Consider the following 144179-nt stretch of genomic DNA (forward strand, 5'->3'; position numbering starts at 1 on the left):
TGGGTTTATTTCATGGTTAAACGATTCCCTTTTCTCTGTAATAATAAAACAGTACCTGTACTTGATTCCAACTAAGATATAATTACCCCTTATTGGGGGCAGAACAGCCCTATTGGGTTTATTTCATGGTTAAACGATTCCCTTTTCTCTGTAATAATAAAACAGTACCTGTACTTGATCCCAACTAAGATATAATTACCCCTTATTGGGGGCAGAACAGCCCTATTGGGTTTATTTAATGGTTAAATGATTCCCTTTTCTCTGTAATAATAAAACAGTACCTGTACTTGATCCCAACTAAGATATAATTACCCCTTATTGGGGCAGAACAGCCCTATTGGGTTTATTTAATGGTTAAATGATTCCCTTTTCTCTGTAATAATAAAACAGTACCTGTACTTGATCCCAACTAAGATATAATTAATCCTTACTGGATGCTGCAAAATAATCCTATTGGGTTTAATTAATGTTTTATTCATTTATTAGTAGACTAGGGGGCTGATTTACTAACCCACGAATCCGACCCGAATTGGAAAAGTTCCGACTTGAAAACGAACATTTTGCGACTTTTTCGTATGTTTTGCGATTTTTTCGGATTCTTTACGAATTTTTCGTTACCAATACGATTTTTGCGTAAAAACGCGAGTTTTTCGTATCCATTACGAAAGTTGCATAAAAAGTTGCGCATTTTTCGTAGCATTAAAACTTACGCGAAAAGTTGCGCATTTTTCGTAGCGTTAAAACTTAAAAGGTGGAAAGTTTCGCGTAAGTTTTAACGCTACGAAAAATGCGCAACTTTTTACGCAACTTTCGTAATGGATACGAAAAACTCGCGTTTTTACGCAAAAATCGTATTGGTAACGAAAAATTCGTAAAGAATCCGAAAAAATCGCAAAATACCGATCATTACGAAAAAAACGCAATCGGACTCATTTCGACCCGTTCGTGGGTAAGTAAATCAGCCCCTTAAGGTATGAAGATCCAAATTACGGAAAGACCCCTTATCCAGAATACCCTTGGTCCCAAGCATTCTGGATAATGGGTCCTATACCTGTATTATTATTATTGTATTGTTGTCTTTTTTGTTTTTTATGCGCTTCCATCGTGTCTTTTGTCTATGCAATAAAAGGCACTAAGTTTACTGGGTTATTACCAATAGCAGCTTTCATTTTATGTTGTTTTTTTATGAATCAGTTTATAGCATATACACAGTGACTTCCTATATTCTCACACCCGTGCATCTCCGGCCGTGACCACAAACACTGTGAATCATTACAAAACGACAAGTGCAATACTCCCTTCCTTTTCTTTGACAAAAAAATACAAATTAATCATGGATATAAATGACTAAAGTAATGCTAATAATGCCCCCCCCCCCCCCGTGCAATGGTGTATATACATACGGACTGGCACTTTCTTCATTGAAAACTGCAACTGAACCATTTAAAATCCTGAATTCACAGTCTTTATAAAGTTAATTGGACTCTGTCATCAGACTAGAAAGTGTTTACTTTTGCCAGGATAAAAGTTTGAAATTTTGTGGAAAGAATTGAGAACAAAATGTCTGACAGGAAAAGGTACTGCCACTGTTGGTTCTTTCATAGAGGGAATCCATTTCCTGCTAGTCATGTGACCCTTTCTCTTTCAGGCAGGCAATAGAAAACCCTGTCAGAGTTAGTTTCTAACAAGGCAAAGTAGAACATTAATTACCTTTTTATCTGAACCCCTTAACAAAAGCTGATGCCACCTGATGCCCCCCCCACCCCCTTAGTTAGTTAGTCATATTACATATAATACAGGGGGAAACTGGGGTTGAAATGTTTATTAAATGTTATTTGTAGGTGCTGGTTGGACAGATATATATATTTCAATTGCAAATATATTTATATATAAGTGGGTGGCTGTTCTCCTGACCATTGCACTGCCCATGATCCTTTACTTCCTGCCAGCACTAAGGTTCCTCCCCTTTACCCCCAGAGGTTAACCCTAACTACTCCTACCTCCTACACCTGTCTTCAACCTTCCACCTATACACCCGGCTACCTATCTGGAACCCCTGTTCTCCTACATTGTGTCCAGTGCTTATTGAATCTGCTTCTTAAATATATTTTCTTTTTCTTTTATCTGTAGACATATTAAATAGTATGTTACTATGTATATTAGTTTTGCTTTCTTGCTGCTTGCTCCTCCCAATTGCAAAATCATTCTGAAATTAGTGCTCCCTAATTTTACAGTAATAGTATTTATCCAGCACAACCAATTGGTCCTATGACAATAATGGTGGGTTGATATATCCAAGACAAAAGCAAGCACCCAGCCCCAAACATCCCAGCCTCCCCACACCCACAAAGGCACCACATAAGGTCTAAATAAAGAATAACATACAAATGTAGCCAGAATCAATCACTACATTAGCACATTATCAAAAAACAGTAAAGCGAAGCTATATTTTAAAAGCTGGACTATCTAACTCCCTATTTGTTATTCCTTCTTAATAAAAAAATCTCGGGCTGGGTTGTTTTGTTAAAGTAGAGGCCCACTGGCCCAGGGCATATTAGAAGCCTATAAATCCTTATATCCCCTATATCCTTATAATATAATATCCCTATATGTTACAATAGGGGGCACTTTATTCACTATATATTATAAGGAACTCCTCTGGGACTTATAATATCCCTATATGTTACAATGGGGGTACTTTATTCACTATATATTATAAGGAACTCCTCTGGGACTTATAATATCCCTATATGTTACAATAGGGGGCACTTTATTTACTATATATTATAAGGAACTCCTCGGGGGCTTATACCCCTATATGTTACAATAGGGGGTACTTTATTCACTATATATTATAAGGAACCCCTCGGGGGCTTATAATATCCCTATATGTTACAATAGGGGGTACTTTATTCACTATATATTATAAGGAACTCCTCGGGGGCTTATAATATCCCTATATGTTACAATAGGGGGTACTTTATTCACTATATATTATAAGGAACTCCACGGGGGCTTATAATATCCCTATATGTTACAATAGGGGGTATTTTTTTCACTATATATTATAAGGAACTCCTCGGGGGCTTATAATATCCCTATATGTTACAATAGGGGGTACTTTATTCACTATATATTATAAGGAACCCCTCGGGGGCTTATAATATCCCTATATGTTACAATAGGGGGTACTTTATTCACTATATATTATAAGGAACCCCTCGGGGGCTTATAATATCCCTATATGTTACAATAGGGGGTACTTTATTCACTATATATTATAAGGAACTCCACGGGGGCTTATAATATCCCTATATGTTACAATAGGGGGTACTTTATTCACTATATATTATAAGGAACTCCTCTGTGACTTATAATATCCCTATATGTTACAATAGGGGGCACTTTATTCACTATATATTATAAGGAACTCCTCGGGGGCTTATAATATCCCTATATGTTACAATAGGGGGTACTTTATTCACTATATATTATAAGGAACTCCTCGGGGGCTTATAATATCCCTATATGTTACAATAGGCGGTACTTTATTCACTATATAATTATATTTTTCAATTAATGGAGAAAGACACAGCACAAAGGCACACCACACCAACTTGCCATGGAACCACTGAATACCAGACAATTCCACTAATTAAATTCCACTAAATGATTCGAAAGCTATAAAAGATAAAAAAAAATGAAGACCAATAAAAGAGTTGTTAAGAAGCAACCATTCTATAACATAATAAAAGTTAAAACGTGAACCTCCTCTTTAACTTGCTCCCATAACAATGACAGACAGTGTAAAGGCTTTTTTACAATGAATTTTATGGTAGTATTTAATGGGAACCGTAAAGATACCCTGTGTGTAATATAAAATATACATGTTATACTGTATATAGTTTTATGGTCCGTTTATTATCCTGTTATGTGAAATGTTATCAGTGTTGTAATACACACAGAACCCCAGCGACATTGTAATTGGATTGTGACATCATTAACTAGGGAAAAATGAGGCCAAAGTTAAAGCCCTAAAGTACCATGTGAAGCCAGGTGTAAGGGACCAGAGTTGGACTGGCCTACCGGGACACAGGAAAAATCACAGTGGGCCTAGATTCTGTTGGGCTGCCTGCCTGCCTGCCCTCAGGCTAGCACCCCACCACCACCACACACAAAAAGATGGCTGTGCCTTGTGCCACTGTGGAACCTGATTGATGTTGGGCAGTAAGAAGTGGGGAGGGAAAGTGTGGGGTGGCAGAAAGGCAGCAGGCAGAAGTTGGGTTTTTCAATGTAGTAGAGCCCGATTGCTGGGCCCTTGACTTGGGTACCTGGTGGGTAAAGTTAGTGTCAGGTCTCTCCTGTTATAGAATGATCTATAAGTTAGACAGATAACGCCAACTAGTAGAGCAGTTTGTGCTCCACCAAGGGTATTAAAGTGTGGGGTATCTCCCCAGGGACTTCCGTTGGTAGGGCTCAGCGAGTGAAATCCCTTGGAACACATTATGCCAGAACCATTTGCACCTTACAATGTTCTATACACTCCCATCCCACGGGAGGAAGGGACCCAGGTAACATTGGAAGCATTATTAGATATTCACTTCCACATTAGTTCATATTAGAATCTTGCTAGTGCTGTGTAAAAACAATTTCTGCTGAGTAAGAGAGTATTTTTGGCAGATACAGGGTACATTAATAAAAATTGCAAGTTACAAAAAAAGATATATGGAAACATTAATTAAGGGCTTCATTCTGGGGGTATAGTTTTCCTTTAAGTGTTTCCCCCTTGTTGGTGCAGTTGGGCTTAGTGAGGTTGTGACACCTGGTAAAACTACCCCAGGTTACAGGTATATTGTACCCAAATTAAGTGTCAGCAAATGCATGCCCATATGGATAGGCCTATTTTATTATTTGGGTTTACGCCCAGTGAATATGTAGCAGTAATAAGGCCCCTGTTGATACTTGAAATCCTTTCCTACAATGATAAGTTGGCAGGTTAGAACCAGGATCTCACCTGATTACTAACTACATACATTCCTCTTCCACTGTCAATATAAGTTTATTCAGCGTGAAAAGTCCCTAATTACATTTACAGCATCTGCATTGCACGGATATTTGCTATTCTAACAAAGGCACAAATGTGCATTCCATCCCCTGGCTAATTTGGCCTCCAAGCTATAAACTGTAAGCTCAGTGTCATTCAACACCTAGACCTTCCTGGTAGAGATGTAGCGAACTGTTTGCCGGCTAACTAATTCGCGCGAACATCGGGTGTTCGCAAGTCCGCAAGTTTGCGAACTTTTCGCGTATGTTCGCAATTTGGGTTCGCGTGGCGTTTTCCGCTGCGTTTTTTCTCGGCCTAGAAACGCCGCACAAGCCACACATGGCGTTTTTCAGCAAATCCCGTTTCCATGGTGCTTAGTGCGAAATAGCAAAAAACGTTGCTGTGCCAACAAAGTATTTTTCAGAGACATTTTTGCCCTTGATCCCCCTCCTGCATGTCACTGTCCAGGTCGTGGCACCCTTTAAACAACTTTAAAATCAGTTTTCTGGCCAGAAATGGCTTTTCTAGGTTTTAAAGTTCACCTTCCCATTGAAGTCTATGGGGTTCGCAAATTTTTGCACTTTTTGGTGTAAGTTCGCGAACACGTTCGCGAACTTTTTTTTTGAGGTTCGCTACATCCCTACTTCCTGGCTGATATGCTGAACTGCTTGATATTTCCCATATTGAAATCACGCTATTGTTTATGCTAAAGTCTTGCCATGCTGAGCAATCCCTGGTACTGGTTAAAGGCTGACAGCCATTTTTTCCTTAGATTCACTGATAGTAAGGAGATAACATAAGAAGAAGGTCTTGGACAGGTAATCAAAGAAATAGCCAATCAGAGGAGGTCAGAAGACCAATCACTGAAGCTTTGTTCAACAAACTCATTGACCCTGTAGAGCAGTGGTTTTAGTTTAAGCCCCCCTTGAAGGTCTAACCATTGGTCAGGGTCTCACAGCTTATAAGACAAGTTAGAGATATAGGGCAGCTCAATTTCAAGATGCGCTTCCAGGTGTATCTAGGAGAACATATAGGCATTCTCCCAAAATCTCACCAAAATTAGCCTTGTATAGTGACTGTTATAGTGTATATATACACTGTATATTGTGCCCGTTATAGTGTATATATACTGTATAGTGACTGTTATAGTGTATATATACTGTATAGTGTGCCCGTTATAGTGTATATATACTGTATAGTGGGCCCGTTATAGTGTATATATACTGTATAGTGACTGTTATAGTGTGTATATACTGTATAGTGTGCCTGTTATAGTGTATATATACTGTATAGTGGGCCCGTTATAGTGTATATATACTGTATAGTGTGCCCGTTATAGTGTGTATATACTGTATAGTGTGCCCGTTATAGTGTATATATACTGTATAGTGTGCCCGTTATAGTGTATATATACTGTATAGTGGGCCCGTTATAGTGTATATATACTGTATAGTGTGCCTGTTATAGTGTATATATACTGTATAGTGGGCCCGTTATAGTGTATATATACTGTATAGTGTGCCCGTTATAGTGTATATATACTGTATAGTGGGCCTGTTATAGTGTATATATACTGTATAGTGGGCCCGTTATAGTGTGTATATACTGTATAGTGGGCCTGTTATAGTGTATATATACTGTATAGTGTGCCCGTTATAGTGTATATATACTGTATAGTGTGCCCGTTATAGTGTATATATACTGTATAGTGTGCCCGTTATAGTGTATATACTGTATAGTGGGCCCGTTATAGTGTATATATACTGTATAGTGGGCCCGTTATAGTGTATATATACTGTATAGTGTGCCCGTTATAGTGTATATATACTGTATAGTGGGCCCGTTATAGTGTATATATACTGTATAGTGGGCCCGTTATAGTGTGTATATACTGTATAGTGGGCCCGTTATAGTGTATATACTGTATAGTGGGCCCGTTATAGTGTGTATATACTGTATAGTGGGCCCGTTATAGTGTGTATATACTGTATATTGGGCCCGTTATAGTGTATATATACTGTATAGTGTGCCCGTTATAGTGTATATATACTGTATAGTGGGCCCGTTATATTGTATATATACTGTATAGTGTGCCCGTTATAGTGTATATATACTGTATAGTGGGCCCATTATAGTGTATATATACTGTATAGTGGGCCCGTTATATTGTATATATACTGTATAGTGGGCCCGTTATAGTGTGTATATACTGTATAGTGTGCCCGTTATAGTGTGTATATACTGTATAGTGGGCCCGTTATAGTGTGTATATACTGTATAGTGTGCCCGTTATAGTGTGTATATACTGTATAGTGGGCCCGTTATAGTGTGTATATACTGTATAGTGGGCCCGTTATAGTGTGTATATACTGTATAGTGGGCCCGTTATAGTGTGTATATACTGTATAGTGGGCCCGTTATAGTGTATATATACTGTATAGTGGGCCCGTTATAGTGTGTATATACTGTATAGTGTGCCTGTTATAGTGTGTATATACTGTATAGTGGGCCCGTTATAGTGTGTATATACTGTATAGTGTGCCTGTTATAGTGTATATATACTGTATAGTGGGCCCGTTATAGTGTATATACTGTATAGTGGGCCCGTTATAGTGTGTATATACTGTATAGTGTGCCCGTTATAGTGTATATATACTGTATAGTGTGCCCGTTATAGTGTATATATACTGTATAGTGGGCCCGTTATAGTGTATATACTGTATAGTGGGCCCGTTATAGTGTATATATACTGTATAGTGGGCCTGTTATAGTGTGTATATACTGTATAGTGTGCCTGTTATAGTGTGTATATACTGTATAGTGGGCCCGTTATAGTGTATATATACTGTATAGTGGGCCCGTTATAGTGTGTATATACTGTATAGTGGGCCCGTTATAGTGTGTATATACTGTATAGTGTGCCCGTTATAGTGTGTATATACTGTATAGTGGGCCCGTTATAGTGTGTATATACTGTATAGTGGGCCCGTTATAGTGTGTATATACTGTATAGTGGGCCCGTTATAGTGTATATATACTGTATAGTGGGCCCGTTATAGTGTGTATATACTGTATAGTGGGCCCGTTATAGTGTGTATATACTGTATAGTGGGCCCGTTATAGTGTGTATATACTGTATAGTGGGCCCGTTATAGTGTGTATATACTGTATAGTGGGCCCGTTATAGTGTATATATACTGTATAGTGGGCCCGTTATAGTGTGTATATACTGTATAGTGGGCCCGTTATAGTGTGTATATACTGTATAGTGGGCCCGTTATAGTGTGTATATACTGTATAGTGTGCCTGTTATAGTGTGTATATACTGTATAGTGTGCCCGTTATAGTGTATATATACTGTATAGTGGGCCCATTATAGTGTGTATATACTGTATAGTGGGCCCGTTATAGTGTATATATACTGTATAGTGGGCCCATTATAGTGTGTATATACTGTATAGTGTGCCCGTTATAGTGTATATATACTGTGCCTGTTATATTGTATATATACTGTATATTGTGTTATATTGTATATATTGTTATATTGTATGTAGGGTTCCCCAAAATTTGGGCCCCTAGGATGGTTGCCCCAGGATAGACCCCAAGGGAGGGTAGTACTTTAGTAGTGGGACACCTTGGGTGGTTGGCACTATAAGGGTTAACAGGGAGTTAGCTTCCCTGCAGTTCAATAGTTAGGCCACAGGGTGCACACAGTATATAAGGCTGTGCAGCCATGTGCCTGCAGGTCTTTCAGCCTGGGACCCCTCTTGGAGAAGAGGTTAACAACAGGTCAGAGTTAGACAGTGAGTAATTGTGTTAGACCGCTCTAGGAGTGGTAGGTAGGTTATCTAGCTGGGCAGCGTGGCCCCGACAGGAGAATTACTGGATTAAGATCCACCAGCACTCATAGCTCAGTCAGGGAGCAAAGTGCTAAGGGTAGGAGATTTGCCTAATCCAGGGGTATCTAAGTGGAAGTACCGGGGTGAGGTCTCGTAGGGGGTGTCCGCTTGGCGTGTAGTACCGGGAAGTGCCCTAGAGAGGGGCTTCTGGCGAGAAGTACCGGAGGGAACCCCTAAAGGGAATCATCTGGCGTGTAGTACTGCTAATATCTCGTGGAGAGAGGGTCTCTTAAGGAAGAGGGAGTATACCCTGACTGCCACTTTGCTCCTGTGTGTAACCTGCCTGTCTGATACATCTGTGACAATAAATAAGTTCCACTGGTTAAACATCCATCCAGTGTTCTGTCTCTGCATACACGGAGGATCCACTCTGCCGGGTAAGCAACTACCCCAGGGAGGGGGCAAGGTACCAGGAGTGCTGGGAGTCCCCACATCGCAGTACAGCATTAAGTTCTCAGGAGGGGAGTTATAGTTCATTCTATCCCTATCCTGGGTGGAGGCACGCCAAAGTATAAAGAAATAGCTGTTCCCCAAAGTAAGCGGGGCTCAGGACTCCTGAAAGCGCCAAGTATAGTGACATATCAGCAGGTAGTGCCACAACTATTTATAAAGTGGGCTACATGTATATATACTGTTATTGTGACAGTTAAATATACAGTATATAGTGAGTGGGTCCCTAAGCTCAGGTTATACTGGGACATTTATAGTGTATATATACAGTATATAGTGAGTGGGTCCCTAAGCTCAGGTTATACTGTGACATTTATAGTGTATATATACAGTATATAGTGAGTGGGTCCCTAAGCTCAGGTTATACTGTGACATTTATAGTGTATATATACAGTATATAGTGAGTGGGACCCTAAGCTCAGGTTATACTGTGACATTTATAGTGTATATATACAGTATATAGTGAGTGGGCCCCTAAGCTCAGGTTATACTGTGACAGTTATATTGTATATATACAGTATATAGTGAGTGGGCCCCTAAGCTCAGGTTATACTGTGACAGTTATAGTGTATATATACAGTATATAGTGAGTGGGTCCCTAAGCTCAGGTTATACTGTGACAGTTATAGTGTATATATACAGTATATAGTGAGTGGGTCCCTAAGCTCAGGTTATACTGTGACAGTTATAGTGTATATATACAGTATATAGTGAGTGGGTCCCTAAGCTCAGGTTATACTGTGACAGTTATAGTGTATATATACAGTATATAGTGAGTGGGTCCCTAAGCTCAGGTTATACTGTGACAGTTATAGTGTATATATACAGTATATAGTGAGTGGGACCCTAAGCTCAGGTTATACTGTGACAGTTATAGTGTATATATACAGTATATAGTGAGTGGGTCCCTAAGCTCAGGTTATACTGTGACATTTATAGTGTATATATACAGTATATAGTGAGTGGGCCCCTAAGCTCAGGTTATACTGTGACAGTTATAGTGTATATATACAGTATATAGTGAGTGGGCCCCTAAGCTCAGGTTATACTGTGACAGTTATAGTGTATATATACAGTATATAGTGAGTGGGCCCCTAAGCTCAGGTTATACTGGGACAGTTATAGTGTATATATACAGTATATAGTGAGTGGGCCCCTAAGCTCAGGTTATACTGGGACAGTTATAGTGTGTATATACAGTATATAGTGAGTGGGCCCCTAAGCTCAGGTTATACTGTGACATTTATATTGTATATATACAGTATATAGTGAGTGGGTCCCTAAGCTCAGGTTATACTGTGACAGTTATAGTGTATATATACAGTATATAGTGAGTGGGCCCCTAAGCTCAGGTTATACTGTGACATTTATAGTGTATATATACAGTATATAGTGAGTGGGTCCCTAAGCTCAGGTAAGTGACAGCAGAAAAGAAGATGAGGGGCTACTGGGGGCACAGATTTTCCCTGCTTAAGGCCTCTGGTTGGCTTGGGCTGGTACAGCAGCCCAAAACATAAGTTCTAGCCTAGAGCTTTAATTCTCCTTGAATTATATTGGCTTACATATGTAGGGCATGTAAAGAGTTAATGTGCTTAGGTGGAAAGAAATTGGTTTGAACTATTGGTTGTTTATAGGGCAGTTGCAGAGCCATATATTTCCTTACAGTATTGTTTCTGCTGATGCAAGTGCAGCTTTTCCCCCTCACTGGGTGACTCACTGGGTGCCTTGTGTCACTCACTGGGTGCCTTGTGTCACTCACTGGGTGCCTTGTGCTGTAAGAGCCACCATGGGATCCCGGTGCCATCAGTCACTTCCACATCTGCTTTTCCAACATAGTTTCAGGATAATTCACCATATTTTTGGCAAGTCCAGAGCTAACAATAGGTTAGCTGAAAGCAGTTCTAATGTGTAGCGCTGGCTGAAAGCTCAGACTCAGGCACACTTTACTGCTGCGCTGCAAGTTGGAGTGATATCCCCCCCCCTCACCCCCAGCAGCCGATCAGCAAAACAATGGGAAGGGAGCAAGATAGCAGCTCCCAGTAGGTATCAGAATAGCACTCAATAGTAAGAAATCCAAGTCCGGCTTGGGACTCCTCCAGTTACATGGGAGTAGGAGAAACAATAGGTTAGCTGAAAGCAGTTCTAATGTGTAGCGCTGGCTGAAAGCTCAGACTCAGGCACAAGGCACTGAGATGGCGCCTACACACCAATATTACAGCTACAAATACATTTGTTGGTACAAGAATAAAAGGTTAAATGGCAGAGGGAATTATTTGCTGTGTAACAGTGTCATTTAGAAATAAAAAGTGCCCCATAAAGATCATGGCAGTGTCCCTTTAATGCATGTATGACAAGTTAAGGGTAAATTACTATTACCAAGTGCAAGAGCACAAAGTGGCACAAAATTGCACACCATAAGCCCCGTGCCAACCTGACTGTCCCTTCTCAGCCTGTCAGTTACAGCTGTTAATGCTAATGGCCTCCTGCTGCACCAATATGGCCGCCTCCTCATAGAGGAACATGGGGGATCAGATAGGGAATGTAAAAGCATCAGGCAAATACTTATAAAGCAAAATTATGAAGCTCATGCAAAGACAATGTAGGGACCCATAGGTTTTAGCTTCCCTATGGCTTAATCCTACCTCTTCACAATTTAAGTGTTACTGGGCAGAGTCCCATGTATCTAGTGGCACTATCCTTATTGATTTAGTTTGGTTGACCACTCCCCTTTGCAGACTGATATAATGTCTTTCAAGGAGGAGTGGCTTCCTCTTTGGCTGCCTTCTGACTCTCAGGACACATCTCCATTGAGCCTGGGATCAGAATAGGCCCCAGTAAAGCCATCTGCCCTAGAGTATCCATCTTATACTCTAGTCAAGTCGGGGACAGGGCCTTGTGAATGAGGAGAAGGTAGTGGTAGAGTAAATCTCTGTCATAGCAGCTTAAGAAGTGTGACTCAGTCAGGGCTATCTAGAAAGAGCAGCTGTCGCTCCAACATAGTAGACTTTGGTGGTTGTAGCAAACCTTAGGCTTTGTTTGCCTTGCTGTAGGGACCGCAGTTCAGACACAGGTATCAGGCTAGTATCTACCCCTGTAGGGATCCGTTCCAGTAAAAGGTACTCATCCTTCTGACTTCTGGCTATCAGCCCTAACTACCTCCGCTGTGGTGCTGCACTATCTTTATATTGCACAACTGCCTTGTATAACCCTGCCTTGTCTATGACAATAAATTGTTCTATAGTTAACCAGCAAAGAATCTTCTGGCGTCCTATTTAATGCACCTACATCATCTTATCTCAGTGAGTGGTAGTTCAACTACACCCCTTAGCTCCAATTAAGGTATTTTCCATCCATCTAAGGAGCTCCTGTTGTATGAGAGTCCTAATGTGCCCAATGCTCTAGCCTTAGCCTGGCATATAAAGTGTTTTCCAGCCAAAATTGTTACATAGTAACATAGTAAGTTGGGTTGAAAAAAGACATATGTCCATCAAGTTCAACCATAATGCCTATATATAACCTGCCTAACTACTAGTTGATCCAGAGGAAGGCAAAAAAACCCCATCTGAAGCCTCTCTAATTTGCCGCAGAGGGGAAAAAATTCCTTCCTGACTCCAAGATGGCAATCGGACCAGTCCCTGGATCAACTAGTACTAAGAGCTATCTCCCATAACCCTGTATTCCCTCACTTGTACTGAGAGCTATCCCCCCTACCCCTGTATTCCCTCACTTGTACTGAGAGCTATCCCCCCTACCCCTGTATTCCCCACTTGTACTGAGAGCTATCCCCCCTACCCCTGTATTCCCTCACTTGTACTGAGAGCTATCCCCCCTACCCCTGTATTCCCTCACTTGTACTGAGAGCTATCCCCCCTACCCCTGTATTCCCTCACTTGTACTGAGAGCTATCCCCCCTACCCCTGTATTCCCTCACTTGTACTGAGAGCTATCTCCCCTACCCCTGTATTCCCTCACTTGTACTGAGAGCTATCCCCCCTCCCCCTGTATTCCCTCACTTGTACTGAGAGCTATCTCCCCTACCCCTGTATTCCCTCACTTGTACTGAGAGCTATCCCCCTCCCCTGTATTCCCTCACTTGTACTGAGAGCTATCCCCCTACCCCTGTATTCCCTCACTTGTACTGAGAGCTATCTCCCCTACCCCTGTATTCCCTCACTTGTACTGAGAGCTATCTCCCCTACCCCTGTATTCCCTCACTTGTACTGAGAGCTATCTCCCATAACCCTGTATTCCCTCACTTGTACTGAGAGCTATACCCCTACCCCTGTATTCCCTCACTTGTACTGAGAGCTATCTCCCCTACCCCTGTATTCCCTCACTTGTACTGAGAGCTATCCCCCCTACCCCTGTATTCCCTCACTTGTACTGAGAGCTATCTCCCCTACCCCTGTATTCCCTCACTTGTACTGAGAGCTATCTCCCCCTACCCCTGTATTCCCTCACTTGTACTGAGAGCTATCTCCCCTACCCCTGTATTCCCTCACTTGTACTGAGAGCTATCTCCCCTACCCCTGTATTCCTCACTTGTACTGAGAGCTATCTCCCCTACCCCTGTATTCCCTCACTTGTACTGAGAGCTATCCCCCTACCCCTGTATTCCCTCACTTGTACTGAGAGCTATCCCCCTACCCCTGTATTCCCTCACTTGTACTGAGAGCTATCCCCTACCCCTGTATTCCCTCACTTGTACTGAGAGCTATCCCCCCTACCCCTGTATTCCCTCACTTGTACTGAGAGCTATCTCCCCTACCCCTGTATTCCCTCACTTGTACTGAGACTATCTCCCCTACCCCTGTATTCCCTCACTTGTAACTGAGAGCTATCTCCCCTACCCCTGTATTTCCCCCTTCACTTGTACTGAGAGCTATCTCCCCTACCCCTGTATTCCCTCACTTGTACTGAGAGCTATCTTCCCCTACCCCTGTATTCCCTCACTTGTACTGAGAGCTATCTCCCCTACCCCTGTAACCCTCCACTCTCTGAGAGCTATCCCTACTGTGACTACTGAGAGCTATCTCCCTATCCCTCGCTCCTTGTACTGTCTATCCTACACCCTGTATTCCCTCACTTGTACTGAGAGCTATCTCCCTACCCCTGAGCTATTCTCTCTACTTACTGACCTTGTATTCTTGTACTGAGGCAGTGTATTCCCTCACTGTGTACTGAGCTGACCCCTAACTTGTACTTCTATCCCCTACCCCTGTATTCCCTCACTTGAGAGCTATCTCCTACCCGTAGAGCTATCTCCCCAACCTCGTATTCCCTCACTTGTACTGAGAGAGCTATCTCCCATAGTACTGAGAGCTATCTCCCCTGTACCTCACTGTACTTGAGAGTACTGAGCTATCCTCCGTATTTCCCTCACTTGTACTGAGAGCTATCCCCCTATCCCGCCTTGACTGATCCTATACCCTACCATTCCCTCACTTGTACTGAGAGCTAATCTCCCCTACCCTGTATTCCCTCACTTACTGTAGAGCTGCCCTCTATATCTCCCTGTGTACTTCTAGTACTGAGGATCTCCCCTATCCTCCCCCGTCCTACACTACTGAGAGCCATATTACCTGTAGTACCCCTCACTTGTACCTGAGAGCTATTCTCCCATACCGTACCTGATACAACTTGTACTGAGAGCTATCCCCCTACCCCTGTATTCCCTCACTTGTACTGAGAGCTATCTCCCCTACCCCTGTATTCCCTCACTTGTACTGAGAGCTATCTCCCCTACCCCTGTATTCCCTCACTTGTACTGAGAGCTATCTCCCCTACCCCTGTATTCCCTCACTTGTACTGAGAGCTATCTCCCCTACCCCTGTATTCCCTCACTTGTACTGAGAGCTATCTCCCCTACCCCTGTATTCCCTCACTTGTACTGAGAGCTATCTCCCCTACCCCTGTATTCCCTCACTTGTACTGAGAGCTATCTCCCCTACCCCTGTATTCCCTCACTTGTACTGAGAGCTATCTCCCCTACCCCTGTATTCCCTCACTTGTACTGAGAGCTATCTCCCCTACCCCTGTATTCCCTCACTTGTACTGAGAGCTATCTCCCCTACCCCTGTATTCCCTCACTTGTACTGAGAGCTATCTCCCCTACCCCTGTATTCCCTCACTTGTACTGAGAGCTATCTCCCCTACCCCTGTATTCCCTCACTTGTACTGAGAGCTATCTCCCATACCCCTGTATTCCCTCACTTGTACTGAGAGCTATCTCCCATACCCCTGTATTCCCTCACTTGTACTGAGAGCTATCTCCCCTACCCTGTATTCCCTCACTTGTACTGAGAGCTATCTCCCCTACCCCTGTATTCCCTCACTTGTACTGAGAGCTATCTCCCATACCCCTGTATTCCCTCACTTGTACTGAGAGCTATCTCCCCTACCCCTGTATTCCCTCACTTGTACTGAGAGCTATCTCCCCTACCCCTGTATTCCCTCACTTGTACTGAGAGCTATCTCCCATACCCCTGTATTCCCTCACTTGTACTGAGAGCTATCTCCCCATACCCCTGTATTCCCTCACTTGTACTGAGAGCTATCCCCCCTACCCCTGTATTCCCTCACTTGTACTGAGAGCTATCTCCCATACCCCTTCCCCTTACTGAAGCTACCCCAACCTGTATTCCCTCACTTGTACTGAGAGCTTATCTCCCATACCCCTGTATTCCCTCACTTGTACTGAGAGCTATCTCCCATACCCCTGTATTCCCTCACTTGCTAAGAATCCATCCAGCCCCTTCTTAAAGCTATATAATGTATCAGCCAGCACGACTGATTCGGGGAGGGAATCCCACAACCTCACAGCTCTCACAGTAAAAAATCCTTTCCGAATATTTAAATGGAACCTCCCTTCTTCTAAACGGAGTGGGTGCCCTCGTGCCCGTTGGAAGGACCTACTGGTAAATAAAACATTAGAGAGGTTATTATATGATCCCTTTATATATTTATACATAGTTATCATGTCACCTCTTAAGCGCCTCTTCCCCAGTGTAAACAGACCCAACTGGGCCAGCCTTTCCCCATAACTGAGACTTCCCATACCCTTTACCAGCTTAGTTGCCCTTCTCTGGACCCTCTCTAACTCAATAATGTCCCGTTTGAGCACTGGAGACCAAAACTGAACAGCATATTCTAGATGGGGCCTTACCAGCGCTCTGTAAAGGGGAAGAATAACCCCCTCCTCCCGTGAATCTATACCCCTTTTAATACAGCTCAATACCCTGTTTGCCCTTGCAGCTGCTGCCTGGCATTGCTTGCTACAGCCAAGTTTATTATCTACAGGGACTCCAAGGTCCTTCTCCATTATGGATTTGCCTAGTGCAGTCCCATTAAGGGTATACGGGGCTTGCATATTTTTACATCCCAGGTGCATGACCTTACATTTATCCACATTAAATCTCATCTGCCACTTAGCTGCCCAGATTGCCAGTTGGTCAAGATCCTGCTGCAGGGATGTCACATCCTGGATAGAATTGACTGGTCTGCAGAGTTTTGTGTCATCTGCAAACACTGATACATTACTCATAATACCCTCCCCTAAGTCATTTATGAACAAATTAAACAAAAGTGGACCCAGTACAGAACCCTGAGGGACCCCACTGAGGACCTTATTCCAAGTAGAGAATGTGCCATTAACAACCACCCTCTGTACCCGATCCTGTAGCCAGTTTTCTATCCATGTGCAAACGGCTTCACTAAGACCAATAGACCTTAGCTTAGAAAGCAGTCGTTTGTGGGGAACGGTATCAAATGCTTTGGCAAAATCCAAATAGATGATATCTACTGCCCCCCACTGTCCAGCTTCTTACTTACCTCATCATAAAAAGCAATTAAATTGGTCTGACATGACCTGTCCTTCATAAAGCCATGCTGATTACTGCTCATAAGGCATTCTCCACTACATAATTTTGAATGTGATCCCTTAACAAGCCTTCAAATAACTTGCCCACCATGGATGTCAAACTTACAGGCCTATAATTGCCAGGCTGAGATCTTACTCCCTTTTTAAATATAGGAATGACATTGGCCTTCTTCCAATCCCTAGGTACCATACCTGATGAGAGCGAGTCTGAGAATATCAGAAACAAGGGCCACTGCAATTCTGCCCCTAGCTCTCTCAGTACCCGAGGGTGTATTCCATCTGGCCCAGGTGCCTTGTTTACATTTATCGTGTGTAACCCTTTAAGCACCATATCCTGTGCCAACCACTGTGTAGTTGGAGCTGAGGCAACAGTGCAGCTATTGGGTGGGACTTGTCCCACTGGCTCCCCCTACTGTATACACAGAAGAAAAGAACTGGTTAAGCACATCTGCCTTTTCTGTACCCGCTGTAACCATATTGTTATTATAACTCAATGGGGCCACACCCTCAACCTGCATCTTTTTACTATTAATATACTTAAAAAACTTTTTGGGGTTAGTCTTGGCCTCGGCCGCGATGCGCTCCTCATTTTCTATCTTTGCCTTCCGGATTGATGTTTATATTCATTAAACGCAGCTACTGTCCCCTCTGACTTATATTTCTTAAAAGCTTTCCTTTTTTTCCCTATTAACTTCTTTACCTCAGAGTTAAGCTACATAGGGTGATTATGTTATGATACATGTAAAAAAGTTTTCATTTCAGGTGTCAATATCTCTTTAACAAGCACACAGGGTTGGCCAATAAGTGGCACCACTTACTGTCCCCGCCCTGCTCTGTGGGGTTTATATACAGTCACAGCTCATTCATTGCTCCAGACACAAGGAAACAGAACAGCAGCCGGTGCCAAAACAGCAGCCAGACACAATTCTGTTCCCGGCAGCTCATTCACCCCCAGCAGCAGCAGTGCAGGATTATTCTACAGACATTCAGAAAGTTGACAGTAATGGAGACAGTGGAATAAGGCTAGAGAGGAGCCTGGTTGGCACTTAGGTGCTGGGCACAGCCTGGGGCACCCACAGCCAGAGCAGAGCCGCCACTAACATTGGCACAGACATTTCCTTACTCCTTATTTATGGTACAAGGAAAGAACATGAGCCTGAGGAAGAAAAGAACACCACCATTGGTTTATATCTATTGCCCTTCTTTGGGCATCACCCCCCGACCGCTCAGGTAAGTCTGGGGTTCTCATCTCTTTTAAAGGGAAACTGGCACCAAAAATAAGCTTTGCTATATTCTGGGGGAATGCAGAGAAATGTGAAGTGTAATTTAATAGAAAAAACCCTAATGTGTGACTTGGGTACAAGGAGACGGAGGGACTATTCCTCCCCCATCACATGATTCGGAGAGGCTGCAGATAGGCATTTTTGCCTTGGATTAGCTCATTAGCTGGCAGTTAGGCAGGTCCCACAGAGAGGCTGTAGGCCTTTCCCTCCGCTCTCTCCTGTTGCAACTCAAAAGAATTAAGAATTCTGCTGAACAAACATGCAGAGCAACAGGGAAATTAAAGATCCTCTATGTTTGGTCCTTGCAAGGCAGATAATTAGATTCCTAGATAATCCCCCCTGCATAACGGTCTCCTGCTAACGAAACAGTCACAACAAAGGGGGAGGTGGGTTTTATACTGGGAATCTAATTCTCTATGATTTTTTATGATTAAAACAATAGGAACAAAGTTTGTTCAGCACAAGTCCTATTCATTGCACTCATGTTGAACAATGGGGGGGGGGTACTGCCCCTTTAATGCATGTTGGCCTGTTTAATATGTCCCCTTAATGTGCCATCCATGTACCCAATGGAGAAGCTTAATATTATATTTCATATAGCACCATGCTAATTCCTGTAGTGCCAGATTGGGGGGGGGGGGGGCACAAACACGCGGCATAACAATTTAATCCTGTACAGACAATGCCACCTCTGCAGCACACACACCCGCAGTAGAGATTGCATAGTGACCGGAGGGCTCTGCTCATAGGAGCTTACAATCTAAAGGGACTTCTGGGTCCTGCTGCAAATGATGTGCAGTTGTCTCCCCTCATATTAGTGCAATACTGACCCCCACCCTCACCAATACCCTTGTGTAAATCAGTATTACAATATAATATCTTTGACTCTTAACTTATTGCAAGTGTATCTTGAATTTATTTGTCTTTATTGTAATACTTTGTATTATTATCTTAATAACCCCCTGTTTGTATTAATGTATTCTACTGTACAGCATAAGTAGCACTTTATAAATAAAGATATACATACATACATATATAATAATAATGTCATTATCAGTTGTGTGCATACAGAGTATGGCATTTCTGTGAGGCGCAGCTATCACAGGGCTGAACAGACTATTTGCCACAATAAGCCGGTAGAGAACTCTCAAAGCACTGGCACCCAACACTAGAGCTAATTCCAATAACAGTCCGTCCATTTAATATATATATATATTTTTTTTTTTATATAGAACGACACAAGCTGAAAAGGAATCAGGGATGTAAATAAGTTCCCTATAGGGCCGTAGGGCTCGGGTTTACACAGCAAATAACAGATAAACTGGTTGGGTTACAGTGGTTTGGTGTTTATATAGAGCAGTGTTCCCCAACCAGTAGCTCGCGAGCAACATGTTGCTCCCCAACCCCTTAGATGTTGCTCCCAGTGGCCTCAAACCAGGTGCTCATTTTTGAATTTCTGGTAAAGGAGGCAAGTTTTGGAGCCAATAAAAACAAGTATAATGCCAAACAGAGCCTTCTATAGCCTGCCAGTCTACATATGGGCTATCAAATAGCCAATGATAGCTCTCATTGGCACCTCCAGGAACCTTTTTCATGCTTGTGTTGCTCCCCAACACTTTTTTCCACTTGAATGTGGCTCACGGGTATAAAAGGTTGGGGATCCCTGATATAGAGATAACAGGGGGTCAATTATACATATATAGGATATGATCTTTTCTCTGTTCGCTGCTGATGAATATCTAGGCAATAGACTTAATCTTTATAGTATAGAATATTAACAATATCGTCTTAGTACTTGGAGGAGGCAGTGGCTCTTAAAAACAAACCATATCTGGCCAGTGAGTCATAGTAACCTTGCATCACTATCGCTGGGGGTGAAGATTGGTGGGGGGGGGGAAGGAGAAAGGGTGTGTGGGAGGCTGAAGCACGGGCAGAGCGGGGGGGGGGGGGAGTAAATATCCAGCTGATTTCCAGTAATGTGCTGCTTAAAAAAATGTAAAGTTCTCTTCTAAGCACTTTTTCAATTATTTTTTTCTTATTTGTTCTTAACATTCAGTATGTTACAGAATGGCCAATGCTAAAAAAACTTATATATACTTATATATATAAACTTATATAGAAAAACAATGCTAAAAACCCTCTATAAAGATAAACACAAATGTATTTTATTGTTGTGCGAAACTAATTTTATAGGTCTTCTCAACATCTTGTAACATTTTACTTAGCAACAGTTCAGCACTTTTCCTAAATATATTACTTATATAGTAATAGTGATTATATTACTATATTATTATATAGTGATTATAATCACCTCAATCAGTGTTATTAGGATTATTACTTTGTGGGTGTCCTGAAGAAGATCATGGTCATGTTAAAAGGGTTAGGGTAGACTTTTCCTTTAGCTTCTTGTTTAACATGTAACTTGTTTACATCATCTGGTAAGTCTGATCTATGCAACATTTCAGCAATCTCGGCTCTGTGTTTGCCTGGTGTATGTCGGGTGCTGTAACTTGTCTAAAGGTGGCCATACACGGGCCAATTCTAGCTGAAGATATGGGTCTCTTGGACCGATTTGGCAGCTTATCGGCCCGTGTAGGGGCAGCAATGACGGGCCTGTCCGATCGGTCAGGTTAAAAAATTCAATCGGATCGTGGACCGCATTGGCTCTTTGATACGGTCCCCGAACCGGCTGCGCCCTTAACAGTCGCTATAATTCGATCGTTTGGCCCCAGACAGAACGACAGAATTAGCCTAAATTCCCCCGATATCACCCACCCCTAGGTGGGGATATCTGGAGAATATCCGCTTGCTTCCCAACCTCGCCAGGCAAGCAGATCTTTACGTGTATGGCCACATTAAGTCCCGCCAGAGGTTCCAAAAAGAAATTTGAAAGAATGTGGAGGCCATGGTGGGAGGCAGGCCTAGGGGACAAGGCTCCTTGACATAAAATGTGACACCCCAATTGCACGTACTGATGACCTCAACCTTCCAATTAGACCCCAGAGGTAACTGACACTTATTCCTAATACACTTATACTACGTATAAGACTATAACTGAACAAACACAAGCTGAACAATTGTGATCACTGTTATACCAACCAAGTTTATTTTATCATTTTATTTTGCCATAACCAAACTGCAATATGTAATTTACTTTACCGCAGGCCTGTACTTTTTACGTTACTTTCTTCTTTTCCTTTGTTTTTCCTTTTTTACCTTTCCCTTATGTACATTGTTCAAAAACAATAAAACATCACCTGTCAAAAGGTGTTTTACCAGGGTACATCCGTCTCGCTGGTGTGGTTATCTGTCATTGGTCACGTGGATTTTTAAACGAAACCATGTATTTAGTGTTTAAATTAATCGTTCTACTTTTTTTACCTTGGCAAAAAAAACATTCTGTACTAGGTACATAATACTGAGATTTCTGTGGTGTGGATACTTGCTGAATGTCTTTTCAACCTCCATATTTTCACTAGCACTCTCCATCAAATCATCAACAACTGCAGTTGGCAACTCACTAGTTAATTCACCCAAGTAATCACCCAATGGCGGATTCCACTCACCGTCTCTCTTACAAAGATTGGAATGTAACACAAATGATAACACTGATAATTTGAGACCTTTGCATTTGTGCCGATTGTTTTTTTTCTACATACCGATGACACAAGTGACAAAATAGCTTACACACCCCTTTGTCAATGTGGGCCTGCTGTCTGCGCACCTCTAAACATCGCCTAGAGCATCGAAACACACGACAAGTAGGACATCTAGGTGCATAATTGGTGTCTGCACGGTCTTTACAAATATATTGGCATGAATGTTTATTCTTGTGATGAAAGACAGAGCTACAGTAATCAATCAAGTCGGACTCACCAATAAAACCACATTCATTCACATTCTTGATCCCATAATAATCTCATGTTCTCATGATGTAACCCTTTCTTGGCACACTCACCTCTTTGGGCTGTATACTTGCTTAGGCAATGTAAAAGAAACTGGGAACTTAGCGCAGTGCCTCCCCCTAGTGGACACTGAGGAGCACACCTCAAGGGGATTTCCACAAGGAAAAATAATTAGCACACACTTTGCAGCAAGGATAACTTTATATAACCGTTTAAGTAGAATAAAAACAACTTTATGGATAACTGATTATCCGGCCCTGAGGAACCCGTGCAGTCTATCCACTCCTGGCACAGTCCCTTTAGGTGCCCAGTCCCAACTTGGATCCGGATAGACCCCAACCCTCTAATTTAGTTCAGTCCCTTTCCCAAGAGCTGTTAATTCCCCCCAGGTAGCGTTACCTGCCCCAGAGTCCCTTCCCCTTTGGAAAGGTGGCTGCTCCCACGTAGAAGGCAAGCAAGCAGTACCTGCTCTCACCACCAGGGGATACACACAGAGATTCCACAGAGGACTTTGTAATCACTGGCAGTCCAGCAGGCTTTTCTCTTTGCAGTCTGAAGACAATAGTAAGTGGTACTGGCTACTCACTCTGGATCTCTCTTCCAAAAGCTGGCAAACCAACAGGGGCTCCCTTTATCATCTGCTGGGCCCGCCCCTGATTTTTGGCTCCAAACCTAGACATGCCTCCTCTCTCCCAACAGTGCACTGGGGCATCCAACCAATCGGGTTCCTCCCCAATCTGTGGCCGGGCAGAATGATGTCACAGACAGAGAAACAGGGGAAAGAGTTCTCTGATCCCCTATACATGTCTTTTGTTCATCAATGTATTCATGTATGCCATCATTCTTAATCAATGCCATCTAGAAAAGAAAAAATTAAAAAAAATTACTTTTATACATTTTACAGTATATAACATTAAAATATATAACAACTTATTTAAAAATGCTACACAATTGATTTAAGTAACATTATTAAACTAGCAGACGAAAATATATTCAGTAAACTGCCCTCTAGAGGTTAAAGAGTAAAAACACAAATGAATAATAGAGGTAGATATACTATATTAGTACAGCAGAGCTTGTTGGGTAATGTAGTTTAGCGAAAGTAACATTATTAAACTAGCAGACAAAACATGTATTCAGAAAAATGCCCTCTAGAGGTTAAAGGAGAAGATCTATGTAACTACAGCCATAAGCACTCACAGAAACGCTGCACTGAGTCCTCTATCAAAAGATTTCTTGTGTCTGTTTTCCTGTGCCACAGACACGCAGCTTTCAGCTTCCTGCTCTCTCCTGCTCCCCCCTCCCTCAAGAATGCTAAGAACTCCCTCCCCCCCCCTTAGGAATGTGGATCTGAGCCAATCAGCAGAAAGCTGACTCATAGCCTTACTAACTGAGCATGTTCACTTGGTCTGGGTGTCTGTGCAGGAGTGAGGCATTATGGGAACTTTCTTTACACAGCTCAGCGTTTTTTCATCCTGTTTGGCTTCTGATCTTCTGAACAGGAGAAATATGGGGAGACTTAAGGGCACTATTGAGACAACTGAAGGTATTGAGATTAACTCCTTATTAGCCTTTCCTATAGAACGACAGCCTATAACTGATGACATCACTTAGCACCGTTTATAAGGATATAATTTACTATTTGATTCCATAGAATGACCAAACTGTAAACTATTCTATATATATATATATATATTAGGTCAATACACTGTATGCCACACGTGTTGCTCTTTTATTGTTAGAGAAACAGGAGAGCTATTAAAGCACAATCAGGCTGCGCACACAAAGCTCATTGTGTAACCAGCAAACAGAGGAATCCGTGCGTATAAAATATGGAAACATCATGTTGCCTTTAGAGATCTGGCTTTAGAGAGTTTGTATCACTAAATTCTTTAATATTGCCTGAATTTTTTCAGACTTGGCAAAAGGACAAAGATTCTGAAGGCACCGGTGCAGGAAACCAGGTAAATGATCTTTTTGGATTCAGGGGTTGGGGGGGTAAGATAAATTAAGACACAAATAGGAAAAAAGAACAATAATACGATATTGCTGCTGGCTGCAACACAATAGTTGTATTTATATTTAACCCAGTATGAATATTATTGGCCATCACAGCTGTGGGATTAAGATACAGTATATATTGTTTTATAAGTCACTTTACTATAATTTTACAGCATACCCAGCATAGGCAATAAAGCCGACTGTGATTGGCTGACTGTATGGCCATGGGTCAGAGGTCGGTTGTGCCAATATACCGTATCATTAGGTGCCCGTCCCTCATTTATTTGTGTGACTTTACATGAGTTATTGAGGGGTTTGATGCCAATACAGGGGTCACAGTGCGGAAACTATTGGTCCTACTGAGCTACTCCTACACAATTGTAAACTGGAACATTTCCGGGGTTCACTTTCCTCCAGTTTGTGGCTCTAAAAAAGAGGTGCCAATCAATACAGTAATGGCACATAGCGAGGCTTATAGATTGGGTCTACCAGGTAATAGTCATTTCCACTATTTACTCGTAAACCAACAATAAAGGTATTTTGAGTGGTTTGTTTGCCTAATACATTCTGCACAAAGCAGTGCAACAAAAGAAAATTCCCCATTGCGTCATGAATGTTCCTTGAAAAGAATTCTCTCTCCTGAAGGTGCCGCCTGTGTATATCAGAGATATCAGGGTGTCATTCCTACCCATAATGCATCAGGCATTAACTCTTACCCATAGTGCATCAGGCATTAACTCTTACCCATAGTGCATCAGGCATTTACTGCATTGTATTTATATTGTGTGACCCATCATGTTGCTCATAATTCGTCTTATTTTGTTTTTACAGCCCAGACGTCCCTCTCAGTATCCCAGAGAGCAGGTACAGTAGGGATGGATACAGATTCTGGTTCCAATGAAAAGGTACAGATACAATAGGTATAAAAGGCAGGGAGCATTTAGTTTTGCAATTATGCAGAAATTCTGGGGAGAAAACGGCATTGTGGGTAAAAAAAAAAAACCGTGGCAGTTGACATACACATATTGCACATAGTCCATTTATTATGTACAGTAATAGACTGTGGTCTATTATAAACAAAACAAAACCATTGCCACACTTGGGCTCTAACTAACACATAAGGTGCTTTCCCTCCCTGTTACCGATCCCCTACTGGGATTTCTGGCTAAACCCAAGAACACAAGTCCCACGCCGGCACAGACCCTCCCACACAGGTACAGACCCTCCCACACTGGCACAGGCCCTCCCACACCGGCACAGACCCTCCCATGCAGCCACAGACCCTCCCACACAGGCACAGACCCTCCCACACAGGCACAGACCCTCCCACACAGGCACAGACCCTCCCACACAGGCACAGACCCTCCCACACAGGCACAGACCCTCCCACACAGGTACAGACCCTCCCACACAGGCACAGACCCTCCCACACAGGTACAGACCCTCCCACACCGGCACAGGCCCTCCCACACCGGCACAGACCCTCCCATGCAGCCACAGACCCTCCCACACAGGCACAGACCCTCCCACACAGGCACAGACCCTCCCACACAGGCACAGACCCTCCCACACAGGCACAGACCCTCCCACACAGGCACAGACCCTCCCACACAGGCACAGACCCTCCCACACAGGCACAGACCCTCCCACACAGGCACAGACCCTCCCACGCAGGTACAGACCCTGTCACACCGGTTTCAGTTCTCAGTCTGAGCCCCTCACTCCCTTGGGGAATTAACCAGTTCACAATGTATATACATGAGCCTTTATAATGGTTAAGCATACCATTAATGCTATAACCCATTCAACATTCACAGCAGCTCCAGACTGCTCACTTATTTAACCCCACTCCATCATATTCATTGAGTGACTTCTCTTAGCACCTAGATCCCCTCTAGCTATTCCTTATACTTGGAGTCTAGTCTTCCTTATTCTACTGAGCTCTTCTCTTGCCCCAGGGATCAGTTATTATTAAGGCAATTTCTCCACCGAGGCCTCTGGAGTTATAGCTACCCTCTTCCATAAGCGAAATCCAAGAGAAACAATATGCTCCTCTTCCTTTTATAGAAAACTAGGGTAAACCCCATGCCCCCCCCCCAAATGGCATTGTACCCACCTACAAGTCATGATATTGCCTATACATTGATAAAGCTTTCCAAAATTCTTTGTATAACGAAGTATAAAGCAAGACTGGCCTGGCCATTATGTACTTATCTTATCTTATCCTACTTATGCATGTTCTATGTACTCATGTATGTCTGGTCATGTATGTCTGGCCTGTGTGACAAGACTCAATCAAGACTACACAAAAATGCTTATTAGTTTATGATTTTGCAGCTCTGTACCTAGGAAATGTGATAATGACAAGACCTGGGTGGATCCATCGGACAAAGAAGTCCCAGAAGCCACTCAGGAGGAGCCTACGGAGGAGGAGAATATTCAGAAAGAGCCAGTGCCCCAGCCAATAGAAATGCAGCCTGAGGCCCAGGAGGAAGAGTATGGCCTGGAGGATGAGGTCTCAGCATCATCTTCACCAGAAACAACCACAAACCATGAGCCTTTAATACTGGAGGAAGAAATAAAGAAGCCAAAGCAAAAAAAGAGGAGGAAGAAGAAGCAGCAGAGCTCAGTGAAGGAGCTGAGGGAGACCAAGGTTCCTCCATCACATTCTGTATACGAGATCCTGGGCCCGGTGCTTATGGGGATGGCACAGCTGCTAATGGGGATGGTACAACTGCCGAAACCAGGTAACAGTTATGTTTTTTCCTCCGCAGAATAGTAAGAATATGGCTTTTACCCAAGGGTTGTGGGTTCGCCAAGTCATCATCGCTGCTCTTAGAAAGGGAGAGTCCAAGGCAAAGCCAACGTTTAGTGCTTTGTGCAAAAGGGATTTTCCATTTAATAACCTCAAAACTTCTTTTAGCAACCCATGTGATTTGGTTTATGCTGAAATGTTTTATGATGTTAAGACATAAGTATCCAGTAGCTGTGTATCTACGAACCCACTAATACAGACATCAACACGCTCCGACTGCATTTACACCTAGAGATCACTTGGTCTGATCGTTCTCTATAAGACATTATTGATTAAAGATAATTGCAGTTTTATTATAAAGGGTTATTTGGGGCAGGCCATGACTATGTACTGGTCGTCTCCATTAAACACAATCGATTCTTCTGCTTCAAAGAAAACACTTTACACATACAGGGAAGAAATAGCGGTTTGTCAAGTGAAGCAAACGTGTTATTGTTGGGTTACTGGTCCTTTAATGTCTTTCCTTCTTCAGCAGTGGCTGGGGGAGCATGGATTGCAACTGCAGTGATTGGCTTTCTACTCATCAGCGGCGCCCTCTGTAAGTAACAAATCCCGGGAACAATACAGGGCACAAATATTATTATTATAAACGCAAGGCTAGTGCACCCCTACCAACACGAACAGATACTGAAATAAAAGGGAGTGTGAGACTCAGTAATAAAAACATATCCGGTAGTGGGTACTGGGGGTTGCAACATAGCAAAGACCAACCAGGGTCGGAGCGCAGGTAAGGGATTATTCCCGGTGTCCCGGCGGCCCAGTCCGACCCTGAGACCAACTATCAGGATATCTAGCAATCAGGCTGGTCAGGCCCAATCCAGTGTATCTCAGTGTGTATGTGGCCAGCAGTGTTGGGCTGGGATGCCAGGGCCCCTCCAGAAAACCTCAGACCAGTGATCCCCAAGCAGTGTCTCGGGGGCAACATGTTGCTCACCAACCCCTTGGGTGTTGCTCTTTGTTCTTAAAGAAGATGCTACTTTTGAGTTCCTGGCTTGGAGACAAGTTTTGGTTGCATAAGAACCAGATGTACTGCCAAACAGAGCCTTCTGTAGGCTGCCAGTCCACATAGGGCAGGGATCCCCAACCTTTTATACCTGTGAGCCACAGGTATGAAAAAGGTTCCTGGGGTGCCAATAAGAGCTATAATTGGCTACTTTATAGCCCCTATTTGGACTGGCAAACTACTGGCATTATACTTGGTTTTTATGCAACCAAAACTTGCCTCCAAACCAGGTATTCAAAAATAAGCCCCTGCTTTGAGGCCACTGAGAGCAACATCTAAGGGGTTGGGGAGCAACAAGTTGCTCACAAGCCACAGGTTGGGGATCACTGACATAGGAGCTACCAAATGGCCAATCACAGCCCTTATTGTTCCATAGGAACATTTTTTTATGCTTGTGTTGCTCCCCAACCCTTTTTTACATTTGAATGTGACTCACTGGTAACCAAAAGCTTGGGGATCCCTGCCTTAGACCATGGGCCCACACTTCAAACTATTATTTCTCCTTTTCTCACCCAACCTCTTTCCTTTCCTAGTCTCTAAGCCGAATGGTTAGAAGCAAGAGGGCCCACTGACACCTGGGCCTACCGGGAGTTTTCCTGGTATGCCAGTGGGCCAGTCTGACACTGGTGACCAAGCTAGCACTAATCTGTAATACAATTACAATCGTTTATCTTCTTATTCATTTGCCTTTTGTTTCAGCAAGTGAATTGCCAGAGAATGTGCTGCCGGGGACACAAATAACTACCATGAACCCACAGGTGACCCAATGTAAGTTCCATGTACCGTAAAGCACAGAGTGAGCCAATAATGAAGTAATTGGTTCAGTATTTGGTTATTTATTTATTTTTGGTCCTGCAGCTCTCAGGCTTAGAATTTAAACTGCTTTCCAGTTGCTAGGGCGTGATACAGATGATGCAGGTTCTAACGTAGAGAATTGCGTCGGGCACTGCAAAACTTCCCACTACTGGGAAAGAGATTACTGTTGCTGGATTCTGGATCTAATAAGCACATATTTTTAAAAATCTACTGGTCCCCAGCTCAGAATCTTCTGGTGGTGTATAATCTCATTTTTAGGCCTGCAGATTAGGTTAGGTCAGATCAGTGGCTTAAACACGTTACTAGCCTCATAGCTAAGTATCTGTACCCTACAGGCACTGGTTCCTTAGGGCGTTAAGACGCAGGTATCAGTTCCTATCCCTGATCCATAGTCGGCAGTGAGGGATCCTTGGCTGCTAAGGGGCACCCTGAGGATACAGATACTGGGCCAGGCTACTCCCCACAGGGAGGCCGTGCTGGTTGGTGGTCCTTAATTTCCCCACCCTCGGCTGAGGTGGGCTATACGGGTGGACACCATATTTTTCTACCTTGTGCGCAATTGCCTGATATCTCCTCTGTGTGAGTATATTGCAATAACCCTGCATATCGATTGTCTCTGACAATAAACCAATCCTATGGTTCAACTGCAAGAACCTTCTGGCGCCCATTTGTTACTCTGCGCCGCACACAGCTACAGAGGGTTGTAGTTTACACAGAAAAAATATAGCGGAGCACCACGAGAGTAAAGAATAAAATTGAGCAATAAAAAGCACGTGTATATCCCATGGGACCTAACGCTTAACGCGTTTCGCGGCCTCCCGCCACTTCCTCAGAAGCATCATAAGTCCCTGACAGGGAGGGGTTTTTAAACCCCCATACTGATTAACCGCAATTACATAAGAGCATATTAACCCTTTCTTTAATAACAAGAAATACAGTACAAAAATATATAAAACCAAAACAAAACCATAATGAAGGATAACAAATAATTATTGTATTAATAGTCACAAGGAGACCGAAAAATAGCGAGAAGGATAATGAGACTTAAGGAGGAAAAAATTGTTTTCAATAGAAACAGGACAATTCCCATTCCCTATTCATGCCCCTTTAGTATCAAGGGAGTTTAAACTTGAAGATCCAAAAAACCTCTCTTTTTGAGAGTCTCCTATCCATATCTCCCTTCCTAACTTGGAAATTTGGCTTATCAGTTATTTGAAAGGTAAAATGTGCTCTCCCATCATGCTTTTCTATAATATGTTTGGCTACTGCAGATCTAGTATCTCCTCTTTCTAGAGCTGAAGCATGTTCCAAAATTTGTATGGTTTTCCCTACATGTTGGGAGCCACAAAGACATGTTATCAAATAAATGACCTGTTTTGATAAACAATGAAAACAGTGGGTGGTAGTTGCACTACACCAGTGGTCCCCAACCAGTGGCTCATGAGCAACATGTTGCTCTCCAACCCTTTGGATGTTGCTCCCAGGGGCCTCAAAGTAGAAGCTTATTCTTGGCTTGGGGGCAAGTTTTGGAGGCATAAAACCAGGTGTACTGCCAAACAGAGTCTCCTATAGGCTGCCAGTCCACATAGGGGCTACCAAATAGCCAATAACAGTCCTTATTTGGCACCCCCAGGTACATGTTTCATGCTCGTGTTGCTCCCCAAGTGTTTTTACACCTAAATGTGGTTCACGGGTAAAAAAGGTTGGGGATCCCTGCACTACACTATAGCTCCGTTTGGCCACTTTCACTTAGCGAAGGCCCATGCTGAAGGATTGAGTTACATGTACCCCATGCTCTAACACCTACACTAGCCGTGCTGTTGGCTTGGTTACAGCCAAGAAGGGGTTACATGCTATATATATATATATATATTTACACATTGGTGTCTTCTATGAATCCCTACCACATCCTGGATTTAACAATGTTTTTCTGGAATATAATAACATTTTTCCATGGGAATTCACGCCAACAGTACTGATAAATAAACTAAAAGTCTCTATTCTTCTGCCCAATGCAGCCTCTGTTGGCAAATGCCACCAGTACTTGTTCTGTACCAATGGGGAACAGCTGTGGGACGGCTATCTCTCCATCACAACAGGACCGGAGAGAAAATACTGCCATTTTACACTGATAAAGTCCAAGAACACTACAAACTGTACCCGGAACTCCATTGTGACTCTCACTAACGACACTTGTTTGCTGTTGAAAACAACTGATATAGAGGATGGAACTTTGATTTTGGAATATGGCAAAGGGCGCTTTGGGCGGTTTGCACACTCCTTATTTATAGGTAATAAGATGTTTACTAAAGGAAAAGTATCGCCACTTGATAGAAGCAAGGAAATTCCCCAATGGGAATTCTACTGAGCAACAATGTGAGTGTAAGTGCAAGAGAAGTGACCAATGAGAATGCTGATTCCCAGCACTGTGTCAGGCCCCTTGCTGGTACCTTACATATAGAGATAATGATGGCATTTTTCCCGTCATTATATGGCACAGGAATCAGACATGGGGATAAAGGGACAGACTTGTTCAGTGCTGGGAAACTGTGCTTATTGCTCCCAACTCCAATTGCAGGAACAGAGAACAGGGAGCCGGATTTACTCACATCAGCTGGGATTCTCATTGGGGGATTTCTTGCATTTTAATGGGGATTTGGGGGAAAGTTTTATGACTTTATGATTAAACTATCGCCAAATTCTTCTTTATTTCAGGGCTTTGCAACATTGAGAACTCTAACATTGCTACTAGTGGGTTGATTCAACCTTTAAATATGACGACTGAAACAAGCGCTACCAACTGGGCTGCAATATTTACACCAATAGGAGTCTTTGGAGCCATCGGGATGGCGCTGCTAGTATACTTTGCATATAAGAAACTCAGTAAAGGGTAAGTAAAGCACTTTCCTATGAGCTGATTTGTACTGACCCAGGATTCATTTGTACTTTCTCTTTCCGGCAGGAACACATCACAAGGAACACATACTGGGCGGTGAGTATGGGGGTTCCGATAAACGGTTCCGTACACATTCCCATGAACTAGACTATCTGTACTCACCTTATGGAATATCACTTGTAGCCTATCACAGACTCTGTAGTATAAAGAGTATATAGTAAAAAAAGAGAATTTGAGCCCAATATTTGGCTAAAGGAAACCTACACAAACCTTATTCACTTGTATCAGATTTTGGGGTTCCCAGGGCCAGAACTAGGACTGGGCCGCCAGGGTACCGGGAAAAAACCTGGTAGGCCCCGGCGGCCCAGATCCGATCCTCCCCCAGGGTGCTCCCGTTATCTGCTGTCTCCCTCCCCTGATTCACTGCAGGTAAGTTTCTTTTAGGAGTGCTCAGGGGAGGGGATCGGAGGGTGTTGGGGGCCTCTGCAGGGGGTGGGTGAAGGCGACGGGGCCATTGGGGGCAGAAGCCCTGGTGGGACTTGCACCCCCCAGTCCGTTCCTGGGCAACAATTGGGGGGGCGCTGCTTTCATTACGCGGTAATTGAAGACGATTATTAATAATTCTCTTTACTCCCTTTGGTGAAAACTAGTGATGAGCGAATCTGTCCCATTTTGCCTCGCCAAAAATCCTTGAAACTGCGAAAAAGTTCACAAAATTGGTGAAAAATTTGTGAAATGTGGGTCACGTGCGACACACGACTTTTTTTTCACACAACTACACCTTTTACAGAAGTTCTGCAAAACAATTTGACAGTGGCCATTTGCGGCAAATTTCTGTGTTTAGCCATCGGCAGATTTTTTCGCGAAAGGGGTACAAAAATTCGCCCCAGAAAAAATTCACCAAGCGACAAAAAAAAAAACTGACGTGTACGTAAAATGTGAGGGGGACAAGTGTATGGACTAGGGGTAGAAGAAATACTTGCCCAGCATCCCCCCCCCACACTGTTGCGCTCTAGATACGTGCCTCTTATAACTGATGACATCACTAAGCACCAATAATAACCGATGACATCACTACTCACAGTTTATAAGGATATAATTTACAGTTTGGTCCCATAGGGAAATGACCAAACTGTATATTATATATATATATATGTACAGTATATAGCAAGTTGTCTCTATTATGTTTTCAGTGTGGAACGCTCCGAGTATGAGATTAATGGACGCGTACCAACCAAGGACATTGAAATGGGAGACCTAGAAGCAAAAAAAGAAGATGGAGGAGTCTCGGCCTGGAGTTATCTCATAAGAAAGTGCAGTGGAACCAGGGCGGATCTATAGCAGGGCCATGCACGGGTGCTGCCTGGTTCCGTTACTCAAAACCCAGTGTTTCTCAGCACCCAACATATGAATTTCATATCACCTCTATATCCTAACAGGAAAGAAAGTCTTCCTATGCAGATTATGAAATCTCCTTTCCTCTATGTTTTTTAATAGCATATTTTCCATCTCAGCAAGTCCAGCTGTTCTAGATTTACTTCTACTAGATATGTTCCATCTCAGCAAGTCCAGCTGTTCTAGATTTACTTCTACTAGATATGTTCCATCTCAGCAAGTCCAGCTGTTCTAGATTTACTTCTACTAGATACGTTCCGTCTCAGCAAGTCCAGCTGTTCTAGATTTACTTCTACTAGATATGTTCCGTCTCAGTTCGGCCTGGCAATGGAAAACCTACATGTTGACTTGGGCAATTCGTGGAGCATTACCTAGTCCTGAATATGCACCGCTTACTACAAGGGGTATTATGTTAGATGCTTGTGGGGTGGCAATTCCTAAGCAATGGGGTAAATACTTTGCACACCCTACTGGGTTCTTTGTATTTTGCCCTGTGCCTCATTTATAAATGCGCCACCTTCTCTCTGGGGTGGAAGTACCTAGATCTTCATGCAGTACCTATTATTATGCTTTATATATTTGATAAGATTAGTATTTTACTCACTATGTTTTATATTAATACAGAGCGATATCATGTGAAACTTATTAACCAATCATAGATATAGACTATAGTTATTAGCCAGCAGTGTTACTATAGGATAAGATGCTGTGTTAGATTCCTATTGGTTCTTTCTTTGGAACATCTCAAACTCGGGGGGGGGAAGAATTCTGCTTTTACCTGAAAGTAAAATCTTTTGCATTAAAGTTTCTTTGGGTCACTTTTTTTCTTACTGGACGACTTATCTGCTCATCATCCTTTATGTAAGTTATAATACTGTAATGATATTTATGGGACACTTTTTATTTCTAAATGACACTGTTACACAGCAAATAATTCCGTCTGCCATTTAACCTTTTATTCTTGTACCAACAAATGTATTTGTAGCTGTAATATTGGCGTGTAGGCGCCATCTCAGTGCCTTGTGCCTGAGTCTGAGCTTTCAGCCAGCGCTACTCATTAGAACTGCTTTCAGCTAACCTATTGTTTCTCCTACTCCCATGTAACTGGAGGAGTCCCAAGCCGGACTTGGATTTCTTACTATTGAGTGCTATTCTGATACCTACTGGGAGCTGCTATCTTGCCCCCTTCCCACTGTTCTGCTGATCGGCTGCTGGGGGGGAGGGGGGGGATATCACTCCAACTTGCAGCGCAGCAGTAAAGTGTGTCTGAGTCTGAGCTTTCAGAAGGAGCCAGCGCTAAACATTAGAACTGCTTTCAGCTAACCTATTGTTTCTCCTACTCCCATGTAACTGGAGGAGTCCCAAGCCGGACTTGGATTTCTTACTATTGAGTGCTATTCTGATACCTACTGGGAGATGTGAAGAGTCACTGTGAGTACTACTAATACACTTTTGTATGGCAAGTTACTAGCGCTTCATTATGGGTATCAGAGTGGCACAGACTGGGCATTCTCTTACATGCCTTCCACTTGGCTGGGGTAAGTAACAGTTGGTTAATGGCTAGCAATGCAGCCCTATCTCCACCACCCATCATGGTACATAGGACAGGGCACAAAATAATTGATAAGCAACAGTAAAATAATATTTTAACATCAATATTATTATTATTATTAACATGTATTTATAAAGCGCCAAAATATCCCGCAGCGCTGTACAATCAATGGGTTTATACATAGAACATACAGAATTACATACAAACCAATAACTGACACAAAAATTTAAGAGGGCCCTGCCCAACAGAGCTTACAATCTATCAAATATTAATTCAATGCAATTCTGACCCAAAGATGCCGCTTTGGTTTAGCCTAGCTTGGCCCAGTGACTCCGCAGAATCCTTACAATAAGCCCTTTGTAATATCGGAGGCAGTGTGTGTATATTATACCCCCGGGGGTTAAACAAACAGCAAGTTGCAAAGTTAGGAAATGTGATGCTGCTGGGGATTTTAGCACAGACAGTTCAGTTTCAGGGCACAAACGTACATGGCACTCTGCTGCCCCCTTCTGTATCTGCCAGCTGCCTTCAGTAGACTAGACTCCATTTTAATCAAATAATTCACATTTTTAAAAATGGTTTCCTTTTTCTCTTTAATAATAAAACAGTACCTGTACTTGATCCCAACTAAGATATAATTACCCCTTATTGGGGCAGAACAGCCCTATTGGGTTTATTTAATGGTTAAATGATTCCCTTTTCTCTGTAATAATAAAACAGTACCTGTACTTCATCCCAACTAAGATATAATTACCCCTTATTGGGGCAGAACAGCCCTATTGGGTTTATTAAATGGTTAAATGATTCCCTTTTCTCTGTAATAATAAAACAGTACCTGTACTTGATCCCAACTAAGATATAATTACCCCTTATTGGGGCAGAACAGCCCTATTGGGTTTATTTAATGGTTAAATGATTCCCTTTTCTCTGTAATAATAAAACAGTACCTGTACTTGATCCCAACTAAGATATAATTACCCCTTATTGGGGGCAGAACAGCCCTATTGGGTTTATTTAATGGTTAAATGATTCCCTTTTCTCTGTAATAATAAAACAGTACCTGTACTTGATCCCAACTAAGATATAATTACCCCTTATTGGGGGCAGAACAGCCCTATTGGGTTTATTTAATGGTTAAATGATTCCCTTTTCTCTGTAATAATAAAACAGTACCTGTACTTGATCCCAACTAAGATATAATTACCCCTTATTGGGGCAGAACAGCCCTATTGGGTTTATTTCATGGTTAAATGATTCCCTTTTCTCTGTAATAATAAAACAGTACCTGTACTTGATCCCAACTAAGATATAATTACCCCTTATTGGGGCAGAACAGCCCTATTGGGTTTATTTAATGGTTAAATGATTCCCTTTTCTCTGTAATAATAAAACAGTACCTGTACTTGATCCCAACTAAGATATAATTACCCCTTATTGGGGGCAGAACAGCCCTATTGGGTTTATTTCATGGTTAAATGATTCCCTTTTCTCTGTAATAATAAAACAGTACCTGTACTTGATCCCAACTAAGATATAATTACCCCTTATTGGAGCAAAACAATCCTACTGGGTTAATTACTATTTAAATAATTTTTTTAGCAGACTTAATGTAGGAGATTTAAATTATGGAAAGACCCCTTATCCAGAAAACCCCAGGTCCCGAGCATTCTGGATAAGGGGTCCCATACCTGTACATTTATTTAATGCGCAAATAAATCATCAGGTGCTGTTCCCCGACAGGCAATAATCCTGCTTCAGAGACAATATCTCTTTATATTATATATTATATTACAGCCATTTCATTGGTTAAAGTGCAATAAAGAGACATAAAATGAATATCCTATTGGCTGCCCTGCTGCCCCCACCACAGTAAACGCTCTGGGGCAGCAACTGAGTCATTGCATCAGCTATAGCTCTGGAATTCTGGGTAAAGCACAGCCGCATAACTTTGTGGTCGGGCCCATTCGCTCAAGGTCATAGTGTGGATTGGAATAAATGAGCACTGCGGAATATGTTGGCGCTTTATAAATAAATGTTAATAATAAAATAACTTCCTTCCTTAACTCATCCCACAGCAGCAGGTTCCTAAAGGGGAAAATAAAGTGGAGGGGGGGGGTTTGTTCCTCAGAATACATGAAATAATATGCAGGCCACGGGCACCTTTCTGTTCTGTTATGTTGCCCCCCCAAGGCCACTGGCTGAACTGCACATTAGATGGTGGGGCAGGGGCAGGTATATAATGAAGGCCCCTGGGGAGGCAATTAAATGTATAATTTCCTTCTCTGGTTGCGTAGGGGTATCTGTATACACAGAATATGGCTTTCACTTTCACTCCTCTGTCGGTCGTATGTGGATCAGTCAATATAAAGCCCCTCGGGGGAGGGGGTATATAAAGTGCTTACTGTTAGCTGAGCAGGTTGGTCATGTTGGGGGCAATTCTCCGGCCTTGTTTACCCTCATACGGGCCGTTCTATAATCCTCCATGTTAACACGTCCCACTGCCCCAGCCTCTTCCTACCTCCACCCATAAACTTAACCCTTTGTTATGTGCTCACTATGCTGGGAGTTGTTATCCAGTCACAGTAAGGAATACGGCTCCTACAGAATGGTTCCCTAGGAAAATGATTCTACCCCCACATGTTCCCCTGAGCTGTGGCCAAAAACAGTTTTCTTGCCTAAAGGTCCCCATTCATGGGCCGATTATAGCTGCCGATATGGGTCCCTTATAGTGATGAGCGAATCTGTTCTGAAAAATTTTTGAATCTTTCAAAAGATCCGCGAAACGGCGAAAAATTAGCGAAACGGCAAACATGTTGTGCGGCAAAGAAAATTGTTGCCCGCGGCTATTATTTTGTCGCACAGCTATTATTTTGTCGCCCGCGGCTATTATTTTGTCGCATAGCTATTATTTTGTCGCCCGTGGCTATTATTTTGTCGCATGGCTATTATTTTGTCGCATAGCTATTATTTTGTCGCCCGTGGCTATTATTTTGTCGCATGGCTATTATTTTGTCGCATGGCTATTATTTTGTCGCATGGCTATTATTTTGTCGCCCGTGGCTATTATTTTTGTTGGCGAAACAATCCGCCAATGGCGAAACACGGAAATTCACCACGAATCCATGCCTGGCAAACTAGTCCCTTAGGCAGGTTAGAAAATCCAGTCGGATCAGGGACCGCATTGGCTAGTTGATGCGGTCCCCGAACCAACTGCCCCATTGCAGCATGTTCATATTCTCTGCACTCCAGGTTCTGACTCCTGAAACACTGCAGCAGAGCCTTGGCCAGCCCTCTATGCCATAAAATTGAAATTAATCTTCATAGTTCCCCCCCTGGGGGCAGTTAGCAGGAAGTTCAGTAAAAGAAATGACCTTGAAGGGTCCAGACAGACTTTTGCATTTGTGATTCCCACCCAAAAAAATCCAAAAGAGCTCAAACTATTCAAATTCATGAGTGCAGTTTTGGGCTGGAGAATAAAGAAGTCCGGGGGCCCTAACCTGCGGCCCTCCTGTTGGGCAGCGACTCCCAAGATGTTGAGAACTGCAGTCAAAAAATAGCTGGGGGGGGTCGAGTTGCCAGAGCTAATTGGATTTGAGTGAAGATAAGATTAGAGGCTGTTATAGCAGCAAAGGGAGGCCTTTATATACTGTAATTACCTTGGGTTTGGGAATGAGACGTTGGGCAGATGTCTGGACACTTGTGTAGGCCCAGGCGCTAGTCCTACTTTATTACTGTAGGCCCAGGCGCTAGTCCTACTTTATTACTGTAGGCCCAGGCGCTAGTCCTACTTTATTACTGTAGGCCCAGGCGCTAGTCCTACTTTATTACTGTAGGCCCAGGCGCTAGTCCTACTTTATTACTGTAGGCCCAGGCGCTAGTCCTACTTTATTACTGTAGGCCCAGGGTTCCACTCTTGACCAATGACACTGAAGGATGAACCTTTGCGTCATCTAGAACAGGGATCCCCAACCTTTTTTAACAGTGAGCCACACTCAGATGTAAGAAGTGTTGGGGAGCCACACAAGCATGATGCCAAATAAGAACTGTGATTGGCTATTGGGTAGCCCTATGGGGACTGCTGGAGGCTCTGATTGGAGTAAAACTGTGTCTCTGGGCTTCCAAAACTTGCCTCCGAGTCAATAATTTAAAAATGGCACCTACTTTGGGGCCACTGGAAGCAAAATGGTGAGGAACATGTTGCCCCCGAGCCACTGGTTGGGGATCACTGATCTAGAGGAGGTTTGCAAGAATCACCTGGTGGGCCCAGCCAATAGCTTTAGGCCTTAAGGTCCCCATACACAGGCCGATTCTAGCTGCCGATATGGGTCCCTTAGACTGATTCAGCAGCTTATTGGCCCATATAAGGGCACTACCGACGGGCCTGCCCAACCGATATCTGGCCTGAAATCGGGCAGATCTTGATCGGGCAGGTTAGAAAATCTAGTTGCCTTCGGGACCGCAACCGGGACCGTTGATGTGGTCCCTGGACCGACTTTTCCTATACCCATCGTTATAATATCGAATTAGGTGGTAATATCGGGAGAAGATGTCGCCAAGCGAGCGGATTTGCCAGTGTATGGGGACCTTTAGTGTAGGACAGTTCCTATCATCACAATAGACTTACTGTATATGATATATATCCTATGATATTCAGCACTATCTACAGCTCATTGACTTGAGAGTGGGGGCAGAATTTCAGGTTCTTCGGGGGGCCCAAGTAGGCCCAGTTAGACACCAAGAATAACATGGCACTAGCGGTTCAGCACCATGCATTGCCATTATGTTACACTGGGTGTAACCAGTTGAGACAGTCAGACACCGAGGAATGTAACTAGCCGCATCGTTCTGACAGGTTTATCCTAGCGGTTTTACAGCAATTTGCACCTGTTTCCGCGTATGTCAATCACTTAGCACTTAATCTTGACTTTCATGGCACTTGGATTATAGTAAGTGAGTTTAAATAAGTGAAAAACAAAATGATTCCGCTTGTGGTTTTGGGCTTTTAGTCAGGGTGTGACTTACTGGTTCCACCAGTTCAGATCTCAGGCCTCGAGCCACAAGTCTTTAATGTATTAATGGGTGAATGGGAGCAGATAAAGGGGTTGTTCATCTCTAAATTAACTTTTAGCATGGACAATTTGCAATTGGTCTTCATTTTTTATTATTTGCCGTCTTTGAATTATTTATTATTTAGCTCTCCGGTTTGGATTATCAGCAGCTATCTGGTTGCTAGGGCCCAATTAAACCTAACGACCAGGCAGTGGTTTGAAAGTGAGACAGGAATATGAAGAGAGGAGGGCCTAAATAGAAAGATAAGTCATAAAAAGGAACAAAAACAACAGTTGGAGCCTCACAGAGCAATAGGTTTTTGGGTGCCGGGGTCGGTGACCCCCATTTGAAAGCTGGAAAGAGTCAGAAGAGGAAGGCAAATAATTCAAAAACCATGAAAAATAAAAATAAGACCAATAGAAAAGTAGCTAAGATTGGTTGTCCAGTCCAAAACTCCAAATTAGGGAAACCAGGCAGGACTTGATTGGTCGATCGCCATGCCATAACCCCGCCCCAGACATCACCAATGTCACCTTCTCCGCCCCTGTGACATCACAACCCCGCCCCTGTTTCCGACACTGGGAAGGAGGCAACCCTAGGCGCCAATCTTGTCCTGCTATAGCACTGTATCTAAGGTTACCCTCTTGACCAATCATAGATGAGCCTTCCTTTAATTTAGGAGCAGGTTCTTCTGGCCTGGCCGGATACTAGGGGACGGTGCTGATACCCATTGTAAGTCACTACTACCCAAAGTACATCATTCAGGCCACTCGCCCAAAACTCCATGTTTATATCACTAGGGTTGCCACCTTTTGCAGTGGCTAACTCTGGGCAGGGGGTGGGGTGTGATGGTACTGGGCGGGGCAATAGTGTTACATGGGCGGGACTATGACATTGCAGGGGCATGGCCATGATGTGGTGATCAGTGATTGGCCAAATCGCCACATCAATCTCAAAGATTCCTGCCTGGTTCGAAATTGGGGAATAAACAAACAGAAATAAGCCCCAGCGGGTCAAAACAGTGTTTAACCCTGTCAGCCCTTCTGAATAGTGATGAGCGAATCTGCGAATCTGTCCCGTTTCGCTTCTCCAGAAAATTTGTGAAACGGAAAAAATTAGCAAAACGCTTTTCTCGCGCATTTTCTTTGTCGCCTGTGTCTTTTTCGGTCACCAACATCTTTTTTTTGTCGCCCGTGCTTTTTTTTACGCAACTGCGCCCATTTTTGATGCAACCGCGGCCAATTTGACGCGCTATGAATTTTTCCGCTGCAAATTTTCACAGAAGTTTCGCAAAATAATTCTGAATAGTGATGAGTGAATCTGTCCCATTTCGCTTCTCCATATAATTCGTGAAACACCGAATAATTTGCAAAACGCATTTGTCGCGCAATTTTTTTGTCTTCTGTTTTTTTTTTGGTCGCCCGTGCTTTTTTTTTTGACCCGACCGGGCCCATTTTTGATGCAACTGCGGCCAATTTGACGCGATACGAATTCTTCTGCTGCAAATTTTCACAGACGTTTTGCAAAACAAATAGTGATGAGCGAATCTGTCCCATTTCGATTCTCCATAAAATTTGTAAAAAACGGCAAAAAATTTGTGAAACGCAGTTTTTTTATTTTGCCCGAGTCTATTTTGTCTCCCGTGTCTTTTTTGTTCGCCCGCGCTATTTTTCATGTGATCACGCCCATTTTTTATGCAACCACGCCCAATTTGACACGTATCTAATTTTTCCGCTGCGAATTTTCACTGAAGTTTCGCAAAACAATTCTGAATAGTGATGAGCGAATTTGTCCTGTTTCGCTTCCCCATAAAATTTGTGAAACGGTGAAAAATTTGCAAAACGCAAATTTGTCACCCGCGTCTTTTTTGTCACCCGTGTCTTTTTTTTTGTCGCCCGCGTTTTTTTGACGCAACCACGGCCAATTTTCACTGTAAAAATTCTGGATAGTGATGAGCGAATTTGTCCCGTTTCGCTTCTCCATAAAATTTGTGAAACGGTGAAAAATTTGCAAAACACATTTGTCACGCAATTTTTCTGTCGTCCGCGTCTTTTTTTGCCGCCCACGCTATTTTTTGATGCGACCGCGCCCATTTTTGATGCAACCGCATCAAATTTGACGCACAATGAATTTTTCCGCTGCAAATTTTCACTGAAGTTTCACGAAACAATTCTGAATAGTGATGAGCGAATTTGTCCCATTTGCTTCTCCATAAAATTTGTGAAACGGTGAAAAATTTGTGACGCTCAGTTTTTTTGTCGCCCGCGTCTATTTTGTCGCCCGTGGTATTTTCGATGCCATCGCGCCCATCTTTGCTGCAACCGCGGCCAATTTGACGCACAACAAATTTTTCCACTGTGAATTTTCACGGAAGTTTCGCGAAACAATTCTGAATAGTGATGAGCGAATCTGTCCCGTTTCGCTTCTCCATATAATTCGTGAAACGGTAAAAAATTTACAAAACGCATTTGTCGCGCAATTTTTTAGTCACTTGCGTCTATTTTGTCACCCATGCTATTTTCGATGCAATTGTACCCATCTTTGATACAACCGCAGCCAATTTGATGCGCGACGAATTCCTCTGCGGAGAATTTTAACGGAAGTGTTTCGTGAAACAATTCTGAATAGTGATGAGTGAATCTGTCCCGAATTTGAATGTCTGAATTTTTTTGACGTGCAACAAATTTTTCCACGGCCAGTTTTCACAGAAGTTTCGCAAAACAATTCGCCAATGTGGAAATTCGTGCCAATCCATGCCTGGCGCAAAAAAATCGCTTTAAGTCCCAGTGCAGTTAATTAGCAGAGACTGAAGCTTAACGAGGCAGAAAAAATACATCATCTCCATGGTAAATGTAACAATAAAAACTGGAAATTTGTAATTGAATCTGCCTTGTGGGAAAGTCCAAGTGTAAATTGCGAGAAGTGTAAATATTACAACACTCATTCCTCCCCTTCTGCCCTCCCCCCCCCGTATTACTATTCCTGCTGAGTAGGGTGTAAGACTTCTACACGGGACGGAGAGCAGAAGGGTAAGAAGATTTTATTTGTAAGAATGTTTCTGGGGGAGTAGGCACTTGTACAGAGATTAATGGGGGTTAGTGGGGCAGTTAGGGTTAGTGGGGCAGTTTGGGGGTTAGTGGGGCAGTTTGGGGGTTAGTGGGGCAGTTTGGGGGTTAGTGGGGCAGTTAGGGTTAGTGGGGCAGTTTGGGGGTTAGTGTGGCAGTTTGGGGGTTAGTGGGGCAGTTTGGGGGTTAGTGGGGCAGTTTGGGGGTTAGTGTGGCAATTTGGGGGTTAGTGGGGCAGTTTGGGGGTTAGTGGGCAGTTAGGGTTAGTGGGGCAGTTTGGGGGTTAATGTGGCAGTTTGGGGGTTAGTGGGGCAGTTTGGGGTTGGTGGGGCAGTTTGGGGGTTAGTGGGGCAGTTTGGGGGTTAGTGGGGCAGTTAGGGTTAGTGGGGCAGTTTGGGGGTTAGTGGGGCAGTTTGGGGGTTAGTGGGGCAGTTAGGCTTAGTGGGGCAGTTTGGGGGTTAGTGTGGCAGTTTGGGGGTTAGTGGGGCAGTTTGGGGGTTGGTGGGGCAGTTTGGGGGTTAGTGGGGCAGTTTGGGGGTTAGTGGGGCAGTTTGGGGGTTGGTGGGGCAGTTTGGGGGTTGGTGGGGCAGTTTGGGGGTTAGTGGGGCAGTTTGGGGGTTAGTGGGGCAGTTTGGGGGTTAGTGGGGCAGTTAGGGTTAGTGGGGCAGTTTGGGGGTTAGTGGGGCAGTTTGGGGGTTAGTGGGGCAGTTAGGCTTAGTGGGGCAGTTTGGGGGTTAGTGTGGCAGTTTGGGGGTTAGTGGGGCAGTTTGGGGGTTGGTGGGGCAGTTTGGGGGTTAGTGGGGCAGTTTGGGGGTTAGTGGGGCAGTTTGGGGGTTGGTGGGGCAGTTTGGGGGTTAGTGGGGCAGTTTGGGGGTTAGTGGGGCAGTTAGGGGGGCAGTTTGGGGGTTAGTGGGGCAGTTAGTATGTGCTGTGTTTATGCTGTTTAAACTCCCAGGAGAAAGGCGATGTTTATAGAAATAAAATACCCCATATACTCTGTATTGTCTTTATTGTTCCTTCTCATGTGTTGCCCTGCCGGCTGGGAGCTCATAGCGGGGCTATTGTTTGGGGGGGGTGTATTATTCCTATGGGTTTGTTGGAAAGACATACCGGCCTTCCTACCATCCGTACTAGCTACACTCACACTCACTAAGGTGGCCCTGTGCCATTACACTAAGGGGACCATTTAAAGTCAGATTTTCATTTTTTCAATTGGGATTTTAAATCTAAAAGTTCCTGCAATTGGAGTTGGGAGCAATAAGCACAGTTTCCCAGCACTGAACAAGTCTGTCGCTTTATCCCCATGTCTGATTCCTGTGCCATATAATGAAGTTAGTAAAGTTTGGTTGAGCAGTGCGGTGCAGCAGGGTTTAGTTCCCCTTTAATAAGTCAATTCTGCTGTCCTTAGCATGTTTTTTACCCATTATCAGTACATATATGAAACATTTTTACATTGTAATTGTAAAGTAAATGGCTCTGCGTCGCTTATCAGTTTGTGACAATAATAAAAGAAATACCCCAAAGACTCGCTAAACACCTCCCATTCTAGTCCCATTTAATTGGATCTAATCATTTACCTCACCGGCCGAACTTCATTCCTTAGGCTGCTTTTGAAGAACGGCGATTACAACGTCAATAATGAAATGCTTTTATGCTTCAGGAACAGATTCAGACAATAGATATATACGCAATGTTGACAATATTGCAAAGAAAAAAAGGAAATCAATCATCAGTCTTCAAAGAAAATAACACAAGCGTAGAAATAATGTCAATTCATGCAGCACTTTGTATTGTGTGCGGCGCCAGATATTAATATACCTTATAATATACATGTCAATCATTTCACTGTAGGACCAAACTGTACTCCTCTGTGACTTATAATATCCCTATATGTTACAATAGGGGGTACTTTATTCACTATATATTATAAGGAACTCCTCGGGGGCTTATAATATCCCTATATGTTACAATAGGGGGCACTTTATTCACTATATATTATAAGGAACCCCTCGGGGACTTATAATATCCCTATATGTTACAATAGGGGGCACTTTATTCACTATATATTATAAGGAACTCCTCTGTGACTTATAATATCCCTATATGTTACAATAGGGGGCACTTTATTCACTATATATTATAAGGAACCCCTCGGGGACTTATAATATCCCTATATGTTACCAAAGGGGGCACTTTATTCACTATATATTATAAGGAACTCCTCGGGGGCTTATAATATCCCTATATGTTACAATAGGGGGCACTTTATTCACTTTATTCACATTTACAGATATTTAGAAACATTGGGGTAACAGTCACCCCGCTATAGTTCCAGGGGTACCCAGGGCACAAATAAGCACTCACCCCAAATCCCCCCCTAACTGGCCTTCAGGCTGGGTCCCCTTAGCCCATAACAAGGTTACAGATATATAGAAACATTGGGGTAACAGTCACCCTGCTATAGTTCCAGGGGTACCCAGGGCACAAATAAGCACTCACCCCAAATCCCCCCCTAACTGGCCTTCAGGCTGGGCCCCCTTAGCCCATAACAAGGTTACAGATATATAGAAACATTGGGGTAACAGTCACCCTGCTATAGTTCCAGGGGTACCCAGGGCACAAATAAGCACTCACCCCAAATCCCCCCCTAACTGGCCTTCAGGCTGGGCCCCCTTAGCCCATAACAAGGTTACAGATATATAGAAACATTGGGGTAACAGTCACCCTGCTATAGTTCCAGGGGTACCCAGGGCACAAATAAGCACTCACCCCAAATCCCCCCCTAACTGGCCTTCAGGCTGGGCCCCCTTAGCCCATAACAAGGTTACAGATATATAGAAACATTGGGGTAACCGTCACCCTGCTATAGTTCCAGGGGTACCCAGATAATACCCACAAATAAGCACTCACCCCAAATCCCCCCCTAACTGGCCTTCAGGCTGGGCCCCCTTTAGCCCATAACAAGGTTACAGATATATAGAAACATTGGGGTAACAGTCACCCCGCTATAGTTCCAGGGGTACCCAGGGCACAAATAAGCACTCACCCCAAATCCCCCCCTAACTGGCCTTCAGGCTGGGTCCCCTTAGCCCATAACAAGGTTACAGATATATAGAAACATTGGGGTAACAGTCACCCCGCTATAGTTCCAGGGGTACCCAGGGCACAAATAAGCACTCACCCCAAATCCCCCCCTAACTGGCCTTCAGGCTGGGCCCCCTTAGCCCATAACAAGGTTACAGATATATAGAAACATTGGGGTAACAGTCACCCTGCTATAGTTCCAGGGGTACCCAGGGCACAAATAAGCACTCACCCCAAATCCCCCCTAACTGGCCTTCAGGCTGGGCCCCCTTAGCCCATAACAAGGTTACAGATATATAGAAACATTGGGGTAACAGTCACCCTGCTATAGTTCCAGGGTACCCAGGGCACAAATAAGCACTCACCCCAAATCCCCCCTAACTGGCCTTCAGGCTGGGCCCCCTTAGCCCATAACAAGGTTACAGATATATAGAAACATTGGGGTAACAGTCACCCCGCTATAGTTCCAGGGGTACCCAGGGCACAAATAAGCACTCACCCCAAATCCCCCCCTAACTGGCCTTCAGGCTGGGCCCCCTTAGCTTAGGGTTTATTCTTGTGCACAAAGCCATTGGCTGGTGTTGCTACTGCTTGATATTATTTGTTTTAGTTGCATGAAAACACAGTATCTAGAGGCTTATTGGTTGCTACAACTAACTCCTCCTACACCCTCTCTGTTGCAGACCGTATATACACCTATTATCTATTAATGCTGATATCTGGCCGCCCAATCATCAAGCATCATCCAACACGGTGCCATTTTAGCAGCTAAATAAAATCTCTCCTGATATCAACAAATCTGTTAAAGAGCTGACATTCTACTAACTGCCATCTGGGCCATGTGAACCCCATGACAGACCACTTGGTCTTTGCTGCATTTCTCCACCTGTCTCAGCCACATATAATCTGATTTCTTCGCTGGGTAACTCTCTAACTGACATGAAACTGACAAAAGGTGAGTTCTGTCTGATAATGTGAGGTTTCTAAATATTCTTTATTGAAAATATATACTTTATTATACATAAAATATATTGCATCGCTTTTTTAATAATACATCAATCTATAGTTTATAAATCTATGGGGGAAAGGTAAGTGGGGTAAGGGTATTGGAGTTTCCATGTAGAAAGTATTCAGTTGTATAAGTGCAGTAAACACAATGTCAGTAGCAACTGACCAATCACATTAAAGGATAAATAAACCTTAAATAAACCAGATGAACAAATAAAGCTTCTTGTTTTACAGGTTTCCCCTGGGTGCTTTGTGGATTGATCTTGGTGAGTTCATGCCGTGCCTTGTCAGGTAAGTACATTGTCTCATCTGTATATAGAAAATATAAAATGGAACAACCTTTTAGAACTGTAGCTCTTTAGTTGTATTGTACATTACCTAATGAGCAAAAAGGCTCATGCAATGGTGAATGCAGGCTTACACAGGCAGAACTTACATTGATAAAAATTCTGCTTGGATTGTGCCCTAAAATGGTTAAACTGAGCTCAGGAGAGGAGGTCAGAGACCAGTAGTGCCATCTTTTCATTGGCTGATAGATTGGGGGGGGGGGTTGGTAACCTGAGCATGCTCAGTAGTAGTGATGAGCAAATCTGTCCTGTTTTGCTTCGCCGAAAAATTCTCGAATCTTTCAAAAGATTCGCGAAACGGCGGAAAATTCGCAAAAAGGCGGAAATGTTGCGCATCCAAAAAAATTGTCGCCCGCGGCTATTCTTTTGTCGCATGGCAATTCTTTTGTCGCCAGCGCCTACTCTTTCGTCACACAGCTATTCTTTTGTCGCCAGCGCCTACTCTTTCGTCACACAGCTATTCTTTCATCGCACGGCTATTCTTTTGTCGCATGGCTATTCTTTCATTGCACGGCTATTCTTTTGTCGCACGGCTATTCTTTTGTCGCACGGCTATTCTTTCATTGCACGGCTCTTCTTTTGTCGCACGGCTATTCTTTTGTCGCACGGCTATTCTTTTGTCGCACGGCTATTCTTTCATCGCACGGCTATTCTTTTGTCGCACGGCTATTCTTTCATTGCACGGCTATTCTTTTGTCGCATGGCTATTCTTTTGTCGCACGGCTATTCTTTCGTCACACGGCTATTCTTTTGTCGCACGGCTATTCTTTCGTCGCACAGCTATTCTTTCATCGCACGGCTATTCTTTTGTCGCACGGCTATTCTTTTGTCGCACGGCTATTCTTTTGTCGCACGGCTATTCTTTCATTGCACGGCTATTCTTTTGTCGCACGGCTATGCTTTCATTGCACGGCTATTCTTTTGTCGCACGGCTATTCTTTTGTCGCACGGCTATTCTTTCATTGCACGGCTATTCTTTTGTCGCACGGCTATTCTTTTGTCGCACGGCTATTCTTTCATTGCACGGCTATTCTTTTGTCGCACGGCTATTCTTTTGTCGCACGGCTATTCTTTCATCGCACGGCTATTCTTTCGTCGCACGGCTATTCTTTTGTCGCACGGCTATTCTTTCATCGCACGGCTATTCTTTCGTCGCACGGCTATTCTTTTGTCGCACGGCTATTCTTTCATTGCACGGCTATTCTTTTGTCGCACGGCTATTCTTTTGTCGCACGGCTATTCTTTCATTGCACGGCTATTCTTTTGTCGCACGGCTATTCTTTTGTCGCACGGCTATTCCTTCATCGCACGGCTATTCTTTTGTCGCACGGCTATTCTTTCATTGCACGGCTATTCTTTTGTCGCACGGCTATTCTTTTGTCGCACGGCTATTCTTTCGTCACACGGCTATTCTTTCGTCGCACGGCTATTCTTTCGTCGCACGGCTATTCTTTCATTGCACGGCTATTCTTTTGTCGCACGGCTATTCTTTTGTCGCACGGCTATTCTTTCGTCGCACGGCTATTCTTTCGTCGCACGGCTATTCTTTTGTCGCACGGCTATTCTTTCGTCGCACGGCTATTCTTTCGTCGCACGGCTATTCTTTCGTCGCACGGCTATTCTTTCGTCGCACGGCTATTCTTTTGTCGCACGGCTATTCTTTCGTCACACAGCTATTCTTTCATCGCACGGCTATTCTTTTGTCGCACGGCTATTCTTTTGTCGCACGGCTATTCTTTCATTGCACGGCTATTCTTTTGTCGCATGGCTATTCTTTTGTCGCACGGCTATTCTTTCATTGCACGGCTATTCTTTTGTCGCACGGCTATTCTTTTGTCGCACGGCTATTCTTTCATCGCACGGCTATTCTTTTGTCGCACGGCTATTCTTTCATTGCACGGCTATTCTTTTGTCGCACGGCTATTCTTTCGTCGCACGGCTATTCTTTCGTCGCACGGCTATTCTTTCGTCGCTATTGGCTATTCTTTGGTCGCCAGCGGCTATTCTTTTGTCGCCCACGGCTATTCTTTTTTCGCACGGCTATTCTTTTGTCGCCCACGGCTATTCTTTTGTCGCCAGCGGCTATTCTTTCGTCGCCCGCGGCTATTCTTTTGTCGCACGGCTATTCTTTTGTCGTGCCGCAAATTTTTCCATGGCGAATTTTTTCATACGTTTCGCAACAATCCACCAATGGCGAAACGCGGAAATTCGCCGCGAATCCATGCCTGGCGAAACATTTCACCCATCACTACTCAGTAGCCAAGAGCCAAGCCAATTTCTAAGAGAAGGGGGCGATTGGGTTAGAGGAGGAGAAGGAATCCCAAGTGATTAAAGGGGTTGTTCAACGTTGAGTTTACTTGTAGAGAGTAATATTCTGAGACAATTTCCAATTGGTCTTTATTTTTTATTGTTTGTAGTTTTTTAATTATTTCAGTAATTGTTCAGCAACTCTCCAGTTTGGAGTTTCAGCAGCTATCTGGTTGCTAGGTTCCAAATTACCTTAGCAACCAGGGAGTGGTTTGAATGGGAGACTGGTATTTGAATAGAAAAGAGACTGAATAGACAAAAAAGGTTATAAAAAAGTAACAATAACAATAAAACTGGAGCCTCACAGAGTAATAGGGTTTGGCTGCCGGGGTCAGTGACCCCCATTTGTTAGCTCGAAAGAGTCAGAAGAAGAAGGGAAATAATTCAAAAACTATAAATATATTAGTTCATAATAAGGAAATGTTGAATTATGTTTCTCTTCAGATCTGACTATCTGTACCGTCCCGGTGTATGGGGCCCCAGTAGTGATCACACATGGGTCAGACAGAAGCTGTATGGTCAATAAGGAGGATCTCTGCCCCCACAAAGTATGCACAGGATTTCCCTTCCAGGCTTGTATTCTCAATGAGACCGCCATCTTGATCCTGTTCCCATTGAGCAACCAACGAGATGTGCGAGTAGAACATGGAATTGGGCAGAGGGGCATCACTGACATGATTAACCCTAAGGAATCCAAAGGTACGAAGCCAGGGTGGCCCTGTATACTGTGTGCAGGGGAACCCCGAAATTGTACCTATGTACTTATATGCTTGGGTTTTTGCTATTAAAATGCCCCAAATCTGAATGTTTATAACCAATATTTGGGTGGGATTGGCCTGCTGCTATTCAGTTCTAAATAGGTTTCATAGCTCCACCCAGTGACATCACAGACCCACCTCTTTCCCGCCCCCATGACATCATTTCCCACCCCCAGCCCGGTGACAAATGCCGACAGAGGTGGAAACTCTACGCATGGCTTCGGCCAAATCCGAATCCTGCTGAATCTTGGGCAAATTCCGAGCCAAATCCTGGATTCTGTGCTTCCCTAGTTCTAAATATGACATTTATTTGTATGATACAATGTACAAAAATGTATTTATTAGACATACAAAATTGGGTTGGAATTTGTATTTACCGGGAGAATTAAGCTGAGGGAAGTGATTTACGCCTCACAATATTCAGTCATTAAGATCATTACAGTAGCACTTTGTGCAAACATACTGTTTGCCTATTTTTTTAAGATGTATTTTTACATTATTTTTTGCACTAAACAGGAGAACTCATTGTACTTTCACTTTCCAACTCCCTGGTTCTGCAGACCAGTTGTGGGAGTGGGCAGTTATTTTATTTTCCTTTCCCAATAAAACCCTCAGTGAGATTTAAAGTACAGCAATGAGCTGCATTACACAGGCAGCATAGGACAGGCAGAGTGCTGCCTGTGTGTGCCATACTCTGCCTACCCTATGCTGCCTGTGAATGCCATACCCTCCCTGTCCTACCCTGCCTGTGGGTGCCATACTCTGCCTGCCCTATGCTGCCTGTGTGTGCCATACTCTGCCTGCCCTATGCTGGCTGTATGTGCCATACTCTGCCTGCCCTATGCTGCCTGTGGGAGGTGAACCTGGCAGGGGTTTGTTCTGGGAGTTTGTTGGAAATAGCCACTAAATGGTCCCTAAGGTGTGTAATTATATGCTGGGGGTTGCTGTGCTATCCACAGGAGAGGAAGCATATGGATTTAAGGGTGTGTCTTAATATGACATAATATCATTCTTTAACATATGAATAATGGTTGATATCCCTGCAGCGACCATTGTGATAAAATGGGTGTGGTTTGAAGTGGGTGTGGTTTAAAATGGGTGAGTGGCCAAAACTGGCCATTAGCGGCCCTCCACCGTGTATGCGAGAGAAATTCCGGCCCTCAGAACCACAGAAGTTGGACAGCACTGATCTAGATCATTGATCCCCAACCAGTGGCTCGGGGGAAAAATGTTGCTCCCCAACCCCTTGGATGTTGCTCTCAGTGCCCCCAAACCAGGGAGTTATTTTTGAATTCCTAACTTGGGGGCAAGTTTTGGTTGAATAAAAACAAGATTTCCTACCAAATAAAGCCCCCTGTAAGCTGATAGGGTGCATAGAGGCCCCTAATAGCCAATCACAGCCCTTATTTGGCTCCTCCATGAACTTTTATGGTGTTTTTATTGTGTTGCTCTCCAATTTGACTGTGGCTCACAAGTAACAAAGGCAAACCCTGATCTAGATCTCGGTTCTGGTTCTGGTGGGTTCTGGTTCCTGTGCGCTCAGAAGCTGCCAGTAGGCTATCAGAGGTTGAGATTAGGGTTAGTAACCACTGAAAGAGATAAAAGGAGGTAATGACTGCAGTGACTCTTTGATATTACAGAATGCAAGCTTTCCGTGGAGGAGAGCAACACAAGCCCAACAAGCCGTGGAGACCATACCGCAGGTTTCTGTCAATTATTGTATCTATTTTATGGAAAGTTCTTTCTTGTCATATAGGGAAGTGGATAATGATCTATTGATTGTTGACTGGAGAGTATTGATGGGCGAATTTCCGCATTTCGCCATTGGCGAATAGTTTTACAAAACTTCCGTGAAAATTTGCCACAGAAAAATGTGTCGAGTGTCAAATTGGGCGCGGTTGTGTCAAAAAAGCGAGTGCAACAAAAAATAGATGCGGGTGACAAAAAAAAAATCGCACAACAAATGTGTTTCGCAGATTTTGGGCATGGTCGCATCAAAAAAAGGCTCAATCGCGTCAAAATTGGGCACGCTCGCGTCAAAAAACGTGGATGACAAAAAAATAGATGCGGGCAAGATTGCGTCAAAAAAAGGCCCAGTCGCGTCAAAAAAGCGTGGGTGACAAAAAATAGATGCAGACGACAAAAAAGACATGAGCGATAAAAAAAAATCACGCGACAAATGCGTTTCGCAAATTTTCCGACATTTAATGAATTTTGTTGCCGTTTCGCTAATGGTGCACATTCCATTTTCACTATCGGAGTAGAAAACGCCATCTACTGCTCTCCATGGATTTTGCCCAAAGTGCCTTTGCAGACATGGGGGGGTGCCAATCAGCAGATTGGGGTTTTCCTGTTGGTCTCCCTATACCAGCGCCCCTAGCCAGTCAGAGTCAGAGTATTTTTGTCACAGCAAATTTTTGCGGCAGTTTCGTGGAAAAATGTGCCAATGGCAAATGTGGAATTACGCTGCAAATAGTGATGCACGAATCTCCCCTGTTTCGCTTCGCCGTAAAATTCGGGAAATGACACAAAAATTTGCGACGGCAAAAAATTCACAAAACACATTTGCCGCACTATTTTTTTTTGTCGCCTGCGTCTTTTTTGTCGCCCACATTTTTCTTTTGTCGCCCGCAATTTTTTTATGCGACTGCGCCCTTTTTTACACGACCATACCCTTTTTTTATGCAATCACGCCCTTTTTGACGTGACTGTGCCCAATTTCACGTGACCACACCCAATTTGACGCGCAACAAAAAAAATTTACGCTCCCCGTTTTTTTCTGCGGTAAATCTTCATGAAAGTTTCACAAAACAATTCGCCAATGGTTAAATGCGGAAATTCGCTGCAAATCCATGCTTGGTGAAATTGGGTAATCCTAAATAGGAAACTGCCATTTTAAGTACTAAGGGCCGCCCCCTGGGATCATAGGAGTCACAGTGCACACAAACAAGCCAAGGCACACATACATGCTAGGCCCCATCAGCCAATGAATGGGCAGAGTTCTGCCTTTTGCTCCCACACTACTTCCTGTTACAGTTCACTTCCTGTCAGCTGATCTCTGAGGGAGCACTCAGCCCATCACTAAATGGCGGCTCAAGGGAAAGGATGTAAAAGGGCAATATTTACTGATATATATATATATATTCCAGTTCTTTAAGAGGCCACTTAACATAATATAAACTATATTATTACGTATTTATAATAAAAATAAATGTAAAGTACAAAGAGAGTGACTGTGTGTTGTTCTTCTGCCCATAAAATCCTGACAAATCAGAGAAGAGGAGAGTCCGTTGTGCAGTTATCCTATCTCTTAGTCTGGGTGTGGTTTTTGCTGTCGGCCTTTACTATTATATTAGGTAAAAAAAATTATTATTTCTCACTTGTCAGATATCAACCCACCAGCAACCAATCAATGAGCTTTTTGTCCATGTCATGCCCTAGCCACGCCCAGTTATGCCCTGATCACTCCGTATGCCCTGTCCCAGCCAGGGGTATAAGTAGAGCTTAACCATTACAGTGCTCAATCATAGCAGGACTTCATCAAAGTGAGTTCTGCCCGTGTAAGCCTGCATCTTTATTGCATGAACTTTACAGAGCACATGTACTGTTTCACATAGCATATAGTATTTGACATTACTATTTTTGGGGGGGGGGACAGGATGTTTTTTAAAAAATAATGGCTTTTCTCTTACACCCAAAGGAAAAAATAGTTTGTTCACACCTACTTGTTCCTTGGTATCTAGTAGAGGGTTAGCAGTACAAAACCTGCTGGCAATGGGGGTACAACACTGGGCAGATATGTAGACTGTACCCACTTGGGCTTCTTCCTATGGAGGCATTTCTGTGGCACATCCCCACTTCAGCAACATTATAGGGCCCCCTCCAGCAAACCACAGAGAACATGAGCTGCCATATTGCCTTCAGCCAGGTTCCCCACTGCCCCCTTTATACCCCTGAGCCCCCAAAGATTCTGTTGGGGGGTTATATAATAACAGTCACTAAATTTGCTCAGGAGCAGTAACCCATAGCAACCAAAAATCATATTGGTTGCTATGGGTTACTGCTCCTGGGCAAACTTAGTGCCTTTTATTACATACGGGGGGGGGTGCATTTGCTGTCATTATTATACTCTTTCTATTATCATTCCCCTTTGCTAGCCTGAATTTAATTAACCTGTTTGTTTGTTTTAATATCCACAGGAAGAAACCAAAAGCACAGCTCATGGTGAATCTTCTAAGTACACAAAATGGTAGCAACGGGGAAGGCAAAGTTAACCCTAAACAGGATATCCGTAATGAACTGCATGTGGCGCTGCAACCTGAGGGCAATGTGGTTCCCCTGGCAGCGGTATAGCCATGTACTGGCACAGAGATGCCTAATTACATCAATTAGATTATGAACAAATAACCCCCTACCTCCTAACTGTCAGGTCTTAAGGGGCAGTATAACTCTCTATTCAGTATAAGTGAAACAAATAGGACTTGGGCTAAAGTGATATTTTTTGAGTTAAACATGGAGATTGAAGCTCCTCCATGTTTGCTCCTTGCGAGGCAGATAATTAGATTCCCAGTACAGAACCCCGTCCTTCCCCCGATGTTGTGACTGTCACAGAGCCCCTTATTTAGGGGGATTATCTGTTCACTGTGAATCTAATTTTGTACTTTGCAAGGACCCAACATGGAGAAGCTTCAGTTTCCCTGACTGACCTGTTTAGCTCGGGAAATAACAAAAACCATAGACTTTTTTTGTGATTATAACAAAAGGCAGAGTATGTTTAGCCCAAACCCTATTCATTGCATTCATATTTATTCAGGGGTATACTGCCCCTTTAAAATTTAAGCATGACTGGGTGTGGCCTAGGTGAACTAGGAACATCTAAAATGGATTCTGTTGCACTTCACGCCGCACATAAATTATTTGACTGTTTACTTGTGGGGAAACCAATTGAGATTTAGCTTTGCCTATTCTAGTGCTGTCTGAATGATGAGAACAAACGTCTGATTGGTTGTCATGGGTTACAAGATATTGGCAGTTTGGGCCCAAGTCTTTTTATTCCAGGTTCATGTGTAGAAAGTACTATTTATTTCTATTTTTTGTGCACTTTTTTTTTATATTGGTGACGATGGCAGGGACACAACAGGCATTATGGGTGCCTGAATTAACCATGCAATGCCTGGGCCTTCTGCTGCTAAACTGTTGCTTGAATCCCTCTCAGGAGGTCTCCGCAGCCTGGATTTTATTTATGAAATAGTGTAGCACTGAGTTTATTATAGATATTATTCTATTTATTATACATAGTATATACTAGTATATAATACATTTCTTGGGGGGGGAGTGAAGGAACAGTTTCAATGCCGTCTGGGCCAAAGCCCCCTGATCACAAGATATTGTCAGATCCTTACCCCCTGGTAGCCCTCTGAGCCCCGTTTGGTGAAAGTGGATTCCTCCATTTTGGGAAATGAAGAGCTATTCCATTGAATTGGACATTGATAGCTCAGAATGTTTGGGGGAGGGTCAGTGGGTGTGGGTGGAGCTGGGTGTGGGTGGAGCTAGGACCTGGATTCTGCACCTTTAGGAGCACAGTCAGTCCAGAGGTGCTATAGTGAGGTACAGGGAGGACTATGGAGTGATCCGTGGTTGAAGGATTTACATGGCTCCATCAGACATTGGGGCCCGTTTATCAACACTGGGAAAATTTGCCCCTGGGCAGTACCCCATGGCAACCAATCAAATTATTGCATTGGCTGAAAAAAGTAAATCACCGACTGGTTGCTATGGATTACTGCCCATGGGCAAATTTGCCCAGTGTTGATAAATGAGCCCCAGTTGTCTATAAACACACATTAATAGATGGGTAATGAGGAGCAGCCATGCATTTTCATAAATGGGCGCCAGGATGTTGCAGTCAGCCATTTTGGACAAAGGTAACCAGGCCGGCAAGCACATGCCCGGGTTATTTTAGAAATGACTGGACAGAAAATTATATTGATTTCTGGGACAATATGCAGTGAAATGGTTCGACGAAGGCCCTTTTTTACGTTACTGTGCCTTTTTTTCAACGCAACTCGCCCTTTTTTTGATGTGACCGCAAATTTTTTGAGCCACAATTTTTCCAAAGTTTTGTGAAATGAATTTTGCATTGAATACATGCCTGCCGAAAAAATCCAAGCTGTGAAAGCTACAAGATCATTTATATACAGGTCCAAAAAGGACTTGGGATTCATCAAATCCAGGATCCGGTAACAGATTTGGGCAGGGTCGGACTGGGGGGCGTAGGGACTGCTGGCAAAACGCGGCCACAATGTATTTGACATGGCCGTGACTTTTTTGATGTAACTGCTTTTTTTTTTTTACACCACCACAACTTTTTTGATGCAACCGCAACTGCTACTTTTTTTGACGTGCCCGCAACTTTGTTTTGCCCGACTGTGACTTTTTCCTCACTCCCGGAAATCTTATTTGCTGAAAATGTTTGTACCCGTTTCACGAAAATGCGGAATTTCACAGCGAATCCATGCCTGCCGAAAAATGTTGCTCTTCACTAATGACCTTAAGACACTGGACGACATGGGTCAATATGGATGACACCACAGTGGCCATTTTGGAGGCAGTAGGGAGCACACTAGAGAGAGTCAGGTGTGAGCAAAGGATAGCTGCATTGGGAGCTGAGATTGTTGAAATTGAGAACAAGATGGCGACATCTACTGTTCCACCAAAGGAGTCACGTACCCTGGTAGACCCAGAGAGGCGGTACGTTTGGCGGGGAACTTTTGGAGCAGCAGCATGGTACCTTCCTGTGGCCCATGTGAGATGGAGGAACCTGAGGCCTTGGATGATCCCGATGGTGCATGTCTCCACTGTGGGGTGCGACTGTGGATGGGGCCCTACCAGAGAAGTACACAAGTTCCACCAGGGGGAGAGACAACCTCAGAGGAGGTAAAGTACAATAACGTGCCCGTAGAGAGCGCAGAGGTGCCAGCGGCTGCACCCTTAACCCCATGGAGTGATGATATGTGTGCCGGCCCAAGTTTTGTGGGGATATCTCACATGGAGTGGGAAGAATTATCCCCGGAAAGTGGTAAGGGGTTAGTGGCAAGTAACCCTAAGACCCAAGAGGGGTCAACTGTGGACATCGCTCCCGGTTGGGAGGAATACAAGGAGGCCACCCCTGACCCAGAGGAGGAGCAAGCTGCTTCAATTGGGTGTCCTTCCAGTTTTCTGGCTCCTCCTATTATAAGTAAAGAGCACGAGAAAGATTTTTGGGTTGTTCCTGGACGGGCAGACCCCACTATTTTCACGTCAGTATCTACGATCCAAAGGGTTATTAATTTCCAAGTGCACTGGGCACGGGCTATTTCATGCCATATGCACCATTGTGGATCTACGAGAAGGTAGACATTTTGCTGGAGGAATGGGCGAGTTAGTTGTGGAGGTGAGGATTATCCGGTGAACTGCCTTGGTCCCTCCTCTCTTGTTACTCCTATGGGAGTGAAGTTCTCAAGTTCCAAGAGACTGGAATCTAATCTGCAATGCAGAATGTGTTTCACTTGCACTTTCCTTTAGCAGCTATGCTATTGTCCAACGTGAGTGAAGGGACTCCACCCGTGAAGCGGTTATATATTAATGATTGCAGTATTGAATTAGGGTGTGGAGGGCCACTACCCGAGAAGATGTTATAATGAAGAGAAATGTCTTTCAATGTTGGTTAATGCCAATCAGTTCAAAAGTTTACATATACAGTGTACCATTGTACCATGGTAGCCCTTTGGAGGGGTTACTGAAGCTGGTGTAATAAGTATTTGATGTGCTGATATGTTCTTGCCAGGATGGAATAATTTCACCAGGGGGAGAATGTAGGGACCTGGTAAATTGTGCCCTTTTTCACTGGTAGTCCCCTAGTTCTTTGGACAGCTATAAAGGGTCCTTAATGTAATGGGAAGTAAGTCCCTGTTCCTGGGTCATAGTATGGCCTTTGCAGTTCCACAGTTTGGCCATAAGGTGTAGTATAAAAGGCTGGAGGCCATTTTGTGAAAGCTCGCCACCTGAACAAGCAGGTGGGGGGGTATTGTGGAATCTGGAAACAGGTAGGCCCAGAGAGAATAGGCAGCTCCTGTAATAGGTCACACTAGGTGTGATAGACAGGCAGGGCTAGCTAGCAGGGCCGGATTTGAAGTTAGGGCGCCCCAAGGTCACCCCCTTTCGGCACCCGCCCAGTCGGATATAGAGATTCTTGTGGAAAGAAACTTGGGTTCAGATTAAGGGAAGATAAGGTCCTAAAAGAGTGGGAGAGGAGTGCGGGGGTTAATCAGTAGAGCTTGGGGAAGATTTAGTGGGTGTGCGATCTGGTATCCAGAATGCTTGGGATACAGGGGTTTTGCATTTTTTAGCTCTATGCTGGCAGTGTTCAGAGCATTCTGGGTAACGGGTTTCTGAGTAATAGATCCCATATCTGTACTATAATCTTGGGAAGGGTAGAAGCATTAATATTGCCCAGGAGCAGATGAACTGTTCTTTGTGTTTCTTTTAGCCCTATGTTATGATCTATTATGAACACAAAGCCCAATATATTATTTATTTGTGTGCAAAAAGGGGTGTGGAGGCCCCATGTGTATTATGTAACTATATCTATTATTGTAGGGTGGCTTATTGGTGAACAGAAGATCCTATAAGTAGATATATCTAGTGACCTGATAGACAGGTATATATATGTATAGCTTAGAACAGAAAATGGGTATAATATGATTTTTATTCTGTAACCCTTCCATGTTATAAATGTACGTATATGTATATAGAATACACAGTTTGGTCATTTCCCTATGGGACCAATCTGTAAATTATATCCTTATAAACGGAGCTTAGTGATGTCATCAGTTATAATCGGAGCTTAGTGATGTAAGGGAATCATTTAACCATGAATTAAACCCAATAGGGCTGTTCTGCCCCCAATAAGGGGTAATTATATCTTAGTTGGGATCAAGTACAGGTACTGTTTTATTATTACAGAGAAAAGGGAATCATTTAACCATTAAATAAACCCAATAGGGCTGTTCTGCCCCCAATAAGGGGTAATTATATCTTAGTTGGGATCAAGTACAGGTACTGTTTTATTATTACAGAGAAAAGGGAATCATTTAACCATGAAATAAACCCAATAGGGCTGTTCTGACCACGCCCACTTTGTGGCCACGCCCCAATTGCCACACCCCATTTTTAAAATTCATTTTTAAAATAGTTTAAATAGTGCCCCCGATGGCCCAATAGGCAGCACTCCCATAGACAGTGCCCCCCATACACAGTGCCCCCCATAGACAGTGCCCCCCGTTGACCCCATAGACCATGCTCTCAATTGCCCCACAGACAGTATCCCCCATACACAGTGCCCCCATAGAAAGTACCCTTCATACACAATGCCCCCATAGAAAGTGCCCCCATACACAGTACCCCCCATACACAGTGCCCCCATACACAGTAGTCCTCCTTACAGTGCCCCCCCATACACAGTGCCCCCCATACACAGTGGCCCTCCTTACACAGTGCCCCCCCATACAGTGCCCCCCAAACACAGTACCCCCCATACACAGTGTCCCCCATACAGTACCACTCCATACACAGAGCCCCCCATACACAGTGCCCCCATACACAATAGCCCTCCTTACACAGTGTCCCCCCCATACAGTGCCCCCCATACACAGTACCCCCCCCATACACAGAGCCCCCCATACACAGTAGCCCCACTATTGCCCCATAGAGAGTACCTCCAATAGAAAATTCCCCCCATACATAGTGCCCCCCATAGACTTCTTGTGGCTCCTTCTCCTTATTCGGCTCCTCGTACAGCGGCGACAGGACCTTTTATAAGGTTGCGCCCCGTGCGTACGTGTGACGTCACACCCACAGGCGCAACCTTATAAAAGGAACTGTCGCCGCCGTACGAGGAGCCGAATAAGAAGCAGGAGCCGCAAGAAGAGACTGTGAGCGGTCGGCTGCAGCCAGTGCATCCCGTGGCCTGGATAGTTTAATGAATGTTCTGCATTTCCGTAATGCGGGACATTCATTGAACAATCCGGGACAGCGGGACGCGGTGTAAAACTGGGACTGTCCCGCGAAAAGCGGGACAGTTGGGGGGTATGGTATATGGACAAATCCCTTCCCATTTGGATTGTTATTGGACCTTACACAAAGCAGATAGTGCAGGAATATGGAAGGGATATATATATATACAGTATATATATATATAGGGTCGGCATCGCGGTCCCTCTACAGGTTTGAGACAAACCTCTTTATTTTATAACATGGAGTTTATGGATAAAATGGGGGGTAAGTGGCTATGAATGGACCAGCCTCAGCCCACTGGGTCATGGGTTCTAGTTATCCTAATATTATTACCTGTGAAATAGTTTTCTTTCCCAAATCCTGTGTTTCCCAAGTCCATCCCCTCGGCCCCATTACTTGACTGTTAAGGCCTATACAGTAATTGCCTTGCTGCTGGCTGCACAGATCTCATCCTCTCTGCCAACCATTCCCCACTTCTATAATTCAGCTCTTACTGACCACTTTGCTTTTGCCCCAGCCTGTTTGGACTATGCCGATTCTACTCATTTTAATTTAATGCACAATTAAGTACCCCAAGATGTGTGCCCCTTTACCTGGGTTCCCCTTAGACAGGCATGCCAGTGGGTGGCCTTGTGGGATATGGACACCTAAGGGTGGTACTAACTGTGTGTGTACTATAACTATTCTTTCCAGGTTAAACAAGAGTTTCTCCTGCAGTTCAGCAGTAACCACTAGGTGGGGGTGTTCTACAATATAAAAAGGGACTCACAAACCATGAGGTCTTCTTCCTGGGACTTCACATGGATTCTTAGCAAGTGAGGGAATACACGGTTATGGGAGATAGCTCTCAGTACAAGTGAGGGAATACAGGGGTAGGGGGGATAGCTCTCAGTACAAGTGAGGGAATACAGGGGTAGGGGAGATAGCTCTCAGTACAAGTGAGGGAATACAGGGGTAGGGGGGATAGCTCTCAGTACAAGTGAGGGAATACAGGGGTAGGGGAGATAGCTCTCAGTACAAGTGAGGGAATACAGGGTTATGGGAGATAGCTCTCAGTACAAGTGAGGGAATACAGGGGTAGGGGAGATAGCTCTCAGTACAAGTGAGGGAATACAGGGGTAGGGGGGATAGCTCTCAGTACAAGTGAGGGAATACAGGGGTATGGGGAGATAGCTCTCAGTACAAGTGAGGGAATACAGGGGTAGGGGGTATAGCTCTCAGTACAAGTGAGGGAATACAGGGGTAGGGGAGATAGCTCTCAGTACAAGTGAGGGAATACAGGGGTAGGGGGGATAGCTCTCAGTACAAGTGAGGGAATACAGGGGTAGGGGGTATAGCTCTCAGTACAAGTGAGGGAATACAGGGGTAGGGGAGATAGCTCTCAGTACAAGTGAGGGAATACAGGGGTAGGGGAGATAGCTCTCAGTACAAGTGAGGGAATACAGGGGTAGGGGAGATAGCTCTCAGTACAAGTGAGGGAATACAGGGGTAGGGGGGATAGCTCTCAGTACAAGTGAGGGAATACAGGGGTAGGGGAGATAGCTCTCAGTACAAGTGAGGGAATACAGGGGTAGGGGAGATAGCTCTCAGTACAAGTGAGGGAATACAGGGGTAGGGGGGATAGCTCTCAGTACAAGTGAGGGATACAGGGGTAGGGGGATAGCTCTCAGTACAAGTGAGGGAATACAGGGGTAGGGGAGATAGCTCTCAGTACAAGTGAGGGAATACAGGGGTATGGGAGATAGCTCTCAGTACAAGTGAGGGGAATACAGGGTTATGGGAGATAGCTCTTAGTACAAGTGAGGGAATACAGGGTTATGGGAGATAGCTCTTAGTACAAGTGAGGGAATACAGGGTTATGGGAGATAGCTCTTAGTACAGTGAGGGAATACAGGGGTAGGGGAGATAGCTCTCAGTACAAGTGAGGGAATACAGGGTTATGGGAGATAGCTCTTAGTACAAGTGAGGGAATACAGGGGTAGGGGAGATAGCTCTCAGTACAAGTGAGGGAATACAGGGTTATGGGAGATAGCTCTTAGTACAAGTGAGGGAATACAGGGGTAGGGGGGATAGCTCTCAGTACAAGTGAGGGAATACAGGGGTAGGGGAGATAGCTCTCAGTACAAGTGAGGGAATACAGGGGTAGGGGAGATAGCTCTCAGTACAAGTGAGGGAATACAGGGGTATGGGAGATAGCTCTCAGTACAAGTGAGGGAATACAGGGGTAGGGGGATAGCTCTCAGTACAAGTGAGGGAATACAGGGGTAGGGGGGATAGCTCTCAGTACAAGTGAGGGAATACAGGGGTAGGGGGGATAGCTCTCAGTACAAGTGAGGGAATACAGGGGTATGGGAGATAGCTCTCAGTACAAGTGAGGGAATACAGGGGTAGGGGAGATAGCTCTCAGTACAAGTGAGGGAATACAGGGGTAGGGGGGATAGCTCTCAGTACAAGTGAGGGAATACAGGGGTAGGGGAGATAGCTCTCAGTACAAGTGAGGGAATACAGGGGTAGGGGGGATAGCTCTCAGTACAAGTGAGGGAATACAGGGGTAGGGGGGATAGCTCTCAGTACAAGTGAGGGAATACAGGGGTATGGGAGATAGCTCTCAGTACAAGTGAGGGAATACAGGGGTAGGGGAGATAGCTCTCAGTACAAGTGAGGGAATACAGGGGTAGGGGGGATAGCTCTCAGTACAAGTGAGGGAATACAGGGGTAGGGGAGATAGCTCTCAGTACAAGTGAGGGAATACAGGGGTAGGGGGGATAGCTCTCAGTACAAGTGAGGGAATACAGGGGTAGGGGGGATAGCTCTCAGTACAAGTGAGGGAATACAGGGGTATGGGAGATAGCTCTCAGTACAAGTGAGGGAATACAGGGGTAGGGGAGATAGCTCTCAGTACAAGTGAGGGAATACAGGGGTAGGGGGATAGCTCTCAGTACAAGTGAGGGAATACAGGGGTAGGGGAGATAGCTCTCAGTACAAGTGAGGGAATACAGGGGTAGGGGGGATAGCTCTCAGTACAAGTGAGGGAATACAGGGGTATGGGGGATAGTTCTCAGTACAAGTGAGGGAATACAGGGGTATGGGAGATAGCTCTCAGTACAAGTGAGGGAATACAGGGGTAGGGGAGATAGCTCTCAGTACAAGTGAGGGAATACAGGGGTAGGGGAGATAGCTCTCAGTACAAGTGAGGGAATACAGGGGTAGGGGAGATAGCTCTCAGTACAAGTGAGGGAATACAGGGGTATGGGGGATAGCTCTCAGTACAAGTGAGGGAATACAGGGGTATGGGAGATAGCTCTCAGTACAAGTGAGGGAATACAGGGGTAGGGGAGATAGCTCTCAGTACAAGTGAGGGAATACAGGGGTAGGGGGATAGCTCTCAGTACAAGTGAGGGAATACAGGGGTATGGGAGATAGCTCTCAGTACAAGTGAGGGAATACAGGGGTAGGGGAGATAGCTCTCAGTACAAGTGAGGGAATACAGGGGTATGGGAGATAGCTCTCAGTACAAGTGAGGGAATACAGGGGTAGGGGAGATAGCTCTCAGTACAAGTGAGGGAATACAGGGGTAGGGGGGATAGCTCTCAGTACAAGTGAGGGAATACAGGGGTAGGGGGATAGCTCTCAGTACAAGTGAGGGAATACAGGGGTAGGGGGATAGCTCTCAGTACAAGTGAGGGAATACAGGGGTATGGGAGATAGCTCTCAGTACAAGTGAGGGAATACAGGGGTAGGGGAGATAGCTCTCAGTACAAGTGAGGGAATACAGGGGTAGGGGAGATAGCTCTCAGTACAAGTGAGGGAATACAGGGGTAGGGGGGATAGCTCTCAGTACAAGTGAGGGAATACAGGGATAGGGGGATAGCTCTCAGTACAAGTGAGGGAATACAGGGGTATGGGAGATAGCTCTCAGTACAAGAGAGGGAATACAGGGGTATGGGGGATAGCTCTCAGTACAAGTGAGGGAATACAGGGGTATGGGAGATAGCTCTCAGTACAAGTGAGGGAATACAGGGGTAGGGGGGATAGCTCTCAGTACAAGTGAGGGAATACAGGGGTAGGGGAGATAGCTCTCAGTACAAGTGAGGGAATACAGGGATAGGGGGATAGCTCTCAGTACAAGTGAGGGAATACAGGGGTATGGGAGATAGCTCTCAGTACAAGAGAGGGAATACAGGGGTAGGGGGGATAGCTCTCAGTACAAGTGAGGGAATACAGGGATATGGGAGAAAGCTCTCAGTACAAGTGAGGGAATACAGGGGTAGGGGGGATAGCTCTCAGTACAAGTGAGGGAATACAGGGGTAGGGGGGATAGCTCTCAGTACAAGTGAGGGAATACACGGTTATGGGAGATAGCTCTTAGTACAAGTTGATCCAGGGACTGGTCCGATTGCCATCTTGGAGTCAGGAAGGAATTGTTTCCCCTCTGGGGCAAATTAGAGAGGCTTCAGATGGGGTTTTTTGCCTTCCTCTGGATCAACTTGTAGTTAGGCAGGTTAGGTATAGGCATTATGGTTGAACTTGATGGACGTATGTCTTTTTTCAACCCAACTTACTATGTTACTATGTTACCTCACTTGGAAGGAGCTACAGGAGCCCGTTAGATAATTCAGTTAAGTGGTTTATAGTCACTTTAGGAGTGAAAGGACAGATAGTGGTATTTAATTGGGCAGCTTGAAGCCCCTCTGAGGAGACCAGTGAGGTTATCACCTCCCGGCATTAGTCCAGGGACATTCAGTGGCTCGCTCAGGTCATAACATATTCCCATAGAGGGGAGATTATCTGGAGAGAGAGAGAGAAGCTCCAGCAGCCCGGAGGAGCGAGCCTGGAACAGGTAGAGGCCATGACAAGGGGGTGAATAGGAACCCAAAGGAAGTTAGTGTGTGGGATGATGGGAGTTGTAGTGCTAAAGAAGCAAGTGGGAGGAGAATGAGGCAGCGTAAATAAAAGAAGCAGGAAGAAGGAGAATCTCTACCTCGTGGCAGCTGAAGGGAGAGGACAGCATTCCCGCCTGCCCCGGAGTAAGGGATTTGGGGGGTAGGCGAAAAGGGGATATGGGTTTGAGTAGGGGGAGCCAAAAAGGGGCTAAATAGATGGAGGTACAGGTGTTTTTTCTGGAGGGGCAGGCCTGGGGGCTAGGCTTTGGGGGGGAAACAGGCATAGTAGGCGGGAAAGTTTGGTTGCGGAGGCCTAGTCACAGGCTTGAAAGGGTTCTGCAAATGTTTACGGTGAATTTAAGGTTAAGTAATGGTAATAATTGTAATGCAGCCTTCAGCAGCTAAATGTTATGTACCATGTAATGTTTATGTAATTTTGTTGTAAAGTGGTTTGGATTGATACACTGATTACAATTCTGTTATATTATCAATAAAATAAGCTGCGGCCTTTCCACCCAGATAAATGGGGGTCTGTGTTTGGTGTTACGGGGGGGTAAGCTGGGATGGGGGCTAAGGAGAAAGGGGGCTGTTATTGCAACCTCCCCATGTCATGTGACTTTGTTTTGCACAGACACCAGTAGATGGCACTGTTTGCGAATGTGTAAAAGGAATGCACATTTGTTGTTCCTTAGCCGACGTTTTCCCGAAATGTATGAGCTTTTCCCAGCAGCTATCTCTGTTTTTGTATTTAATGGAATAAAGTACACTTTTTTTTAGAGAAAGGACTGCGGCCTTTTTTTTCTTTTTTATGGATTCAAGTTTAATGTGTGTGCCCTATAAATTTATGGTGGAAAGGTTCTAAGGCCTGAATCCTATCTACTATATGACCAAAGGTATGTGGACACTTTTTATGTTGTTATTGCTATAACTGCCCCTGCCCTTCTGGGAAGGTCCCCACTAGATGTTGCTGGGAGTTGCTCCCATTCAGCCACAAGAGCATTAGTGAGGTTGGGCAGTGATGTTGGGGATCAGGCTCACAGTCGGGGTTCCATCCCACAGGGGTTCAGTTGGGGTGCCCCTCCCTTTGCTGCTATAACTACCCCTGCCCTTCTGGGAAGGTCCCACTAGATGTTGCTGGGAGTTGCTCCCATTCAGCCACAAGAGCATTAGTGAGGTTGGGCACTGATGTTGGGGATCAGGCTCACAGTCGGGGGTTCCATCCCACAGGGGTTCAGTTGGGGTGCCCCTCCCTTTGCTGCTATAACTGCCCCTGCCCTTCAGCACTCGGGGTGCAGACAGGTATTACACGCTACATATGCACTGGTATGTAAGGGCTGTTCCAGTTATGTGTGTTTAATGTGACTGAACTCTGAGCTATATCCTTACTGTTGCACAGTAGTCAGTGATGTTGGGAAGACTGGCTGCAGGGAATTCCCACTACTGCTGTGCTACTGGGGTAAATGTTATGAATGTTTATTTATTACTTTTTAAATTGCAAGGGCTTCTGATCTGGCACATACCTTTCTGTAGGAACAAGGAGCGGCTCAGAGGAACGTGGCTCAGAGGAACGTGGCTCACAATGCCTGGAGGGGCATTATACTAGAACAATAGGGCTCTGTATAGTCCATAATGATTAACATTCACCATTTTCTTAGTCCAGTTGCAATGGGTTCATTGGTTTAAAAACTTAGTTTGTGTGACTATAGATATAGTAATCTGTATAGACAATTATGGCCGTGACTGGTGCCTCATTTTCAGGCCTTGCTGTTGGGGTACACCAGGGATCCCCAACCTTTTGTTTACCTGTGAGCCACATTCAAATGTAAAAAAAGAGTTGGGGAGCAACACAAGCATAAAAACATTCCTGGGGTGCCAAATAAGGGCTGTGATTGGGTATTTGGTAGCCTCTATATGGACTGGCATCCTACAGGAGGCTCTGCTTGGCAGTATAAAATAAGGAACTACTTTAGGACCACTGGGAGCCAAGGGGTTGGTTGCCCCCGAGCCACTGGTTGGAGACCACAGGGTTAGACAGTAGGATAGGCCTGTCCAGTATCCTCGGTCAGGTACTATAGGGGGGCCAGTTAGCGGACTGAGTTTAGGCTCAGGGTCCACATATTAACGACTGTCACATTTAGAATTCTAGAAGGGTGCTCAGACCATCAGCAGGCCAAGGAACAGACCCATTTTGACGCAACCACACCCAAATTTGACGAGACGGAGCCCATTTTGACACAACCGCACCCAAATTTGACGAGACGGAGCCCATTTTGACACAACCGCACCCAAATTTGACGCGACTGAGCCCATTTTTGCGCAACCGCACCCAAATTTGACAAGACTGAGCCCATTTTTTATGCCACCGCACCCGAATTTGACGTGACTGAGCCCATTTTTACGCAACCGCACCCAAATTTGACAAGACTGAGCCCATTTTGACACAACCACACCGATATTTGACAAGACTGAGCCCATTTTTGATGCCACCGCACCCAAATTTGACGCGACTGAGCCCATTTTTACGCAACCGCACCCAAATTTGACAAGACTGAGCCCATTTTGACACAACCACACCCAAATTTGACAAGACTGAGCCCATTTTGACACAACCACACCCAAATTTGACAAGACTGAGCCCATTTTGACACAACCACACCCAAATTTGACAAGACTGAGCCCATTTTGACGCAACTGCACCCAAATTTGGTGAGACTGAGCCCATTTTTGACGCAACTGCACCCAAATTTGGCGAGACTGAGCCCATTTTTGACGCAACCGCACCCAAATTTGACGAGATTGAGCCCATTTTGATGCAACCGCACCCAAATTTGACTAAACTGAGCCCATTTTGACGCAACCACACCCAAATTTGATTAATCTCCGTGAATCCTCTTAATTTTTCAAAAAGTGCTCCAGTGGCCATTTTAGTTACATTGGCGCTAATTTTCCTCACTTGCATCTTGGACAACAATAATGCATCTAATTTCCCCTTGAAAATGTGTGAAATAAAAAACAATAATGCATTTCACTTCCCCTTGAAACTGTGTCACGGGTGTTTTTTACAATAGAACACTAAAAATGTGAATATCAAAAGCCTCCATAGGACTCAATGGTTCTCAGCAGCTTAAACCTGGCGTGCTGTTTGTCAGTCTAAAAAAGTCACATGAAGTTTTATAAATCTCGACCATTTGTGGTTTTTAAAAATATTATCCACATTTCTTGAGAAAATACTCAAATGTTTTGAGGAAAAAAAACCTCAAAACAACTGTATAATGGCAAAAAACACATATGTAAAGCTAAAAATAAAACCTCACAAGATGGCGACCCATTATGGACAACTTTGAAGGCACAAATTATTCATTTTATTAGACTTCTCGACCTACGGGCAGGTGTCAGGTCAGAATGTTTATGTTCAGTATACAGAAAACAGCATTTCCAGGGTCGGACTGGGCTGCCGGGACACTGGGAAAAATCCTGGTGGGCCCCGGCTCTAGTGGGCCCCGACCCGATCCTTTCTGGCGCTCCCCCTGCCCTACCGTTCCTCCCATGATGCATTAAATTTACACGCGCTCTGGGGAGGACGTCGGGTGGGGAAACCTGCGAGGGGTTGGGGGGCTACTGCGGGGGGGTTAGGGGGACTACTGCGGGGGGGTTAGGGGACTACTGCGGGGGGGTTAGGGGGACTACTGCGGGGGGGTTAGGGGGACTACTGCGGGGGGGTTAGGGGACATGGCCGGCAGGGGCACCTATAGGGCCCCTGGGGAAGGAGCCTTGGTGGGCCCTGCACCCCCAGTCCGACCCCTGAGCATTTACAGCAATATTTCCTTTTTAGGTATGGAATGAATTCTGTCGGCAGGTAAAAACATTTCTCAGTCACAGACTCGAACTCACGCTATTGTCGCCACACACCCATTTGCATTGATGTGAGTGATAAGAGCCCCGCAGGAGACACAAATACGGGCACACATTGTCCTACTGCTCCGCCCTGTTGGTTCCATAGTAATAGTCTGGCTATTGTCAAATGGTAATAGGAAAGTAAATAGTAAATGTTGAAACAAGGGCTATATATTTGCACATTATACAGTGTGTAATGACTTTTGCTTACAATATAAAATATTAATAGAGCCGTCTAACTGCACTCAATTCTAACAGCCATAGGTTAGAAAAATAAATCCTTGAAGGGAGACATTTGCCCTTGAAACTGCTAATCACCATTAATAAACCAACACCATTGACTCTGTAAGTGACTGCATTGTTATTATATTTATAAGATACTCTCCTCAAACTACAGATGCTTAACTCTGTTTACCATTCATATATTTATTTTTAAAGGGACAGATTTACTATTAAAAAGGTGAGAAGGGGCTGGGTGTACTTGAGGCAGATCAAGGCATATAAGCAAACATATCCTTCGCTCCCTACCTTCCCATGGCTGTTGTAGGAACATATGCACTGCTTTGCAATTATCAGGTTGTATATCCCATCATGCAGTGTAAGGAGAAAGCCCAAAACCAGAATTATAGAACTATTTACACCCAAGATGGAAGCCCAGAAGAGCAAAAAGGAGAGATTCTTTAAAGCTTGTTTTTCAGACAGAACCAGTTGATGCAGGGTTACCATAGTCAGGGGCCCCATGGCAAAGGGGGGCTCAAGAGGGACAGGTATAGTAGGGAGAGATGGTGCCTATAGTAGCAGTGGGGGGATAATAGCCTCTGGGAAGGGACTGGGGCTGTGGGATAGCAGGTATAGTAGGGAGAGATGGTGCCTATAGTAGCAGTGGGGGGATAATAGCCTCTGGGAAGGGACTGGGGCTGTGGGATAGCAGGTATAGTAGGGAGAGATGGTGCCTATAGTAGCAGTGGATAATAGCCTCTGGGAAGGGACTGGGCTGTGGGATAGCAGGTATAGTAGGGAGAGATGGTGCCTATAGTAGCAGTGGGGGGATAATAGCCTCTGGGAAGGGACTGGGGCTGTGGGATAGCAGGTATAGTAGGGAGAGAATGGGTGCCTATAGTAGCAGTGGGGATAATAGCCTCTGGGAAGGGACTGGGGCTGTGGGATAGCAGGTATAGTAGGGAGAGATGGTGCCTATAGTAGCAGTGGGGGATAATAGCCTCTGGGAAGGGACTGGGGCTGTGGGATAGCAGGTATAGTAAGGGAGAGATGGGTGCCTATAGTAGCAGTGGGGGATAATAGCCTCTGGGAAGGGACTTGGGGCTGTGGGATAGCAGGTATAGTAGGGAGAGATGGTTGCCTATAGTAGCAGTGGGGGGATAATAGCCTCTGGGAAGGGACTGGGGGCTGTGGGATAGCAGGTATAGTAGGGAGAGATTGGTGCCTATAGTAGCAGTGGGGGATAATAGCCTCTGGGGAAGGGACTGGGGCTGTGGGATAGCAGGTATAGTAGGGAGAGATGGTGCCTATAGTAGCAGTGGGGGGATAATAGCCTCTGGGAAGGGACTGGGGGGGGAAGCAGTATAGGTAGGGAGAGAGTGTGCCTAATAGTAGCAGTGGGGGGATAATAGCCTCTGGGAAGGGACTGGGGGATAGCAGGTAGTAGGGAGAGATGGTGCCTATAGTAGCAGTGGGGGATAATAGCCTCTGGGAAGGGACTGGGGGATAGCAGGTATAGTAGGGAGAGATGGTGCCTATAGTAGCAGTGGGGGGATAATAGCCTCTGGGAAGGGACTGGGGCTGTGGGATAGCAGGTATAGTAGGGAGAGATGGTGCCTATAGTAGCAGTGGGGGGGATAATAGCCTCTGGGAAGGGACTGGGGCTGTGGGATAGCAGGTATAGTAGGGAGAGATGGTGCCTATAGTAGCAGTGGGGGATAATAGCCTCTGGGAAGGGACTGTGGCTGTGGGATAGCAGGTATAGTAGGGAGAGATGGTGCCTATAGTAGCAGTGGGGGGATAATAGCCTCTGGAAGGGACTGGGGCTGTGGGATAGCAGGTATAGTAGGGAGAGATGGTGCCTATAGTAGCAGTGGGGGGGGATTAATAATAGGCTCTGGGAAGGGACTGGGGCTGTGGATAGCAGGTATAGTAGGGAGAGATGGTGCCTATAGTAGCAGTGGGGGGGATAATAGCCTCTGGAAGGGACTGGGGCTGTGGATAGCAGGTATAGTAGGGAGAGATGGTGCCTATAGTAGCAGTGGGGGGGATAATAGCCTCTGGGAAGGGACTGGGGCTGTGGGATAGCAGGTATAGTAGGGAGAGATGGTGCCTATAGTAGCAGTGGGGGGGATAATAGCCTCTGGGAAGGGACGGGGGCTGTGGGAATAGCAGGTATAGTAGGGAGAGATGGTGCCTATAGTAGCAGTGGGGGGATAATAGCCTCTGGAAGGGACTGGGGCTGTGGGATAGCAGGTATAGTAGGGAGAGATGGTGCCTATAGTAGCAGTGGGGGGGATAATAGCCTCTGGGAAGGGACTGGGGCTGTGGGATAGCAGGTATAGTAGGGAGAGATGGTGCCTATAGTAGCAGTGGGGGGGATAATAGCCTCTGGGAAGGGACGGGGGCTGTGGGATAGCAGGTATAGTAGGGAGAGATGGTGCCTATAGTAGCAGTTGGGGGGATAATAGGCCTCTGGGAAGGGACTGGGGCTGTGGATAGCAGTATAGTAGGGAGAGATGGTTCCTATAGTAGCAGTGGGGGGATAATAGCCTCTGGGAAGGGACTGGGGCTGTGGGATAGCAGGTATAGTAGGGGAGAGATGGTGCCTATAGTAGCAGTGGGGGGGATAATAGCCTCTGGGAAGGGACTGGGGCTGTGGGATAGCAGGTATAGTAGGGAAGAGATGGTGCCTATAGTAGCAGTGGGATAATAGCCTCTGGGAAGGGACTGGGGCTGTGGGATAGCAGGTATAGTAGGGAGAGATGGTGCTATAGTAGCAGTGGGGGGATAATAGCCTCTGGGAAGGGACTGGGGCTGTGGGATAGCAGGTATAGTAAGTAGGGAGAGATGGTGCCTATAGTAGCAGTGGGATAATAGCCTCTGGGAAGGGACTGGGGCTGTGGGATAGCAGGTATAGTAGGGAGAGATGGTGCCTATAGTAGCAGTGGGGGGATAATAGCCTCTGGGAAGGGACTGGGGCTGTGGGATAGCAGGTATAGTAGGGAGAGATGGTGCCTATAGTAGCAGTGGGGGGATAATAGCCTCTGGGAAGGGACTGGGCTGGATAGCAGGTATAGTAGGGAGAGATGGTGCCTATAGTAGCAGTGGGGGGATAATAGCCTCTGGAAGGGACTGGGGCTGTGGGATAGCAGGTATAGTAGGGAGAGATGGTGCCTATAGTAGCAGTGGGGGGATAATAGCCTCTGGGAAGGGACTGGGGCTGTGGGATAGCAGGTATAGTAGGGAGAGATGGTGCCTATAGTAGCAGTGGGGGGATAATAGCCTCTGGGAAGGGACTGGGGCTGTGGGATAGCAGGTATATGTAGGGAGAGATGGTGCCTATAGTAACAGTGGGGGGATAATAGCCTCTGGGAAGGGACTGGGGCTGTGGGATAGCAGTTTATAGTAGGGAGAGATGGTGCCTATAGTAGCAGTGGGGGGATAATAGCCTCTGGGAAGGGACTGGGGCTGTGGGATAGCAGGTATAGTAGGGAGAGATGGTGCCTATAGTAGCAGTGGGGGGATAATAGCCTCTGGGAAGGGACTGGGGCTGTGGGATAGCAGGTATAGTAGGGAGAGATGGTGCCTATAGTAGCAGTGGGGGGATAATAGCCTCTGGGAAGGGACTGGGGCTGTGGGATAGCAGGTATAGTAGGGAGAGATGGTGCCTATAGTAGCAGTGGGGGGATAATAGCCTCTGGGAAGGGACTGGGGCTGTGGGATAGCAGGTATAGTAGGGAGAGATGGTGCCTATAGTAGCAGTGGGATAATAGCCTCGGCTTATTAAGATAAGATATATTTGAACCACTGAAGAGTTAATGTTTACTGTGAGTACTTTTTAGGAAGAGCCAATGATCTAGTTCTTTGCTGGCTCCGCCCACCATACCACTAAGAGGAAGGCTAGGCAGGCAGCATAGCTTTAGTTGCTCAGAAGAGCCAGGAGAAGCACGGCACATTGCAGCGGCAGCAGTAAAGCACCCCCAGGATCATTAGACAGGTCAGTATAACATGGTTCAGTACAGAAATTAATGTTCTAAAACTGCAAAAAACACCATTATGTCCTGATGAGACAGAGCTTGGTGACTCCTCTTAAACTACAACTCCCAGCAGCCCCTGTGTTTTTGGCTGTCAGGGATTATAGGTATCGGGTGCAGAGCAAAGTAGTTCAGCAAGTTTTGTAATTGTTCTGGGAAATCGTTCTGTATTGTTTGGTATTGGGTAATATGTATTGCTAACGTTCAAAGTCCTCTCAGAGCCTCTGTCTTTTTCACCCACCCACTGCGCTCTCTCGGCTTAACCCTTTCTGTCTCGCTGCCCCTTCCCTCTGGAACTCTATCCCCGAATCCCTCCGTAGGGAACACTCACTGTCTTTATGGAATGCGCTGAAAAGATTAATGAAAGCGCAGAGGGACTGGGGAGCTAGCGATATGCTAACGACCCCCCCCTGCTTAAGGGGTTAACTTGCCCATCCCAGCTTTCCCGCGCAGTGCAGAAGATGGTAAGAAGTCTCCTCCCTGATTTTCCTGGCACCACCTCTTCCGCCTGGCGGCCAGAGCCGCCCTCCCACCCTGTTCTGAACTCAAATTGTCAATAAAAAAAAATATATATATATATATATATATACATACATATATTATCTATACACCATGGTTCGTTATACTTGTTGTAAAACTTGTCACAGCATATGGCGGGTGATAGTACTTGGCCATTTAATTTCTGTCTCCACAGTTAGGAAAAAACTGGACCTTCTGGGGCACTAAAACATTATTTTGCCCAGTCCTGTGCTTAAGGGCAAATGCCCATACCTGGTGCCTCTTACCTTCCAATTTGTGCCTGTATGTTACCCAACCACTTAGATTGTAAGCTCTACGGGGCAGGGACTATACCTGGTGCACTCTTACCTTCCAATTTGTGCCTGTATGTTACCCAACCACTTAGATTGTAAGCTCTACGGGGCAGGGACCATACCTGGTGCCTCTTACCTTCCAATTTGTGCCTGTATGTTACCCAACCACTTAGATTGTAAGCTCTACGGGGCAGGGACCATACCTAGTGCACTCTTACCTTCCAGTTTGTGCCTGTATGTTACCCAACCACTTAGACTGTAAGCTCTACGGGGCAGGGACCATACCTAGTGTACTCTTACCTTCCAATTTGTGCCTGTATGTTACCCAACCACTTAGATTGTAAGCTCTACGGGGCAGGGACCATACCTGGTGCACTCTTACCTTCCAATTTGTGCCTGTATGTTACCCAACCACTTAGATTGTAAGCTCTACGGGGCACGGACCATACCTGGTGCACTCTTACCTTCCAGTTTGTGCCTGTATGTTACCCAACCACTTAGACTGTAAGCTCTACGGGGCAGGGACCATACCTAGTGTACTCTTACCTTCCAATTTGTGCCTGTATGTTACCCAACCACTTAGATTGTAAGCTCTACGGGGCAGGGACCATACCTGGTGCCTCTTACCTTCCAGTTTGTGCCTGTATGTTACCCAACCACTTAGATTGTAAGCTCTACGGGGCAGGGACCATACCTAGTGCCTCTTACCTTCCAGTTTGTGCCTGTATGTTACCCAACCACTTAGACTGTAAGCTCTACGGGGCAGGGACCATACCTGGTGCACTCTTACCTTCCAGTTTGTGCCTGTATGTTACCCAACCACTTAGACTGTAAGCTCTACGGGGCAGGGACCATACCTGGTGCACTCTTACCTTCCAGTTTGTGCCTGTATGTTACCCAACCACTTAGATTGTAAGCTCTACGGGGCAGAGACCATACCTAGTGCACTCTTACCTTCCAGTTTGTGCCTGTATGTTACCCAACCACTTAGATTGTAAGCTCTACGGGGCAGGGACCATACCTAGTGCACTCTTACCTTCCAGTTTGTGCCTGTATGTTACCCAACCACTTAGACTGTAAGCTCTACGGGGCAGGGACCATACCTAGTGTACTCTTACCTTCCAATTTGTGCCTGTATGTTACCCAACCACTTAGATTGTAAGCTCTACGGGGCAGGGACCATACCTGGTGCACTCTTACCTTCCAGTTTGTGCCTGTATGTTACCCAACCACTTAGACTGTAAGCTCTACGGGGCAGGGACCATACCTAGTGTACTCTTACCTTCCAATTTGTGCCTGTATGTTACCCAACCACTTAGATTGTAAGCTCTACGGGGCAGGGACCATACCTAGTGCCTCTTACCTTCCAGTTTGTGCCTGTATGTTACCCAACCACTTAGACTGTAAGCTCTACGGGGCAGGGACCATACCTGGTGCACTCTTACCTTCCAGTTTGTGCCTGTATGTTACCCAACCACTTAGACTGTAAGCTCTACGGGGCAGGGACCATACCTAGTGTACTCTTACCTTCCAATTTGTGCCTGTATGTTACCCAACCACTTAGATTGTAAGCTCTACGGGGCAGGGACCATACCTAGTGCCTCTTACCTTCCAGTTTGTGCCTGTATGTTACCCAACCACTTAGATTGTAAGCTCTACGGGGCAGGGACCATACCTGGTGCCTCTTACCTTCCAGTTTGTGCCTGTATGTTACCCAACCACTTAGATTGTAAGCTCTACGGGGCAGGGACCATACCTGGTGCCTCTTACCTTCCAATTTGTGCCTGTATGTTACCCAACCACTTAGATTGTAAGCTCTACGGGGCAGGGACCATACCTGGTGCCTCTTACCTTCCAATTTGTGCCTGTATGTTACCCACCCACTTAGATTGTAAGCTCTACGGGGCAGGGACCATACCTGGTGCCTCTTACCTTCCAATTTGTGCCTGTATGTTACCCAACCACTTAGATTGTAAGCTCTACGGGGCAGGGACCATACCTGGTGCCCCCTTACCTTCCAGTTTGTGCCTGTATGTTACCCAACCACTTAGATTGTAAGCTCTACGGGGCAGGGACCATACCTGGTGCCTCTTACCTTCCAGTATGTGCCTGTATGTTACCCAACCACTTAGATTGTAAGCTCTACGGGGCAGGGACCATACCTGGTGCCTCTTACCTTCCAGTATGTGCCTGTATGTTACCCAACCACTTAGATTGTAAGCTCTACGGGGCAGGGACCATACCTAGTGCACTCTTACCTTCCAGTATGTGCCTGTATGTTACCCAACCACTTGGATTGTAAGCTCTACGGGGCAGAGACCATACCTGGTGCACTCTTACCTTCCAATCTGTGCCTGTATGTTGCCCAACCACTTAGATTGTAAGCTCTACGGGGCAGGGACCATACCTGGTGCCTCTTACCTTCCAATTTGTGCCTATATATTACCCAACCACTTAGATTGTAAGCTCTACGGGGCAGGGACCATACCTGGTGCACTCTCACCTTCCAGTTTGTGCCTGTATGTTACCCAACCACTTAGATTGTAAGCTCTACGGGGCAGGGACCTCCTTCCTACTGTGTCTCATACTACATGGCACTTACTCCCTGTGTATTTATACTTATTTATTGTATTTATTATATCACTTGTCCTCCCTGTGTGTAATTGTGTATATTGTAAGATTGTACAGCGCTGTGTGTCCTTGTGGCACTTTACATACATATATATATACATACATACATAGCTGAAAATATCTTTATTGTTATGAATTATTGTCACATTTTTTAAATATACAAAGAAAAATTGCATGTTTAAAGGGAAAGTTCACTTTTCACGAAAACTCTTGAAACCTGCAGGAACCCAGTTACTGCCTTACCCACCCACCTACGCCCTCCCATGATCGAACTGAACCTGTTTTTCTGGTTTCCTTTATATATATATATATATATATATATATATATTACACAAGGCACGTTCACTCCTGATGAAATGATGAGAATCTTGCATAAGCTGTCAGTACTCTGTAGGTTACTATGCGTGTCAAAAAGCCTTAAGAGATAAAATTTGGGTTACTGCGCAGGCTGGCACACGTGTCATACACAGAAAATAGCTTCCATTGAAATGAATTACATGCAATTAAGGGAGACATGGCAGGCATGGATTTGCAGCGACATTCCCCATTTAGCTATTGGCGGATTTTCCCCTTTTTGCCATGGGACAAATACAAGTTGCTAATTTTTCGGTACTCTGCAAATTATTGCAAGTACAGGTATGGGATGCCTTATCCGGAAACCCGTTATCCAGGAAGCTCCGAATTAAGGAAAGCCCGTCTCCCATAGACTCCATTTTAATCGAATTATTCAAAATTTTAAAACTGATTTCCTTTTTCTCTGTAATAATAAAACAGTACCTGTACTTGATCCCAACTAAGATATAATTACCCCTTATTGGGGCAGAACAGCCCTATTGGGTTTATTTAATGGTTAAATGATTCCCTTTTCTCTGTAATAATAAAACAGTACCTGTACTTGATCCCAACTAAGATATAATTACCCCTTATTGGGGGCAGAACAGCCCTATTGGGTTTATTTAATGGTTAAATGATTCCCTTTCTCTGTAATAATAAAACAGTACCTGTACTTGATCCAACTAAGATATAATTACCCCCTTATTGGGGGCAGAACAGCCCTATTGGGTTTATTTCATGGTTAAATGATTCCCTTTTCTCTGTAATAATAAAACAGTACCTGTACTTGATCCCAACTAAGATATAATTACCCCTTATTGGGGGCAGAACAGCCCTATTGGGTTTATTTAATGGTTAAATGATTCCCTTTTCTCTGTAATAATAAAACAGTACCTGTACTTGATCCCAACTAAGATATAATTACCCCTTATTGGGGCAGAACAGCCCTATTGGGTTTATTTCATGGTTAAATGATTCCCTTTTCTCTGTAATAATAAAACAGTACCTGTACTTGATCCCAACTAAGATATAATTACCCCTTATTGGGGCAGAACAGCCCTATTGGGTTTATTTAATCTTTTAATGTTTTTTAGTAGACTTAAGGTATGGAGATCCATATTACGGAAAGACCCCTTATCCGGAATACCCTTGGTCCCGAGCATTCTGGATAACAGGTCCTATACCTATACATTGTTTTGTTTTTTATGCATTAACACTAGTTTGTTTTTTCAGTCAGAAGGTATAAAACCTAATTATGTGCTTATTTTCCAGTCTGACTCTTGGCTCGTTTCTGTTCCCAGCCATTCTAACACCATGGTGCGCTACCCAGTACAGGAGGAAGGGTAAGTTCTTGCCTAAAGTGCAGCTATAATGTATAATAACATATATTTGTAACCCTTTCTTGGCACATTCACTTAATATGGGCTGTATTTTCACAGGAGATGTGTGTTCTCAAAGAATATTGATACTGGGAACTGGGAACAGCGCAGTGCCTCCACCTAGTGGACACTGAGGAACACACCTCTAGGGGATTTCCACTAGGAAATAATCACACATGGTTTGCAGCAATATTAAACTTTATATAACTTTTGGACATAAACAGTAGAACAGCTTTTGGGTGACTGATAATCCTTTCCTGAGGAAACTTGGGAGGGCTATCCACACTGGCACAGTCTCTGTACTTGCCCAGCCCACTTTAGATCCGGATAGACCCCCAACCCTTAAATCAGTTCAGTCTAGTGCTGGGCGGTATACCGCCATATACCGAATACCGTTTTTTTTTTTAAAAACCGATATTAATTTTTTAAATACCCCCATTCCGGTGAAGATCGGGTTGCGCCCCGTGCGTACTGACGTCACATACGCACGGGGCGCAACCCAAAGCGGCAACGGAAGCGGCACGGGCCGCATCGCTGGTCAACTTGCTGTATGGGGGGCTGTATGGGGGGTGGTGCTTATAAATAATAATCCTAATTATAAGGGGAAAGGTGGGCGAAAGCTTCCTGCTTAGCTGGTCACATGCTCCCTCTACTGGCGCCTCACTGGGACAAACCTCTCAAAATTGCACATTCCAAGTACAGAACTGCATGAAGCAGTGCTTCATATACCGATTTAGAACCTCTGAGGAATTGTACCAGCACGAGCCTTTCCATATATTTTCAACTTTGTTCCCTGTGGATTAAATACTAATTGTCTCAATAGCAATATTTAGGGGCCCTGGCCACCAATGTTAATTGGAAAAAAAAATACCGTCAAATACCGTGACACCGATATAATTTTGAAAAATACCGTGATATAAATTTTTGGTCTTACCGCCCAGCACTAGTTCAGTCCCTTCCCCAAGAGCTCTTTAGTCCCCCCATGTAGCGCTACCTGCCCCAGAGTACCTTCCCTGTTGAAAGGGGTGGCTGCTCCCATGTAGCAGGCAATTGCAATACCTGTTCCTCCAGGGGACACACAGAGGACTTTATATTCCCTGGCAGTCCAGCAGACTTTTATCCTTTCCAGTCTGAACTCACACTGTTTGTGCTGACTGCTCACTCTGGGTCTCTCTCTCTGCACTGGCAAACAACAGCAGGGGCTCCCTTTATAAACTGCTGGGACCGCCCCTAGATTTTTGGCTCCAAAGCTTAGGCACACCTCTCCCAGACGTGCACTGGGGCAGCCAGCCAACCGGATCCCTCCCCAGGCTGTAGCTAGGCTGGATGAGATCACAGACTGAGAAACAGGGGACAGGGTTCTCTGATCCCCTACATATTTTTTAGGAAATCTTCATCTTCCGGGTGTTTCTGGGTTTCATTAGCAACTGAAAAGCAGGAAGGAGCAATTTTTATTGATTATATTTAATTGGTGGTGGTTTAAAGGGACTTTACCCCCCAAACAATGTAGGTCTCTATAACAATATATTGCATAAACAAAGAGGCAGGCCATGATATCAGGGGGGTGGGAAAGAGGCAGGGCCACAATGTTGCAAGGGCAGGGCTATGGCAGAATGATCGCTGATTGGCCGGTCGCCACGTCAACATTAGTGAGTGTTGCCCCTTTTTCTGAATTCAGGAAACCGAGCAGGAGGTTTTGACCTGGCAACGCTATTCTGACCCCTGTATCCTGACTGGACTGTTACTGTTTGGTTTTGACTCGGCCTGCCTGACTCGATTAATCTCCCTCGCTCGCTCAGAACCTTTGCCCTGATCCTGTCACTTTAAGACCTGAGTAGCGGAGGGCTCCCCCCAAAGCCAAAGGGGGCTGCCATAGGCAGAAGTGTGAGCTGTGAGCCGGACCTTGGCTGTTGTTCTGGGTTTTGGGTTACCGATGGTCATCGATGTATCTGCTGTTTGTGCCGTTCCCATGTCTCCGCCATTTTACCTGCCCGCCTTACATGTCCGTTGTCTCATATCAAATATAAGGCAGAAAAGGATTTTCTTTGGGCGGCAGGAGAATTCAGGATGAGTACAAAGAAGTGAAAACCTATAAATGTTGATATAAACTTTATTCCGTTACACATACAGATCTATTATCAATAAGATGACGCAAACCAAGGAGACGGTCAGTGGATCTCCGGATCTCAAAGGCTCCTTCCACCCACAGCCCCCCAAACCTAAGAAGGTCAAAAATGATCAGACAGAGGAGAAAAACGACACTTCCTACAGGATCCAATCTGATTCTCCTATTCGGGCATTATGGCGTCGGAGAAGGAATCCAGTGGCAACTAAGGCGAAAAAAAGGGCAAACGGTGCTCCCAGATTCCTGAGAGGTACCAGACAAGGCAAGTATACATGGGCAGAGCTATTCTTTTGCATTAGATTATGTATCTAGATGCCGTTTGTAGTGATCAGGGTAGGACTGGGCCACCGGGACACTGGGGAAAATCCCGGTGGGCTCTCGCGGCTCAGGCTCGACCCTTGCTGGCGCTCCCCTGCCCGACCACTCCTCCCCTGATGCGTTAAATTTACACATGCTCAGGGGAGGATGTTGGGCGGGGGAGTAGGGGGCCCCCTGCAGGGGGGTAGGGGACGTAGCCAGCAAGGGCACCTGCAGGGCCCCTGGGGCGGGAGCCTCGGTGGTCCCTGCACCCCCCAGTCTGACCCTGGTAGTGATGAGTGAAATAATTCTGCGAAATGGGCAAAATATTTGTGGATAAATTTGCGACATTTTCGCCTTTCTTTAGAAAGATTCATGGATAATTTTGGTGAAGCGAAACGGGGCAGATTCGCTCATCACTAGCCATTACCTACCTCTCACTTTCATGATGGCAAAATCACAAATTTATATGCATTAATGTTTGTTTTTGCATTGTGAGGTTTGGGGAGCCCCTTCTCTTGCCATTTGAAGTTATATAAAAAAGATAGAGTTCCGGGATCTACATTCTGAAAGTGTAGGGGAGGCAGATGGGGCAGATGAGTCTAGGGCGCTGGATCACTGGGGGTGCAGTTATATTTTATATTGCACAGCCGCTACAGCCCTCCCCATTTAACCCCATCATTCTGCCACAGCCAAATCTTCACAGAGTGGGGTCGCTTGTTAGCCATACTATCTGCAAGGGAACACACCTACTAGGGTTCTGCTAATACTTTTTAATACTTTTCCTACTGGCAGACTTTTTGCCCAAAGCCAATCAACCCCTCTCACTAGCCTATCCTGTCGGCTTGGGTTTCTATCTGGTGGATGATCCACCAGAAAACTGTTCCCACTACCCACCTCGTTGGGGCAATATGCAGCCCATGCCAACTAACTTATCTCAGACACCCTGTGCCCGCTGCACTTTTTCACTTACCTATTCTAGTCTGCTTCTACTCCACACCTTCTGCTCTTCTTCTCTGTCTCCAACTTGGTCTGTGGCTTTTCCCTCCCATAAAGACCTTGACTTTTGTGTTCTTCCCCTTTTATACCATCTATAGTGCCCTCTTGTGGCTGCAGCTAAAGACTACATCTACTTATTTTACTAACTATACTGTCACCTATTGGTTAAATACAGAAATAACCTATTGGTAATTTTAAGAAAAAGAATGCAATAATAACACAAAACATACAATCAGAATTGTTTCACTTCCTTACAATGAGACTAAAATATGAAGACAGAGAGGGAAATTAAACTTTAATATGAAAGGTGAATAAATATATTGTAAGATACACCGGGAGGTCAGTGCACCTTATTGCTTTTTGTCCCCAAGTCTACTAGCGGCACCCAGGGGCCGACACCATGAGAGATAGGAAGGCATGCCTGCGTCCTAGGGAATTTTTCATATGGAAATATAAAATAAATGGAAAGAATTTAAAAGGAGGGAGGGAAAAGAAAAGGGGATTGGAGAAGAAAACACTGAGTAAACAGGTAGGAGGTACAATTATGAGATAATATGAGACCCAGCTACTGCTGTTAGTAGACTGCCAGGGCCAAATACGGAGAGTCTGTAGGGTCAGAATGCACTGGTTACACTGAGAAGTTACCAGTAAAGGCCCATACACAACTGGCAGCAATGCCACTGCCGCCTCCCATGGTGCACCTGTTATACTGGGTACCCCACATTACACAACAGGCAGCAATGCCACTGCCGCTTCCCATGGTGCACCTGTTATATTGGGTACCCCACATTACACAACAGGCAGCAATGCCACTGCCGCCTCCCATGGTGCACCTGTTATACTGGGTACCCCACATTACACAACAGGCAGCAATGCCACTGCCGCCTCCCATGGTGCACCTGTTATACTGGGTACCCCACATTACACAACAGGCAGCAATGCCACTGCCGCCTCCCATGGTGCACCTGTTATATTGGGTACCCCACATTACACAACAGGCAGCAATGCCACTGCCGCTTCCCATGGTGCACCTGTTATATTGGGTACCCCACATTACACAACAGGCAGCAATGCCACTGCCGCCTCCCATGGTGCACCTGTTATACTTGGGTACCCCACATTACACAACAGGCAGCAATGCCACTGCCGCCTCCCATGGTGCACCTGTTATATTGGGTACCCCACATTACACAACAGGCAGCAATGCCACTGCCGCTCCCATGGTGCACCTGTTATACTGGGTACCCCACATTACACAACAGGCAGCAATGCCACTGCCGCTTCCCATGGTGCACCTGTTATATTGGGTACCCCACATTACACAACAGGCAGCAATGCCACTGCCGCTTCCCATGGTGCACCTGTTATACTGGGTACCCCACATTACACAACAGGCAGCAATGCCACTGCCGCCTCCCATGGTGCACCTGTTATACTGGGTACCCCACATTACACAACAGGCAGCAATGCCACTGCCGCTTCCCATGGTGCACCCTGTTATTTGGGTACCCCACATTACACAACAGGCAGCAATGCCACGCCGCTTCCCATGGTGCACCTGTTATATGGGTACCCCACATTACACAACAGGCAGCAATGCCACTGCCGCTTCCCATGGTGCACCTGTTATACTTGGGTACCCACATTACACAACAGGCAGCAATGCCACTGCCGCCTCCCATGGTGCACCTGTTATACTGGGTACCCCACATTACACAACAGGCAGCAATGCCACTGCCGCCTCCCATGGTGCACCTGTTATACTGGGTACCCCACATTACACAACAGGCAGCAATGCCACTGCCGCCTCCCATGGTGCACCTGTTATATTGGGTACCCCACATTACACAACAGGCAGCAATGCCACTGCCGCCTCCCATGGTGCACCTGTTATACTGGGTACCCCACATTACACAACAGGCAGCAATGCCACTGCCGCCTCCCATGGTGCACCTGTTATACTGGGTACCCCACATTACACAACAGGCAGCAATGCCACTGCCGCTTCCATGGTGCACCTGTTATACTGGGTACCCCACATTACACAACAGGCAGCAATGCCACTGCCGCCTCCCATGGTGCACCTGTTATACTGGGTACCCCACATTACACAACAGGCAGCAATGCCACTGCCGCTTCCCATGGTGCACCTGTTATATTGGGTACCCCACATTACACAACAGGCAGCAATGCCACTGCCGCCTCCCATGGTGCACCTGTTATACTGGGTACCCCACATTACACAACAGGCAGCAATGCCACTGCCGCTTCCCATGGTGCACCTGTTATACTGGGTACCCCACATTACACAACAGGCAGCAATGCCACTGCCGCCTCCCATGGTGCACCTGTTATACTGGGTACCCCACATTACACAACAGGCAGCAATGCCACTGCCGCCTCCCATGGTGCACCTGTTATACTGGGTACCCCACATTACACAACACTTGCGCATGGTGCACCTGTTATACTGGGTACCCCACATTACACAACAGGCAGCAATGCCACTGCCGCTCCCATGGTGCACCTGTTATACTGGGTTACCCCACATTACACAACAGGCAGCAATGCCACTGCCGCCTCCCATGGTGCACCTTACCCCACATTACACAACAGGCAGCAATGCCACTGCCGCCTCCCATGGTGCACCTGTTATACTGGGTACCCCACATTACACAACAGGCAGCAATGCCACTGCCGCTTCCCATGGTGCACCTGTTATACTGGGTACCCCACATTACACAACAGGCAGCAATGCCACTGCCGCCTCCCATGGTGCACCTGTTATATTGGGTACCCCACATTACACAACAGGCAGCAATGCCACTGGCCGCTTCCCACATTACACAACAGGCAGCAATGCCACTGCGCCTTCCCATGGTGCACCTGTTATATTGGTACCCCACATTACACAACAGGCAGCAATGCCACTGCCGCCTCCCTGGTGCACCTGTTATATTGGGTACCCCACATTACACAACAGGCAGCAATGCACCTGTTATACTGCGTCCCATGGTGCACCTGTTATATTGGGTACCCCACATTACACAACAGGCAGCAATGCCACTGCCGCCTCCCATGGTGCACCTGTTATATTGGGTACCCCACATTACACAACAGGCAGCAATGCCACTGCCGCCTCCCATGGTGCACCTGTTATGGGTGCACCACTACACAACAGGCAGCAATGCCACTTCCGCTCCCATGGTGCACCTGTTATACTGGGTACCCCACATTACACAACAGGCAGCAATGCCACTGCCGCTTCCCATGGTGCACCTGTTATTGGGTACCCCACATTACACAACAGGCAGCAATGCCACTACCGCCTTCCCATGGTGCACCTGTTATATTGGGTACCCCACATTACACAACAGGCAGCAATGCCACTGCCGCCTCCCATGGTGCACCTGTTATATTGGGTACCCCACATTACACAACAGGCAGCAATGCCACTGCCGCCTCCCATGGTGCACCTGTTATACTGGGTTACACAACAGGCAGCAATGCCACTGCCCCTTCCCATGGTGCACCTGTTATACTGGGTACCCCACATTACACAAACAGCAGCAATGCCACTGCCGCCTCCCATGGTGCACCTGTTATACTTGGGTACCCCACATTACACAACAGGCAGCAATGCCACTGCCGCCTCCCATGGTGCACCTGTTACATTGGGTACCCCACATTACACAACAGGCAGCAATGCCACTGCCACCTCCCATGGTGCACCTGTTATATTGTTATTTTCACTCTTGGGTACCCACTACAGGATCACTACCTCCATGGTCTACTGGTACCCACATTACACAACTGCAGCAATGCCACTCGCCTCCCATGGTGACCTGTTATACTGGTACTCCACATTAAAACTGCAGCAATGCCACTGCCGCCTCCCATGGTGCACCTGTTATATTGGGTACCCCACATTACACAACAGGCAGCAATGCCACTGCCGCTTCCCATGGTGCACCTGTTATATTGTTATTTTCACTTTGTACCTACAGGTATTAATGGTCTATTTACCATCTGCATCTTTATGGCTACTATTGGTGGTACAATTGGAGATTCTATAGGGGAATGTAAGTACCTGAAAACCTTTATCTGCCTTTATGTAGAGGAATAAAAGTGTTTTGATTGGTTTAAAAATGGGACTTTATTTTACTGAATTCAGTGCTGTTTATAGAGGGCTACAAACAGGGTCACTTTCATGCCTATTCGGGCACCCACAAGCCAAAAGTTTATTTGAAGTAGAAAAAAACTCAAAAATTCACAAACTTGAAAATTGCTAAATAAGCCCATTAGTCTCCTTGCCACAAAGCAAGAGGTGCCCGCCGTCTTCGGCCCCCACAGGAAGTACAGACTGTCACATGACTTTCAATTTGAATTTTTTATTCCTCTACTTGACATGAAATTTGTACATTAACTTTAGGTACAGGTAATGCCAGATCTTTATTTAACCCAATGTGGGTATTTGCTTCTCTGCCTTCAGCTCCTACCGTATGTTCCGCTCAGGTCCCCATCCCAAAGCCACCACTGGTGATTAGAAGGGACACCACTGGGAACCCCTCGGAGTCCCATGTAGCCAACCAATCAGTAACCTGCCCTGAATCAGTGCCCTTCTTCCAAAGCTTCACAATCTGCTATTTAAACAAGACCTGGGTGGATATCAGCAGCCCTATTGGAGATAATGGGACCTGCCCAGCGCTCTATGTGGAATATACTGAGAAAGAACAAAGGAGAAACCCACCGATGCATGTCCAGCTGATGCCTGGTAAGGGATACACTATATACTGCAGTCTCTCATTCCTATTGGCTGTTACCTTTGTTTTTACGCTCCTAGAAAAGAGTCCGTCTTCCCTTCCTGTATCTTGTCACGTCCAACATCCTTCCAAATACAGGGGGCTTTAGTGCAGTGACATTTTAAATGATATATCTACTGTACAGCGCTGCGTACATAAGTAGAACTTTATAAATAAAGATATACATACATATATTTAGTATTAGTATTTATAGTACTGTATTTGGATGTTTATCAACTTGACAGTGGAGGGGAATGAACTGCAGAGCAGAAGACAAACAAGGCCTGAATTGAGTAACATAGTAACATAGTAAGTTAGGTTGAAAAAAAACATACGTCCATCACGTTCAACCATAATGCCTATATATAACCTGCCTAACTGCTAGTTGCTCCAGAGGAAAGCAAAAAACCCCATCTGAAGCCTCTCTAATTTGCCCCAGAGGGGAAAAAATTTCTTCCTGACTCCAAGACGGCAATCGGACCAGTCCCTGGATCAACTAGTACTGAGAGCTATCTCCCCTACCCCTGTATTCCCTCACTTGTACTGAGAGCTATCTCCCCTACCCCTGTATTCCCTCACTTGTACTGAGAGCTATCTCCCCTACCCCTGTATTCCCTCACTTGTACTGAGAGCTATCCCCCCTACCCCTGTATTCCCTCACTTGTACTGAGAGCTATCTCCCATACCCCTGTATTCCCTCACTTGTACTGAGAGCTATCTCCCCTACCCCTGTATTCCCTCACTTGTACTGAGAGCTATCCCCCTACCCCTGTATTCCCTCACTTGTACTGAGAGCTATCTCCCATAACCCTGTATTCCCTCACTTGTACTGAGAGCTATCCCCCCTACCCCTGTATTCCCTCACTTGTACTGAGAGCTATCCCCCTACCCCTGTATTCCCTCACTTGTACTGAGAGCTATCTCCCCTACCCCTGTATTCCTCACTTGTACTGAGAGCTATCTCCCCTACCCCTGTATTCCCTCACTTGTACTGAGAGCTATCTCCCATACCCCTGTATTCCTTCACTTGTACTGAGAGCTATCTCCCCTACCCCTGTATTCCCTCACTTGTACTGAGAGCTATCCCCCCTACCCCTGTATTCCCTCACTTGTACTGAGAGCTATCCCCCCTACCCCTGTATTCCCTCACTTGTACTGAGAGCTATCTCCCCTACCCCTGTATTCCCTCACTTGTACTGAGAGCTATCCCCCCTACCCCTGTATTCCCTCACTTGTACTGAGAGCTATCTCCCATACCCCTGTATTCCTCACTTGTACTGAGAGCTATCCCCCCTACCCCTGTATTCCCTCACTTGTACTGAGAGCTATCCCCCCTACCCCTGTATTCCCTCACTTGTACTGAGAGCTATCCCCCCTACCCCTGTATTCCTCACTTGTACTGAGAGCTATCTCCCCTACCCCTGTATTCCTTCACTTGTACTGAGGGCTATCCCCCCTACCCCTGTATTCCCTCACTTGTACTGAGAGCTATCTCCCCTACCCCTGTATTCCCTCACTTGTACTGAGAGCTATCTCCCATACCCCTGTATTCCCTCACTTGTACTGAGAGCTATCTCCCATACCCCTGTATTCCCTCACTTGTACTGAGAGCTATCTCCCCTACCCCTGTATTCCCTCACTTGTACTGAGAGCTATCTCCCCTACCCCTGTATTCCCTCACTTGTACTGAGAGCTATCTCCCCTACCCCTGTATTCCCTCACTTGTACTGAGAGCTATCTCCCCTACCCCTGTATTCCCTCACTTGTACTGAGATCTATCTCCCCTACCCCTGTATTCCTTCACTTGTACTGAGGGCTATCCCCCCTACCCCTGTATTCCCTCACTTGTACTGAGAGCTATCCCCCCTACCCCTGTATTCCTTCACTTGTACTGAGAGCTATCCCCCCTACCCCTGTATTCCCTCACTTGTACTGAGAGCTATCCCCCCTACCCCTGTATTCCCTCACTTGTACTGAGAGCTATCCCCCCTACCCCTGTATTCCCTCACTTGTACTGAGAGCTATCTCCCCTACCCCTGTATTCCCTCACTTGTACTGAGAGCTATCTCCCCTACCCCTGTATTCCCTCACTTGTACTGAGAGCTATCTCCCCTACCCCTGTATTCCCTCACTTGTACTGAGAGCTATCTCCCATACCCCTGTATTCCCTCACTTGTACTGAGAGCTATCTCCCATACCCCTGTATTCCCTCACTTGTACTGAGAGCTATCTCCCCTACCCCTGTATTCCCTCACTTGTACTGAGAGCTATCCCCCCTACCCCTGTATTCCCTCACTTGTACTGAGAGCTATCTCCCCTACCCCTGTATTCCCTCACTTGTACTGAGAGCTATCTCCCCTACCCCTGTATTCCCTCACTTGTACTGAGAGCTATCTCCCCTACCCCTGTATTCCCTCACTTGTACTGAGAGCTATCTCCCCTACCCCTGTATTCCCTCACTTGTACTGAGAGCTATCCCCCTACCCCTGTATTCCCTCACTTGTACTGAGAGCTATCCCCCCTACCCCTGTATTCCCTCACTTGTACTGAGAGCTATCTCCCATACCCCTGTATTCCCTCACTTGTACTGAGAGCTATCCCCCCTACCCCTGTATTCCCTCACTTGTACTGAGAGCTATCCCCCCTACCCCTGTATTCCCTCACTTGTACTGAGAGCTATCCCCCCTACCCCTGTATTCCCTCACTTGTACTGAGAGCTATCTCCCCTACCCCTGTATTCCCTTACTTGCTAAATACCCACCCAGCCCCTCCTTGTACCTATATAATGTATCAGCCAGTACGACTGATTCGGGGAGGGAATGCCCTCGTGCCCGTTGGAAGGACCTACTGGTAAATAAAACATTAGAGAGGTTATTATATGATCCCCTTATATATTTATACATAGTTATCATATCCCCCCTTAAGCGCCCCTTCCCCAGTGTAAACAGACCCAACTTGGCCAGCCTTTCCCCATAACTGAGACTTCCCATACCCTTTACCAGCTTAGTTGCCCTTCTCTGGACCCTCTCTAACTCAATAATGTCCCGTTTGAGCACTGGAGACCAAAACTGAACAGCATATTCTAGATGGGGCCTTACCAGCGCTCTGTAAAGGGGAAGAATAACCCCCTCCTCCCGTGAATCTATACCCCTTTTAATACAGCTCAAAACCTTGTTTGCCCTTGCAGCTGCTGCCTGGCATTGCTTGCTACAGCCAAGTTTATTATCTACAAACCTAAATGAAAATATGACAGAAGGGGGTAAATATATGGACAATTAAAAATCATAGAATAAAGCTCCCATATGACACATACAACATCCATTTGGGCAGACAAATAACTGGAAACATTTCCGTATTTTTTACGTCTTACATTTTTAATGTCTTGATAGAAATCTCAGACTGAACTAGCATTAATAAAAACATTATTTGACATATGTAAAAATCCAAAAATAGGAAAAAAAAGCTCCAGCAGATTAACTGCAAAACATTTATTATGGGTAGTGGTAACACGACATGTTTCGGGTTAATACCCTTTATCAAGTGTACAAAGACCATAACCATGTGATCTCATTTAAAGCCAAATTGACCTATGACCCACCAAGCACACAGCATTTCAGGAAACATTCTTAAAGTGATAGTATAATAAGTTAACAAGTTAAACATAAGTGAAGGGTCATTATATAATATACCTTGTGTAAAAAATGCTATAGTTAAATATGGTAATGTTTCATTATACATTAACATTAAAGTGATAGTGCAGCAATTAGCATAAATAATGCCACAATGTGCATAGATTTGTTTAGGTTTGTTAAAATAGCATAAAAGATAATAATTTATAAGATAATCAAAAACAAGTGCAAAGTGAATAAAGCATACAGTCCAAATACTAAGTCCATAAGTGTTGATCCAATGTCCTTGGAAATCCATTAAAAACAGTTCCATAAAAGAGGAAGGGAGGTCCAGTTGAACCGAATCCACAAGAAACACTCCTGGGGGCCACTGCACGTTTACACGTGTCTAACCACACCAATGATAGGAAACTGCCCATACAGGGCCTATCCAGGGTAATGTAATCCTTTATATATTGAAATTGCCTATACATGTTTAAATGCAACATTTTCAAATCATTTACGTAAAAATTATTGTTACAAAATGGATACAATAAGCTGCAAAATATGCAAAAAGTTACTAATGAAGTATTACTTTTAACAGGCCGGCCTTATTATATATCTCTATCTCCTGTAATAGGTGACTCACCCATACCAATTTTTTTATTTTTATACAGCAGGAAATCCGTGTTTCGCAACGACTAGCAGGCTAACTTTATTCACCTGAAAAATAGAATGGACAATACATAATTGAACCTACAAGAAACAGAGTAAAATCCTTTTAAGAAGGATTCTTACACGGATACATCTGTGTCACGGCACTTTATTGATAATAAGCACAGTGCCTGTCAGTTAAAATGGAAAGTGTTGGAGGTGGTACAAAAACCTGTAAGAGGCGGGATTGGAAGAAGCTGCTATTACAAAGAGAGGCTAGGTGGATAAGGCGCCTAGACTGTGTCATGCCCAGAGGTATGAATGAACAATATAGTTTACTCTGTTTCCTGTAGGTTCAATTATGTATTGTCCACTCTATTTTTCAGGTGAATAAAGTTAGCCTGCTAGTCGTTGCGAAACACGGATTTCCTGCTGTATAAAAATAAAAAAATTGGTATGGGTGAGTCACCTATTACAGGAGATAGAGATATATAATAAGGCTGGCCTGTTAAAAGTAATACTTCATTAGTAACTTTTTGCATATTTTGCAGCTTATTGTATCCATTTTGTAACAATAATTTTTACGTAAATGATTTGAAAATGTTGCATTTAAACATGTATAGGCAATTTCAATATATAAAGGATTACATTACCCTGGATAGGCCCTGTATGGGCAGTTTCCTATCATTGGTGTGGTTAGACACGTGTAAACGTGCAGTGGCCCCCAGGAGTGTTTCTTGTGGATTCGGTTCAACTGGACCTCCCTTCCTCTTTTATGGAACTGTTTTTAATGGATTTCCAAGGACATTGGATCAACACTTATGGACTTAGTATTTGGACTGTATGCTTTATTCACTTTGCACTTGTTTTTGATTATCTTATAAATTATCTTTTATGCTATTTTAACAAACCTAAACAAATCTATGCACATTGTGGCATTATTTATGCTAATTGCTGCACTATCACTTTAATGTTAATGTATAATGAAACATTACCATATTTAACTATAGCATTTTTTACACAAGGTATATTATATAATGACCCTTCACTTATGTTTAACTTGTTAACTTATTATACTATCACTTTAAGAATGTTTCCTGAAATGCTGTGTGCTTGGTGGGTCATAGGTCAATTTGGCTTTAAATGAGATCACATGGTTATGGTCTTTGTACACTTGATAAAGGGTATTAACCCGAAACATGTCGTGTTACCACTACCCATAATAAATGTTTTGCAGTTAATCTGCTGGAGCTTTTTTTTTCCTATTTTTGGATTTTTGCAGTTGTATTTGGTTGCAGCACAGAGCAACAACTAGGAGCTAAAGCATTTTTCGTAAGTACTTTATACAAAGTTCACCAATAATTTTTCATTTTTGATTATTTGACATATGTATATATATATATTGTATCTTGCAGTGAGGAGAAAACAGAATGAATCCATTGAAAGCCTCTCACAGAACAGCACCATTGAAACCTCAGGTTTGCATTCTTTATTATTTTATATCAGAAATGATTTCTTAGGCTGCTAACCCATTGGGTTCATAATACAGGTACAGGACCCATTATCCAGAATGCTTGGGACCAAGGGTATTCCGGATAATACAACCTTTCCCCTAAGGACTCCAAGTAACTAGTAGGGGAAAAATGGACTAAGTTTCCATGGAAATGATTCATCCTGAAAAAAATTCTTCTGCATTCCTACTTCTGTCATTGTCCTTGTTTTTTATAATTTATAAAGAACTCTGACCTTCTTTAATGAGAACATTGGTGACCGTCACCAGTTTAGACCTGGGAAACCCCATAGCTGTGCTGTGGCTAAAACAATATTCTGCTGAAATGCTACAGAAATAATGAGATTTCAGTGACCCGGATCAGCACATCAGAATGGACATTTTTACCGCCATCGCTATTCCATATGTCAATTATGCAATTTTACTACTAATTGTCGTTAGTGATGAGTGGATCTGTCCTATTTTGCTTCCATGCCTGGCGAAAAAAATGGCTCATCACTAATTGCCGGCAATAAGTGATTTGTTGGTTGGCTGTATCTCACAGTGTATGGAAAGGTTTGTCCCTTACAGGCATCACTACCTCTGTTCAGGGTTAGACTGGGCCTCCGGCACACTGGGAAAAACCCAGTGGGCCCTGGCGGCTCAGATCCAATCTTGCCGATGCTCCTCCAGCCAATAGTGTTCCTCCCCTGACACGTTAAGCATGCTCAGGGGAGGACATAGGGGAGGGGCCCCTCTGGAGGGTTAGGGAGGCTCAGCGGGGGCCCCTAGGGGGTGCATGGGACACGGCCGGTGGGTGCTCCTGCAGGGCCCCTGCACCCCTCAGTCCCTCCCAGCCTAGTAAACAGAGTGGTAACATCAGGGCCGCCATCAGAAATCACGGGGCCCCCCACAACAAAATTTTCTGGGCCCCACCCTCCCACGCCCCCAATGGCCCCCCCCCATCAATACAAGGGACACACAGGCATTGGTAGTGAGGGCCCCCTAAAACATTGGTAGCCAGGGCCCCCCTAAAACATTTGTGGCCAAGGGTTAGGTTTTGCATTGGTGCCAGGGCAGGGACCCATTAAAACATTGCTAGCCAGCCCAGGGCCCCCTAAAACATTGGTGGTCCTCCCCCAGTGTCTCCATACAATGACCCGCTCTCCGCTGCTTCCTTACTGCTTCTTCCCGCTCCCCCCACCCAGCATTCTCCTGCTTCTTCCAGGGCCCCCCAAGCATTCTTCAGCTCTGCCCAGCATCCTCCTGCTTCTTCCAGGGCCCCCAAGCATCCCCCAGCTCCCCCCCCAGCATCCTGCTGCTTCCTTCAGGGCCCCCCCAAGCATCCTCCTCCTTCCCCCAGGGCCCCCCCAAGCATCCTCCACCTTCCCCCAGGGCCCCCCAAGCATCCTCCAGTCCTCTCCCCCCGCCGCTGCTGCCCGGCCGGGCTCTGTTACTGTTATCGCTGGTGCCTGCTGTAATGTCCTGAACTCCTCGCTACATGTGCGCTTTTATAGGGTTGCGCCCCGTGCATACTGACGTCACACGCACGGGCCGCAACCCTAGTGCCCCAGGGGCACTGTTAAAGGGGATATAAACCCAACCATAACGCTGCCCCACGGCGCCCCCTAGTTTTGCTATAGAAGCTGTCAAAAACGTAATTACAGATGCAAGGAAATCCCCCAATGAGAATTCTACTGAGCAACAATGTGAGTGTAAGTGCAAGAGAAGTGACCAATGAGAATGCTGATTCCCAGCACTGTGTCAGGCCCCTTGCTGGTACCTTACATATAGAGATAATGATGGCATTTTCCCGTCATTATATGGCACAGGAATCAGACATGGGGATAAAGGGACAGACTTGTTCAGTGCTGGGAAACTGTGCTTATTGCTCCCAACTCCAATTGCAGGAACAGAGAACAGGGAGCCGGATTTACTCACATCAGCTGGGATTCTCATTGGGGGATTTCTTGCATTTTAATGCAGTTTTATTGGGCAATATTGCTTTAAGAATACAGCCCTGATGTTGCTGGACTACAGCTCCCAGCATGCCTCACCCTTCATTATATGTTACATTATTCTGGGATTTGTAGTCCGGCAACAGCTGAGTAACGTTTGGTTGAGCCGCGCTGTGCAGCAGGGTTTAGTTCCCCTTTAACAGCATTAATTTAGTGCAAAAAACAGGTCCAGACAGGTACACAGCAACATAGGAGGTAAACAGAAAGGAATGTAAAGAAGTGATTTGCTGCTACAGGTAAATGCACTAGACCAATTTTGCACCTATGTTAGTAAATCAGCCCCTTTCTCATTTTAATAGACCTAAATTTCCTTAACTGAAGGTAAATCTAATAACCAATCTAGTAAAGCCCCTGAGCCCTTGATTCAAACCATCCTGTTCCGCAGCACCAGTTGATTTGTTATTCATGTTCGAAAATATAATTCAAAACAATACAGTAAATAATAATAATAATAATAATAATAGATCCTCTTTCAGCTTCAAAAAGACCGACTGAGCCAACAAAGAGACATCGCTACATCCTTATTGCCTTTGTGGCTTGTGGTACAGCAGCTGCTTTTGTCCTTGGAGGTTTCTTTGTTGTCCTGTGTATCTCCAGGAGCTGTAACAAGTAAGTACCATGTATTCATGGAGCAGCCAAGTCCAAATTGTCTGGGTCGTACGGTTCCTTCTGATATGCAGAGCAAGTTCAGACATTTGGGGGCGAGGTTGAATAAAACCCCATCATTTATCAAAAGATCTGACCTCAAAAAGCACAAATGGGAAAAGTCATGGAAAAAAAAAAGCTACTTTTTTTGACTTGTCGCACAAAAGCCAGAAAAGAGTTCTCACAATCCTCTATGGGAGAAAGTCATTTTCTGATGTACTGGTTCCACTTATACCAGGGGTGGGCAAACTACGGCCTGCGGGCCACATCCGGCCCGTTAGCCCTTTCAATCCGGCCAGCCGTCTCCGGCCCCCTTAAAAGAATGACGGGCCCTGATTGGTTGCGCCCCGTGCGTAACCATATAAAAGAATGCACTGGGGAGCCGGGGAACAGAAGGACGGGACGGAGGAAGCAGCGGGTCGCTGGAAGAGGGAGCCGCAGGTCATGGAGGATGCTGGGGGGAGCTGGTGGGAGGATTTTGAGGAGAAGCTGGAAGATGCTGGGGGTGGAGCTGTAGGATGCTGGGGAGTGGAGCTGCAGGATGCTGGGGTGGGGAACTGCAGGATACTTGGGTGGGGAACTTCAAGATGCTGGGTAGTGGAGCTGCAAGATGCTGGGGGTGGAGCTGTAGGATGCTGGGGGTGGAGCTGCAGGATGCTGGGGTGGGGAACTGCAGGATACTTGGGTGGGGAACTTCAAGATGCTGGGTAGTGGAGCTGCAGGATGCTGGGGGGAGGAGCTGGGGGAGGAGCTGGGGGAGGAGCTGGGGGGAGGGGCTGAGAGGCCCCATGATTTCTGATGGCAGCCCCGGGCGTAACGCTGTCCCGGCCCATCTGTTAGTCAATGTGACCCCTGAGCCAAAAAGTTTGCCCACCCCTGACTAATACCGTAGCTGTATGGGGAAGCCATATCTTCTGGAAGTGAGATGGAGGTAGGAACCACCTTGGGACAATCCATGCTGTCCATGATGGCACTGTTATTTGGATAAGCACACATCTACAACTGATCAACACAACAATGCCATTCTTGTCCATCTTCACACTGTACCATGTATGATATGGGTCCGATAACTGTTATTAATGCAGGGACCCACTTTGAACCAGTCCTGTTACCAGGGGTAACATGTGAACCTCATTAGTGCATCCTTTGTAATCTGAACTATTCACTCAGCTTGCCCATTCCCTTATGCTGATGCCACACGTGGCGTAGGGCTGATGAATGGAATACGCTCGGGTGCAGGCACATGTAGCCGATATACGCATGAAAACACGAGACTTTGCATTCTCTCGCGTTTTCATGCGTATATCGACTACATGTGCCTGCACCCGAGCGTATCCCATTCATTCAGGTGCAGGCACAAGTAGCAGGCATAGGGATGGAAAAAAATCAGCCCTACGCCATGTGTGGCATCAGCCTTATGGTCGATGTGGAGCAATAGTTACTGTCCTAATTGTAATTGGTAAAGGATCGATAAATGTTAATTATTTGATTACAATGGAGTCTATGGGAGACGGCCTTTCCATAATTTGGAACTTTCTGGATAATGGGTTTCCGGATAAGGGGTCTGATAAGGGGTCCGAGACAGAGAGCCTGTGGTTCCACCAAAGTCAAAATATGTAAAACCATAATAAGCAATATGGACAGTCATTTCCAGGAATTTGATAACTATGAACTAGATCTTAGATAATATAAAATAATTGTCATTTTTACTGTTTTCTACTTTTTTTTTTTTTTTTATTTCTCTAGGAGGAAACCAAAGACTAGAGATTATGATCCGGCCCAGACATTGGATACTCAGATTCCGATGAACAACCTTTCCAATGAAGACGGACCAGGAAGTAACGGACATATTCCAGGAAGTTCCAATGGGGCTGTACATGGCGGGACCGTGGAGGCCGACGCTGAGCCCCAGGGAACTGCTCTCCAGCAATAATCACTCAAGGAGATTTGGGAAAATGCCATTTCTACTTGTGCAAAGTTTTCCAAAAATGTGCAGTACTGCCTACATACATACATTTTAAAAAGGGACATTAATTTTACTTACAGACATTTTGTAAAGTTTCACTTTTCTCTTGTATTTTTATCTATGTTATTGGCAGATGGGATTTAATGTGGATAAATGTAAGGTCATGCACCTGGGATGTAACAATCTGCCCCCACTTATACCCTTAATGGGACTGCACTGGGCAAATCCATAATGGAGAAGGAGCTTGGAGTCCTTGTAGATAATAAACTTGGCTGTAGCAAGTAATGCCAGGCAGCAGCTGCAAGGGCAAACAAGGTTTTGAGCTGTATTAAAAGGGGTATAGATTCACGGGAGGGGGGGGTTATTCTTCCCCTTTACAGAGCGCTGGTAAGGCCCCATCTAGAATATGCTGTTCAGTTTTGGTCTCCAGTGCTCAAACGGGACATTATTGAGTTAGAGAGGGTCCAGAGAAGGGCAACTAAGCTGGTAAAGGGTATGGGAAGTCTCAGTTATGGGGAAAGGCTGGCCAAGTTGGGTCTGTTTACACTGGGGAAGGGGCGCTTAAGGGGGGATATGATAACTATGTATAAATATATAAGGGGATCATATAATAACCTCTCTAATGCTTTATTTACCAGTAGGTCCTTCCAACGGACACGAGGGCACCCACTCCGTTTAGAAGAAGGGAGGTTCCATTTAAATATTCAGAAAGGGTTTGTTACAGTGAGAGCTGTGAAGTTGTGGGATTCCCTCCCTGAATCAGTGGTATGGGCTGATACATTATATAGGTACAAGGAGGGGCTGGGTGGGTATTTAGCAAGTGAGGGAATACAGGGGTATGGGGGATAGCTCTCAGTACAAGTGAGGGAATACAGGGGTATGGGAGATAGCTCTCAGTACAAGTGAGGGAATACAGGGGTAGGGGGGATAGCTCTCAGTACAAGTGAGGGAATACAGGGGTAGGGGGGATAGCTCTCAGTACAAGTGAGGGAATACAGGGGTAGGGGAGATAGCTCTCAGTACAAGTGAGGGAATACAGGGGTAGGGGAGATAGCTCTCAGTACAAGTGAGGGAATACAGGGGTAGGGGAGATAGCTCTCAGTACAAGTGAGGGAATACAGGGGTAGGGGAGATAGCTCTCAGTACAAGTGAGGGAATACAGGGGTAGGGGGGATAGCTCTCAGTACAAGTGAGGGAATACAGGGGTAGGGGGCATAGCTCTCAGTACAAGTGAGGGAATACAGGGGTAGGGGAGATAGCTCTCAGTACAAGTGAGGGAATACAGGGGTAGGGGGATAGCTCTCAGTACAAGTGAGGGAATACAGGGGTAGGGGGGATAGCTCTCAGTACAAGTGAGGGAATACAGGGGTAGGGGGCATAGCTCTCAGTACAAGTGAGGGAATACAGGGGTAGGGGAGATAGCTCTCAGTACAAGTGAGGGAATACAGGGGTAGGGGGGATAGCTCTCAGTACAAGTGAGGGAATACAGGGGTAGGGGAGATAGCTCTCAGTACAAGTGAGGGAATACAGGGGTAGGGGAGATAGCTCTCAGTACAAGTGAGGGAATACAGGGGTAGGGGAGATAGCTCTCAGTACAAGTGAGGGAATACAGGGGTAGGGGAGATAGCTCTCAGTACAAGTGAGGGAATACAGGGGTAGGGGAGATAGCTCTCAGTACAAGTGAGGGAATACAGGGGTAGGGGGGATAGCTCTCAGTACAAGTGAGGGAATACAGGGGTATGGGGGATAGCTCTCAGTACAAGTGAGGGAATACAGGGGTAGGGGAGATAGCTCTCAGTACAAGTGAGGGAATACAGGGGTAGGGGAGATAGCTCTCAGTACAAGTGAGGGAATACAGGGGTAGGGGGGATAGCTCTTAGTACAAGTGAGGGAATACAGGGGTAGGGGGGATAGCTCTTAGTACAAGTGAGGGAATACAGGGGTAGGGGGGATAGCTCTCAGTACAAGTGAGGGAATACAGGGGTAGGGGGGATAGCTCTCAGTACAAGTGAGGGAATACAGGGGTAGGGGGGATAGCTCTCAGTACAAGTGAGGGAATACAGGGGTATGGGGGATAGCTCTCAGTACAAGTGAGGGAATACAGGGGTAGGGGGGATAGCTCTCAGTACAAGTGAGGGAATACAGGGGTAGGGGAGATAGCTCTCAGTACAAGTGAGGGAATACAGGGGTAGGGGGGATAGCTCTCAGTACAAGTGAGGGAATACAGGGGTAGGGGAGATATAACTCTTAGTACAAGTTGCCCCAGGGACTGGTCCGATTGCCATCTTGGAGTCAGGAAGGAATTGTTTCCCCTCTGGGGCAAATTAGAGAGGGTTCAGATGGGGTTTTTGCCTTCCTCTGGAGCAACTAGCAGTTAGGCAGGTTATATATAGGCATTATGGTTGAACTTAATGGACATGTTTCTTTTTTCAACCTATGTTACTATGTTACTATCCTCCACCAATCAATGTAGTCCTAGAGAGGTTTTTTAGTTAAACAACAATAACATTACAGAGTTTGCCTGTTTGGGGCTTTTTAGACTGTAGCAATGTCATAAATGGGATAAAACTGGTAAGTGGATTATCAGGCCTTTGGATTGTAGCTCAGGAGAGATATATTGCTCAGAGTACCGGGCAAAATAAACTAAAACATTGACTGTTTCTTTAAAAAAATCCCATAAAGTCTACTTACCCTGTGTGTTTTCAAATTTAGCCATTTACATATTATTTTGATCAAGTTTTTTTTACTGTAAATACTGGAAGTATACTTAAGTGGAGGGAAAAAAACTCGATTGCAATAAAAATCCCACCCTGGTGCCTTTTTCATTCCATGAAATGGAATGGCAAGTAATTGTTACTCGAGGTCCCTAAACCTGACTGTCACCTCTCAGCCTGTCAGTTATAGCTTATAATGCTAACGGCCTCCTGCTGCACAAATATGGCCACCCCCTCATAGAGAAACAGTAGTAGTTAGTACAGTAGCGCATTCTTCAGCTGATGAAGCCGTAACGTTGCTCCGTATATGCAGACAAGGTGCGTTAATGGCAAAATGTGACGTCCAGTCGGCTTTTCGCCTTCTAAAATGTTTCCATTTATTGGGTTTTCACTGTGACGGCAGGTTTTATATGGACAGGTGTCTGCCTATGGGGGTCTCTCTTTCATGCTTTTATTTAGAATCTATTTCGACATGTTTCGGGTCAGTACCCTTTATCCAGTGTACGATTGTTACCACTCCCCAAATAAATGTTTTGCAGTAAACCCGCTGAAGCGTTTTTTCCTACTTTTTGGATTTGGCGGTTGTAGCTCGGTTGCAGCACAGATACCACAACCTACCCTTACCCTTACCCTTACCCCTACCCTTACCCCTACCCTTACCCCTACCCTTCCCCCTACCCTTCCCCTTCCCCCTACCCTTCCCCTTCCCCCTACCCTTACCCTACCCTTCCCCTTACCCTTCCCCTTCCCCCTACCCTTACCCTTACCCTTCCCCTTCCCCTTCCCCTTACCCCTTCCCCTACCCTTCCCCTTACCTTACCCTTCCCCTACCTTCCCCTACCCTACCCTTCCCCTACCCTTCCCCTACCCTTCCCTTCCCCTTACCCTTACCCTTCCCCCTACCCTTACCCTTCCCCTTCCCCCTACCCTTACCCCTACCCTTACCCCTACCCTTCCCCTTCCCCCTACCCTTACCCTTCCCCTTCCCCCTACCCTTACCCTTCCCCTTCCCCCTACCCTTACCCCTACCCTTCCCCTTCCCCCTACCCTTACCCCTACCCTTCCCCTTCCCCCTACCCTTCCCCCTACCCTTCCCCTTCCCCCTACCCTTACCCTTCCCCCTACCCTTACCCTTCCCCCTACCCTTACCCTTACCCTTCCCCCTACCCTTACCCCTACCCTTCCCTTCCCCCTACCCTTACCCTTCCCCTTCCCCTACCCTTACCCCTACCCTTCCCCTTCCCCCTACCCTTACCCTTACCCTTCCCCTACCCTTACCCCTACCCTTCCCCTTCCCCTTCCCCTTCCCCCTACCCCTTACCCTTCCCCTTCCCCCTACCCTTCCCCTTCCCTTCCCCCTACCCTTACCCCTACCCTTTCCCCTTCCCCCTACCCTTACCCTTCCCCCTACCCTTACCCCTACCCTTCCCCTTCCCCTTCCCCTTCCCCTTCCCCCTACCCCTTACCCCTACCCTTCCCCTTCCCCTTCCCCTTCCCCCTACCCTTACCTTCCCTTCCCCCTACCCTTCCCCTTCCCCTTCCCCCTTCCCCCTACCCTTACCCTTAACCTTACCCTTACCCTTACCCTTACCCTTCCCCTTCCCCTACCCTTACCCTTCCCCTTCCCCTTCCCCTACCTTACCCTTACCCTTCCCCCTACCCTTCCCCCTACCCTTACCCTTCCCCCTTCCCCCTACCCTTACCCTTCCCCCTTCCCCCTACCCTTACCCTTCCCCTTCCCCTTCCCCTTCCCCCCTCCCCTTCCCCCCTTCCCCCTACCCTTACCCTTACCCTTCCCCTACCCTTACCCTACCCTTCCCTTCCCCTTCCCCTTACCCTTCCCTTCCCCTTCCCCTACCCTTCCCCTTCCCCCTACCCTTCCCCTTCCCCCTTCCCCTTCCCCCTTCCCCTACCCCTACCCTTACCCTTACCCTTCCCCCTACCCTTCCCCCTACCCTTACCCTTCCCCCTTCCCCCTACCCCTTACCCTTCCCCCTTCCCCCTACCCCTTACCCTTCCCCTTCCCCTTCCCCTTCCCCTTCCCCCTCCCCTTCCCCCCTTCCCCCTAGCCCTTACCCTTACCCTTCCCCTACCCTTACCCCTACCCTTCCCCTTCCCCTTTCCCCTTCCCCCTACCCTTACCCTTCCCCTTCCCCCTACCCTTACCCTTCCCCTTCCCCTTCCCCCTACCCTTCCCCTTCCCCCTACCCTTCCCCTTCCCCCTTCCCCTTCCCCCTACCCTTACCCTTCCCCTTCCCCCTTCCCCCTACCCTTACCCTTCCCCTTCCCCCTTCCCCCTACCCTTACCCTTCCCCTTCCCCCTTCCCTTCCCTTCCCCTTCCCCCTAACCCTTACCCCCTACCCTTACCCCCCTACCCTTCCTTCCCTACCTACCCTACCCTTCCCCTACCTTCCCCTTCCCCCTACCCTTACCCTCTACCCTTCCCTTCCCCAACCTTACCCTTCCCTTCCCTACCTTACCCTTCCCCTTCCCCTTACCTTACCCTTACCCCCCTTCCCCCTTCCCCCTACCCTTCCCTTCTACCCTTCCCCTTCCCCCTTCCCCCTTCCCTACCCTTCCCTTCCCCCTTCCCCCATCCCCTACCCTTACCCTTCCCCCTTCCCCCTTCCCCCTTCCCCCTACCCTTACCTTCCCCTTCCCCCTACCCTTACCCCTCCCCTTCCCCTTCCCCCTCCCTTCCCTTCCCCTTCCCCTTCCCCTTCCCTTCCCTACCTTACCCCCTTACCCCTACCCTTCCCCCTAACCCTTCCCTACACCCTTACCCCTACCCTTCCCCCTACCCCTTCCCTTCCCCCTACCCTTACCCCTACCCTTCCCCTTCCCCCTACCCTTACCCTTACCTTTCCCCCTACCCTTACCCCTACCCTTCCCCTTCCCCACCCTTACCCTTCCTTCCTACCCTCCCCTTCCCTTCCCCTACCCTTACCCTACCTTCCCCTTCCCTTCCCTTCCCTTCCCCTACCCTTACCCCTACCCTTCCTTCCCTTCCTTCCCCTTCCCCTACCTTCCCCTCCTTCCCCTTCCCCTTCCCTTCCCTACCCTTACCTTCCCCTTCCCCCTCTTTTTCCCCTTCCCCCTACCTTCCCCTTCCCCTCCCTCCCCTACCCTTACCCCTACCTTCCCCCTACCCTTACCCCTACCCTTCCCCTTCCCCTCCTTACCTTCCCCCTACCCTACCCTTCCCCTACCCTTACCCCTACCCTTGCCCCTTCCCCTTCCCTCCCCTACCCTTTACCCTTCCCTTCCCCTCCCTTCCCCTACCCTTCCCTTCCCTTCCCCCTACCCTTCCCCTTCCCTTCCCCTTCCCTACCCTTACCCTTACCCTTACCCCTTCCCCCTTCCCCCCTCCCTTACCCTTCCCCTTCCCCCTACCCTTACCCTTCCCCTTACCCCTACCCTTACCCTTCCCCTTCCCTCCCCCTTCCCTCCCTTCCCCCTTCCCCTACCTTCCCTTACCCTTCCCTACCCTTACTCCCTAAACCCTTCCCCTTCCCCTTCCCCCTTCCCTACCCTTACCCTTCCCCTTCCCCTTCCCTTCCCCTTCCCACTTCCCCTCCCTACCCTTCCCTTCCCCTTCCCTTCCCTTCCCCTTCCCCTTCCCCCTAACCCTTACCTTTACCCTCCCCTACCTTCCCCTAAGCCCCTTCCCCCTTCCCCCTACCCTTACCCTTTCCCCTACCCTTACCCTTCCCCCTTCCCTTCCCCTTCCCCTTCCCTTCCCCTTCCCCTTCCCCTTCCCCCTCCCCTTCCCCCTCCCCTACCCCTTACCCTTTCCCCCTACCCTTACCCTTTCCCTTCCCTTCCCTCCCCTTCCCTACCTTACCCTTCCCCTTCCCCTTCCCCTAACCCCTTCCCTTCCCCCTACCCTTCCCCTTCCCCCTTCCCTTCCCCCTACCCTTACCCTTCCCCTTCCCCTTCCCCCTTCCCCTACCTTACCTTACCCTTCCCTACCCTACCCTTACCCTTACCTCCCTACCCTTACCCTACCCTTCCCTTCCCTTCCCTTCCCCTACCCCTTACCCTTCCCCTTCCCTTCCCCTACCCTTCCCCTTCCCCCTACCTTCCCTTCCCCCTTCCCCCTTCCCCTACCCTTACCTTACCCTTCCCTTCCCCTACCCTTACCCTTCCCTTCCCTTCCCCTTCCCCCTTCCCTACCCTTACCCTTCCCCTCCCCTACCCTTACCCCTCCCCTTTCCCCTTCCCCTCCCCTTCCCCTTCCCCTACCCTTACCCCCTACCCTTACCCCCTACCCTTCCCCTTCCCCCTACCCTTACCCCCTACCCTTCCCCCTACCCTTCCCCTTCCCCCTACCCTTCCCCTTCCCCCTACCCTTACCCCTACCCTTCCCTTCCCCCTACCCTTACCCTTACCCTTCCCCTACCCTTACCCTTCCCCTTCCCCCTACCCTTACCCTTCCCCTACCCTTACCCTTCCCCTTCCCCCTACCCTTCCCCTTCCCCCTACCCTTCCCTTCCCCTTCCCCCTTCCCTTACCCTTCCCCTTCCCCCTACCCTTACCCTTACCCTTCCCCTTCCCCCTCCCCTTCCCCTTCCCCCTTCCCCCTACCCTTACCCTTCCCCTTCCCCCTACCCTTACCCCTCCCCTTCCCCTTCCCCTCCCCTTCCCCTTCCCCTTCCCCCTACCCTTCCCCCTACCCTTACCCCCTACCCTTCCCCCTACCCTTCCCCTTCCCCCTACCCTTACCCCTACCCTTCCCTTCCCCCTACCCTTCCCCCTACCCTTCCCCCCTACCCCTACCCTTCCCCCTACCCTTCCCCCCTACCCCTACCCTTCCCCCTACCCTTCCCCCCTACCCTTCCCCCCTACCCTTCCCCCTACCCTACCCTTACCCCCTACCCCTACCCTTACCCCCTACCCTTACCCCCTACCCTTACCCCCTACCCTTACCCCCTACCCTTCCCCCCTACCCTTCCCCCTTACCCCTACCCCTACCCTTCCCCTTACCCCTACCCTTACCTCAACCCTTCCCCTTACCCCTACCCTTACCTCATGTGTATCTCCATTTTTGGAACCCTCCCCCCCCCCCGAGACAATAAAGACATGCAGGTTTTGGGATAGAGAAGGTCACAGCTTTAATTACAGATTAAAATACATTTATATTAACATCATCAATGTATTAACTTGTTTTAACTTTAACATATCCAAGGGATGCTTGCCCAAACCACCACTGCTATACTCCTTCCTGGGCTACCTGGCATGCCGGCCACCCAACCCCATACCTCCCAACATTTGAAAAATGAAAAGAGGGACAAAAATTTTTTTTACCACGCCCACTTTTGTGACCACGCCCCAATTACCACACCCCATTTTTTTTTAAAAATACTCCTTTTATATAGTTGAAATGGCGGGATCAGACGCAAATGTGCTATACCCTCATACTGTACTGCCTAAGGGAACCAATATAGCAACTCCTACATATAAATACAAATATAGAGAGAAGGCAGTCAGTTATAAGTGAGTTATAACTATGTACCAGTTTTGCCCCCCCATACACAGTAGCCCCCCCATACACAGGTGCCCCCCATACACAGGTGCCCCCCCCACACATTAGCCCCGCCATACACAGGTGCCCCCCATACACAGGTGCCCCCATACAGAGTAGCCCCCCCATACACAGGTGCCCCCCCATACAAAGGTGCCCCCCATACACAGGTGCCCCCCATACACAGGTGCCCCCCATACACAGGTGCCCCCCATACACAGGTGCCCCCCCATACACAGGTGCCCCCCATACAGAGTAGCCCCCCCCATACATTAGCCCCGCCCATACATTAGCCCCGCCATACACAGGTGCCCCCCATACAGAGTAGCCCCCCCATACACAGGTGCCCCCACACACATTAGCCCCCCCATACACAGGTGCCCCCCATACACAGGTGCCCCCCATACAGAGTAGCCCCCCCATACACAGGTGCCCCCCCATACACAGGTGCCCCCCATACAGAGTAGCCCCCCCATACACAGGTGCCCCCATACAGAGTAGCCCCCCATACACAGGTGCCCCCCCATACACAGGTGCCCCCCCATACACAGGTGCCCCCCCATACACAGGTGCCCCCCATACAGAGTAGCCCCCCCCATACATTAGCCCCGCCCATACATTAGCCCCGCCATACACAGGTGCCCCCCATACAGAGTAGCCCCCCCATACACAGGTGCCCCCACACACATTAGCCCCCCCATACACAGGTGCCCCCCATACACAGGTGCCCCCCATACACAGGTGCCCCCCATACAGAGTAGCCCCCCCATACACAGGTGCCCCCCATACAGAGTAGCCCCCCATACACAGGTGCCCCCCCATACAGAGTAGCCCCCCCATACACAGGTGCCCCCCCATACAGAGTAGCCCCCCCATACACAGGTGCCCCCCCATACACAGGTGCCCCCCCATACACAGGTGCCCCCCCCATACACAGGTGCCCCCCCATACACAGGTGCCCCCCATACAGAGTAGCCCCCCCATACACAGGTGCCCCCAGAGTAGCCCCCCATACAGAGTAGCCCCCCATACACAGGTGCCCCCCATACACAGGTGCCCCCCATACACAGGTGCCCCCCATACAGAGTAGCCCCCCCATACACAGGTGCCCCCATACAGAGTAGCCCCCCATACACAGGTGCCCCCCATACAGAGTAGCCCCCCCATACACAGGTGCCCCCATACAGAGTAGCCCCCCCATACACAGGTGCCCCCATACAGAGTAGCCCCCCCATACACAGGTGCCCCCATACAGAGTAGCCCCCCCCATAAAGAGTAGCCCCCCCCATACACAGGTGCCCCCCATACAGAGTAGCCCCCCCATACAGAGTAGCCCCCCCATACACAGGTGCCCCCATACAGAGTAGCCCCCCCATACACAGGTGCCCCCCATAAAGAGTAGCCCCCCCCATACACAGGTGCCCCCCATACAGAGTAGCCCCCCCCATACACAGGTGCCCCCCATACAGAGTAGCCCCCCCCATACATGCTGCTGGCTGCTGCTGAAGCGTCTTCTTCAGCGTCTCCTCTATATGCGGCTCCTTGTTCGGTGGAGCCAGGCGTGTGCGTGGGTGTGACGTCAATACGCACGGGCGCAACCTTATAAAAGGCCTGGCTCCGCCCAACAAGGAGCCGCATATAGAGGAGCCACTGAAGAGGAGGAGTAACGTGCAGCCAGCGCATCCCGCTGTCGGGATAGTTCCATGAATGTCCCGCATTACGGAAATGCGGGACATTCATGGAACTATCCGGGACAGCGGGACTCGCTGCCAAAACCGGGACTGTCCCGCGGAAAGCGGGACAGTTGGGCGGTATGCAACCCCATAGGGGGCAGATGGGCAAGTGAGAACCACCTTGTTACCCCTCTTGCAGGACCCATGCCCGCCAATAGCCTGCATTCAGTCGTAACAATCCATGGCCATAGGCCCCCAGGGCAAGCATTTTAGGACCCAAGTGAGTCCCCCACATAACACTATTATAACCTCTCCTATAGGGAGGGACGGTGCTCCACTTCTTTTTCAAAATGGCGCCGCCTCTTTCAAGTGCTGCGCCTGAGTCTCCTCTCCCCCACTACCTGTCACTGCCCTCCTCCCTGCACTGCGGGCCATCCGGACCCCCTATTTTCATGAGTTTTATCATATACAATAAATTTTTTGAACCTTTCTTTTACAGTATCTTTAGCTTGTATCTTACTGAGCAGCTTTGATAAAGAAGTTAGCACTTGTTTAAGGTCATCTAAGTCATTAGCTGAAACACCATTACCTGCTTGCTGTAGTGCGGTGTTATACTGCCCTCTAGTGGTGCTCACCACAATCATTACAAACCCCCTTTGGGCAGCAGGTTGAAGAAGCTCTTCCTGTAGAGTGAGACTAGTGCCGGCCATAGGGGGACATTTAAGCTTCTGCTAGATACAGCCGGTATGTAGGGGGTAAGGGGAGGTTCAATAACTTTTAGTATGTTATAAAATGGCCAAATCTAAGCAACTTTTCAATTGGTCTTCATTATTCATTTTTTATCATTTTTTAATTAATTGCCTCCTTCTTTTCAGCTTGCAAATGACCCCGGCAGCCAAAAAAAAGATTACTCATTAAGACTACGATTTTATTGTTATTGTTAGTTTTTATTACTTTTCTTTGTATTCAGACCATCCCCTATCCATATACCAGTCTCTCATCCAAGCCACTCCCTGGTTGCTAAGGTAACTTGGACCCTAGCAACCAAATACCTGCTGAAACTCCCAGCTGGAGAGCTGCTGAACTGAAAATGAAATAACTAAAAAAACTACAAATAACAATAAAATAAAGACCAATTGCAAATTTTTACCATTGGTCTGCTCATCACACTAGGGGCGTCCTCATAATCAGGAGTAGCCGCCTCCTCTGCATTCTTGTTAGCTGTTGTCTTGTTTATCTGGGGTAAAAAACATTTTTCGAATCTATGAAGGGGGGGTTTAAAACCCTTAATTTAACCCTCGGCATCCTGCCACCATCCCATGCCCACAAAGGGGCAATTTGCCCCCAGTGGTACATTCTGTTGCTGGCGTATTTTATCGGCAGGGAAATTAGACACTTGAAATCAGGCAACTGTTGGAGAAGGGTTCCATTTTTGGGGTGCCCCCTTGGCCCCCCAGGTTCTGACGTCTATGTGGGCTAGTACAATTACTACAGAAAATGGATAATCAGCATACTAACCCCAGCTATGCCAGTATAGTCACTGCAGAGCCAAAGAGCACTCCATTAATCCCATACAAGCCAGTTAGATCATAATTATTTAGCTTTTTGTTCAGCAACTCTCCAGTTTGAAAGATCATTCCAAAATGACAAATATAAAATGAAGACCAATTGCAAATCATCTGAGAATAACACTCTCTACATTATACTAAAAGCTAATTTAAAGGTGAACTACACCTTTAAGGGCAGAGGGCATCAGCCATAAATCCATCCTGTTGGCTTTGTAATCTCAGCCGCTTTGCTCACGTCGGCACTCTCTCAGCGCTTCCCAGAGCAGTCTAATCGTGACGTCGCAGTGATTAAAGAGCGGCTGAGTGATTAACTTTCCTGCCAAAAGCAGAACAGCTGTGAGCCACTTTGAAAGTCCCTTATCCAGAAACCCGTTATCCAGAAAGACATTAGGGCTGGTGCTAAACATGGTCAGATGAGACAGAGATAGAACGTCTTGCTGACCAGTACCCACAGAGACATAGGGTAGGGGGTACCATCGTGCGGCAGGGGTGATTTTTATCAGGTTTGTTCGACCTGAAGAAGGAATGGATGAGGCAAAATAAAGGGAAATAGGGCAATAGAACCTGTTAAAAACCTAAACCTTGGAAAAAGGGTAGCCTCCTGTCCAGTAATCTGGTTAAAACTGTCCAGGTCAAAATTTAGAAAAACTGGGCAGGACTCACTGAGATGGGCGTGGCAATGTCATAGCCTGCCCCGCCTCTTCCCCCACCCTGTGACATTGCAGCCCCACACCCGTGACATCACTGCCCGCCCCCTGCCTGGCAACAAACACAGGGAGAGGTGGCAACCCTATAGGCGGGGGCTGGGGGTGTGTGGGGACCAGAACGGGGGTCACTTGGGGGGGTACGGTGGCAGCCCCAGTGGGCACTGCACTCCCCCAGTCCCCAAACCTGCTCCCACCCAGTCCCCAGTGCAGCCAATCAGTAAGGCAGTGAGAGTGCAGTGGGGGGGGCCAGTATGCAGAGCTGAAAAAGAGACCTATTGCTGTGAATGGTAACTCTATAGAATATTATTGTGGGGGGGGGGGCATTATACTTATACGAGCAGAATATATATTATTTATTCATTATATTCACATAACCACGTCACATAAAAGAAGCGGATGTTTGGGAGCCTTTAAATACCAGAGAAGAACAGTCAGTGGCGGATTTGTTATTGTTTTTCTCTTATCACCATGTGCAGAACTGTTTCTTTAACTCTTTTACTGCCAAGCACGTATGGCATACGTGCTGGCAGTAAAAGGGCTTAAACGCCAACGACGTGTCTCATACGTCGTTGGCATTTAAGCGCTGCTCTCTGCAGCGGCGGCATGTGCCGCCGCTGCAGAGGGCTTCTAACAATGACAGCCCCCCTGGGCAATGTGCCAGGGGGGCTTTCATCAGGGTCCTGCGAGCCGATCGCTCGCAGGACCCTCCAGGAAGCAGCAGACACGATCGCATCGCGTCTGCTGCTTCCTCCCTCTCCCCCAGCGCCGGCCCAACTGAGCAAGGAGGCGATCGGTCTTCAGGAACAGGTAATGAGTTTTTTTTTTCTTGCATTTACACACTTTTACACACATTTACATACATTTATACACACATTTTAGCATTTTTTTATTTTTTTTTTTTTTTTTTTTTCATTTTTCACACTTTTATACACTTATTTACACTCATATACACACTTACACACTATCACACAACTTTTACACATGTACACACATGTATACACAAACACTTTGGTTTTTTTTTGTTTTGCTTTTTTTTTTTTTTTATTTTACCACTTTGTTTTTATTTTCTTTTACCTAAAAACTGTTTATTTTGACAGCGTAACTATTGGATCAGATATTCTGGCCACTAATTACACTGTCATGTAACTTATTTTGTTGTTTCACTGATTTGCACAATTTTTGTGGTTTTATCACATTGTATCCCTATATTAGTATTCCTGATCTGTTTTTAGCGTAGCTTTGCCAGGTGTAACTTTGGTGTACAAAAATAACTTTACCTATTTTGAATTCATCAGAATGTGTACTTTCCAAAAATATATGGTTTTCTGGGGGTCACTGTATAGTTAGGGGGGGTTACTGCACATAATACACTGTCAGGGGGCTCTGTGTGCAAAAGCTGAGCTGGCAGGCGAGAAATCCTTATGCGCCATTTTCATTTAGGGTTCAGTACATACCGCAGACTTTGGTATATCTATGCATATTGGGCATCAAACTGTTCAGTAGGCCTCTGGTGTTCCTATTTGGGGTGACTTGCCTTTGTACGCAAGAAATTGTGTGAGATAAATGCGACAAATTGCAACATTTTTAGGCGATTTTCTGAAATGTCATAAAAACCAATAACTTTAGGAAAGCTCTGCAGATTGGTACTTTGGTGTAGAAAGGACTCTTTACCCTTGTTGGATTTGTCAGAATGTGTACTTTCCAAAAATATATGGTTTTGTGGGGGATCTGTATAGTTAGGGGAAGTTTTGGCACATAATACACTGACAGGGGGCTCTGTGTGCAAAAGCTGAGCTGGCAGGCGAGAAATCCTTATGCGCTATTTTCATTTAGGGTTCAGTACATACCGCAGACTTTGGTATATCTATGCATATTGGGCATCAAACTGTTCAGTAGACCTCTGGTGTTCCTTTTTGGGGTGATTTGTCTTTATCTGATCTTTATCAAGAAATTGTGAGAGATAAATGCGGCAAATTGCAACATTTTTATGCGATTTTCGAAATGTCATATAAATCTGCAAACTTAGGAAAGCTTTACAGCTTGGTACTTTGTAGCAATAAGAAATATTTACCCATTATAGATTCGGGGGGATGTGTATTTTCCAAAAATATATGGCTTTCTGGGGTGAATGTACTTTTTTTGTAGCATTATCCCACATAAAGGATGTAAATGTGTTGATTTTGCAGGAGCTGAAATGATAGATCATATGGGGGTATGTTCCCATTGGGGCCCCTACATGCCACATACTTAGGTAAACCTATACATATTGGGCATCAAACTGTTCAGTGGACCCCTGGCGTTCAAATTTAGGGTGTTTTATCTTGGTACCTAACGCTATGTGGGAGATAAGATGCTGCAAAGTGGAAGCTTTGAGGGGGTTTTTTGGAAATGTCATCAAAATTGCTAACTTTAGAAAAGCTGTGCGGCTTGGTACTTTGGAGTAGAAAGACATGGGTACCCATTTTAGATTCGGGGGAATGTGTACTTTCCAAAAATATATGACTTTCTGGGGTGAGCGTACTTTTTACTAGCTTCATCCCACATATAATGATGTAAATGTGTTGATTTTGCAGAAGCTGAAATGACAGAAATGACCGTTCATATGGGGTATGTTCACATTGGGGTCCCTACATGCCACATACTTAGGTAAACCTATACATATTGGGCATCAAACTGTTCAGGGGACCCCTGGTGTTCATATTTAGGGTGTTTTATTTGGTTACTTTATGACCTGTAGGAGATAAGATACTATAGACTGGAAGCTTTGAAGCGATTTTTAAAAAAAATCACAGATTTTGATAAAAACCAATAACTTTAGGAAAGCATTGCGACTTGATAGTTTGGAGTAGACAGACAGTTGTGCCTATTCTGTATTCCCCAGAATCTGTTCTTTCCAAAAATGTACAATTTTCTGGGATAAACCTTCTGTTAGTGGAATTTTGGCCTTGAAATCCAAAGTATGCAGTTTTTTTGGAGCAGTGCTTTGGGAATTTGGTAGTGTACTGCTGGGAGTTTTTGACCTATACAAGTGAGAAATCTCCATAAAACTATATATATTTGGTATTGGCACGTTCAGGAGACATGGGACTTTCCAAATCAGTTGTATATTCGTGCATAAAATAATTTTTGTTTCTAGTATGTGTGATTATATTATGGAAAATTTGATTTTTTTTGCATTTTTAGACATTTAGAAGCCTATATCTTGTTACAGAATTGGAATTACACAAAAATTCTACCATATTTTGAAAGCTTAGGTTGTTCTGAAAAAAACAATATATTGTTTTCCTTGGTAAACTAAAAGTCCCCCCGAGGAAAGGCCCCTAAAGTGAAACAGTGCAAAATGTTCAAAAACTGTCTGGCAATACAAGTTCCGCTTTGACCAAAATGGCTGGCAGTAAAAGGGTTAAACCCTCAGCCACATAGCAACACCACCTGATTGGCCCCACACGTCACAAGCAGCACGCTGATAGGCTTAGTGCTTAGCCAATGAAATCAATGCAGATGACTCAGTTAGTGAGGAGACTTCGCGCCTTTTTCTTTCCCGCCTCCCCAACATGGAATATAAACGCCAGCAAGTGCGGCACAAGGCAGAGGCGGCCAGACTCCGTAGAACCATCTTGTGAGCTAAATACTCAGTAAGTCTTGTCATTTCTTCAATAAATATATATATATCTGCATATATGTAACTGCAGTATATGTAAAGGCGTGTATAGGGGGGGTTTGCCTTTAGTACATGGAGTTAATAACGGACAATACGCAGAGATACATATCAGGTTACATCATACCTTTAACTTGTTTATTGCTTTGGCACGGCTGCCCGGAACGTACTGCTCTCAGTTTGGTTTTAACCCCTTTTCTGCTGGCACCCACAGAGTAATAATAACAATAATATAGACAGAACTAAATGTAGAACTGAAAGTCAGGAATGATAGAAAAAGATACTTTTTAAGGCAGGTACACTGGGGACATGGGGGTAAGGAGAGACACTGACTTTGTGGGGTGAGATACTTTGGGGGGGGCATGAGATACACTGGAAACATGGGGGTAAGGAGAGACACTTACTTTGTGGGGTGAGATACTTTGGGGGCAAAGGGGTAAGGAGAGACACTGAGACTTTTGGGGCATGAGATACACTGGGGGACACGGCCGTAAGGAGAGACACTGAGTGGTGAGATACATTGGGGGATTGGGGGTAAATAAAGACACAGACATTGGAGATGAGATAAATTGGGGGACACAGGGGTAATAAGGAGAAACACTGAGACATTGGGGGGTGAGATACATTGGGGGCACAGGGGTAAGGAGAGACACTAGGGGTGAGCAGTGTCGGACTGGGATGCCAGGGGCCCACCAAAAAAACTGAGACCATGGGCCCACTCTCCAAAGTATTTTTCATCCACTTCTCACTCAACCTTTATATTCTCTATATTTTCTGAGTTTTTTTTCTTGAGGTACTATAATCTATTCTTCTTTATATATGTAGGGAACCATAGGGTTAAGCTCCCTATGGTGTTATCCCTTATCCTTATCTTATCTGTATTGTTATAGGGCAGAGCCCTCTGATATCAGGTTACTGTTATTAGGCTACCCCCTATAGGTTTAGCCCAGGTTGACCACTCCCCTTGGCAGACTATATAGTGTCTGGCACAAGGAAATGTCTTCCTCTTTTGGCTGCATGCTGTGTTCTGGACAGATCCCAACTGAGCCTGGACCAGAACATAGGCCCAGAAGCCATTTGTACCCTAGGGGACCACCTACCCTAGTGATAAGTCGGGGACAGGGCCCCGTGAACGAGGTAAAGTCAGCACAGACAGTTTCATTTATAGCACCCTCTAGGAGAGGTGATTGTAGTCAGACTATTTAGCAAGGGCAGTCAATAGCCCCAACCAGGAGTTGTAACAAAGGGTTTAGTTCACCCCGGCTCTGTAGTCGTTCTTTAGGGACCGGTTTTATTAGACGCCAGGTACCAGTGTTAGGAGCTCTCCCCTGGACCACAGTCGGCCGGAACACTCCCTTCTGAAAGGTCTATATCTCAGGTGTCAACTAATCCTCTGTGCATCCTCCAAGTGGGTTATTCTGTGCCTAAAGTGTCACATCTGCTGTACTATCTGTGACATCATACACTGCTGTGTCTGTGAGTATAACCCTGCTGCACTATTAAGCTGTGCCTTTATCCAATAAATTGTACTATAGTTCATGAGCAAGAACCTTTCTGGCGTCCATCATTCCATCTACACCACACACGCTCTACCTAGTTGTAGTTCAACTACACCCTCAGCGCCATCAATACCTCCCATATAGCGCAGGCCCACTCCTGTGCATTAAGGTCGCATGTAACACATGCTCTATACCTATCACTAGCCTGGGTTTTGCCATATCATAGCCAAACAAGTGTTACATTTGGCGCCCAACGTGCTTTTATATTGATATATTCAATTTATTTAATCCGGAGCCATTGCCTTGAGGGACTGAGCTGCTGTGTGTGTGTCTTTAAAATTTTGCTGACAGGCACTGCTGATCGCTATAGAAAAAAGCGCCTGCAGTCCTGATCGTAAACCCTGATAAGTAATTGGCCGTGGGTTCGGGCTTGAAAGGTTCCCCCCGAGTATTCCCATTGGCCAGCGCCACTGTCAATCACCATTACTAGTTTTGGCGCTCTTTTGTACTGAAATCCCGCGTGAGTCAAGTTGTTGACGAGATTTCACCGGGGAGGGGGCAGGAGCTGACGTCAAGGCGGCCATCTTGTGACTCGCACTTGACTGAGTGAGACGCATGCCTCAGAGCTCCTGTACCTATTGCTGTGAAACGGTTAGCGGCTGCTACCGATTACACTTTGTGCTTATAAAACATATTCTCAGCATCGCTAAACCCTACCTGGGGACCCAGAGGGAAGACTGAGCGACTGAGAGGAGGCTCTGCGCAATACCGACAGCGGCTGCTGGACGGACCAGAACCTCCATATTACAACACCTGCCCTACCTTGCTACCGTGCGGCTGCCGGAAGGTTGAGGGCATACCGATTGACGCTAACAAAGTGTCGTTAGGACCAGCGGCTGCGGCCTAACTAACACTAAACAACAGTGAGTACCAACCGCGGCTGCGGACTACTCCTATAGTGACCGCTTACTTGAAACCTGAAGCGGGTAATTAGTACGGGACTTTAATTTAAATTTTCCTCCGAGTCAGCGCATATTATACCTAAAATGGCTGACGCAAGCGCTACCCCCCGCCAACTTACTCCGGAAGCCCCGGAGAGTAATCCTGAGTTACAGCCCCCACACCGCTATGCGTGGTTGGGCACATTTGGGGAGAGGTATGAGGAAGATGGATCAAAGTGGATAGAGGCATTCTGTGGCTGCTGCTACACTAAGATTTCCCAGGCCTGGAGAGACCTGGAGCCCAGATGCCCATTTTGCAAAACTAGATGCTGGGCTGAGCCACTAATCTGCCCACAGGGAGTGGCTGGGGAGCAGACAGGCAGTGCAACACCAAGCCAGTCTAGGCCCGCCACCCCCATGCCAGAGAAGGCAGAGCAGGAGCCTATCCAACAGGGCCCTGCGGAATCATCAAGAGACTTATTGTTGTCTCCTACAAAATCCTCCAGCAGTGAGGATCTGTGCACAACTGCTGCTGCCATGACCATCCAACCGGTAGTGGCGGAAAAGATTTCTGATGTGGCCTCTACTGATGATGAGAATGTAGAGCTGCTGTTGAAAATGGCAAGAGGCAGAGGAAGGATTAAATCAGAGAACCAAGGAGAGAAAAGCTCCACTTCATCCACAGAGAGTGGGATGCTACTAAAATCCGTTGCCCTGCGCAGGTACCCAAAACCTAACTGGGGCCTGATGGACCTGGGCCCTCTACCAAAATGCACGCTGCCTGAAGGGGAGCATTGATTTGAACCGATGGTACCTGTCACTCCACCTACAGACCCCACCTTCTGTTTCCCGCCAGAGTGGCCCTGCACTCCACCGCCACCACACGCGGTGAACAAGGACACTTTTTGCTGGGTGGCACCGGGGAGAGCTGACCCAGAGCGGTACCGTGCTGTATCTAGGGTTCAAAGGCTCATTAACACCCGGGTGTTTGAGAAATGGGGATTCTATATGCCCTATGCCCCTGAGTGGGTATTTGACGAGATTGCCAAACATGTGGATGAGTGGATCTACGGGGAACTTATCCGCAGAGAAAAGATAGGTACCGGAGGTGTCTTTAAGAAAGACCGGGAGAAGCGCCACAGAGATGTTGACTACCTGTACGATATTGCCCAAGAGTGGTGGTTCGGGAGGACCATCCTCAAGCACGGGGTGAAATCCTGTGGAAAACATCAGGAGGAGCGCACTTTTTCCCTCAGTTCAGACCTCCCCAGTGGAGGCCGGATCGACAAGCCTCACCCGGCCTATTATGTTTCGTATGAGGTGACCAAAGCCAAGTACGAGAGGAACATGCACTGAAAACCCCATGCCGGTTCAGGTAATCCCCTTTCACCAGATGGGATTTTCCCCCGGGTGGGAGGTGGGTAAGGTTATTCCCCTAAAAGTTAAGGGCAAAATACCCACCGTTTCATTGGGCACACTCCTAAGGACTGCCGGTACTGCTGCATATAGGGTGTGACCCCATCTTCAGTTTATCCACAGTGGTGGATTTGTGTTATTTTAAGTTTGGAACTCTCCACATTCCTTCAGGAGAGACTGTAAAGTTTGTTAATAGTTGGGTGAACAAACAAAGACTGCTGCGCCCCATCCCACTACAACTTCTATTTTCATCTACCTCAACGAGAGTAGGACCCATTGCCTAATCCACCCCACGAAGTGCATGTCGAGAGATCCATGAACACTGGGTTTGGGTGGAAGGCCTGGACTTAATAAAGTTTATGGGTGGGGATGTACTACAGTTTAAATTGTGCCCAATAACAATTTCTTTACAGCCAAGCATGTGCCTGGGGACCCCTGAGTGAAGGCAGGATCGTCCTCATGTGTAAGTGTATCTGTCATGCCCCTGTTGCAGGTTACAGGTGGTATATCCAAGATACCTAAGTGTGTACCTGAGCACCCCTGTTTAGGGGCAGGAAGGGGACTCAAGATTTATAAGTATTGTGCCTGTTATACCTCTGTTGCAGAGCCAGAAGGTATCTCAAGGATCTTTATAAGTAAGTGCCTGAGTGATCCATAGTGACACTCATGTATTGTATATGGTTTACAGAAACGTAACTAGTAACGAAACAGTTAAAAATTTCTGTGCCTTAAAAATTTTCATTTTACAGCTATCCAATGTACCGGATACTCCTCAGGAGAGGGTATCAGAAATGGATGTATGGGTACTGTATTTTTGCACTAAATCAATGCACTACTGTTATTGCCTGAAATGTGAAATTAATGTTATTTGCCATTGCCGGGTCGGAATGGATTTTTCCCCCGGGTGAATGTAGGGACCCATAGGGTTAAGCTCCCTATGGTGTTATCCCTTATCCTTATCTTATCTGTATTGTTATAGGGCAGAGCCCTCTGATATCAGGTTACTGTTATTAGGCTACCCTCTATAGGTTTAGCCCAGGTTGACCACTCCCCTTGGCAGACTATATAGTGTCTGGCACAAGGGAGTGGCTTCCTCTTTTGGCTGCATGCTGTGTTCTGGACAGATCCCAACTGAGCCTGGACCAGAACATAGGCCCAGAAGCCATTTGTACCCTAGGGGACCACCTACCCTAGTGATAAGTCGGGGACAGGGCCCCGTGAACGAGGTAAAGTCAGCACAGACAGTTTCATTTATAGCACCCTCTAGGAGAGGTGAGAGTAGTCAGACTATTTAGCAAGGGCAGTCAATAGCCCCAACCAGGAGTTGTAAAAGGGTTTAGTCCACCCCGGCTCTGTAGTCGTTCTTTAGGGACCGGTTTTATTAGACGCCAGGTACCAGTGTTAGGAGCTCTCCCCTGGACCACAGTCGGCCGGAACACTCCCTTCTATATCTCAGGTGTCAACTAATCCTCTGTGCATCCTCCAAGTGGGTTATTCTGTGCCTAAAGTGTCACATCTGCTGTATTATCTGTGACATCATACACTGCTGTGTCTGTGAGTATAATCCCTGCTGCACTATTCAGTTGTGCCTTTGTCCAATAAATTGTACTATAGTTCATGAGCAAGAACCTTTCTGGCGTCCATCATTCCATCTACACCACACACGCTCTACCTAGTTGTAGTTCAACTACACCCTCAGCTCCATCAATACCTCCCATATAGCGGAGGCCCACTCCTGTGCATTAAGGTCGCATGTAACACATGCTCTATACCTATCACTAGCCTGGGTTTTGCCATATCATAGCCAAACAAGTGTTACATATATATAACTATATTTGTTCCCATAGAGAAATAATAAATGACCATGAATGAGGCCAAATAGTTAGAGGCAGGAGGGCCCACTGACACCTGGGCCCACCGGGAGATTTCCTGGTATCCCTGTGGGCCAGTCCGACACTGGGGGTGAGTTACATTGGGGGACATGGGAGGTAAGGAGAGACACTGAGACACTGGGGGTGAGTTACATTGGGGGACATGGGGGGTAAGGAGAGACACTGAGACACTGGGGGTGAGATACATTGGGGGACATGGGAGGTAAGGAGAGACACTGAGACACTGGGGGTGAGATACATTGGGGGACATGGGAGGTAAGGACAGACACTGAGACACTGGGGGTGAGTTACATTGGGGGACATGGGGGGTAAGGAGAGACACTGAGACACTGGGGGTGAGATACATTGGGGGACATGGGAGGTAAGGAGAGACACTGAGACACTGGGGGTGAGATACATTGGGGGACATGGGGGGTAAGGACAGACACTGAGACACTGGGGGTGAGTTACATTGGGGGACATGGGGGGTAAGGAGAGACACTGAGACACTGGGGGTGAGATACATTGGGGGACATGGGAGGTAAGGAGAGACACTGGGGGTGAGTTACATTGGGGGACATGGGGGGTAAGGAGAGACACTGAGACACTGGGGGTGAGATACATTGGGGGACATGGGAGGTAAGGAGAGACACAGACACTGGGGGTGAGATACATTGGGGGACATGGGAGGTAAGGAGAGACACTGAGACACTGGGGGTGAGATACATTGGGGGACATGGGAGGTAAGGAGAGACACTGAGACACTGGGGGTGAGTTACATTGGGGGACATGGGGGGTAAGGAGAGACACGGAGACACTGGGGGTGAGATACATTGGGGGACATGGGAGGTAAGGAGAGACACTGAGACACTGGGGGTGAGATACACTGGGGGACATGGGGGGTAAGGAGAGACACTGAGACATTGGGGGTGAGATACACTGGGGGACATGGGGGGTAAGGAGAGACACTGAGACATTGGGGGTGAGATACACTGGGGGACATGGGGGGTAAGGAGAGACACTGAGACATTGGGGGTGAGATACATTGGGGGACATGGGGGTAAGGAGGTGACAATTTTACCATTATATTCGTATAATATTCATAGTCTTTCTGTGCTTTTGCAGGCAGGCCATGAATATGTATTATGTAAGGCACAGGGATGACTTTATAATAGGCGGGGCTTAGTTTAGACGGAGTAAAGATGGCGGAAGAGTTGATAGAACACAGGCTGTAAAAATGAATCATTTTCATTGTTGGTTACAGGGAATTTTCTGCCAACAGAGACATGGACACAGTCTCCCAGCAGCCTCCTATACAAGAGGAAGGGTAAATATAGTTTTGTTTCACCAAAAGATAATTGTGTAGCTTAGAGCAATGTATAATTAGGTGCAGTTTTACCTGCATATGGGGCAACAATCCTAGAGGGCCTGTTATAACCAGTGTAATTCTCTCTTTGCAGGGGAACCAGTACCGTACGGGTCATAGGGAACCAGTTTCTTATACAGGAAGGAGTGTAAGTACTTTATAGGGGTACAGCCCCCCCCCCAATCATCCTGTGCTGTCAGCCTATCAATTCCCATGAATTTACAATACAGACTTTGCATGCATTTATCTGCCTGGCTGTCTATCTGTCTATCCCGTAGGTTTACCCGAGGGTTGGCCGGATTCGGGCCGACCTTGGCACATCACTTGCAGGTTCGGGTTGAGCTCTTCCGCCTGCTCTCCCTGCCCGCAGGGTCGGACTGGGCCGCCAGGAAAAATCCCAGTGGGCCCCGGCGGCACAGACCCGTCCCTTACCTGCGCTCCCCCTGCCTGACCGCTCCTCCCCATACGCATTAAATTTACGCGCTCGGAGGAGGATGTCGGGTGGGGGGCCCTGCGAGGGGGGTTAGGGGGGCCCCTACAGGGGGGCGGGCACCTGCAGGGTCACTGGGGCAGGAACCCCAGTGGGCCCTTCACCCCCCAGTCCGACCCTGCCTGCCCGTGACCTAACACTGCCGATCCGTGTCTTCCAACTTCTGAATTTATAGGCATTGGCCTGCCCCTTTTGTGACATCATTGCGGGGGCGTGGCAGATGTGGGTCTATAAATACAGAAGTTGGGTGGGGTAGGGTTCGGGTTGGGTGTAGTCACATCACTAGTATCTACTGTATCTGTCTAACATTTTGGCCCCCACCAATGATTGTACCTTTCCTTCTCCTTTAACATAGGTCACATATACATGGTGGTTTGGGTATAAACTGTAAGCTCACGGGGCTGAGGATCACTTTGTCTTGGGACCGGACTTAAGACGCTACCACCCACCCACCCTCTTAGTAGTAGTATTGTCGCAGCTTGGAGGTTTTTTGTGTGTTGAACTGAAGAGTTGATACAAATGTAAGATGCTCCCGGCCTGGCAAAAAGGTGGAGCCAAAAGAGTAGAGATGAGTGAATCTGTCCCATTTTGCTTGGGCAAATAATGTGCAAAATGTGCACCACACAACTTTTTTGACCGTGACTTTTTTACGCTACCGCTTCTTTTTACATGACTACAGCTTATTTGACGTGTCCGCAACAAATTATTTAAACATAGGTTGTACAACAATAGTCACATTCGACAGTTTGTCCTTCAAAAAGATAACAAATGAAGAAAATAGAATGCTTACAGAGAAACAAAATAAGTAATTAAAATAGAGAAAAGCAAAACAAATTAACTAACTTTGCCCAGTGGATAAACTATAAAAAGAAAAGGAAAGAAAAGTTTCCTAGAGAGCAAAATCAAGGATAATTTTGCTACTGCGACTTTTTTGATGCTACTTTTTAGACGCAACCACAACTTTTTTCTTACTCTGCAATTTTTGGCCGCAGCAAATTTTTGCGGCAGTTTCACAAAAAAAATTGCCATTGGCGAAATGCGGAATTTTGCATCAAAAAGCTACAAAAGAGTTCAAGTAAGGCTGCTGGAAGATTTCTTAAGGTGGCCATACACCTTCAGATCGATGTCGCCAAGCGAGCGGATCTTCTCCCGATAACCCTACACCTACGGGTGGCCCTTGGACCAAACAATCTAATTATAATGATGGGTATAGGCAAAGTCGGTTCAACGATCCGATGCGGTCCCCGATCCAACTACATTTTTTAACCTGCCCCATCAATATCTGGGCAATTTCAGGCCACATGGGCCAATTAGCTGCCGAATCAGTCTAAGGGACCCATATCGGCAGCTACAATCGGCCCGTGTATGGGGACCTTTATTCTGGCTTACTTGGTTCAGTTACGGCATGTTATAATATATAATAAACGAGCTGCAGCCATTGTCCTCCACCAAATTTTGGTGTTTGTGTGATTTATTTTTGTTGGTAAAACAATAGCTCATCACTAATCCCATGTTAATCGTTGATGGGAAAACATACACATGGCTTTGTCTTTCCGGAGTAGCCTGAAGCTTTCTCATAAGGGCCAGGGCAACTCCACAAAGCCAAAGATGTATCTCCTAGTAGCCCAGTGTTCACTGTAGGAGATGCTGAGATCTGTAGATAAACTAAGCATAAGGATCACATTAAGGAAATCCCTGATCCACAGGCAGCAGAAACACACAATAACTTGCATTATTTTCTCTCTACAGAGACACAACAGGAATCCACAATGTTTCAGCCAGATCCCCCATTCAGGAAGAAGGGTAAGGGCAAATGATGCTTCATGAATGGGCATATATACAAGGTTTAATGACTGTTGTTGGCTGACACAGGGCTGTTGATAAATAAATTGGCATATGTATGAAGATAGGCAGGAACTCCGAATTATTTGTTGCAAAAGTAGAAAAATGCAGCCAGTAGAAAATAAGTTAAAAAAGTATAAATTTTATTTTATCCATATGTAAAAGCAAATAGCCTTACGCGTTTCATACCAATAGGGTACTTAGTCATAGGCTGAATACATTAAACACAATACACCATATTTAAAGACAAATTGACCAATGAGGTAAACTTTGCAATCAGCCAATCAGACCGATAGGTCATTTGGCTAGGGAAAGTAGATAAAAAGTCATAAATTCACATAGGGATATATTAAGCATTATATACAATAGATTTGTGTATAACCATAAAAAGCTAGATTTAGGTAATTATACATAGCAAGTAACATCATAATCGTAGTTGAGTCCATATGGTTGTCGAGTTTTTAGGAAGAAAATCCACTTTGTTTCTTTTCTAATTAACACTGAGGAGATGTCGCCCCCTCTAGGACTAGGGATAGCTCTATCTATCCCTATAACTTGTAAAAAAGACAGGGATCTATTTGAACATTCGAAAAAGTGTTTTGCAACAGTAGTAAGACTGTTAACGTTAGTAATGTTTAATACGTGTTCCCTTATCCTATCTTTGAGCTTTCTACCTGTCTGACCAACATATTGTTTCATGCACTTAGTGCAAGTAAGAAGGTAAACAACATTTTTGGTGTTACAATTGATAAAATGTTTTATCTGATATTTTTTCATAGTCATAGACGAGGTGAATGAATCTGTTTTTTGTATATAATTACAAGTAATGCATTGTTTAGATCCACACTTATAGCACCCTTTTGTGGATAGCCATGTGGTTGTGGGCTTTTTGGTGTGGATTAAACTTGGTGACAGTATATTACTTAAAGTTTCAGTTTTTCGAGTAATGTATTTATGTCCATTGTTAAGTATTTGTCTTAGAATAGGATCAGTTTTTAGGATGGTTAGGTTATTGTTGATAATTTTTTCTATCATTTTTTGTTGGGGACTATAGGTCAAAATACATGTCAAGGGTTCATTATCCTTATTTATTGCATATTTCCTACGTTTAGAAGTTTTTTGATTATGCACATGATATCTGTCAAAAAGATTTGATCTGTCTACAGATGCAGCTCGCTCGAAGGCTTTAATGATATTATTTTTAGAGTACCCCCTATCTATCAATCTATGGTATAGATCAGTGGATTTAGATACAAATTCTGTATCTTCAGAGCAGACACGTCTGATGCGTAAAAATTGGCTATATGGAATATTACAGATTGAATGCCTCGGATGACAAGATGTAGCTTCTAATAGCGTATTAGCTGAACAGTCTTTTCGAAAAATTGCGCTTGTGACTGATTGATTGAATGTGCTCAAAGTAATATCTAAAAAATTGATGCTAGTGTAATGTATTTCAGAAGTGAACTGTAAATTATAATTATTAGTATTAATGTGTTGAACAAATTGACTAAATTGTTCTTCTGTGCCGGACCAGATCATAATGATATCGTCAATATAGCGTCCATAATATTGAATGTGAGCAGAAAATGGATTGATATCATTATAGATGTGTAAATCCTCCCACCAACCTAGGAATAAATTCGCATAGGAAGGTGCGAATTTGGCACCCATGGCCGTGCCTCTACATTGTAAATAGTATTTATTATCAAAATAAAAATAATTGTGTGTAAGAAGAAAGTGTATAGATTGCAGTAAAAAAAGTGATGAAATTTGGTTCATATGTGCTATATTGGTAAAGATGATATTCAATGGCTTGTAGGCCAAGAGCATGGGGAATGCATGAATATAAGGAAGTAACATCAATTGAGGCCCATTTTAAATCTGTAGAATTCCACTGGTATTTATTAAGAGTATATAATAGGTGACCACTGTCTTTAAGGTAGCTAGGGAGTCTCAAAACTAGTGGCTGTAAAAAGTGATCTATGAATTCACAAAGATTTTCGCCTAGAGAGCTTATGCCTGCTATAATCGGCCGGCCTAATGGAGGTCTCTCTTTTTTATGTATTTTGGGTAAATGATGAAAGATGGCCGATTTAGGTGTATCATTTTTGATGAAAGCAATGATTTTCTCATCTATAATGTTGAAATTCAGAGCCTCTTGTAACAATGTATCAAGCTCTGACTTATATGCATATGTGGGATTTCTATCTAAGGGTAAGTATGTATCTTTATCTGCAAGTTGTCTATAGGCCTCAGAAATGTAATCAGATTTGTTTAGTATAACGATCTGACCTCCCTTATCTGCTCGTCGGATAACTATATCATGGTCATTTTTCAAGGTGTCAAGTGCTCTTTTTTCTTTTTTAGTAAGGTTGCTACCAGTACATGAATCTTTTACTGTTTCATATAGATATGATAGTTCTATTTCTATATTCTTCTGAAACATGTTAATAGTATTATCTCTCAAATATGTAGGATAGAAGGTAGATTTAGATTTAAATTTGTGTATTGATTCAGGGAGACTGACTCCGACTCTACCTGAATCGGGGTCAGTCTCCCTACTCAACTGTTCAAGTTGAAGAAGCGTATTCATATCTTTGAAATTTGATATATGAGATTGTAGGAGAACAGGAGTAACTAAATTGTTCTCTTTGTCTCCCTTTTCAAATAAAGTAATATTATCATTATAGACATGTTTTTTCAGCAAAAGTTTACGTACAAATCTGTTAACATCTGTAATTGTATCGAATAGATCAAAGTTTTTTACGGGACAAAAAGTTAAACCTTTTTCCAAAATGTTCAGTTCATCGGAGGTGAAAGTTCTTGTTGACAAGTTCAAAATCTTTTCATCCTTCTGTCTCGTAGGCGGTATCTTGGTCGACTGTTGAATTCCTCTTCCTCTCCTGACTCGCTTGAATGATGATTTGTTTTTCTCTTCCACTTGGACCAAAGGCCCTGCTCGTTTTTTGTCGAATAAGTCGTTTTCTGTCGAGTATTTTCATCAGAGGTGTAATCATTGGAACGTGTGTCTTTATTTCTCTGCAAAGAAAAAAGGAGAGGAGGAGCAGCCACCAGAATCCGACTCGCCATTGCTGTCAAAATTATCAAATTCTGTACTAGAAAAGCTAACCTTTCTATCTCTAGATTTTTTTAGGATTGATTTATGGGCAACATCTGTGTGTCTATGTTTCTTAGAAGAAAATCTATTTTTCCTAATATTTGTTTGGGACCAATTATAAATAAAGTTTGTCTCATAATCTTTTTTATCTCTGAAATTTACGTGTTTTGTTTTCAATAATGTCTCTCAAGTTTATCAATTTTGTTGGTCATGATATCAAGAAATTTAGAGTAATCTGCATTCTCAGTTAGAGCAATATGTTCCTCTTTATAGTGAGAAATCTCAGTTTTTAGATGTTCGTATATATGACGTTTATTGTCAACTAAAAGATTCATTAATCTAAGTGAGCATTCAGAAAGTATAGTATTCCATTGTTCCATAAAATCAGAGTTTGATGCTAGAGAAGTGGGAAATTTTTTAATTCTAAGACCTCTAGGGATCATGTGTAAAGATATATATTTTTCAAAAGTAGCTATTTCCCACCAAGACCGTAATTCTTTTGTAGACAGTGTTTCTAATGTATTAAAGTATTCACGCAAAGTTGGGGAGATATCATCTGACTGTTGTGAAAAAATTTTATCAAATTTTTGTTTTCTACTTGTATTATCCATGGTTTAAATGTACAAATGTGCAAAGGCAAAAAAAGCCCCCTGGAGAAGTATAGAATAATGAAAATATAAGAGAAAGGAAAAACAAAGCCTTTGGACAGTGTTGAAATATACCAAAAATCTAGCTTAAATGTTCAATAGTAAAATTTTTTAGTGTCTGTCTGGCTGCTAACGTAACAAATAGTATATATTAAAAACCAAGCTAAAAGTACTCAGTGTGGTTATATGGATATAATATAAATAGTGAATATAGTGTGCACAGAATCAAAGTATATATATATATATATACACGGTGAGAGCTCCCCCTCTACTCCCTTAAGCAAAGAGTACAATTAAGAAATTACTTAGTGAACACAGCTCACCGTGTGGTCACAAAGACTCAGGTGCATAAGCCCTGAGTCTAACGTATTTTTTAAAAGTAGATGTAGGCAGGAGATAGATTATTGAGGATGAGCTCACCGTATATTGAATGAGACTCAGGTGTATAAAACCCTGAGTCTAGCGTTTAACACATATGCCACATTAGTAAAGCATCTTTAGGTCCACTGTAGATGTGATATATAGTCTTATGATGCAATAAATATCACTAATAAAATGTAGGTGCCCCGAATCTAACGCTTAGGAGGGGAGCCCCAGTAAGCAAAGGCAAATACAGGCATATAAAAAATTAGGTAGCTAAAACAGCTTACCGCTAGTACAGTATGACCTGGGTGCAATGCCCCGGGTCCATCGATACAGCATAAATAGGTAATTCAATATGGCTTCTGGTATGCAGTAGAGGTGAGACAAAAGAAGTTAACGGCTCACCGTTTGATGTTAGAGACTCGGGTGCTCAGCCCCGAGTCTAGCGCTTCTGGGAGTCGTCTGGTAGATCGTAGGTGGCGTCTGACGTCAGACGTTGCTGACGCTTGTGCTTATAAAGGATGTATGCGCGAGAGTGAGGCTTGGAACCGGATCTCATTACTCTCAGTAAGCATGGTTTAAATGAAACGCACGCTGAGACGCCATTTTTATAAGCGTGTCACAGGGATTTTTTGGAGAAATGTTTGTAGCTAAGTACTTATTCAAGTTGGCAAAAACAATAGTTGCTCCCCAACTTTGCGTGAATACTTTAATACATTAGAAACACTGTCTACAAAAGAATTACGGTCTTGGTGGGAAATAGCTACTTTTGAAAAATATATATCTTTACACATGATCCCTAGAGGTCTTAGAATTAAAAAATTTCCCACTTCTCTAGCATCAAACTCTGATTTTATGGAACAATGGAATACTATACTTTCTGAATGCTCACTTAGATTAATGAATCTTTTAGTTGACAATAAACGTCATATATACGAACATCTAAAAACTGAGATTTCTCACTATAAAGAGGAACATATTGCTCTAACTGAGAATGCAGATTACTCTAAATTTCTTGATATCATGACCAACAAAATTGATAAACTTGAGAAAGACATTATTGAAAACAAAACACGTAAATTTCAGAGAGATAAAAAAGATTATGAGACAAACTTTATTTATAATTGGTCCCAAACAAATATTAGGAAAAATAGATTTTCTTCTAAGAAACATAGACACACAGATGTTGCCCATAAATCAATCCTAAAAAAATCTAGAGATAGAAAGGTTAGCTTTTCTAGTACAGAATTTGATAATTTTGACAGCAATGGCGAGTCGGATTCTGGTGGCTGCTCCTCCTCTCCTTTTTTCTTTGCAGAGAAATAAAGACACACGTTCCAATGATTACACCTCTGATGAAAATACTCGACAGAAAACGACTTATTCGACAAAAAACGAGCAGGGCCTTTGGTCCAAGTGGAAGAGAAAAACAAATCATCATTCAAGCGAGTCAGGAGAGGAAGAGGAATTCAACAGTCGACCAAGATACCGCCTACGAGACAGAAGGATGAAAAGATTTTGAACTTGTCAACAAGAACTTTCACCTCCGATGAACTGAACATTTTGGAAAAAGGTTTAACTTTTTGTCCCGTAAAAAACTTTGATCTATTCGATACAATTACAGATGTTAACAGATTTGTACGTAAACTTTTGCTGAAAAAACATGTCTATAATGATAATATTACTTTATTTGAAAAGGGAGACAAAGAGAACAATTTAGTTACTCCTGTTCTCCTACAATCTCATATATCAAATTTCAAAGATATGAATACGCTTCTTCAACTTGAACAGTTGAGTAGGGAGACTGACCCCGATTCAGGTAGAGTCGGAGTCAGTCTCCCTGAATCAATACACAAATTTAAATCTAAATCTACCTTCTATCCTACATATTTGAGAGATAATACTATTAACATGTTTCAGAAGAATATAGAAATAGAACTATCATATCTATATGAAACAGTAAAAGATTCATGTACTGGTAGCAACCTTACTAAAAAAGAAAAAAGAGCACTTGACACCTTGAAAAATGACCATGATATAGTTATCCGACGAGCAGATAAGGGAGGTCAGATCGTTATACTAAACAAATCTGATTACATTTCTGAGGCCTATAGACAACTTGCAGATAAAGATACATACTTACCCTTAGATAGAAATCCCACATATGCATATAAGTCAGAGCTTGATACATTGTTACAAGAGGCTCTGAATTTCAACATTATAGATGAGAAAATCATTGCTTTCATCAAAAATGATACACCTAAATCGGCCATCTTTCATCATTTACCCAAAATACATAAAAAAGAGAGACCTCCATTAGGCCGGCCGATTATAGCAGGCATAAGCTCTCTAGGCGAAAATCTTTGTGAATTCATAGATCACTTTTTACAGCCACTAGTTTTGAGACTCCCTAGCTACCTTAAAGACAGTGGTCACCTATTATATACTCTTAATAAATACCAGTGGAATTCTACAGATTTAAAATGGGCCTCAATTGATGTTACTTCCTTATATTCATGCATTCCCCATGCTCTTGGCCTACAAGCCATTGAATATCATCTTTACCAATATAGCACATATGAACCAAATTTCATCACTTTTTTTACTGCAATCTATACACTTTCTTCTTACACACAATTATTTTTATTTTGATAATAAATACTATTTACAATGTAGAGGCACGGCCATGGGTGCCAAATTCGCACCTTCCTATGCGAATTTATTCCTAGGTTGGTGGGAGGATTTACACATCTATAATGATATCAATCCATTTTCTGCTCACATTCAATATTATGGACGCTATATTGACGATATCATTATGATCTGGTCCGGCACAGAAGAACAATTTAGTCAATTTGTTCAACACATTAATACTAATAATTATAATTTACAGTTCACTTCTGAAATACATTACACTAGCATCAATTTTTTAGATATTACTTTGAGCACATTCAATCAATCAGTCACAAGCACAATTTTTCGAAAAGACTGTTCAGCTAATACGCTATTAGAAGCTACATCTTGTCATCCGAGGCATTCAATCTGTAATATTCCATATAGCCAATTTTTACGCATCAGACGTGTCTGCTCTGAAGATACAGAATTTGTATCTAAATCCACTGATCTATACCATAGATTGATAGATAGGGGGTACTCTAAAAATAATATCATTAAAGCCTTCGAGCGAGCTGCATCTGTAGACAGATCAAATCTTTTTGACAGATATCATGTGCATAATCAAAAAACTTCTAAACGTAGGAAATATGCAATAAATAAGGATAATGAACCCTTGACATGTATTTTGACCTATAGTCCCCAACAAAAAATGATAGAAAAAATTATCAACAATAACCTAACCATCCTAAAAACTGATCCTATTCTAAGACAAATACTTAACAATGGACATAAATACATTACTCGAAAAACTGAAACTTTAAGTAATATACTGTCACCAAGTTTAATCCACACCAAAAAGCCCACAACCACATGGCTATCCACAAAAGGGTGCTATAAGTGTGGATCTAAACAATGCATTACTTGTAATTATATACAAAAAACAGATTCATTCACCTCGTCTATGACTATGAAAAAATATCAGATAAAACATTTTATCAATTGTAACACCAAAAATGTTGTTTACCTTCTTACTTGCACTAAGTGCATGAAACAATATGTTGGTCAGACAGGTAGAAAGCTCAAAGATAGGATAAGGGAACACGTATTAAACATTACTAACGTTAACAGTCTTACTACTGTTGCAAAACACTTTTTCGAATGTTCAAATAGATCCCTGTCTTTTTTACAAGTTATAGGGATAGATAGAGCTATCCCTAGTCCTAGAGGGGGCGACATCTCCTCAGTGTTAATTAGAAAAGAAACAAAGTGGATTTTCTTCCTAAAAACTCGACAACCATATGGACTCAACTACGATTATGATGTTACTTGCTATGTATAATTACCTAAATCTAGCTTTTTATGGTTATACACAAATCTATTGTATATAATGCTTAATATATCCCTATGTGAATTTATGACTTTTTATCTACTTTCCCTAGCCAAATGACCTATCGGTCTGATTGGCTGATTGCAAAGTTTACCTCATTGGTCAATTTGTCTTTAAATATGGTGTATTGTGTTTAATGTATTCAGCCTATGACTAAGTACCCTATTGGTATGAAACGCGTAAGGCTATTTGCTTTTACATATGGATAAAATAAAATTTATACTTTTTTAACTTATTTTCTACTGGCTGCATTTTTCTACTTTTGCAACAAATAATTCGGAGTGCCTGCCTATCTTCATACTTGATTTCCTGTGATGGCTCCCTTTGCTGAATGGTCTGGGGCATGAGCACCCGGACCCACCGTCACTGTGGGTAAGAGCTGTATATCCACAAAAAAGTGTGATCACATTCTATTGTGTTTAAATTGGCATATGTGTCAGACCAGGGATCCCCAACCAGTGGCTCCGGGGCAACATGTTGCTCCCCAACCCCTTGGATGTTGCTCCCAGTGGCCTCAAAGCAGGGGCTTATTTTTGAATTCCTGGCTTGGGGGCAAGTGTTGGAGGCATAAAAACCACGTGTACTGCCAAACAGAACCTCATTTATATTTATAAATCTACATAGGGGGTGCCTATAGCCAATCACAGCCCATATTTGGCACCCCCCAGGAAACTTGCATGCTCTCCAACTCTTTTTACATTTGCATGTGATTCACAGGTATAAAAGATTGGGGCCCCTGTGTTAAACCATTTCAATATTTATAGGCCTGTGATTTGTCTTGGGTGCCAAGTAGAGATGTTAGGGGTAATTTCATTGTTCGTTTGGGCAGTCCTGTTATGGTCCAACCTGTGCTGTTTTTTCTCTACAGAACCAACGGAGGCATGGGACTAATTCTTAATTATTCTAATAGTCAAAAAGCAGTGTAAGTTTCTAATATGGGGTTATTATGTTAAAAGACACGTAAATGCTAAGTTTACTCTACTGCACGTGTGTTAGCCAAAAGCCAAAGCACTGAGGACATTAAGGTAAGTATGCCAGCGCTAGTCTTAGAGAGTTTCTATTTCAATGTGGATTTTTTTTGTAAACGTTTGTTGATACATTTGTTTTCAGCTTTTACATGTATATGATTTTGTATATTAAGCGCGTTGTCAAGCTTAATGTTCTTGTAACCTTTCGGAAATCAAGTAAATAAAAAGGAAAAAAGGTAAAGAAACCAAATATAATGCACTCTAGGGGGCAAATTTACTTACTCACGATCGTTCCGACAGCGTCCGAATGCGTTTTTTCCGTAATGATCGGTATTTTGCAATTTTTCGGAAATTGTCGCGACTTTTTCGTAGCCATTACGAATTGCGCGAAAAGTCGCGACTTTTTCACAGCTTTCGCGCCGAGTACAAAGATTCGGATTCATTCAAGCTTCAGTATGGTGACTTTTCTTGGGCCAGGTTGGAGCTGCAGAGTGCCATTGAGTCCTATGGGAGACTTTCCTTGGGCCGGGTTGGAGCTGCAGAGTGCCATTGAGCCCTATGGGAGACTTTCCTTGGGCCGGGTTGGAGCTGCAGAGTGCCATTGAGCCCTATGGGAGACTTTCCTTGGGCCGGGTTGGAGCTGCAGAGTGCCATTGAGCCCTATGGGAGACTTTCCTTGGGCCGGGTTGGAGCTGCAGAGTGCCATTGAGCCCTATGGGAGACTTTCCTTGGGCAGGTTGGAGCTGCAGAGTGCCATTGAGCCCTATGGGAGACTTTCCTTGGGCCGGGTTGGAGCTGCAGAGTGCCATTGAGCCCTATGGGAGACTTTCCTTGGGCCGGGTTTGGAGCTGCAGAGTGCCATTGAGCCCTATGGGAGACTTTCCTTGGGCCGGGTTGGAGCTGCAGAGTGCCATTGAGCCCTATGGGAGACTTTCCTTGGGCCGGGTTGGAGCTGCAGAGTGCCATTGAGCCCTATGGGAGGCTTTCCTTGGGCCAGGTTGGAGCTGCAGAGTGCCATTGAGCCCTATGGGAGACTTTCCTTGGGCCGGGTTGGAGCTGCAGAGTGCCATTGAGCCCTATGGGAGACTTTCCTTGGGCCGGGTTGGAGCTGCCGAGTGCCATTGAGCCCTATGGGTGACTTCCAAAATCATGCTAAGTCTGAAAGTTTTGCCCGCTGCTTACGAGCGCTCAATACGAGAAAGTCGCGACAAGATACGAGCAAATTGTAATGGCAACGAAAAAGTCGCGACTTTTCGCGCAAGTCGTAATGGTTACGGAAAAGTTGTGTCAATTTACGAAAAGTCGTAACGGCGACGGAAAAAAATTGCAAAAAATACGAAAAAGTCGCGAAATGTTCGTTTTCCAATCAGAATTCTTCCAATTCGGATTTGTGGGTTAGTAAATCAGCCCCTAGGTCTCTATATAGATAAAAATCATTCAGTGCCAACAACTTCAGCTTCTCCTTCTCTTGTATATTGCTTTATGATAGTTTAGATAAGGGGGTTCCTACCCATAGTCTTATGATCGAGAGAGATTGTCTTTATTTAATATCAAGGTATTCCATATTTTGAGATATAGTTCTGTTTCGTTTTCCAGTTGGTATTTGAGGACCTCGTTAGTGTGTATATATTCAATTTTATCTAGGACTTTCCCCGATAGATAGTGAGTTTGATTTCCACCGGGCGGCAATGTGGATCCTGGTTGCCATACATATGTGCTGTGTGAGGCGTTGCGCAGAATTATTGAGGTTCAATGTGGATTTTTAAAGTTTCCCTGTCAAGCCAGGAAGGTGCAGATAATGGCCCACAAGCTCCTCACGCTAACTGGAGGTTCTTCTGAAGTTTGGAAAAGGAAGAACAGTAGTGGAGAGTAGCCAGGAAGCCAAATGAGGCACCATGGGAAAATCAAAAGGCAACACCAACAGGTCTGGATCAGGGCAGGCAGCACAGGTCAGGAAAGGCCAGGAAAGCAAGTTGAACTTCATAACCAAGCAGTGGTTATGGAAATCTAACTTTGAGGTGCCACTGGGAGAAGCTCCTAAGATCAGATGCATGTGTCCTCCGGACTCCTGACTAGTGATGAGTAGTAGGCATGGATTGGCAGAGACTTTCCACATTTCACCATTGGCGAATTGCTTCGCTAAACTTCAGTGAAAATTCACCTTGGCAAAATTCGTCAGGCGTAAAAATATTTTGTTGTGCGACAAATTGGGCACGGCTGCGTCAAAAAAGGGCACAGTCACATCAAAAAAGCGCGGGTGACAAAAAAAATTGCGCAACAAATGCGTTTCGCAAAATTCGCTCATCACTAGTGATGTCAATTTTTGTGTGGTTGTGTCAAAAAAAGAAGTGGCGTGTCAAAAAAGGCACGTGCGTGTAAAAAAAACTGTGTGTTAGCTTCAGTCCCGCGGTACCAATGTTTCGGAAATTTTTCAAAGTTTCGTAAATTTTTGGGCGAAGCAAAACAGGACAGATTCACTCATCACTAAGCCTGACATTCCCACATCAAGGTTTGACATCATGTCTCACAATGCAATCCTTACATATCCAATTAAAAGTTGAATATTTAGTATTAGGAGACATCCTGCATGGTATCCCACCATTTGGCCCAAAGGCCGAAAACATTGGGGCACATTTACCAAAATGCGTTTTTTTTTCTGGCCTTGGAACACAATATGGTATAAATTCAAAGTAACCACTATAATTTCTGAAGTTCTAAAATGTCTCGACAATGCTTTTATCGTTCTTATGAAAATATTGCAATTGTGTTCCGAAAGTCACAACATTTTTGTGCCAAAAAGTTCATTAACGCCACAAAAACCTTCCTGGCTTTGGAAGCTTCCACAGGACTCAATGGCACTCGACAGATCAAACCTGGCCAAAAGAAAGTCCCGAGGAAAGTGTAACCAAAGCTGTCATGGAAATGACCTACCAACTGTATGCTCAAACACTGGAGAGAAACCTTGGTGCATTCTAGCACTTTGTGTGATGTCATTGGACTTTACAAAAATAGTGACAAGTAAAACAGCAAAAAGGCAGTTCCAAAGTCCCACAGAAGTATATCCACAGTCTGAAGAAAATAATGGCCGAAGCGGTTGATCGAAGTGCAGGAATCCTTTCCTCTCTCTCTCTGAAGACTCACTTCCAAGCTCTCTTTGGGGCTCTTTTTATGTCCCTGTTGGCCCATTCTCCCAGCAAGCCCCTATTGTTTCTATGCAGGGGTGGGCAGACATATAGGTGCCAGGGTAACTGGATCATCTGCCTATTGTTTCCAATCAGCTGGGGCAGACATGTTGGAACCTTTGGGTATCAGTCCAGTGTCGGACTGGCCCACCAGGATACCAGAAAAACTCCCAGTGGGCCCAGGTGTTATTCCTCATTTCTATATGAGAACAAAGAAAATAAATAGAAGGAAGAATAAATAATAACATGTATGGGGAAGAGATTAAGAGAATTAATAATGTGAGTGAAGAGAGAAGGAAAAATTGCTTGGAGACTGGGCTCACAGTCTAAGGTTCTCTGGTGGGCCCCTGGCACCCCAGTCCGACACTGTATCAGTCCCTAATCTCATCAGAGGGAAATTCAATCAATTCGATCATTGTTTATCATAAATCCGTCACAAAAGCGTTAACAAATTCCGAAATGTTCGTATTCTTTGCACAAAGTACGATTTTTTGGTGGAAATTTACCGAAAACCATGAAACGCGTACGCTCTGAAACGTTCTATAATTTAGGAAAAATACGAATTTATCTGAAAATTGTTTAGTAAATGGGCCCCATAGATTCTATATGCTTTTTTGTTCCATTTGAGTCAACAGCCCAAAGACCTCCTGCAATGGGGAATACTTGCTCAGCCAGATGGGCGGAAACTGGCCAAGCTGTACAATCAACTATAGAAATGTATGGGCAGCTTTATACCTATATTGAAATAAAGAGTTATTTCTGAAAATAATAATGGGGCTATTAACTTAGAGATATTTGTTCTTCACAGAGACACCAGAATTGTGGTTGAAATGAAAACACGCCCTCCTATACAGGAAAAAGGGTAAGTACAAATTAGGATCGACTGGGGGAATAAGTTGGAAAATACTTCTTTAGTGATTCTGTAAAAACTCAGAGCAATACAAATTCTCTGCTTGTGCGGTTATCTTCTAGACATCTGCTTTCCTTGTGATTTATGTGTTCCTGCATTTGTTAAGATGTGACTGAAATATATTAAAAAAATGAGGAAAAATCATCCAAATCCGTTTACTGATGGAAAGCATATTGTTGGATTCACAATAATGACATGATTTTTGTTGTGCCAATTACTGGGTCACAGGAGGGTTTAGTTTATTATTATTATATTATTATCATTATTATATTATTTATATGGTTACCCACATATTCCACAACACTTAACAAACCCACTGACAGTGGATGACGTCCAAAATCTGATGTGGTTCCTGGACCAGATCCCGATGCCAAAGAGACCTCGTATGACCAAAACAGAGTTAGGAACAGAATAATCATAATTATTAGGGATGCACCGAACCCACCCTGATGGATTCTGCCGAATCCTGAATTGAATCCTAATTAGGATCGGGAAGGGTTAAAAGTTGCCGCCCCCTAAAATGTAACCCTTTCCGAATGCTAATTAGCATATGCTAATGTATGCTAATTAGGATTCGGTTCGGCCGGGACCATGGCTTCAGCCGAAACCGAATCTGAAACCAAAGGGTTAACAGTTGGCGCCACCTAAAATGTAACCCTTTCTGAATGCTAATTAGCATATGCTAATGTATGCTAATTAGGATTCAGATTCGGTTCAGCCGGGACCATGGATTCAGCCGAAACCGAATCCATTAAAAAAAAAAAAAGGACTGGGCTGGATTCGGCCCGAATCCCAAACTGAATCCGGGATTCGGTGCATCCCTAGTCATTATCTCACTGTAAATTCAATTTCTAGGGAGTCGATTCACTAAAATTTCTTATTACATAGAAAAAAATGTATTTTGATTGTGAATTCAGGTTTTAAATATTCATATTTTTAAGACTTATAAAAGTAAAAAAAAAAATCAAAAACTCAAATGTAAAAAATTGTGAATGTTAGAATGAGGAAAATTGTATCATACTTACCGTGATTTTCCTTCCCTGGCCACTCCATGTCAACACTTACCGGGATAGCCCCTCCCCCCTGCTCCCATCAGAAGGACCCTCCCCAAAGCTTTAAAAGACCAAACCTACCTCCACTCCGGTGTCTAGTATTGAGCTTCTAGAAACATACCGAAAAAGGGTGGGAATCTTGACATGGAGTGGCCAGGAAAGGAAAATCACGGTAAGTATGATATAATTTTCCTTATTCCCTGGCCACTCCATGTCAACACTTACCAGGACATAGCAAGCTAATATCCCTAATCGGGAGGGTAAAAGTTCCACAAAGGAAGGAAGTCTGGATCCCAGAGAATAAATCTATTCCAGAAACATCCCAAACCAAGTGAAAACCCCACTGTGGGGTGTAGAAACCAATATCTGGTAAAAACCTGTGAACCCTATATCTGCCCAGGAATCGGGGCTGAAATAAAAGAGGATTGAGCTGTGTGAATCGTCAGGGTAACGACTTTACCTATAAAAAGGTAAAGCCCACACCAAAATAATGATACCAAATGTGCAACCCACATCTGGGGAAAGAGGACCAAACACTTACCGATAAGGAAGGAGGATAGTTACAGACCCGAAGGTCTTCTTACTTCCACTACTTACCAACACACCTGTAATAATGTGCTCTCTCAGCGATCACTACTGGAAACCGCTAAAATAGTAAACACCTGAGGAAAAGACTTAGCAGGGGAAAAAAAAAAAAAACAGTCAGTCAATGACATTCTACCTGTATCAGACCAGGACAAGCCAATACAAATAGCCTTCTTGTTTTCCCCTGCAAAACATACGCATCTTGTAGATATGTCACTCCTCCTGATGTATACAGAGTGCATAAGGGTCTGCCCATGTCCTAGACCCCAAAACCCATGAATAGTTCCAGGAGTCCAGTTGGGAAAAATCTAGCTAAGCATGAGACCTATGAAACTGGTGTCTAATAAGGACTCTTATGCGTTTAGAAATAGTTCCAATGTTTCCCATGCGGAAAGACAGGCTATTAAATCATTGCAGCAAAATACATCTATTATCATTATGAGAGCAGACAAAGGTGGAGGGACTGTTGTTCTCAATAAGAAGGATTATGAAAGTGAGGCCTTACGCCAACTGGGAAATCCGACACACTACCGTAAGTTAGATGGTGATCCAACCGCTAAGTTTAAAAATGAGTTGAATATTTTTCTCAATGCTGCGGTTATGGAGGGAGTTATTACTGAAGAACTTTATCAACTCATTTTTTTACAATATTCTAAGGTACCGAATGTTTATTTTTTGCCTAAAGTCCATAAAAGCCTGGCTAATCCACCAGGTAGACCAATTGTTTCTAACGTTGGTTCATTATGGCAACCACCAGCCATATTGATTGACATGCACCTGCAGGAACTGTTACCTAATTTAGAACCTTCTCTAAAAGATACGACCGATTTTCTGAATAGACTTAATAAGGTTAATATACCCGAAGGGGAGTTCATACTTTGTTCATTAGATGTTAAGGATCTCTTTACCTCCATTCCACATGTGGAGGGGATTGAATGTATACGACAGTATTTAACTAAAGTTAATCTGCAAATGTATAAGGTGAACTTATGTGATTTACTGGAGATGGTACTGACACGCAATTATTTTAGGTTTAACGATGAATATTTCTTACAACTACAAGGCTGCGCCATGGGTGCTAATATGGCACCTGCCTATGCCAATATCTTTATGGATAATTTTGAAAAGATTCACATTTTTTCGAATAAACTGTACCAGCCATTCATACATAGTTATATGCGCTATGTGGACGATACTTTTTTCCTTTGGACGGGCACGGTAGATCTATTGAATGATTTTCTAATCTATCTTAATAGTATCCACACCACGATAAAATTTACTCTAGAGGTTGGTTTGACTGAGATACATTTTTTGGACGTGTTGGTAAAAGTGTCTGACTCTAATTTTGTTACTTCAATATACAGGAAACCTACGGATAAAAATAATCTACTAAAGCCTACTAGTTTCCATCCCCAAGGGTTGTTTAGGGGGCTCCCTAAAAGCCAATTTATGCGTATTAAACGGATTGCATCTAATGATGAAGTGTATGAGGATGAATCCTTAAAGATGGTGCAGAAATTTGTTGAAAAAGGGTATCGCCAGTCAGATTTAATGGAGGTTAAAAGAGAGGTTGGATTGATTCCACGAAATGAAACTTTAAAAATAAAAAGCAAAGTAGTGGATAAAGTTAAGCGTATTCCATTCATTACGACGTATGATATTAATGCTAAGGCCCGACGGAATATCATACTGAAGCATTGGGGTATTTTGGCTACTGATCCAAAATTTGGACATTTGTTTAAGTTACCACCAATTTTTTCATACAGGAGAGGGAGAAATATAGGGGAACTGATAAAACATCGGTCAAGTTCAAATCGTATGTCTACTTCGACTATAACAAAGGGTACTTTCCCATGTAGGAATTGTAGCCACTGTAATGGTATTATCGCTGGGTCCGCTGTCACGCATCCACAACATGGCACTAGGCATGAAGTGGGTGGTTTTTATACCTGTGATAGTAAAGATGTTATATATTGTGTTAAATGTCCGTGCGGATTGGCCTATGTAGGTCAGACGACAAGACCCATTAAAACAAGGCTTAACGAACATAAATCTACTATAAGGAATTATAAACCTCCAATTCAGTCCCCCCAGGGAGCGATACAAACTACTAAAAAGAAGGAGATTGAAAAGAAAAGGGAAACCCTGCTGGCTAAACATTTTTTTTACACATGGCCACCAGGTGGCGCAGGTTAGGTGGCAGATCTTGGAAAAAATACAGGTACGACAGGGCCATGATAAAAAAAAAGCTGTTATCTCAAAGGGAGTGCTATTGGATTTGGCTTTTGCAATCTCGCCACCCAAAGGGGTTAAATGACGAATTTAACATGGCTTGCTTCCTATAAATATTACGCGTTTTTTTCATTTATGTTTTTATAGATAATGTTTCCTGGGTGCACATCAGGGATAGATATTCTTTTCCATCTTGTTGGGGTAAGATATACTGTTCCTTTGATCTGTACCTTTATGGATGTTGTTACATATGTTTTTATTTGATACTTAGCTGATTACTGATACTTTGTATTTTAGCTTCCTATGGGTTTTCTACGGTGATACACTGTTGCTATTCAGCTATAATTCTGGATTTAGAACAGAGAGAAAATGAGAAAATGTGATCACATTTGTATGTACAAAAATTGTTTTTAATGTATATTCATGCACTTTATGAGATGGACTATTCACTGACGTTCAATGTACACTATATATGATGCACTGCACTTTTGTTATATAATATCAAGTTTTTTAAATAACCAGGTTACTGGTGTCAATTAAGTATTTATTCAATTACCAATTAACTTGGGGATGTGGTTACTGCATCTGTATAAATTTCACTTGTCTTCACTGATTTGTATGCTTGATAAAAGGGTCACATTGCCCCGAAACGTTGCACTTCCGCAATAAACTTTTAAGGGTTATACCCTTGTTTGTAGTCCTGAGTGCCATTCGCTTTTTTTAGTAGCTACCTATGAAACTAACCCAGCAAATCCAACCAATCAAGAGCCTTGTAAGTCCCATAGGCTCTAAAATGGTACCCTTCACAAAAGCCTACCAAGTAGCCAGTTTGATACCTACCACACATTATTAATGAATGGTTTGCCAATACTAACCCCCAGAGACTACATGCCACCACTGGAAGTGAACAGTGCCTGCCTCTGTGAGGAAACCGCATAGGGAAAGCTTTAGACAATGCTGATCCTAACCCTACACTCCTGGTATCCTGCCCAAGCATAATTTGGATGGCACTACAGGATCTGCGCAAAATAGAATGGGGGTCAAGCTGTAATACATGCCCACAAGACTAGCATTTGCAGAAATGCTTTTTTTCTTCCTCCTATGAGGATATATACCCTAACAAGGATAATAGATTTCATAATGTAGATCGGATCTAGAACCTATGACTCATTCGCATGCTCTAAAATAAGGGCACCAACAGGAAGTGAAGACCCAGGTAAAGAAAGGATTAAATCTAGGTAAGGGGACAGTTATCCACCTATAGATATAAAAGGAAACTGACCCATACCAACAGTATCAGTGCTCAAACCCATAGACCACTTAGCTCATGGGTCTGTCCCATAGCCTTAGCCTGCTGATGGTCCAAGCACCCTTCTAAGATTCTAAATGTGACAGTTGTAATATGTGGCCTCTGAGCCTAAACTTAGTCTGCTAACTGGCCCCTCTATGTACCTGACCAAGGATACTGGACAGGCCTATCTTACTATCTACCCCAACAGCAAGGCCTGAAAATGATGCAGTAGTCATGGCCATAGTTGCCTATACAGATAATTATCTCTGTAGTCACATATACAAGAAGTTCTTTAAACCGATGCACCGACTGAATACTGGACTTAAATGGTGAACCAATCATAGTGTCCAGGGAATGTTTATTGACCATACAGAGCCCTATTGATCAGGCTTCTAGCATAACGCCCTGCTATATGGATAACCATGGAAACCTACAAGGCATTGTGAGCCATGTTCCTCTGAGCCGCTCCTTGTTCCTAGAAGTATCTGCCAGATCAGAAGCCCTGGCAATTTAAAAAGTGATAAACATTTATAAAACTTACCCCAGCAGCACAGCAGTAGTGGGAATCCTCCAACCACTAGTCTTGAGAAAAACCAGCACCTAACAGATCTGAAACCATAACGTAATTGGAAAATAACACGACTACTGTGTCTACAGTAAGGCTAAAACTCCTAGTTAAGTCACATTAAACCCATACACATATAATTTGAACAGCTGTAGCATGCCAGTGCATACGCAGTGTGTAATACCTGTCTGCACTCCGAGTGTGGCCCTTAGCATCTACACAGTATAACAGTGCATATGAAGCCAAGATGGCTGCTGGTTTCAGACCAGTGTATCCTACCTAAACACAGTCTTGGCTGTTTGTACTGGTCCTGTATTGAAAGAAGAGAAAAATACATATACACTGTGTTGCTGCCCCTTCAGAATTTAGCTTTTTACAAATACAGTATAATACCTGCATGCAACACCTCTGTTAGATATAATACATATACAACCACAATTCCGCTTGGTTGTACCCTTAAGTCAGTTGACCACTACCTTAAACACAAATAAAATACAGCGTAGGGACTGCATTAACATGCAAACTACATTACCCCGCTTGGCTGTTGCTTCTACATAAGCCATAGTCACTGGGGGAGCAATACCCAAACAGCCCGTTTCAATAGAAACTATGCTTTAAACCAAAATAAACATTGTTTAAACAAGCATGATACCGGGTCACTATCAGTGATAATGTTACTCCTACTTACCTGGAAGCTGCATAAGCCAATATGACCCAAAACTGAATCAATACAGTATGGACATTGCCTTAGCCTCCAACCCACAGTACCGCTAAAATGCTGCAACATATACATTCAAATTGTTAGTTATCTAAGCCCGCCAGGCAACCACTGATGTGTTTTAACATACATATCAGTTTAAATGGCATATTACCCTGCATGAGGACCGCTCAAGTGTTTGAACCTATACATTCAGTATTACATGGAATATTACCCACTAATAGGTTTAACCTATACATTCAGCATCGATGGTATTTTACTGGAATGACTTAATCTATACATTCAGTATAAATGGTAAATTGCCCTTAGCAACCACAGAAATGATTTAACATATCCATTCAGCCTAGGTGGTATCTTTTGCATGGGAACCACTGAAATTATTTAACATATACATTCAGCATAGATGGTATATTGCCCATAGCAACCACTGAAATTAATTTAACATATATATTCAGCATAGATGGTAAATTGCCCATAGCAACCACTGAAGTGATTTAACATATACATTCAGTAGGCTGTTCCAATAATCAGGCCCATAAAGATTCTGCTACAGAGCCATGCTGCCCATTCCAGGCTAGCACATATTCCCATGTACACACTGGCTGAGCCAGGTTACATATAAATATTGCAGACACCAGTTCCCTAGCTTAAAAAGACTAGCCCAACTCTTTATGAGAAGCAGTATGAAGGGAAGTAACAGCAACATGAGGCACCAGAACATAAGTGTAACACAGAGACCCTCACCTCATACTCCTGGGGCTTCAGCCTCACAACCAGGAAGGAGAATGGGAAGGAAGGAAAGGGGGAGGGGACCTACCTACCCCATTACCTACAGCTGAATACTGTCATGCCCAGTAATTACCTAATTACCTGCAACTGGTGACTGCTCCAACAGGCATTGCATTTGCACAGCTCCCAGAATAGACAAAATTGCAAACTTACCAATTTGCTCCAAGTGTTGAGATTTTGGAAATCAAGCTTGCATCTTGAGCATTACCTCCGTGTGCTGGCTTGAAAGGCACCCCTTTTTTTTTTTTTTTTTTTAATTACCTCAACCTTGGAAACGACTTGTGAGGAAGGCAGCTGGCTCTGAAGCCTGGAATCCTCCATTTAAAGAAAAAAATAATGCCCCAGTATAGGGGAAATAAGGAAAGGAGGCCATAAGGCTCAGGCCGCTAACTAAGTCCATGTTTCCTGATGCTTAGCTAACTGCCACCTCCCTATCCCATCTGTAAAAATGAGGAGGAGTGTAGGGGCCACACACTCCACTGCCGCTGGACGCTTCACAAGCAGGCCCAGTAGGGCACACAGATGGGGGGATAAGCACCTGCCACCAGACCTGCTAACCGTAGCTGGGAGGGCACATGGATCAAGGACAAACAAGTGATACCTGCCATAGCACCACCGTGCCCTCCTGATCTCAGAGCCCAGACATCAAGGACTCCAAAAAAAAAAATGAGGTAATGTGTTTGGGGGGATAAAAGATCTCCATGACCAAAACCCCCCAGTCCCTAGGACGCTTTCAGGCAGCCCTAATGCTTCCCCAAGGTTAAAAAGAAAAATTTGCTTCCAATGGGAGCAAAACAAAAAGTGAGGCAGAAGGACAAAAAAGACACCGGAGTGGAGGTAGGGTTGGTCTTTTAAAGCTTTGGGGAGGGTCCTTCTGATGGGAGCAGAGGGGAGGGGCTATCCCGGTAAGTGTTGACATGGAGTGGCCAGGGAAAGCCCTTAATGGGAGGTATATTTATTATTATATTCAAGTTGTATTCAAATTTGAGTGGTAAAAACAAATTGAAATTTTTCTGACTGTTTGAAAATGAATAATACAACTATTATTATTTTCATTTCTTTTACAACTGGAATATGATGGTA

At 45.0% G+C, this 144179-nt stretch overlaps 2 protein-coding genes and 1 long non-coding RNA gene across 7 annotated transcripts; all 3 read left to right on the top strand.

Annotated features, from left to right (window-relative positions):
* The first annotated feature begins 18151 nt into the window (after positions 1-18151).
* LOC108644477 lies at positions 18152-34195 on the top strand. Of its 5 annotated transcripts, none has more exons than XM_031906210.1 (10): positions 18152-18502; positions 24377-24424; positions 25293-25325; positions 26799-27214; positions 27749-27814; positions 28979-29047; positions 31114-31386; positions 31811-31985; positions 32058-32087; positions 33185-34195. In XM_031906210.1, the coding sequence occupies exons 1-10, from the start codon at positions 18405-18407 to the stop codon at positions 33330-33332; spliced, it is 1356 nt and encodes a 451-aa protein (XP_031762070.1). In that variant the 5' UTR covers positions 18152-18404; the 3' UTR covers positions 33333-34195. The 5 variants fall into 5 exon arrangements, with proteins under 5 accessions (XP_031762070.1, XP_031762071.1, XP_031762072.1 ...); XM_031906211.1 differs by having other exon boundaries at positions 27752-27814; XM_031906212.1 differs by having other exon boundaries at positions 26799-27208.
* Positions 34196-42717: 8522 nt separating this feature from the next.
* LOC116412261 lies at positions 42718-51259 on the top strand. Its single transcript, XR_004223631.1, has 4 exons — positions 42718-43016; positions 46820-47091; positions 47379-47435; positions 50243-51259. It is a non-coding gene; the product is annotated as an uncharacterized LOC116412261 (long non-coding RNA).
* Positions 51260-73445: 22186 nt separating this feature from the next.
* Positions 73446-97482, top strand: LOC101730987. Its single transcript, XM_031906362.1, has 9 exons — positions 73446-73605; positions 78691-78761; positions 80928-81184; positions 86226-86300; positions 86711-86992; positions 92698-92760; positions 95266-95398; positions 97181-97367; positions 97398-97482. The coding sequence occupies exons 2-8, from the start codon at positions 78733-78735 to the stop codon at positions 97365-97367; spliced, it is 1026 nt and encodes a 341-aa protein (XP_031762222.1). The 5' UTR covers positions 73446-73605; positions 78691-78732; the 3' UTR covers positions 97398-97482.
* Positions 97483-144179: the final 46697 nt, after the last annotated feature.

Source organism: Xenopus tropicalis, chromosome 7 (genome assembly GCF_000004195.4).
Source record: "Xenopus tropicalis strain Nigerian chromosome 7, UCB_Xtro_10.0, whole genome shotgun sequence".
Taxonomy (NCBI): domain Eukaryota; kingdom Metazoa; phylum Chordata; class Amphibia; order Anura; family Pipidae; genus Xenopus; species Xenopus tropicalis.

Excerpts from the sequence above, each read along its gene's own strand:
- LOC108644477 (XM_031906210.1), top strand. The coding sequence starts at position 18,405 with ATGGTACAAGGAAAGAACATGAGCCTGAGGAAGAAAAGAACACCACCA. Across the intron at positions 27,215-27,748 it reads ACTGCCGAAACCAGGTAACA|CAGTGGCTGGGGGAGCATGG; the intron begins GTTATGTTTTTT and ends TTCCTTCTTCAG. Across the intron at positions 29,048-31,113 it reads GAACCCACAGGTGACCCAAT|CCTCTGTTGGCAAATGCCAC; the intron begins GTAAGTTCCATG and ends TGCCCAATGCAG.
- LOC101730987 (XM_031906362.1), top strand. The coding sequence starts at position 78,733 with ATGGTGCGCTACCCAGTACAGGAGGAAGG. Across the intron at positions 86,993-92,697 it reads GCATGTCCAGCTGATGCCTG|TGAGGAGAAAACAGAATGAA; the intron begins GTAAGGGATACA and ends TGTATCTTGCAG. Across the intron at positions 92,761-95,265 it reads CAGCACCATTGAAACCTCAG|CTTCAAAAAGACCGACTGAG; the intron begins GTTTGCATTCTT and ends ATCCTCTTTCAG.